This window comes from Sturnira hondurensis, unplaced genomic scaffold (genome assembly GCF_014824575.4).
Source record: "Sturnira hondurensis isolate 20B ecotype Veracruz unplaced genomic scaffold, ASM1482457v3 Scaffold0018493, whole genome shotgun sequence".
NCBI classification, from domain to species: domain Eukaryota; kingdom Metazoa; phylum Chordata; class Mammalia; order Chiroptera; family Phyllostomidae; genus Sturnira; species Sturnira hondurensis.
Window position 1 is genome coordinate 2,532,163 of NW_028091124.1, and position 138,732 is coordinate 2,670,894.

The window sequence follows — 138,732 nt, forward strand, 5'->3', positions numbered from 1 at the left end:
TGCACCATGTCCCGCGTGACCTCTGAGTTTCTGTGTCCTCATCTGCCAATGGGAACGGTGAGAGGCACCACCTCGGGGCTGCAGGGAGGACCACGTAGTGCCATGTGCACGGAAGCATGGCATCTCGGTCTCACCTCCACCCTCATCGCTGCTCTCTGGGTCGCTTCTCAGACAACCTGTGGCGTGAATCCCTTGTCCTGGGGTCTACTGTGGGAGCTCTGTCTGGGACAGGGCACCACGGGAGTGCTCACTGAAGCAGACAGTTCTCGAAGGGCAGAGATGGAACTGGAAGCCTGGCTGGGCGGCTCGGGTGGTTGGAGCGTCGTCCCGTCCACCGAAGGCTGTGGGGCACGTACCCAGGTTTTGGGTTCGGTCCCCAGTCGGGGAGCATATAGGAGGCAACCAATCGAGGTTTCTCTCTCTCTAAAAATCAATAAACGTATCCTCGGATGAGGATTCAAAAAGAGATGGGAGTGATCGAATAAGACAGTCCAGCTCAGGGACCACCCCAGGGGCCGGCAATGGAAGATGAACCAATGGGTTGATGTTGAAAAGGACATCAGACACTAGTGTGGGACAGCAGGCCAAACAGACCCTCGTCACCTGATGTGCGGGCCCCTTCCCTGGGAGTCACCTCACGGTGTGATAGGCCTTTGTGGAGCCCGATTTGGGGACTCAGATGTGGCCACCTGCTCACCTTGAATGCGGTACCTGGGGCCCTCACCTGGGAAGGAGCTGAGTCCTGACAGCGAGGGAGAAACCCGTCGCCACAGCCTCAGGAGCGGAGTTTCCAGGAGATCCAGGTAGTGTNCTGCTTCCCGGAAAAGTGCGCACAACTTTACAGGCCGTCCCAAGAGGGTCACACACCGCCCCACCCCCAATCTATTCACAGAGCCCCGGTTCGGAACCCGGGCTTGCAAAGCCAAGCCACAGGTTAGGACCACGAGTCCACTGGCCATGTAACAGCGGGCTTTACCCAGGCCACGGGGGTGGGGGGGTTTGGGGGGCAGGATCGCTGGCATCTCTGCCATCAGGGGGCGGGCAGAGAGGGGTCCTGTTGCACCATGTCCCGCGTGACCTCTGAGTTTCTGTGTCCCCATCTGCCAATGGGAACGGTGAGAGGCACCACCTCGGGGCTGCAGGGAGGACCACGTAGTGCCATGTGCACGGAAGCATGGCATCTCGGTCTCACCTCCACCCTCATCGCTGCTCTCTGGGTCGCTTCTCAGACAACCTGTGGCATGAATCCCTTGTCCTGGGGTCTACTGTGGGAGCTCTGTCTGGGACAGGGCACCACGGGAGTGCTCACTGAAGCAGACAGTTCTCGAAGGGCAGAGATGGAACTGGAAGCCTGGCTGGGCGGCTCGGGTGGTTGGAGCGTCGTCCCGTCCACCGAAGGCTGTGGGGCACGTACCCAGGTTTTGGGTTCGGTCCCCAGTCGGGGAGCATATAGGAGGCAACCAATCGAGGTTTCTCTCTCTCTAAAAATCAATAAAGGTATCCTCGGATGAGGATTCAAAAAGAGATGGGAGTGATCGAATAAGACAGTCCAGCTCAGGGACCACCCCAGGGGCCGGCAATGGAAGATGAACCAATGGGTTGATGTTGAAAAGGACATCAGACACTAGTGTGGGACAGCAGGCCAAACAGACCCTCGTCACCTGATGTGCGGGCCCCTTCCCTGGGAGTCACCTCACGGTGTGATAGGCCTTTGTGGAGCCCGATTTGGGGACTCAGATGTGGCCACCTGCTCACCTTGAATGCGGTACCTGGGGCCCTCACCTGGGAAGGAGCTGAGTCCTGACAGCGAGGGAGAAACCCGTCGCCACAGCCTCAGGAGCGGAGTTTCCAGGAGATCCAGGTAGTGTCCGCCTCGCAGTTTCCTTTCCCTTTGTCTTTTGGACCTCAGCTCCTTTGGTCGGGAGAACGGGGCAGCGGCTGCCACAGTCCTGCCCATGGTCGGTGTCTGGGCCTCTGGACGAGGCCTCGGAGGGTCTGGGAAGAGGAGGGGGAAGTGGGGAGAGACCTCTCCAACTTCAAAGAAGGGGGACCGTGACCGGCATGGGGTGATAAGAGGCCCCGCCGGCGTGATCTGGGAATGTGGACGGGTGACCCCTGACCCCAGGTTGGGCAGCAGCTGGCCCTGTCCCCCGGTCAGCCCCCCTTGAGCAGCCAGTGCCAGACACAGGTCAGAGAGGCTCGTGTCCGACGGAGCGAGGAGGCCTTTCGCCCGGTTCTGCTGGATGAAAAGATGCGCCAGCGTCGGCGGAGACAGCACAGGAGTGGACGCAACAGCAGGTGAGTGAACAACAAGGTTCCAGGTGTGCACACGGAAGCCTGCAGGTGTTTGGTTTGTCCTCACCCCGTGTCCACAGGCTGGTCGGGTGCGAACCTCTGCCTTCCGTCCCCAGGGGCTCTGCGTCCGCCACAGTCCTCACTGGACATCCCTCCAGCTGTGCCCCTCCCCTCTTCGAAACGAAGTCCCCGTGGCCCCTGCCAGCTGAGGTGCCCACGCCCACGTCGCCCTGGCCCCTGGGCCGAGGACTGCTGGCAGGAAGGCTGTCCACACCTCCCACGGCGGCCCTCAGTCCCTTTATGTGGAAGACGGGGGGCGTCCTGGTGCCCAGGGACCTGTTCAGCTCTGAGCGTCTGGTTTCTCCTCGCACTTTCACCGACAGGAAATTTGGATAGGAGTATTTCCACGTTGCCGATCATCTTCAAAATTTACTGTGTGACGGTTGTATCAGGGCTGACAGTGTGGTTTTTCTGGCTGCTTTCCAAACACGAGTGTCGCTTGCTTACTGAAAATAACTGGCAGACAGATTCCCTCCTCTTAAGAAATCCTCAAGGGCGAGTAAACAAAGGAGAACATCCTCAACCACTTCCTGCCAGGGACGGAAGCTCTAATCATGTCCTTTGATTGCCCGTGGGAGTGTACCGTGTTCTGCCTTGTTTACTGATGGCATTTATTCACGTGAAATGTTTACTCACAGTTCAGCCCAGGCGCCCTCCCGCTATATCGGATGTGCTTCTTATCCGTCCGTGTGGCTGTGGGTGTCTGTGGCGGACGGTTACGCTGCTCTGTGTGCAGTCCCACCCCCGGTGCTGGCTGTGCCGGGGAGGCCTGCCAGACCTTCGCCTCCAGGCCGCTCGGGGCGCCGTCCCCCCGCCGTGGGCTGCACACAAGCGTCCCAGGAAGGCTGGGGCCGGCCCGACGCACCGTCTCCGGGTCATGTTGGAACAGAGAAGTCGGGGGGCAAGGGCTCCTGCAGCTGCTGCCCGTGTCGCCGCCCATTCAGGGACCCTCTCCACGGCGTGGTTGCTCTTTCACAGCCTGCTTGTCATTCACTGGTGACATTTCCCTCACGAACCCCACGCCCGTTAGCCCAGGCATTTTGGGTGTGCGGGTTGAGTCTGCTCGTCAGCGTTGAGGGTCAGTAACTGGTCTGTGTAACACCATATCCCGGGCAGAGTCTATGGGAAAAATGAGGGAACGGAGAATGTTTGAGTAGAACCCACAGCCACGTGTCTCTGAAATTCAGTGTGAAAATGCCCTGTTCAGTTGTCGCCTCGTTGGAAACAATCGGCCGTCACAACCTAACGCACAATCATCTCCCTTTTGCCTTGTGTTTTCTCCAGCGACCAACACAGTGCCGCGCACACCGGTTTATCTGCTGTGCGCCTGCTGTTTGTGAAAGGCGGTGGCCTGCGAGGCCACGTGGAAGACCTTAAGCCTGCCCGAGACGCCAGTGGAGGACGGAACAGCCCGGGCCGAGCGCACCGTGCGGATGCACCTGGGTGGGGAGGGCAGCTCGTTCCTGGTATTTTCTGGAACTCTGGCTCCTGTGAGGTCTTGCTGTGCCTGGAGTCTACGTACGTCCCAGAATCTTCTGAAGAAATGCCGCTGAGGGTGGATTTGTGGGCACGCAATTCTTTTCCTCTCACCTCGCGGTTCGGGTGGGAAGTTCCAGCGAAGTTTCCTCAAATTCTCTCTTCTCCTGTGAAAGTCTCAGGGGCGGCCCCAGCTCACTGCTCACAAGCCGCCTGACCTTGAGGGCATTATGTGACCTTCGCTTTCAGATTTACACAATAATGCTAATAGAGCTCGCCTCATTGGTATGGGGACTCAATGAGATAGGTCATAGAAAGGTGTGTCAAGTATAAAATGCTATACGTAACCGTTGGATATCATTTCGTCCTGAAAAGGCCCCTGAGCATTCCGTAAGGAAAATATCCCCTCAGCTGTCTTCTGGGTGAGGACTCAGGGGGCAGGAAGTGGGGACACCAGCCCAGAGCTTGGCCTGCGCGTGGTAGTGGGTTTGGGACTCATACAGACCCATGCTGGCGGGGTGGGAGAGCAATGCAGACCCAGAGTATGGCTGCAGGAATCTGGGGCTTTCTTTCAGGAGAAACACAAGTCTAAACGGTTAAGGGCAGGCAGGGCCCCAGAGCACCCCCATCGGACCCGTTTGGGGACGGGCCCAGGGCACTTCAAGGGCTCAGACTGTTTGCACAGCACAGTGTCCACATGGTTGGGTCGGGTGTGCCATCTTGCTGCTTGTCCGCTGCTTCCTCTGCTCCCCCTGTGGCCCCTTCCTCTCTCCTCAGAGGGGTCCGAAGGCCCAGAGTGCACAGGCTCCCCACGGAGGTGCCGAGCGAGGGAGGCCCGCTGAAGACGGGACAGCGTGCAGGGTGCGCCGCACACCCTCGGATTATTACTTTCCAAGGCAAACGGTACAGACAGCTTCACCGTGATAAGGAGAGTGGTTTTAGTCTTTGGAACTGTGCAGTCCGTTCCATTTTTCTGGTTGCGTGGAAATGTATTCTTTGGGCACACGATTGGAACTCATTTCATCAAACCAAATATTCTATGAATTCAGCAAAATGAAGTCTTTCCTCCTTGTAAACCGGAAAGAGCCCGGCTGCCACCGAACACAGCAGGTGCTATCAGGAACACAGCCCACGTGTCAGGTTCAGGACGAAGCCGTAGGCAAGGGTTTCGGGGCCGTAGCCAGGGCTGGTGTGTGGGATGCAGGGTGCCAGCACCTTTGCCCCTTTGCACCAAACAGCGGGGTGTGTGCGTAGGTAGGGCAGGATGAGCCCCGGGTGAGGGGGCGGGGGCAACCGCCCCTCCCTCCAGTGAGTCAGCCCGACCAGAGATCAGAGCCTTCTCACAAAGTGCAACAGCTTTCAGGTAAAGCAGGTTCGTTTCCCGAAAGTCCTAAAAGAAAAGAAGTGCTCGTTACCCATCAGCTAATACCACTTTCAGTCATTAATAACAGGAGTCGCCCCTGCGCTTCCCAGCACCCGGGCCTTCCGATCACCCGTGGGCAAGACCGGCTTGCTCGTAGACAGACGGCATAAATACATGCAGAGGCGACCCAAACTCTTTCGCTCTCTGAGTTTGGCCAGGATGTGGCCTCCCTGAGCTAAGCTGGGAGATGCTCTGCCCCGAGGCACCAGCCAGGGATGAGACTGGCCCCAGGGGACAGAGCCTAGAGTCTGTGGAACAGAGAGCGGAGCGACGGGGCTTTGCGAGTACACCTTGTTAACCCCTAGGCTCGCCAGGGTCAGAGCCAATAAACATCCCCTTTTGCTAAGCCAATTTGCGGTGGCTTCTCTGCCATTTACAATCTAAAAAAATAAACAGCAGCGCTGCAGGAGTTTAGATGAGAGGGACAGGGGCCTGGGGGCGGGGGGCAGCTAGGAGAGGCTGGGGGCGGGTGGACTCGGGCTCCTCCAGGCTTTGAAGGCCACCGAAGAACAAGCTACCTGAACACAGAGTCCGCAGCGGGGAATGGAGCTGTCTCAGCAGCAAAACCAGAAGGGGCCGGGCTCGACCCTCATTGGGAACGGGTGCATTGGCGAGAGGTCTCGGCTTGGAGAAGTGGAAACGGGGCTCCAGCCTGGCTCTCCGGGAAGAAGGCGCTGGGACACAGAAGGAAAACGTGGCAATTCTGGTTTCGTGCCTTGTACGCGTCCCCAAGGGGACATGAGAAATGGCCCTGCTCCAGCAGACAGGCCGCCTGCGACGCCACGCACCCAGCACTCTCGGAACTCCCGGTGCCCACCCACCCAGAGCAGAACCCCGACAGGGCGGGACTCTCCTGCTCGGTCGAGAGGGGGCTGACGGTTGTTGTGGCGGGCAGCAACATCAACCGTCAGCCTGGTGTGTGCACATCTTGGCACAAGGCAGCCCCTCCTGAGCCTGGAGAAGGGGAGCGCCATCAGTAATGCCTCTTACCTTGTTCCAGGCTCAGACCAGGTCGCTGGGTCCGGGAACAATTTATGGTGCCCGCCGAGGCTATGGATTTTCTCTTGGAGTGAAAAGCCTTCTTGCAGCTTTTGCTCTGCTGACTGTACCCTAAACCCACGCCCCTCCCCGCGGTTGGAAGACCCTGCACCGCTAGGTGTACCTGCCAGCTGGCCTCGTCCCACCTGCGAAGCCAGGAGCTCCGGGCTGGTGCTGCCCTGGAGGCCGTGGCCACTACTGTGCACTTTGAAAGTGCATATGTGCCCAGCTGTTTTTTCTTCGTGAGACCAGAGGCGCTCAGAGGGGCACTCCGAGCATGGAGACACCTCACACTCGGCTGTCCGGAGGTCACTAACTGGGAAGCAGATCTAAAAAGGCAGAGACCTCAAAGGAGGGCCCCGCCACAGGGAGAAAGATTTCCTGGCCGGCTGCGGGCACCAGGCACACCCGCACCCGGCACGTGCTGGGTGAAGGGGTCAGGCGGCGTCTGCTCTGGAGGACTCTCCCAGACGGCAGCGGTCCCTCTCTGCTGCGTGGTGACTGTGCTTAGCCCTGAGCCACGATGCACTGATGGTGGAATTATCTTCACTTTAGTTTTGATGACACGGAAGTAGTCACACATGTGACCAAGTGCAAACTCTAAATTGAGGGGAAATAGATGCAAAGTACAAAAGCAGCTTGGGATAAGGGTGCATTAGGTTCCTAAAGGCAGGGAGGTGCACGGGGAGTGGGAAGGTGGTGAGAACATGATGTAGCATGCTCCACTGCACACGTGGGCATGCAATGCACACACAGACACACGCTTGCAGGTGCACCCAGATGCTGTCTCTAATGTTCTTGTACTGCGGAGCAGGGTTCGTTCTGCAGAAGCTTCTCACATGTGTTGTGCTACTCGGCCTCACGACCACCCACAGAGGGCAAGGTCTGATTTGGTTCTCTGCCTTAGAGGGGCTGGACACGGAGACCTGTCTCCCAAATAATGTCAATTTGTCATTTTCTTTATTAGCCAAAGTGTTTTTTTTTTCAACCACTTGATTTTATAGCCTGTAGCAGGAAGAATTCTAAGAAGGCCCCGGAGACTCCCACCCCTGGCGGGCAGCCTCTATCACTCCCTCCCCTTGAGTTGGGGCAGACAGCTGGTGCCTGGGGTGGGTCAGTGGTTCCTTTGATCAGGTTACAACAACCCACAAGACTCTGTCTCGTGCTCACAAGAGAGAGTCACTCCAGCTGGCTTTGCAGAAGCCAGCTGCCACGTGCTGTGACAGGACCACAGGGCTGGGACCTCAGGGCAGCTTCCAGGAGCTGAGTCCCGGGCCGTCCCACATTGCAGAACACCACATTCTGTCAACAGCCTGCACGAGATGGCCAGGGACACAGGGACCCCTCCGTTTCAGCCTCTCGGGGCCCTGAGCAGGGAGCCCTCGGGAGCTGTGCTTGGGCTCCTGACAGCAGAGCTGTGAGATGCTGACCCAGTGGTGCTCCAAAGCTGCTGAGTCTGTGCTCACAGGTCGCACATGACAGAAAGTGAACACACAGGGCATTGTCTCCGATTCTTACCCATGTCTCCGTTTTCTCCATATCTGATCGTTTCTTTTTTCCATTTGCCTCTGCCCGAATTCTGCACCCATTTCACTGTTTAGCAGTGATACAGCCTCCAAATCGCACACAGACACAACGGAAGGTGACCTGGGCCAGCGCAGCCTGGCCTTGAAATGCGCAGACGTGAGGTCCAGCCGCTCTGACCTCTGCTTCGGTGGGAAACACACTGCATTGGCCAGTGCTCGTCCTCGACTGGCCGGTGGGCAAGGGCTCAGGGCCAGGGGCAGGGCCTCTGTGCTGGGCCCTGACTGGGAGGAAGCCAGAGCTTGTTTCAGAGACAGTCAGCGTCCCAGAGGCAGCAGGGGAAGCGCAGTCTCTCGATTTGCATCAGCAGTGTGCAGGCAGCAGCCCCTGGCGCCCCAGACTCCCGCCCTCCGCCCTCCTAGCCGCCTTCGGGGCTCCAGGCACTTTCGTTCTCTCTCATCCTCCCCCACCACCTCCCGCTGCCTTTTCAGAGGGGCATGGATGGAGGCTGCCCAGCCAGGGGTCTCAGGCATGGCAGCCCTGCCTGCGGGCAGCCCGAGGGGAAGCGCTGAGGCACCCTAATCCCCGAGCTTCTGCACGAGGAGCTGGACAGGAGCCCGCGTTGCAGGGGACGTCTGGATCGGACGCAGAGGCTGAAATGCGTGATTGTGAACGCCACAGGGACGCACGGAGGAAGCACAAAGAAGTGCAGTGAAAGAACCCAAATCATTTTGACTGCCAATCGTTTATCTGAATCCCGGGCGACACTGATGACTTCTGAGTGGATCATGGTGTCTCATGACCCACTGCTTCCCGGGTGACTTTTCAGCTCCGTCGTGGCAGTCACGGAAAGGCTGTCGGCACTTTCCCCTAACGATTCTTGCCTGTGTCGTTGAATCTACATGTTGCTAAGGTGTTAGAAACAGATGGTAAAAGCCCTGAAGCAGGAAACACCAAGACAGGCAATTTGGCCAGGCACCATCCACCAACACTTGGAAACGAGAGGCCTGAGAGCTGCAGGCCGTTGTTTAGGAAAATAGAAATAATTCGAGGCACCCCTGGTGGACTAACCGGTCCCGGGCCAGCCAGCCTGCTGTGAACAATGGTTCGGGTGGCTATGGTTGTGGGCTCGCTGGGCTCCGGCAACAGGAAGTGTGGAACCCAGAGAAGAGAAGGGCAGACGTGACGGGAACCATGTCCGAGATGTGGTGGAGGAAAGACCCTGGCTCCCATCTCACTCGCCCGCCCCTCCTGCCCGCTCCCTCTAACAGCATCCAGCTCTCAGCTCATCAGCCGCCCAGTGGGAAGGCCCGTGTGCACGAGAACCGGTGGAGGCCTCTGGCCAGCAGACAGCTTGGAACGGAATTCCGTGGTCCGGTAGCTCCCGTGGCACCGGGTCCTGCCAACGACCTCCGGAGCCAGCGAGTGCCAGCTGTCCCTCAGCTGAGCCTTCAGATGGGACCACAGTGCCACGGACACCTCAGTGGCAGCTGAGCCGTGAGAAGGCGAGGGAGGCCCCACAGATGTGGCTGATGTTCCTGAACCACACATGCCAGAGGTTGTTACAAGCCACTCCGTCTGGATGGCTTGCTGTGCAAGAGAGTTAATGAAACCAAGGTTTCCACTCTGAATATATCAGTGAGATACTAATCAATTAATACTAATCAATAATACGAATCAAGGAAAAAGTAAAAGACACAAATTGCATACATGGGGAATGACAGACAGGATATCCCCATAAAACCTACAGATCTTAAAAGAAGTATTAGAGAAATGTTAGAAACAATTTAATATAATAAATTCCACAACTTATGTGAAATGACCAGGTGGCCTGAAATGCACAACCTACCAAAGCGAAGAAGAAATGGGAGTCCAAATAGTGTTATATCTATTCCAGACAGTCGAGTCTTAATTTGAAAAAACCCTTCATGTAAAGAAAATGTCAGGCTTCTGGCTTCTGGCAAACAGCTCCTAGAACACATCTCAGGAAGAAATAGTAGTAATCTTCCATCAAGTCTCCACAAACACAGGAAAAAAGAAGACTTCTCGCCTTATTTCATGAGGTTCAATAACTGCAAGAAACCCTGACACCGAGCTCCAAAGTAAATTACAGATGAATATCCTTCATGAACAGAGATGCAAACCCCTTCAGAGTGTCACACAGAAAGGTCAGCCGTGTGTAGTGAGGGTCATCCATGCAGTGGGGTTCACCCCAGACAGGTGTTCCAAAGTCCATGCACTTCGCCACAGCAACGGAATACAAGAAGAAAAGCCCGTGATCACACCAAAGACGCAGAGAAGCATTCGACCAACTTCAACAGTGTTCAGAGAAAGGTCACCACCCAGGCAGGGACAGGTGACTGACAAGACAGGAGCCCCGCAGAGCGGCGGTTGATTTCCAAGTTGACATAGCTTTCACCCCTGCCTCACACTCTCTAGAAAACTTAATTCCCGATAGATTCCAGACCTAAATGTGAAAGGAATGCACAGAAAGCAGTAACCATAGAGAGATGGATGGATGTGTTAGATTTCATTAAAATCAGGAGATTCCGTTCACGAGAAGACATCATTATGAGAGAGAAAAAGACAAACCGTGGTGGGGGCAGATATTTTCACTAAACATCCTCAGCACAGACGTGCATCCGAAGGCACAGGCACCTGCCACCAGTGAACAGGAGAAGAGACAGAAGTCTAACAAGAGTTGGTGCAGGATGCCCGGAGACACGTCTCGCACACAGGAGGCCACGCAGGCACATGGACAGGTCCTCAGTGCTCTTATTACTCGTCGGGGAAATAAAAATTAAAACGCCAATGACATGATAATGCCACAACTCCACAGAAAAAGGCAGAAAACACCAGGTGCCAGTGTCATGTGGAGCTGCCGCATCACTTATTGGTAACAGTAAGTGAAGAAAGTATCGCGCGACCACTTTGGGAAGCTTTCTGGCCCTGTGAGCTTTAGGTGAGCACACGCTGGTACAGAGACCCTCTGGCCCCGCGAGGTGGGCCATGCAGGGGTACAGGACCCGCCCCAGAGGGACCGCAGCAGCGCAGTGCATAAGGACCCCAGCCTCGGAGCGGAGTCGCTCCAGGGCAGAAAGATTAACCGAGGTCCGTTCACGCAGTGGAATCCTCCCTAGCAACGAAAACCAACGTCCTCTACGTGCAGCGGCACGACGAGTCCCGCCCCTCACGTCCGCTGGCCCCACCCAGCCCCAGAGGAGCGCTCGCTACGTCGTTCCTTTCAAACAGAGCCTGCGCGGTTTACATCCTTCTTTCTTCATAACGGGAAAATAACCCTTGGGGCCAGGCAGGCGTGCTCGCCGTGGGAAGGAGGCTGGGGTGAGCTGGGACGGGCACGGGGCCGCTGCTGCAACTCTTCTGTGTCTCGATCCATGCGCCAATTGCACGGGTGTCTGCAAACTGGGGGAAGGCACTGAGCTGGATGCTTAAGAGTCGCACACTTCCTGAACTTGTATTTTAATGAAAAGTATTTTAAAAGCTGTAGCTATCATTGTGTGTGTCTGTACTTTATGGGTTAAAAAGCGTGACACCATTTTGTCAGCATGAAAGGCCTGAGCAAGCAGCTGCGTGGGTACGCCTTAGGCTGACACATGCGCACGAGGACTCGATACCTAAGTCCCGCGCAGCACCCACGGAGCGCCTCCCGCGCGCAGCCCCCTACGGGGGCCGCGCACTTCTCGGAGGCCCTGTGCTTCTAGGCAGAAGTGTAAAGGGGGAAGGACGTGCACAGATTCAGCTGGAAAGTGGACGAAGGAAACGAGTGCACGTGAAAATTCTTACTAGCCTTCTGTCTGTTTCCTTAAAACCAAGATTATATTTCTGTTACGCCTGGCCGTGAACTATGGTAAATTGATAGACTACGTAGATCTTTCCTCTGCTGTTAAACTGCATTTCCCTGATGGAATCAGGGCCGAGGACAATCCAAGTCTGCAAGGGGCATTCACGCGCCACTTTTGTCCAACACACAATGCAGCTGTTATTAGCCTTCAGCCTGCACCAGGGGCCATTGTTTTGTTAGAAGCGATGTGAAAACAGCCAAAGGGGAGGGAAGTGGCTGGAGAAAACAAAGCCAAACAGAAATTGGGCAGAACATGCTGGTTATTCAGATGCACTATCAGAGCATAGGAGACAGTCATTCCTGACGTAGGGTTAAGTCAAACTTGATCAATGGCTGGTGGAAACCGTGTGTGTCTTGAAAGACAGCAGGTGTTCAAACAATGAGACGTGACCTCCTTTGCACCTGGGTTACAAAAGCTGCCTCTGTGTTTGTGGGAAAAAACACGGGATAATAATAAAAATAAAAAACATCCTGCCTCTGGCTAGTTCCTTTTTATTTCTTTCTCACACTGGGCAGTTTTATTTATAGATAATAAGGCAGCCTATCAGAAACACACCCACACCCACACACACACTCATTTCCCGGTGGAAGTAATGCTTATCTGATGGAGAATAGCCTTGGTCTCTGTATCAGCTGTTCTCTCTGGAATTCCACCCGGAGGGTGATGGGCGGACGGCTCACATCCCTTTCAAACCACTTCACTAGCACAGTCTCAAGAAAATCTGTCAAGTAAGACTCATTTCCCAGCCAAAGTCTCCTTTGCTGTGTTACCGTAACAGCCTGGACGGAAGCCAGGCCACACGGCCACATTCTGTACAGGGGCTCGTCGCTGTCAGCTGTCGGCGGTCACCGCTGTTAGGCTGATGGCTGTGTTAGGAGCCTCAGCTGCACACCCTGGAAGGAGCAGAGCCTTGACATCTGGGACACCCCCACAAGGCCCCTCTGAGCCCCCGAACTGGGAACTCTGCTCACTGAGATGAGGATTTCGAGCAGCCCCCAGGCGGCCCCCACAGCTGAGGGGACCAGCTGCCGCAGGGTGAAGTGTGGCCTCTGACCTGTGCCCAGGGCTTTGCATATATATGTTGGGCGTCTAGTCCTTATAACAGTCCCCAGAGGCCAGCGGTGAGGTCCCTGGTCCAAGTTATAACTCATCCTGACTTTGGGGGTTGGGTACAAGGAGTCATGAGAGTGGATGCATGTCTCCAAACGCCAGAGGCCTACCCACTTCACTTTAATAATCGCGAGTGGACAGAACGTGTGTTTTATGCATTCCCAGTTCCGTGGGACAATGTGAGAAGCACCTCGTCGAGTTGCTTCCGTACAGAGAGATGTCAGACCTACCGGGTGGCCTGTTACAGCAAAAAGTTCAATACCGGGCAATTTCAAACACATCTCTTACGTAGGAGTGTGCTTCATACTCGGCAGCACCGAAAACGCCTCCCCCATCTGCGCTGACTCCATTTGAACTGTGCCCATTGGACGTGGCTGGGCCGCCTTCGCTGGCTGCTGGGCCCCCGCCGGCCGGGCAGCGTGGAGGAGCCGCACCGGAGCCCCTGCCCGTCCTTTCCAGCATGCCTTCGAGTCCCCCGAAACCGCGGCGGGGCCACAGCAGTCACTTTCCCCAGTCCAATTCCCACAGTCATGGGCAAGCTCTGCCATGGCCTAGTGACAGATGGGGAGAAAACCAGCAGCAGTGCTCAGACACCGAGTGTTCAGAGGAACATTTCCGGAAGGAATCACCCTTCTTCTAAGCACCCAGGGTCACACCCTTCAGGGCCCTAGCAGGCCCTCACTGTGAGTGACCAGCGGGTGTCCTGGACGTGCAGAGAGGGCCCTGGGGGCAGCACTGTCACCAGAGCCACTTCAAGTCACCCTGTTAGGAAATGGAAGGGTCGGGAGCGGGTGTCTGACAGCTCCCAGTGTCCCCAAGCCCATCCATCCTAATAAAGCGCCCACTCGTTTTTTAATGAACTATGGGCTTCTCGTCTGCCTGATGACAATGGAACCTGCTTTCATGTGTCAACAGAGCCCTCCAGCATCTTTGGGAGACAGCTCCCAAATATGGAAGGACCACGGACGACCGACGTGGGCAACGAATCGGCTGTGAGACAGCCTCGCTGCCACCCCTGCTCTTGAGGAAGGTTACAAAACTTCCTGTTGTTTAATCTCTTTGACACTGGGCTTTCTATTACTTGCATTTGAAAACACGTGGTCATAAACTAAAGGTGGGGAAGGGTGGGGGAGGGGTGTGCAGGGTGGAGGGGAATAGAACAACTGTAAAGGTATAATCAATAAAATATATTAAAAAAAAGAAATAAACTTCGGTAAAATATTTTTAAAAAAGAAAAGAAAACGTGCCAATGTATAGTGACTGCTCTATTCCCCAAGGGCTTTCGCATTTGGGAACAGTAACTTCAGTGAGGAGGAACTTCATAGCTGGGGTCACGTTTCCCCCCAAGAACTTTGTAAATGTCGCTACTTCTTCATCTGACATTGATGGGACATGCATGCCACTGTGGGGCCTGCTGCCATTTCTCCTGGCAGTTGGTCAACATGTCCTGGACATCGCTGTCCTCTGTCAGTGTTTCCTGGACCAGAACGAGAACTTACAATCTGCAGATATAACTCTTTTACTTCGGAAACGTGCCCTTACATCTTTGAAAAAATTAACATTAGGGGTCTCTCTTTCAGGAACGTCAATGGACCTTTTTCTCACGGTTCAACACCGCGGTCTCGTTCTCCACGGGCCTTAGGATGGACAGCTCTCCCTCCCGAGTCCGAGATGCAGACCACGCCTATCCACTCCTCGGCTTCCCTGCTCTGGCTGCCTATCGCACTATTTCCAATTGTCACCTGGTTTCCTTTGTCACAGAACCTTCTGCCTATGCTGTTTTATACTCTCTTCCGGCTCTTATTCTATTGTTTCTGTTACCTTGCTCCCCTACACAAAACACACGTACAAAGTCCTCTTCTCTTGGGTCACGTTTTCCTCCACACCAGGCTCCTCACCCATCCCAACCACACGACTGCCCTCATCCCCCTCCTTTTAGTGAAGGCTCGGGTTTGAATGCTGAGAATGCTGCTTTTCGCTTAGTCATTTTTAACATGGGCTGGTCTTTGCAAATTTCCTACTTGTGAAATGTAATGTGAGCGAGTTCTCCTAGTATGTGACCAGGGTTGCCCGGTGGGCGATTGCATTTTTATCTGCCTGTACCCCTTGTGCGGGTAAGAACTGATCCGATGGGTCTGTGTCAGGTCTGAGCTCTGCCTTCTCTTCTGAAAGTCTGGCAAACCCTTTACCACCGTGCCCTTGCCCCTGCCCAGCGCGCATCCTATTCCTCTGACAAAACGCCACTTTGACGCTTGGCCTCCATTCACTGCAAGGCCCAGAAAACAGCAGACCCTGGTGATTTCCCGGGCTCTGGTCAGGGCCTGTGGGCAGCAGAGACCTGTCCCTACTGACGATGGTTTGATCTCCCTGGGTCTTCCCAGGTGGCTTGTTTGTTCTACTTTACACTTGCTTACTCTACCCATTCAGCTCGTTCCGTAGATCGGCATCCTCTTTGTAGCAGAACTGTGAGTGAGAGAGCATTCTTGGTACGTTGCCTGCTCGGTTTCCTTCCCAGCAGGGATTTCCCGGAGGGGGTGGGCGTGATGTAGATACCGTTCTGCAGTGCAGGACAGTGTATCCGGTCTACGGCATGAGTTGTACTTGATTTTCCGTTTGGTCGCTCCTTCCCTTTTGGCTGGTTTTTACTCTTGGGTTCATTGCATTGCTAACTGTGGGACAGAGGCTCTGTGGCCCAGACTGTGTGACTTCTACATGGCAGTCCTTGCTACTCTTGACCAACTGCATTTGTTCTCAATATGTTCCTGTATGAATCGCAGGGTGTAAAATTTGCAAATAAATCTCAACAGTTCTACATATGTGTCACGAATGTATGTTTGTGATACCATCCTTCCTGTCAGTCAGCCGGGCTGACTGAAGTGACATCCTCCACCCTGCGGGGTCTCTTGATAGAAGTGTCTTGGCACCCGGATGCCAAGCGTGGACTTGGCCCAGGCCCCTCTGGGTGGTACACGGCTGTTCTGCTGGATGCCCCTGCTCTGAGCACGTGTATAGGCAACTTAAGTGTCTCCTTGCCAGTGTGTCTGCTCTGACTTAACATAGCTTCCTGCTTGGACCAAAGTGTCATGGCTGACTGGCTACCATTTTAGTTGACATGAGTGACTCCACTTCGTTTTATAGTCTTCATACTGTCTTAATCGGACCAATGCCATTTTATTGGTCCTGCGCTCCGCAATACGAAGGAGAAAGGACAAAGAAAAGAATGGAAGTGGCTTGCTCATTCACAAGGTACTGGCAGCTTCACTTTCATTTCGCCCCAGAAGGGCAGCGTCAGCGTCTGCGACCATCCTGTACGCCCAGCCTAAGTTGGCTCCCGGCCCAGAGCACAGGGCCGGTGACTCTGAACGAAGGGACGATTGTTACCTCGCTTTACAGATGGGGAGACTGAGGCCACAGCATTCGAGGCCTTGACAAGGAGTACATTTCGGAAGATGATGAAAATGGAGCAAACGGCGGTGGACGGGACCTGGAGCCTCCCGAAAACGCTCGCGGGGCGGGCCCAGCGGGAGTTCGGCCCCTCCCACCTGCTCCGGAGCAGTTCGTCTTCAACCGCTAACGGCCAGCACCAGGAGGGGCTGCCCCGGCTTCCGGCGTCAGGCCTGGTTGCCTCGGAAACAGAAGAAGGAGGCGCAGGCGCCCAGCGCGCAGCGGGGGCGGGGCGCGCATCCGGCCTGAGCCCGAGAGGAAGGGCACTGCGCAGGCGTAGCGCCTCCGTTGCTAGGTTCCAGCTCGCGGCCACAGTAGCGTTCCAGAGCCTCGGGGTAGCGCCGAGATCCATCTCATCCCACTCTCTGTGCTTGCGCATCCCTGGCTGGCACCTTTCCTTGGCCACAGTGCTAGGCTCTCCCAGACACCTGCTGCTCCTTCTGGAAGGACCACTTCCTGAGCGCCTCTGGTGGGGTCCTGAGACCTGCAACCCTGCAGGTCTTTCGGAGGGTGAAAGAAGAGGTTCCTGGCGGGTGAGGGAAAGAGGGAAGGTAGCCAGCCATGTCGAACATGTAAGTGATGGGCTGCTGGGCCACAGCCAAAGGGTGGTCTTCTCCAAAGCAAAAGATGGCTTCCTGCGCTTTGCTTTTTTCTTCTCTTTTCTTCTCCCACCTCCTTCTTTTCTTTCTTTATACATTATAACAAATAAAGATCCTTCACAGGCTAGAGTATCAGCTTCTCATGATCAAGGAATGTCAGACACTCAGATCTTCCTCCTCCCCTCACACTGCCCCCTCCAGGCCCCCCGCTGTGCCCCCTAAGCCCGCTCATGTATTTTGGAGGAAGCAGAACCTCCAGAACGTCACAGCACGTTGCCTACTTTTATGTTAGCATGTCACAGGAATATATGCTTGCTTTGTGAAAGCACCCAGGGTCCAGTATTACGTCAAGAAAGGTCTTGAAGAAGCTTGATTACTCCCCCTGCTTTGCACCAAGCGACACCAGGCAGGTGGCAGTGAGAAGAGCATTGACCTCGCCCTGGACCCTGCACTTGGGCAGCAGTGACCTCACTGCCTCGAAATAGAATGACTTTCAATCTCACGACACCCCTTTAATGTAGGAGTGTCCATTTTGCAGATGAGGAAACTTAGGCAGCAAGAGGCCAAGCAGCTCGTCAGTGGCAAGGCAGGCACTGTAGCTCAGCCTGCACTGTTAACTAGCCCCATTTGCTAGGCAAGGAAATGGGAGTGGAGAGGTCAAGGGCCTGCCGAGGTTGGCTGGTGGGGAGATGAGGCGTCCAGTGCAGGAAGTGTTGGGTTGGAAGTGCCAATTGGCCATCAGACAGAGAGCAGGGAGGCAGCCTGCTGTTCCGGTCTTAAGTTCGCGTGAGAGGCCTACATATGAAATAGAAACTGAGAGTTGCTGGTGTGTGGGTGGTCTTCATGAGGCACAGAATGAGTATAGATGGGGAGAAGAGGTCCAAGGGCTCGGCCCTGGCTCCTCTGACAGTAAGAGATTGTGGACAAAAGCAGAAAATAACAAAGAGGTCACAGGCATGGTCAGTGGGGAAGAAGCAAAATCACGGTGTCCTGGAAGCCAGGTTAAAAAAAAAACAAAACACATTCCTCGGAGGAGGGAGTAACAAACTCTGAAATGTTGCTGAGACAAGTCCCAGCAGAACTGGGAACTGACCATCGATTTGGCAGTGGCCTCTGGTGGTGACCTTGACCTTCAGTGGAGCGATGGACGGAAAGATTGAGTCGAGTGAGGGCAGGAGAGAAACTGTAGACAGTGAGTGCAGCTAACTTTTGAGGAAGTTTTGCTGTAGTTGGTGGCAGGGAAATGGGACCCGGAGAAAGATTATTTTTTTAAAGACAGGGAACAATGGCCTATTTGTATTTGGGGGAATGGCCCTTGGTCAGGGAAAGGGGATGCTCTAGCTGAAGGAGGGAGATGATAGATGTGGACGCAGGCAACACTGAGGGATGCAGGCAGCACCCCCTGATGAAATGAGGTTCAAAGGGCAGCACCCCCTGATGAAATGAGGTTCAAAGCCGGGAGCTTAGGGGGCAGGGCGGGAAGGGGCAATGGGATCCAGGCAGGCCCTTGACCCCGCCCCCACTGTGGGAGAAAGGGAGCCTCGCTGGGAGGACAGCTGTGTCCTCAGGTGACAGCCGGGCCCCCCTCCGAACAAACGGGCTGAAGGAACATTCCAGAAAGAGAGTGAACACCCGGACGATATTGGGAGAATGGAGGGCTTAGGGTGCATAACGCAACTTGGTGAGCACTCCCGTTTCGGAACGCTCACCCCCACCCCCCACCCCCGCTGCCGTTCAGGAGAGCGGCTGCTCGTGCAGGAATCTGGTCTTTTTCAACTGTCATACACGGTCTCCTCCACCCACAGTCCTGACTTCAGTCTCTGGAACGTTCCTGGGTCGTGTGCTCAAGTCTGAAACCAATCATGTACTTAAAAAATGCTAAGTAGTCTCATGGACAAAACAGTACCTTCTCCTTACAAGGCACATTTAAAATTGCCAGAGCACTTCCACATCTGGTCCCTCTGCCGCAGTAATCCTGGGGGGCGTCCGGGGCGGGCGCCAGCATCCAGCTCGAGGAAGGCCAGGCGTGGGGGCTGAGTGAACTGCCTGCGACCCGCTACCTCAGAAGGCGGGTTCTGACGTCACACGGGGAATCTTTGCCTTTAAAAACCACCTTGCCATGCCCAGGAGGAATAAAAACACGTGCCCTCACAAAAGCCCCATGGAAATGCTTGAGGCAGCGTCATTCACAACAGCCAAGAGGCAGGACGCCCCACGTGTCCAGCCACGGAAACATGGGCACCCAAAATGCAGCCTCTGCCTGCAGTGGAATGGTAGTCAGCAACAGAAAGGAGCAATGTGCAGATGTGAGCTGCGCCACGGGTGGGCCCCGGGCACACGAGGGTGAGGAGTGGACACAAGGACCACCTGTTGTGTGACTGAACGTAGGCGTAGGCGTCATGCCCAGAGCAGACAGAGAGAGACAGATGGGCTGGTGGTTGCCTGGGGGTGGGGGGCGTGCCCAGGGGCACACAGGGCAAGACTGCAAATGGGGGCGGGGTTTCTTTCTGGAGTGGAGACAATGTTCCGAAATCAGGTCCACCGGAGAGTTGCACAGCTCTGGCATCGTGCTAAAAACCACCAAGGTGCCCACTTTAAAAGGGTGCATTTATGATTTGGGGACTCTCTTTCAACAGTGCTCTTGTTAAAACGTTATCTTGCCATGTCCCTCATCCAGCATGACCTTGGCAGGTCTCCAGGATGCTGCGACCTCAGGGCAGCAAGGCAGGGTGGGGCTCCAGCCTGATGGGGGCTTTGAGGGAGGTGGGGGCCCCGCAGGCTGGCCTGGCCGAGGCCCAGCGTCCAGGCGCCTGGCAGCCCAGGGGGTGGAGGGGTTGTGCTCAGTGGGGGCACATGGAAAATGCTGAGACAAAGTCAGCCTCCAGGGTATGATGCAGGGGTCAGTGTGCCCAAGTAGCCCCTGACATTAACATATTCCCATCAGCCAACAAGCTTCGCCTGGTCTCTCCAAGAAGGGTCCCCGGAGAGACAGCAGGCGAGGGAGCACAGGCCATGGCACAGGCCACGGCCCACTAAACAGCAGGGCCCTGAAGACTCAAGCCACCAGAAAGGTCTCTGGCCAGAAGTTCCAGTGCGGGGCCAGCTCCTCCAGGGCCTGAAGGGGCTTCTGCACCTCGGAGCCTCGGTGGGAGCTGCACAGGCCCTGAGCGGGGGCGGCGAGGCCCCGCCTGCGTCTGCTCCAAGTGGAGGTAGCCTTGGTTCCAGGTGTGTTCCACTCTGGCCCCTGGCTGGCACTTCCCCAGGGAAGCCTCCTCTCCCCCCAGGCCCCGTGTTGTTGATGGGTGTGCCGCTCTGTGGGGTTCAGGTCACCCCACCAGCCCCCTGTGGAGGCAGCGTGCCCGGCGGTTGCACAACCCTGATGTGGATGGGTGTGCGAAGGGCTTTGATGTCTGATAAGATGCCCTTTATCTTTCAGTACGGGCTCCACCCCCACGTGGGGAGATGTGACTGAGGTTATTTATAGAGTCTGCACTGAATTATTACCAAATTCTCGGTAATATTAAGTCCGCGCGTTGGTCTCGGGAGCTTTCTTTGTATCTCGTCTCTGCAGCCAGGAGCGGATAGTGCCTTCTGCCTGCTCTGAACTTCTGCCACCAGCGTTCTGGAATTTTCTTCAGCTCTGCTCTGGGTTTTATCTAAGCCTTGCTACTTTGCTGCACTCCCTGACTTGTACTTTGTTCCCGATTTCCTTGGATTTTGCAGTGGAGTCATTCACAAGCAGTTTTAAAATTCTTTCCGATCAGTCTGTCACCCCTTTCTACTTCCGTTTTTCTGGGGGCGTTTCTAGGGTTTCTCTAGTGAAATTGCTCTTGGTCTCTGGATTTCAGCGTCACCCCCCTCTGTCCGTTGGCGTGTGCAGATAACACTCTTCGTCAGGATTGTGTCGTAAATGGAAATTTATTGAGCATCTTCCCGGTATCTGCGGAAACGATCTCCAGTTTTTACTGTCCTGTTGCTGTGTTCAGTTCGGCAATGTGTGGGACTCTCCTGAATTCCCGAGACGACCCCCCTCAGTCGCAGGGAACGGTTCTTTTGATCTGGCGCCATGTTCTGTTTGCTGAGTGGAATTTCAGATCCAAGTTTAAACAAAATGAGCCTGTAATTTTCTTCTGCAGTGTTGTCCTGACAGGTTGAGTCCCTAAACCCGACTTAGACCACAGGGCAAGCCTGGTTCTTCTGTTTTACGTGAACCTGTGTTGAGCCGGTTGGAATGCGCAGCCCGCAGCCCGGCGGGTCAGCGGGCGCCTGGGGCCGCTGCCCCCTCCCGGATGCTGGAAGCCTGGGCCTCTGGGGGGGGGGGGGGGGATTTGCGAAGCCTCTGTGTCTGCTGCTCCAGAGTGCATCTGGCCCCTGCTCTTTGCCGCCTCCCCGGTGTGCTTGTCTTTTTCTGCTGTGACCAGCAAAATTGCCGAAATGCCCCTGGCACTGTCACCAGGAGATGACTTTGTTGCTCTTCTCTGGGTCCATTCCTGGGAAACAGCCTGTGTTTCGGGGTGTCTGTAGGCCCGGAGTGGGGTGCCCTGGGCTAAACGACAGCCTAACTTTCTGACAATCACCTTGGCTTTTCTGACGGGCGTGGCTAGCAGCGTGCTCCTGTCCAGCACTCTTGTGAAAGAGGCATCTAAATTTGGAGAAATCTGCTTCTTGAACGCAGTGGGCAGAGCTCCGGGGACGGGAGTCAGTGCGAAAACTCCCCGGCCTGTGGGGACAGGCAGGGGAGGAAAAGTGGGGCGTGTGGGGCTACAGATCTTTGTGTCTTTTTGGTGTCCGACACATCCACGCACATCCAGTGCGTTTTCCCCCCGTCCCCTTGGCGAGAGCTTCAGTCATATGTTTTCTGGTACCCAGGCTGCTTCTGTTTTCGGTGGAGGCAGAGGTGCCCAGTGTTGAACAGTGGTCCGGGCTTAAGTCGCACAGACCCGGGTTCAAGCCCCCTACCTGCCAACTCAGGGGCAAGCCATCTCCTTCCCCCAATTTCAGGGGGGGTGATAGGAGCCTCTTTTTGTGGATTGTCACCAGGATACCTGGGGGACAAGGTGATGTGTGGTCAGCAGCTCAGTGAGGCTCACACCTTCTCACTCCCAGGAGGGTGTGGCTCGTGGTGAAGAAGGCCCATGGGGCCAGAGCAGAGCACAGGGAGGGATGCCTGGGAATGACCTCGGGAGGGAGGCAGGGGGCGCCCTGTGGCAACAGGGGGCGCCCTGTGGCGATCGGAGGGGCACGTTTACTGCCCCCTGCTCCCGAATCACCTCCAGCCAATAATGGGTTAAAGGGCTGTAAACACCCGAGGGCCAAGAGGACACTGGAGCATGTGACAAGGATTGTCTCGAAAATGTAGGAGGAGAGAAAGGAGACCCGAGGAGGAGGAAGAGGCCGGTCAGAGACCATGGCGCCAGGGCCAGAGGGGTAGGGAAGGGAAGGCACAGCCCTGGGAAGTAGGGGGAGGTCTGGTCCTTCTGGGCTGGGCCAGAGGGGTGAGGACTGGCTGGAAATCTGTAATGGGGACCCGTCCACCCCATGATCCAAGCAAGGAGGCACATGAGGGCGGCCTGGGGACACCAGGCACAGGGGAGGGGGACAAGGAGAGGCTGCTGGTAAAGAGGAAGTGAGCCCTCAGCCCTTTGCCAGCAGGAGGTTGGAGCCGCCCACACAGCCCCGGGGAGACCCAGCGGGTGGAGGCCGACATTCTCTGGTGGCCCTGGTCCACAGGTGGTGGCTGGGGTCCTGCCCACCCTCTCACACCCCAGTGATGCCCACTGGCAGATAAGCCCCTCCCCAGACACAGTGAACTTCAGTTAGCTTTTTTCAGTGAGGCTTGGTTCTTACATATTGTAAAAGGGCCAAAATAACCCAGTATTTTTATAAAAAGTCTTAATGGTCTCCGCCGTTTATGGCAGAGTCCCGACAGGAAAAGAATGGCACCCAGCAGTGGGGACAGATGAAGGGACCGAGTGACACAGGTGTGAGCTGGGTGCAGGGGAACTGCCTGGGGTAGTGGGGTGTCCCGGGGTTGGGAAGGCCGGGCTGTCGTCACCAGCCTGAGCCTCCGGTAGAAAGAGGGCAGCCAACCACGTGATGGTGCACCGGGGGTCGGGAGAGGGCAGACCCCAACCCTAGCCCCCTCTGCTACTTCCTGTGGGCTCCTATCCGGGGTCTCAGCCCCCTGGAGCGCCCAGAGCCACTCTCCATTATGTCTGTGGGGTCTGTGCTGGGTGCTTATGGCTGTGGTCACTCGCAGTCACCCCCGCGCAGCATCAGTGACCACACCACACTCTACTTGCTCGTCCTCTTGTGGACAGACACCTGGGTCGCCTCCGGGGTTCTGTTGTCGTGAAGACTTGTTTCTGCGGCCATTGTTGGTGCCGGTTCCCGAGCATTTCTCTGGGGTGTACCCGTCCCTCGGTAGGGACGCACGGGTTCAGCTTTACAGGATCGTCCCGAACCGCTTTCCGGAGCGGTTGACCTGTTTGTCCTCACCAGCTCTGGCCACGGACAGATCAGCGGACTGGTCTGCTCATTGGCTTCAGACCTGGCTTCACTGGCATAGCCGGGATCCCCTTTGCACCGTTTAGGTGAAAGGCTTTCTGAGCTCTTATTCGGTGGAGGCAGCAGTGGTCACACACAGAAGTCCCAGGCCCCGGGACAGCAGGCAGTGTTCTGAGCTCCCTGTTGGTGACAAGTCACCACGGGTCGCCCCGGACGCCAGCCCGAGTGGCTACACAGTGGTTTCTGCTCATCGCACGGTCTGAACTCTGTCTTTTCCAGAATGTACAATCAGATGTGGCGTCAGACCCAGGAGGCCCTCAATTCCCTGATCGACAAAGAGTCTCAGAAGCGGGCGGAGCCTCCCAGGGGTGAAGTTTTCATCTTCCAGATGTTGGCCACCTTCTACATAAAGTACGTGCAGATCTTCAGAAACCTGGAGGACGCCTACGACCAGGTCGTGCACCCGCAGAAGCGCACGCTGATCCGGAAGGTCCTGGACGGGGTGATGGGTCGCATCCTGGAGCTCAAGAATGAGATGGTGGAGCTGGAATTGGCTGAGTTTCATTATTTTGACAGTATCTTACAGGACCTAAAGTTGACGCCCGTAAGTTCCTGGTTTTCTTGTGAGTGTCTTTTTGGGGTGGATGAGATGGGTAGTTCGTAACCGCTGCTCTGCAGGCACGGTAGAGACGTTTCCTGGTTGTTCGCTGTATCAGAAGTTGAAGCACAGCCCCCCAGCAGACTGTCCTGCTGGGGCCGAGGGGCCTCATTTTGGGCACAAATGAATCTTTACAGGCTGTGGTTCTGCCAGACACCGAGGTTACTGTGATCTTGCTGGTTACCGTGGCCTCCGTCCAGGCCGGTTGGGAGGGAGATCCGGTGACCCTTCCCGGAGATCTGGTGGCACCAGCCCTTCCAGTTCCCGTCAGCAGCGCCTCTGTCTCCCGAGGAGGACTCTCAGGTCTCTCTCTCCCGGGCCCTCTCCGTGAGCAGCCTTTGGTGGCTACTTCCCTGCTCCCGGGCAGGTGTGCCTCCTCCATTGTTCAGGGTCCACGGTGACTCGAAGGATGTGTGACAGGCCTCTGAGCCTCAGACACCAGGGCAGCTCCCTCTCCCTCTTCAAGGCCCTGGGGCTCACCTGCTGCCACCCATGGCCACCGAGCCTTCCTGTGAGTTCTGCCCCCGGGCTGCCCTCCGGCCTCGGCCGCCACCCGCCCAGGGTCTCTTCTGACGCTCTGGCCCTGCCCAGAGGGTCTCCCGGGGGCCAGTGGGCACTGCACTCAGGGTCACGGTCCTGGGAGCTCAGGCTTCACTTTGGAAGGAGCGTTTCCTTAAAGTTAAAAGGAGAAAATGTTTAATTTTCTACATGGGGATTAATGTTTCTTCCTTTTGAAAACACCTGGGCTTCATTGAAGGTTATGTTCCCACTGGGACAGAGTTTCCAGCACAAGCCGCACCTTTATCAGAGTGGACTGGAGAGTGACTGAAATGAATGGAGGTGGCAAAGACCATTCACGTTCAAGTTTCTGGGTTGTGCACTTTACCTACCTGTGTTAAAATATCAAGAACAACTTAGGATAAATATGAAAGAAATGGTCATTCAGTTGTATTCCTAAATTTAATTAATTACTTAATATTAAATTAGTTTAGACCTGGCCTGGTGGCTCGTTTGGTCACATTGTCGTCCCGTGCACCAGAACGGTGTGGGTTTGACTCCCGGTCGGGGCACGTGTCCAGGTCATGGGTTCACTCGCCAGTCAGGGTGCGCACGAGAGACAGCCAGTCAGTGTTTCTCTCTCATATTTCCCTCCCTCCCTCCCTCCCTCCCTCCCTCCCTCCCTTCCTCTCTCTCTAAAATCAAACACATCCTCAGGTCTGGATTAAATTTACAAATTTAATTCTAAGAATATTAAATAACATCCCCAAATCTAAGGAACGAGTTTGTGAAGTTTGTGGGGCAGGTTTGTTCAGTTCATCCCCCGCTTTCCTTACTGCCTCAGCCAGTCTGCCTTCTCAAAGACCTGGGCATCCAGGCGGGCGACAGAGCCACTGAGTGCTGGGAGGGATGACGAATGAGTGACCCCCTCTAGGAAGCCCTCGAGGCAGTACACTGCCAGCAGCGTTTCCTGCCTGTCCTGGAAGGTGTGGGCTGAGCCAGGTGGCGGCTCTGAGGGCCTGCTGGTCTGGGGGGGCCTCCAGACTTAGCACCGTGGACCCCACAGCCAGCGTCCCAGCCAGGGAGACACACTGACCTTCAGAAACTTCTGTGCAGGCCAGGCCTGCATTTCAGGGTGGAGCCCCCCCCCCGCAACCAGCACCCTCTGGGTCTGGGCTTCGGGTGCTCCGTCTCCTGTGTCGCCTGCGGCTCCCCGGGGCCAGCGCCCAGCTATCAGTACCACATGTCCCGCACCACTGACTGCAGCCGACTGGTTCAGGGACGGGCCCCCGGGCAGCTGTGGCACCCGGTGCTTCCCTGAGAGGTCTGACCTGGGACAGAGGGGGCGACTGCCTGGCTTCTCTCTCGGGGTCTGGGCTCTCACTCCCGAGCCCCTTGTCCGTGGGTGGAGACCACTCAGCAGACTCTCAGGCCACTGGCGGAAGCTGCCCTTCAGAGAGAAGGAGAGAGGGGAGACAAAGCGGACTCCCCGAGGAGCACAGATAGGCGGCAGAGCCCTGCAGGCCTCCGCATCCGGGACGCGTCCCTGCTGCGGACCGACACTCAGCCGTGTCCCTGCCCTGGCTCCACAAGCTCCCAGACCCTGCCATCGGGTTCGCTTGTGGCTAAACTAGCCAGAGGGCTGTTTCTGGAAGCTGCCGCATCAGGGGTCTTCCCTGATAGGTCCCCCAACGCAGAGACACACACGTGGGGGGAGAGTTGCTCCGCCCCCAGACGTCTCCTCAATTCCACGTGTGGAGACCGGAACCCCTGGAGTCGGTGGGGCATGTGAAACGTGCTGTGAATGGGGGCCCCGAGGCAGGCCCGGGGTTCCAGCCCCTGTTTCCCCCTCTTGTCCACACCCAGTCACCCGGTTGGCCCCAAAGCCTGACTGTGGTTTTGTGGGACCAGGTGGAGCCACGTCAAAGGTCTTGTCCTGAAGTTTAGTTAGCTCGGCACCTGCACACGCTCGTCGGTTGGTGGGTCACAGCCTAACTGTGAATGTGGCTGTCCCCCGGGCTGCCCTTGGTCCCCTGGCCACACCCGCAGTGGAAACCCAGCTCAGCTCACCGGGCTCCACACGCCATCCGTGGAAGAAAGGCTTGGTTTTCGACCTGGGGGTTGCACCCCACCAAGTCCTCCCAGGGGGTTACCTTCATGCTGTGATGTGAATACCAGGAAGTGATTTCCTTTCAAAATTCCTGGTTGGGGAGGAAGGTGTGGGAGTCACGCTGGAGTGGGAGAAAGGACAGCTGACCCTGGACACCAGTCAACGGGTCTACCAGAAGGCAGCCAGGAGGGCCCGAGGGCACGGGCAGCGTGTCTCGTGGGCAGCCAGGGCCCACCTCTGACCTTTCCTAGCCCTGTGCTCAGCTATTGAACCCCGACTGGCAAGTAGCCATTGGACATCTTCTAATCTGAACTGCTTGGTGATATGTCCAGTTTAGAGTTATTGTATAAAAAGCAAGTTTCCTAATAAAGCAAATTCATTTTGTAAATAAGTTTTGTAATGGGGCAATTCAGATAAAAACAAACCAATTACTAGGAAACATATGACCATGGTAAACAAAATTGGATGGTGCTAATGATAAATTACTGGGTTTAATTCAACAATCTCTACAGCTCCATCCTTCCCTACTCTAATTGGCGTTATTATTCTAAGTAGACTGAGATGATATTATATTTCTTTGAAGAACTTCATTAAGTTACCACTAGTTGATGGAAGCCTGAGTGACGTGAATTATTGAAGTGTTTCTGTGACCATTAAACAGAGGGCGCAGCCAGCGTTTTTCTCTCCGTGTGACGGGTCTCTCCCCTGCCCCCTGCCATCCCTTAAATGGGGAGTGAGGTCCGTCGTGTTCTCACCGTGCGTTTTGCTTGGGTTTGGGTCCTGGAATTGTGACAAAAACGCTCTTTACATGTTTTTTCTCTTTCTCTAGCAACAACTAGACGTTCCCATACCCAAGTATTTTTTGAAGGAGAAGATGGAAGTCCTAAAAGAAAGAGAGAAGGTCCTTGCTCAGATACTGGTCGACTCCGGAGCACACCGCCCTCAAGTGGTTTGTAGACCCTTTTAACAAATACGGTGCCCCGGTCCGTAGAATCTGCTCTTCTGCTCCGGCGTGAGTAGACGCTGGATTCCTTTCCGTGCCAGAGAGCGGCACGTCCCCCTTGTTACTCGGCATAGACGCTTTTGGTGACTCATGTCCATTATTTGTTGAGAACTTAGAAACGGAGGCCAAACCGCAGTTCTCTGCTGGTGGCCGGCGTGTCCAGGGCTGTGTGGATCGCCAGGTCTGTGTTGCGTCCTGTCGCAGATTCGCCCGCCTGAGAAGCAGCCCGGGGCTGCTCGCCTGAGACAGTCCAGGGATTGCTCAGGGATTGCTCAGAACTCCAAGATGATGACACTTTCTTAGAAGGCCAGTTGACATTTCATGACATCAGTTCGAGTGACACATGAATCACCACAAGCGGACTATCTTGAGTGAGGACAGAGAAGTCCTCAAAGACCCCTCTGGAAAGCAGAGAGCATCCAGCCCTCCGGCCATTGCAGCTGCCTGGTGGTCACCAGGGCTCCCAGTCAGCGAGACCTTGGCTTTCGGGTGGCGGCCCTGGGCGTCTGGGTGACTTCTCCGTGTTCTTTGGGGTCTCACTGCACCCCACTGTCCCCTCAGATGTGTATTTATTGAAAGTGCGTGCAACGTGTAGCCCAGTATCTGCCCCTACACTTGGGGTGCCTGGCTTTTCCTCTGGGGGCCTCTGCCAGTGCGGGGAAATCTCCGGGTCCCTCGGAGGGAGCCGGGCAGGACCGAGATTGTTCCCAGAGCGACAGTGCGGAACCGCCAGGAAGTAAACAGCGATGGCTCATGCTCGCGGGCCACCTGCTATCTGCCTGAGTGCCCTCGCACACGGCCGCTGACCTGACACCCGAACAGCATCTGCTCTGCTCCGAGAGTGTGTGACGTGTGTTGTAGAAATGCCTGCACGCCGCGGGTGTGAGGGGCGCAGGCTCCCTGAACACAGAGCTCTGACTTTGGCACGGTCGTGTTCGGCAGGGCAGCCGGTCAGTGGTGTCCAGTCAGCACTGTACTTCACCCATGCTTGACGTTCAAATTCTCGCATTCGAGACGTGCATGTAATTTATGTTTATGCGCTTCTGTTGGTTCATGAAACATGGATAGCCGTTTCGAGTTTCACCGAATCCGTTCCGTTGGCAGCCCCAGTGTTTGCTGCCAGCCCAAAATGCGGAGCTAATTAGTGTCTCGTCTGGACTGGTAGCAAGCGCTGCAGGGGTCCTTAGACGGGACGGCGGCGCGAGTGTGTGTCCTACTGAAACGCACACCGCTCACGGGGAAGCGGTGGGCACCGAGCCGCCAGCGCCCTCTTCACTGGCTTCCGGGGACCGCGAGTTCCGGTTGGAGGGAAGCGTGCGCTGTTTCTGTGGTCCGCTGGTGGAGGTCAGCGTGCAAACGCTGATTCATCTCAACTTTCTGGCAGAAATCCCCTGCCAGGACTATGCCCCTGGAAGAGGCCGTGAAAGTGATCCAGACGGCGGAGCGGGCGCGGCAAGGCCGCCTGAGGGCGCTGTTCATGAAGCACATCTTCCTTCAAGAGTTCAAAGGCACGCAATCCCGGATCCTTGGCCAGAAAGTAGCAGATGTGGGGACTGCCGCCCTGCGAATCCAGAAGGTGAGAAGGGAAGGGGGCTCCGGGCTTGGGGGCCCAGGCGTCGATGCAGCCGGGGATGCGTGTCCCAGGGTGTGGTCAACTCGCAGCTTAGAATTCCGGAGCCCTGCGTGCAGAAGGACGGGATTGATTTTGTCGCCCTGGGGAAGCTGTTAACTCAGCCGTGTCTGTTAACCTTTATTGTAAATAGGTATGACGCTCGGGGCATTTTCTTCACATTTTTAAAATCACCGATAACTTTTGGAAAGAGAACTATTGCTGCTAACAACTCAGAGAGGCTATTCATCCTCCATGAATTTTTTGAAATCCATTTGCACACGGCATGCAGTTACAGGAGGGTTAGTGCCTGTGGACGTGTGCACACCCCCCCCCCCCAGGGATCAGGTGAGCACCACGTAGGTTTACTCCCCATCTGTTTCCAAATAAACACGACGTCGCTCCTAGGGAAGTGCGGAGCGTGGCCTGTGACAAACTAGAATTAGGCCGGCACAGAAGCAGGAGGACGTGAAGCAGGAGCAGGGAGGTCTGGGCGCTTGTCCGTCGTCGCTGTGTCTGAAAGGCAGCGCAGGGGTCAGGGGGCAGGGCAGACAGAGGGGGCAGGGCTGGGGCGGGGCTGACAGGAGACCCGTCTCTGTAGAGGTGAGGTTGCACGCCTGCGCTGGAGGTCCCAGCTGAGCCGTCCAGTCCGATGTGTTCCGTTTCTCCACGCCACTGAAGGAGTTTTCCTTTTAAAGCCACGCATTGACACCCTTACCTCTACTGCCATGCTCTTTGCAATCTGGGACAAGGGTCCACTTCAGCGTCCCCAGGTGTCAGACAGCGGGATAGGCCGCTGCTGGGATTCATTCATTCTGCAGAAATGTCGCCTTGGATCCCAGAAGGAATACGACTCCGTCAGCCTCGCCCGCACAGGCGGCACACCCGGCGGCGTGCGCAGTTCCTGGGGGTGGAAACAGGGTGGTCGTGTGTGCGTTGCTTCCTTATGTACGAAACCAGTAACCACTTCTTTGTTCGTAGGTTTGGCGAGGTTTCCGTCAGTGTAGGAAAACCAAGCTGGAGAGAGAAGAGGAGATGGTGTTCCTCGGGATGGTGAGCTTTCTTCTGCACACAGTGTGCGCCTGCTTTTCTCAGACACTGGTCCCTGTGAGGTGTGAGTCTTCCTCAGACAGTCCCTGAGGGAGGAAGGGGAGAAAAATGCGTGGCCGGTGGCTCAGGGGGACCCCAGCTGTGCTGCATGGAACCCTGGTGGGGACCGGGGAGGGCGGCGCTGTGCCGCCTGCACGGCCCTGTGCGCCTCGCTCGCCCTGCGAAGGAGGGGACGACCCAGGCTGCTCAGGATACACTGCCCCATCAGCCGTCAGCGGTGGTCTCGAGAACAGGCCGCCCTGGCAGAGCTGCCACGTGGGGGTGGCGACCGAAGCAGAGCCAAAAGGGCGCGTTAGTCACACACCACTGTGGAACAAATCACTGCTGACCTGGCAGCTGGCCCCGTGATCCCCATCGCTGAGCTCAGGAGGCTGTGCTTGGCTGGGACCTCTGCCTGGCGTCTGATGGACAAGGGTGGGCCAGCGCAGGGTCCACCCCCTCCCCCACCCCGCAGCCCAGCAGGGGAAAGGCCTGCCCCCAGGCTTGTGTGGTCATTGGCAGAGTTCAGCTCCCAGGGACTGTTGGACAGAGGCCTCGGTTTTGGCCCATCGTTAGCAAGGGGGCCTCTCTGCGTTCGAACTTGTCCATCGAAGCCAGCCAGGGATCGGTGCTACCAGGTCCTGCTGAGGGCCACACAAGTGGTTTACCTCACCTTCGCCCACCTCAGCTGGTGAGACACAGGTCACGGGGTCACCTGCACCAGGCAGCAGAGGGCATGAGCACCAGGGGGTGGCAGTCGTTGGGGGCTGTCTCGGAGTCTGTCTGTGCTGGGGCATGTTCTCGGCCCCCTCCCTCTGAGTTCCTCCTGAGCCAAGGGGAGACCCCTGCTTCCCAGGGGAGCCCACGCTGTTCGCTGTGGATGCTTCTTCCTGACATTCAACCGTAGTTACCTTCCTGCCGTTTCCACAGACTGGCTGGGCCTCTGTCCCCGTGGGAACTCGGAGTATGTCTGGTCCCCCGTTCTCACAACGGCCCTGCAGGCACTGGAAGGCAGCTCTGAGTCTCCTGAAGCTCCTCAAGGCTCATCACCATCAGAGAGGGCTGTCACCATGGGGGACTTGCTGGGCGACCCGCTCAGCTCTCATTAAGGGACATAGCAGTTTAGAAAGAAAAGGAAAGAAAGCCTACAGACCCGGTTACAGAGCCTGGCAGAGGCGTGTGGGCGTGAGCCAGGCCCGCCACTCATTTTCCAGCCGGGGCCTCCCATTGTCATGGGTTTTTAGGATTTAAAGATTCATGGGGTGGAATATTATTCGGTCATGAAAAAGGAGGCAGTCCTGACACAGGCTACAACATGGGTGAACTTGGAGGATGTTCTACCAGGAGGAATAAGCCAGTCACAAAAAGACAGAGGCTGTGTGACTGTAAAGGAGTCACACAGAAACGGGGAGTGGAATGTGGTCGCCGGGGGGTGGAGGGCGGGGGTGGGCAGCTGTGTTCCCCGGGGACAGTTTCAGTTCTGCAAAGTGGAACGTTTCTGTAGCCTGCTGTGCAGCACTGAATACACTTAACCCGACCGAGCCATGGACTTAAAAGCGGCTAATAAATTTTATTATGTATCTTTTATCACAATCAACATGTTTTAATTCACTGGGACCCTGACCTGTGTACTGAGGTGGTTCCTGCACATCATGGCTGTTCACTAATGGCCCCAAAGCACAGATGGACAATTAAATGATAAGCACTATTTTGTGGAATCTGAGAGGTTATCAATTGTAAGGTGCATCGTGATTTTTATTTGCCTTTAAAGAAAAAAATATTTGGTGGAAGAAATCAAAACGCACCCTCGATCGTCATAAGCACCCGTCCCTAATTTCAGACACGTTAAACTGGAAAAGATGCATCTTGGGACTGGAGAGTTAGGGCGAGCTGCACCTGTTCCCAGCTGTAACGATGGACAAGCGCGGACGCACGCCCACGCTCACACACGGTGCCTTGGGTGGGTTCAGCTGTTCCGAGGGACGGTTAGCTAGCTGCCACGAGGCTATTGTGATCTTCATGGCCATCACCCCCATGCTGTCATCAGAAGTAGAGATCTACGTGGTGCACACGGATTTTCCTCATGCTCTTTTTAATAGTGAAAATCTGAAATAAGCAAACCTCGTGTTCAGAGTGGCGACGCAGTTAACCGACTCACGGCGGAGGCCTCCAGGCATGTGGCGACATGCCACCCCCAGGAACACCTGTTCATGGCTCACGTTAGACGACATGACAACACCCAAAGCAAAAATGCAATTTAGGATTATATGTACAATGTGACTTCAACCAAACACGCGCATACATCCGTCCACGTGCAAACAAAGGAAAGGAAACACACCCAGTTCAGTGCTTGCTCTTTCCCGTGGGGCCTCGGGAAGGTTTTTTCTTGTCCATAATTGTCTGCATTTTCCAAAGTGTTTGAATTTTGCTTCATTCGCTGAAAAAACAGTACACATTTAAAGATAAAAGAAAGCGGCCATAGCATACGATTGGCGTCTTCTCCTAAGACCCCCACACTGCACGGGGTCTGTGCAGAGGCAGCCAGGCACCCGCGCCACGCTGCTTCTCGGCGCTGCCCTCGCAAGGCACGCAGGTGCGAGGCACGATGCTAGAGCAGCGCTGTCTCCGAGTCTCTACCTTTGGAGTTGAACTCGGAGTCCGAAGGCGCACTCTGGATAATCTGAGCTGAACATGCCGTCTGGTGTCAGCAGCTGCTGTAGTTCAACAACCCGCATGTACTTGAACCCCGCCCTCGTTTACTGGCTGTCTGTCATGTTCACACGCCAGGAACCTGGGCGACGGCCAAACAGTATTTTTTCATCATCAATTCTTAATAGCTTACGTTGATACCACATAAAGATAGAATGACATGTTTTTTATTTTGATTTTTCTGTTTTACTTTGTCATTTCTCTCTGCTCGGCTCCAATAAAAAATGCCCACTAATTTTTCAGCAAGGCTGAGTTTGGATAGTATAGAATGACTTGTCTGTTTTCTATTAAATGTGACTTTCTCTCAGTGTTCATGGCCTATTGAAATTTTACACCATTGTGAAATGTATGGATTCAATTTATAAAGAATGGTATCTTCTGTTCACTGGCGGATAACCATAAAAATCCATTATCCCAAATCCAAGACATGTTTTCAGCTGAATGTGTTTTCCCCTCTATCACTAATTAAGATACTGTCTGCTTGTTGCGAAGTGCCGTTCTCCGTCGTCTCCCCTGGCACTGACCGTGCCATTGTGGAAACCGTGGACCGGAACTGTCTTGAATCTGCACGAGGAGCTCGGTGTGTTTCCGGGGCAACTGCGTAGTGGCTGAAAGCAGAATTGGGGCAAGAGACCTCACCGTGCCCTCCGTTCCCCGTGCAGTGTTTTCCTCACCGTTGTCGCGTGTGTGTTTTTCTGGTAGGGCCATCGTCAAGGCTGACATTCTAAAACCAGCAAAGGAAAATGCGCACTGTTTCTGAAAACCCATGTGCGGCCGCTTTAATTGGCGGCGCCGACGGGGTGGGCCCAGCAGAAGGAAACTGAATGGATGCGATGCGGTTCGTGCCGTGGGTCCCTTTGCTGTCCCACTGTCCTGCAGCCCCCACCATCGCATGTTCTGTGGTACCCCGAAGCCATCAATGTTGCGTTGTAACAGACACTGGGGTCGCTTATTCCCAAGAAAGAGCTGTCACCCTGAAACGTATCCATGGCACCCGCAAAGCGCCGCAGAACCCCACTCATGCCCTGACCTGAGCCGGAGACAAGCTGCATGCTAGGTTATTTTGGGTCAATAAATGAGACTTCTTCCTTATTAACAAGTAACCCCACTAGGAGCTTGGGCACCCAGCACACTCCCTCCAAGGTGGCTTCCCGCACCCTCAGCCCCCACAGGCTCCTCCTTGGAAGGGGCTGCCAGAGCCAAGATGAGCAAAGAACTGAAACCCTTGCACAGCCACACTTGAATGCCAACCGAAAGCCATGCCGTCCAGCCCGGTCACATGTGTTNGTGGGTCCCTTTGCTGTCTCCACTGTCCTGCAGCCCCCACCATCGCATGTTCTGTGGTACCCCGAAGCCATCAATGTTGCGTTGTAACAGACACTGGGGTCGCTTATTCCCAAGAAAGAGCCGTCACCCTGAAACGTATCCATGGCACCCGCAAAGCGCCGCAGAACCCCACTCATGCCCTGACCTGAGCCGGAGACAAGCTGCATGCTAGGTTATTTTGGGTCAATAAATGAGACTTCTTCCTTATTAACAAGTAACCCCACTAGGAGCTTGGGCACCCAGCACACTCCCTCCAAGGTGGCTTCCCGCACCCTCAGCCCCCACAGGCTCCTCCTTGGAAGGGGCTGCCAGAGCCAAGATGAGCAAAGAACTGAAACCCTTGCACAGCCACACTTGAATGCCAACCGAAAGCCATGCCGTCCAGCCCGGTCACGTGTGTTGGCTGTTACACTCGGCTCCAAATAACATCATTTGGTTGTTTCTAGAAATAAATGTATTCTCAATAAAACGACGGCCGTAATCTGGGGTGGGGGGTTGTTTTACATTTTAAATGCAAAAGGGCCACCCCCCAGTTGTCCCAGAGAGGTGGTGTCTCAGAGAGAAATGAGGGTGCATCTGCACCCCCAGCGTTGAAGTGTTTGCTCACCGTGTCCGTGAAGAACCAGGATGGAGGGGGCCAGCTGGGGACATGTGCCTGGCTCCGCCGCGGGGGCCACTGCGGGGACTTGGAGTGACATGCCCTCCAAGTGTCTCAGCTTCTCCTGTTAAAAGCAGGCTGGTGCTGCCTGTTTGGAGGAGCGTTAAAAGCAGGAGAGGATGTACACCTTCAAGGAATGGTGGCTGAGTTCATCATCTTGGAAGATTACAGCGTGTTGTCATGACAACTGAATGATTTCCTGCCATAGCAGGCTGTCAAGAAGTGGGATGACTTTTCTGTGTCACAAAACATGAAATACTTCAAAGCAGGCCCCTGGTTTCAAAATAGAAAATACCTTGGCCTTTGTCGTTCGGATTCATCCGCAGTGCGGCTGGAGCAGTTCACCGCCTGCATCGAAGGTGCAGCTCCCGGGGAGCTCCGGTGAGTCCCCGCGGTCGCGGGTGCCGGCCCCACACCACGCACACCGTGTGCCGCAGCAGGAACATTCCCAGACGGCGAGCCTGGCCAGGTGTGCGGGCCGCAGACGGGCCGAGCTCTGGAGGACCGAGCCCTCTCTGTGACTTCAAAAGTCAAACCCCCTCCCCAGGAGGTTTTGGGGGAAAAGGAAAAATCACAGGTTTGGTTTTGGTTTTGTGTTTTACTGTTAATGGGAATTTTGCAATCTGGTGATGTAGGAACTTTAGTTTGATAATTTCTTCTTCTTATTACTATTGTTTTGCTTCATTCTTGTTCCGGGTGTCCAGGTCATCAGAAAGTAAATGATAAAAAGCATTCCCTCCCTCTTGTCTCCTGATCCTGGATCCCCAGACCTGCGCCCTTTATCTCGGATGAGGGCCCAGGCCAGAGCCCTTGAAAAGGGGGTGCAGAGTGGTGGGGGTCGTGAACTCTGGCAGCCCTCACTCTGGGTGGACTCGGGCGGTGCCCGGCCCCACACAGCGAGCTGGGCGCGGCCCAGCCCCCGGCCCACAGCTGGTGGTTGCAGGGGGAGATCTGACTCTGCAGAGCGTTCAGAACCGTCGGGTGCCCTGCGCACAGTATGCACTGCGTCAGTGTCAGCTGGCAGTTGGCTTCCGATGGCGTCCAGTCCCGGGTGCAGGTGTTCACATCATTCACGACACAGAGAGGCTTTTTTAAGAGGTGCCATTTTTGACCTGCTGAAGTTAACCAAGGTCAGAAAGGTCACCGTCACAATTTGGCAAGTCTGGGAAATGGGCCCGAGTGGAACTGTGTCGGGGTAGGGACTCGTCAGCCTCTGCGCACGGCAGACCGGTGACGCCTGCTGACATGGCAGGCGCAGGTTTCTGGAGTGCGATCGTGGTACCCCAGGAGGAACATTCCCGACAACGTGCTTTGAGCTGTGAGAACCCCGTTGCTGCAGAGGCACAGCGAAGACCAGAGGGCGCGAGCAGAGACTCTAGAAGCCGATGCTCCCAGTCACACCCCTAGCCTGCCATTTCCTGGCTGTGTGGCCCTGGGTGCATTCCTTGACCTCTCTGTGCTCCAGTTCCCTTATATTTAAAGTGAAAGTAGTAATGCTGCCTACTCGGAAGGCTATTACAAGAACTAAATTAGATAGTATTAGTAAACCGCTTAAAGTGGTGCTTTGCAAACTGTTAGTACCATCAAAGTGTGTATTTGAAAACCCTGCCTGTGTGGCTCAGTGGATTGAGCACGGGCCTACAAACCAAAGGATCTCGGTTCAATTCTCAGTCAGGGCACATGCCTGGGTTGCAGGCCAGTTCCCAGTAGGGGACACATGAGAGGCAACCATACATTGATGTTTCTCTCCCTCTCTCCTTCCCTTCCTCTCTAAAGATAAATAATTAAAATATTTTAAAAAACATGTTTAAAGAAAGTAGGACACAGAAGTGGCAGATTAAGTTTTCACCACCAATTAATTACAAGCTCAACCAGACTCCTTCTAGCCGAGCTCCTAATTACATGAATTTTAAAACTACTAAAGATTTTTTAGAAATTAGTCTTAATGGACTAGAAAATTTTTCATCTTGAATTGTTGGGCACCCCTGAAAATTGTGGCCTCTTCCAGTAAGGATGTAACCTCACTGTTCCGCGCGCAGACGGCCAAGGCGCCCTGGCGCTGGGCCCCAGACAGTCTTGTCTCCGCGTCTGCTGGCGGTGGCACTATGAGGAGGCGTGCAGGTGTAAACACAGGTGTGTAAATACAGAGGCGTTCAAATGAAATGATGAAAACAAAGTGGATTGCCGCCTTAAAGGACGGAACGCACAGGAGATGTCGAAACGGACCCCCTGGAGAGCAGCTCACTCTGCAGCCTGAGACGCGCCTCCCGTGGGCAAGGTCAGGGCCAGGGGCGCTGTGCAGGGCCAGGAGCCGCGGACCCCTGGGAGTGTCCCAGTGGGCACTGACGCCCGCGGTTCCCCGAGGCGCCCCGCTCACTCATCTCTGCATTGACCACAGCGAGAGATTCTGCAAGCTGGTCGTCGCCTCACTTGGGCCGCTCTGCCCCTCACTGCGGTCTTCGCCTCCAGGGACAACAGAGCCTCGGGGAGATGCCAGACCCGCCCGCCCAGGACCACGAGCCTCCGCAGAGGCCGTCCTCATCAAATCACTTACTTGCAAGTGTGTTTGCGACTGATGGATTGAACAGGCTTTCATTTGGACAAATGTCCATTTTATGTAGCTAATTTGAAAGTGGATTTTTAAAGACAAAGCCCATGAAGCACTGGCTAAGCATTCGAAGGTAATGGACCATGGAGTCCTATTTCTCCGCAACCCCAGGAAGCGTCCTCTTGTGTCCTGGCTTTCGGCAACATCAATTATTAAAATGTATGTTTTTTGCTGACAGAGGACCTTGCCTTCGGCATAGGTTGCGTTGTCTGGCTCTGGGTCATTAACCGCGGAAAGCTTGTAAATATAACGGTTTATTCCTGTGGGAAGCCTTCATTAAGATGCGTAGTTCTGCAGCTAATGTATCACGATACACCGTGGGTTATCATGTTCTCTGTTTCCCTTTAATATTTGTAATTTACTTTGAAGCGAGTCACTGTTTATGTGACGACGAGTTCCTAAACTCAAACTCCATAGGACCAAAGTCGCCGGACAGGAAAAAAGGATGTTTTCGCCCCAAGGAAAAGCTACCCATTAACATAGGACCCGAACTGACAATGGCCTTGACGTCCAAAAGCAACGAGACAGAGTCTGTACCAAGAAACACGCGTGATCACACACATGTCGACAGCTCAGTGTGAGGCAGCGGGGGAACTTGGAGCCGAGGGAGTTGGGAAGCTTCTCGCTGGCTCCTTCATTCACGCAGAATGACTGGGGCCTCGCTTAGTTATGCCCCTCCCTCCGTGGCCTCCTCTGTCCAATGGGATGGTCGCGGCCTTGTTTCTCCCTCCAGGGTGTACGTGGACATGAGTAAAGAACCCCAGTGAAAGAACGTGGGGACCGAGGGGCGTGACGGGAGTCGGAGGAGAGCCCGGGGGTTTCCCTGCTCCACGCAGATCTCGGAAGCAGCAGGAAACCTTCATAGAGAGCGACTGGCGGGGCCCGCGCCCATCCCTGATGTGTTACTTCGGTTTGGGGGATAAACTGGGGGAAGAGGGCCTGGCAAAAATATGCTTTGTGTATACACATCTATGGAAGAAATTTGCTGTAAATTACCATAAGAAATGATGTAATTGCAGGGTGGAAGCAATTCATGTGATTCATTGAGAGAGAATCATAACATCAATGCAAGACTTCAAAACAAGTTACACTTTCATCAGAGATGAAGGAATCCGGGGCATTTACTGCAGAGGGATTGTAACACATTCACAAAAATGGTGGGTTTTAGAACGGTCCTTGGAGAAATTAGGTGGAAATCTGTACGAGAATTAGAGACAACTCTTTCACACATTTAGGACTCGGACACTTGGAACGGGAAGCGTTACCCGGGAGACAGGAGAATGGGATGCTGCCTTCAATGACTAAGTAAAGAAATCCCTGTCCCTTCGTTTCGACGCAAGATGCATGATACGAATTATGCAGGCCTTTGAGCACCTCTGCAGTGAGGTGACTTTGTTTAAGATTGTTCTTAAAATGATTTTGTCCCCCCATTCCAGATTCACCTTTGCAGCTGTCGGAGGGTTGCCCTGTGCTGGACGCCACACACCCTCAGTGCCCCACCCCAAAAGGGTCACTGGCTGGCTTCCTTCGCCTTCCTCGGGCGTGTTTTGTCCAACGGCCTTATGCGTGCTGTTCTTTTCATCTTTTTAACTTGATTTCGTGTCAATAAGTGGATGCCGAATTCCAGTCCCATCTGGGCTGTGGTTTCACGCTGAGAAATTACCCCCAGGGGCTCCCGGTGGTTTCTCGGAGACCGTGTGTGTGTGCACGCACGTGCTTGTTACATGTAACTGTTCCATCCATTTGGAACTGATTTTAGTCTATGACATGAATTGAGTCTTTGAGATTATCTCGGTTTTCCACAAGTAATTGATTTAAGTGTGTAGGTCTGTCCCTGCAAACGGAGCCCTGAATTTGGTCGCACACCAGGTTTGCAGCTTGTGAAATGGACTTTGATGTTTTCCTCTCATCTTGGAATTTTATTCATCAGGCAGCTTCCCAGTTTCCTTGGCTCTGTCCATGTCAACGTTGGTGCCGCTGGGCCGTGACAGCTGTCACGCTGTCCCCATGCCGGCACGCACTGCGCACCTCCAGGGCCAAGCCCCAGACAGGGCTTTCTGGGGAGGCTCCCCCCAGTTTCCGTGGCCTGACGCTGCCCCCTCCCACAGGGCAGGAAGCCAGGCCCTCAGAGAGTCGGTGCCTCATCTGAACTCACACGGGGGGTGGGGCACAGCCGAGACTGACACCCAGGCATTCTGCCCCGAGAGCCCAGAGCGTGGCTCTGGACCAGATGGGCTGGGGGTGGTTTCCTGCCTCCGGCACTGGTCAGCTGTGTGCACCTGGGAGAGTGGCTTGGCCTTTCTGGTTCCATGTCCTTACCTGCTGGTCACACTGCCTGGTGGGGGTGCACAGGGTGGTGGGAAGAGCTAGGAGATTATTTCTGTAGGGGGCGAGCACGGAGGGGGGCTGGCCAGGCAGGGATCCCTGCGTCAGCGTCTAGGATTCCTTCTTCCAACTTTTCCCCATCCGGTCCCTCCTCCTCCTCCTCCTCTTCATCCTTCCTTTTCCTCATCATCACTCTAGGCTTTGCAGACCATACAGCCGCCATCACAACCATTCAACTGGGACAATCCAAACAACAGAATAATAAAGTGCTATTGGATTATAACCTGAAGTATAAAGGAAGTATCCACGAGTCCATACCGATAAAAATAAATCACTGAATCCATTAATAAACGTAGGAGAAGAGACAAATCTCTGATGAAGAAGAATTCCAAATATTTTTGGGTTTCCCACTCCCCAAGGAAGCAGAGGGTGCCTGGTGACTTCCTTCCAAAAGGGAAGGTGGGAGGTGGGGCCGGCGACGTTAGCTCTGGGAACTCGGTGGAGCCTGTGTAAGCCGGGCGACCAAGGTCCGCTGTCTGGCCTCTCACTGGGACGGGATGAAAGTGGAGCTCCCCCCCGGCCCCCATGTCCTTCCTCCCCATGAGCCAGGGCCCAGTCTCATCTGTAGCAGACAGAGCTGTGCCTGGTCTCTGAGCTTCTAAGGTTCAGAGCCGCTGATGGGGATGGAGGGTGAGCAGAGTGGCTACGTCTCCGCCCGGCCGGGCCTGCCTCCTGGCCGCCCGCAGCCCTCGTTCCCATGCCACCTTGGGGCTCTGGCTTGTTTGTTCCCTGCTCCAGGACGAGAAGGTTCTTTTGATCCCTCCAACCCAACAGACATCCTCTGGGGTCAGCTTTGCCATGGATTCTGCAGGTTCTTGGACCGCGCCACACCACGCGGCCTCTGGGGAAGAAGGTGGGCAGTGGGTAGGATGCAGAGGACCCAGGAGTGACAGGAACCTTCCAGAACAGCAAGGTTCGGCCTTCAGGGTGCCCAGCACTGTGCTGGCCATGCTTGCCCATGGCTCTCCGGGGAAAAACGTGTGCACCTAGCATTTCACTGACGTCAGGACGTGTGTATACAACTTCCTACTGACAGAATGTTTGCCCCTCTGTGTTGTACACTCCACACAGCCACCAATTCTCACAGGACACTCGTCCCGACCTTACTGAGCTCTGGTGCCTGCTGTCCGCCTGGTAAGCAGGTGCGTCTCGTGAACGGAGGTGGTTCCGGTAGGGACGTGGAGCGCTGTTTTCATTCCCAGTAAAGAGTGAGACAAAAGCGAGGTGACAGAAAAAGGCTGCACTTCCCTCGGCCATCGCGTTTTGAAGGCGGGCGCTCACCTTTGCTGAGTCAGAGGGCGGTTTCCAGAAGGACGTCTCCTGGCCTTTTTGCGCTGTTCCGAACGTAACTGATACAGGCAGGGCACGTGCTCACATTTACCTGCAAGATCGCTCTGCCATCGCTCCAGGCGAGACGATCGGAACGTGCTCGAAGCCCTGCCTTGCAGCGCGTGCTGAGCCCATAGTGTGGTGGACGCGGTGGGAAGACACGCGTGTCACACAGAGAACTTGGGACCTGGGTGATGTCAGGAGCCTAGTTAACAACGGTCCGTACAGTGAAAACGACCAGGGAGCGATGAGTTGTTGGTGCCGATGACTTTCATTTTTCAAACAATCACAAGTTTATGTAATTTCGCATTCAAAAGTGGCCGTTTAACAACTTGCTTGGGAAATTCCCAATGATGTATCTGCTGGACGGTCGGCAGGAGCCGCGGTGGGCCGGCTCCATCTTGCCCTGAGTTGGCTCCTCGTTGGCTGCAACCCGGGCTGAATCTCTGAGCTCCTCGGGGTCTCTGCCTGCCAAGGGTCGCTGCCTCCCAGCCCTGGAGCTATGATTCCTGGCACCCCGGGCGCCGTGCGTTTTTCCTCCCCGCCCTTTCTCCCCCTGCCCGTCCATGCCCACGACGTGGCGCTCTCCTGGAGCACCCGTGGGCTGGGCCACGCGTTCCTCCCGCCCCGCCCGCTGCTGCGTTCCCCAGGGACTCTGAGCAGCAGGGTTTCGTCTCAACAGCTCTCTGTGCTTGCTCTCACCACAGCCACCCGAGGGCTGGACGCGTGCTGGGGGCTTGGTTGGCGCTCGCTAGCCAGGTGCTCGTTGACTTGCTGATCGGCGGATTTGGGGGGAGAGCGAACAAAGAGATGTAATATCTCAGAATGTCTGGAGTGAGCGGAGAATTTTCATCTTTGGAGGTCTTAACTATAGAATGGATGTTTCCAGAGCCGATCTGGGTTTCATTTTTCTTGAAATGAGAGCTCTCAGACCCTTTTCCCCAGTTCTTGGCTTGCTTCAAACGTCTTCTTGTTCTGCAGTCTTGGCCCTCCCAGCAACCAAGAAGGTTTGGAAAAGACTTAGTGAACACGCATGAGCATGCCTCTTTCGAGCTGACTGGCACCCCCCACCCAGATTGCAGGAGATGGTGTGGAGCGTGCCCCGTGCCCCCTCGACTCGGGACGTTCCCACCCGGTCCGGCTCCTGGGTTCTGGGTGTGCTGCTCTGGGCCTTCGCCAGGGCACCACTGAGGACGTGGGCAGGATTCATTCATGTCTAACATTTCTCGCCAGCTTCGCGGCCTTTGCGATCGCAAACCTTTCTGCTCGTGTTTTCAGCACCCACCTCACCTGCTCCACGAAGTGAGCGATGCGATTATCCAGGCCCAGAAGGTGGCCTGCCTGCGGAGCGTGGTGCAGAACAAGCATGAAAACGACTACAGAGAGGCCCTGGTCACCATCAAGGATGAGCTGAAGCTCACAGAAGGCCCGGACATCAAGGAGAACCTGCAGGACCAGATCCGGCGCTGGTTCATAGAGTGCAGGTGAGCGGGAGCATGCAGGTGGGGCCCCGCCCTGGCGGTCTCCGCCCCAGGGACCCGGGCTGTCAGGCACGGAGGTGTGTGGATTTATATCCATGGGGTTTCGGGCTTCATTTTAGCAAAGGGAAGTGGCGAGGCTAAGAGTTCAGGAACTAAGTTTTGGTAATGAAGTTGCTAGTGTCTTTTCTTTCATGTGGGCTATGTAATGCTTCTGTGACCCTATGGGCTGGAACCCCGTCCCCCCCACGCCTCCTCCAGGCAGGGCGAGCTGCACCAGAACACACAGACTAGCAGACTGGAGCCGTGCTTTGGGCGGAATCACCTTGTCGCCGCGTGGTCCTGCGTGTGTCTGTGGTCAGTCTCCTTCTCCAGGACGTGAGGACAGGACACTCCCCATGGTGTGAGGGGGCTGGGGGTTGCAGAGCACGGAGACCTCTGTGTGCGGGCAGCTCTTACTCTGCTCTGGAGTGACATGTGCTCGTTCCTGTGGCCTCTCCCCCTCCTAAATGACAAGTTCCGGAGGACGGGCCTGGCCCGGGCACGCGGGGCTGTGCGCTCTCCACGTATGTGCGGGGAAGCGTGCGGGCCACAGCACTCGCCCAGTCACACAGTGGGTCCAGAGGAAGTGCGCTCGGGGTGGTTACACGCAAGGGGTGGTTACACGCAAGGGGGGACACGTAGGCAGGAAGGCACTGTGTCAAGCGAACTGAATCTTCTTGCCAAATCTCTCTGGGTCAGAATTAAAACCTTATTTAACCTTTAAACTAACTGTTCTCACGGTTAGCGAGGGGGGCACGTTCTGTGTTCTCGAACTTTTGTCACCAGGAGCTCGCCTCCCTTCTCCGGGGACGTCGGAGGGTGGGCATCCACACACACGTGTTCTTGGTGACGTGACTCTTTACTTTTACACGGGCACTTGCAGTCCGGTTTATTTTTTGGTGGCAAAACCAAGTTGAAAGCATTATGTACAATTATAACCCCAAATAAGCTAAAATCCACAAAATATACACGCATGGGCATGTATGTTCATACATTTACCCTAGTGACTGCGTGTTTGCATGTGCACAGACACTAGACACCGTCAGCACTGACGCCTCTGGACACGAGAGCAGTGAAGTGACCCTTCATTTAATGTTCCTCTGTGCCTTAGAAGTCTTTGTCACTAAGTGTTATTTCTATAGGAAAAAGCCTAGTTAAAAACATACTGGAAGAAAGGCTACCGATGAATTGCAGATAGTCCCAAATAAGCATTTAAAATTTTGACACACCCTAAGGTTTCAAAGGCTGATGCACCATTTGCATGACACAGTGGGAAGGCATCTTCGGTTGAAGACCCGGGAGACAGGAGGTGTTCCCCTCCCCGAGGGTTTGGGAGGGTCCTGGGGTTGGGGCCGGGGAGCTGGGCACGGCCCTCCCCAGGCTCCGGTTCCGGGCTCCCTTGGAAGCAGATGCAACCCTCAGGGGCCAGACCCGTGAGAACACGCACCGCGGTGTCCCTGAGCCGGCCGCCGGGGGCCTGGCGGGGCAGCGCCCTCGGGTGTCTGGGCGTCTTTCACAAAGATGCAGCGATCCCTCTCTGGAAGTTATGTGAGGTGGAGGCGAATTTATCTTCCCAGTGGGATTACATTTATCTGACTGACTTTGATAATATCCTTCTCCTTGCTTTTTTGGGCCAAAGACAATAGAAAGCAAATATTATCTTTTAAAACATGCAACATGATCCACCCTCAGGCCAAATTCCAGCAGGTCACACAATGACAACTTCAGAAATGACCAGAAGGGACGATTCACACACACTCCTTCAATCTGGAATGCCTGGCCTCAGCTCGTTTAAATAATACGTATGGTTGCCAGAGGGTTATACTAAGATTTGTTTTATTGAAGTCAGTTTTTAAATTAGTTTAAGGGGAGACTTTTTCCCAGTGTTATGAGGAACGCATGACCCTGCAGAGAATTCCCCGGACGGCGCAGTTCGAAGGAGGACGTGGAAGCCAGCTCTGGGCTTCCTGTGTGAAGGAGGCTGCGTGGGGCTCTTGGTGGATTTCCTTCGGGTCTTGTTCTCTCCCCTGTGCACTTGAACTGCGGCCCCGTGGAGTCGATTTCCAGTTATTTAAAATTTAATACTGAGTTTTCCTGTGTCCTTAGAATATTTCCCGAAAAAAGTTTTTAATGGCTGGTTGCGTGGATCTTAATGAATTGTCGTCCTCTTAATCTTCGGCTGATTGATGGGAGAAAGTGTTGTCTCAGGGCTCCTAATTGGCATTTATTTGTGAATGAGAGAGGACGGAAGGGTCTCTGTTTTTCTGCTTTTTCTTTGAGAGCGTCTCATCCTCTGTGAACGTCCCTGTCATTCACCTGCGTGCTTTCTTTAAGTGACCTCTCAAGTGGACTTCTCTGTGTGTAACCAATGCCAAAGCTTGACTGACCCCTTATCACAGTGATGGCTTCCCAGTTGTCATTGTCTTTTACTGTTTAGCTGGCCAATAGGGAAGCTGGAAAGAGGGAGACAGAAACAGAAGAAGAGTCAGCTGTGGCTGAGAACCCACTGCCCAGTCTCTCCGACTGCCCTCGCCCCGGCCGGCTGGTGCCCTGGGCATTCCCACGCTGAGCCTCGGCCACAGTCCATGTGGCCGAGTTGTTTCCGGCACTAGAGAAGACGGTGTGGATGAGGACGTGGGCCCGTGAGCTTCCCATTGAGGCCGTGGGGTAGAAGGGTGTTTCCCAGTTTAGATGAGATTCTTCTCCAAGTATTATTTGCTGTTACTGTTAATTCTGTTCTTCCCTGTAGTTTGCACTGTTACTGAACCTGACTCTCAGTTTGGTTCCGACAGTTTTCCGGTTGATTCCCAGGGACTTCCCTGGAGTCATGGTCACTGGGACATGGGGCTGACGTGCTCTCCGGTCCCAGGAGGCTTGCTCTGGAGCCTCCTTCCCGCCTGGCCGTGCGGTGGGGGACAGCAGGCTGCCAGGCAGGGTCACCTTCCGACCCCCGCTCTGCTGTGGCTGCCTGTGCACCAGGGCCTGGCTCCCCAGGGCAGCGTGCCAGGGGGGTTTGGTTGGAGCCAGGCCCGTCTGGGAGGAGCAGCCCTTTCTGTCGGCTCTTGAAGACATGCTTTTGGCTGCCGGTGCCTCCGTTCATCAGGCAGACGCCAGTCTCCTGCCTCCCACCCTCGGCACCTCCTTGTCCACCCAGAGTCCCGATGCAGACGTGGGGTCCTGCCACCGTGACTGGCCCCTGGGCTGCCTTGTAATTACACCCACTGCGGCGTGTTAGGTGTGCGCTAATTTAAAGTCATCACGACAGCCAATGCTTACGGCCCTTGTCCTGTGCCAGGGATCATGGGTGCTCTGCGTGCCACTTCGCCCCCGTACGAATGCGCTGTTGCCACTGTAACGAATACCACAGACCCGAAACCCCGGCAAACTGATTTCCTCCCCGTCCAGGCTTCGGAAGCTGCACTGGGGGTGTCAGCGGGACTGTGCGCCCCCCAGAAGCTCCGGAGGACAGCATGTCCCTCACCCCTGCCAGCTCCAGGGGGCTGCCTGCCTCCTTGGCTCCTGGCCGTGTCCCTCCAGCCTCTGGGGTCACGTGGGCCTCTCTTCCCCTGCGTCTTGGTCTCCCTCCACCCCTCTCACATGAGGACGCTTACAGTCACACTCCAGGCCCACCCAGATGACTCAGAACCATCTCCCTGTCCTGTGGCCCTTGATTTAATCACACCAGCCAAGACCCCCTTCTTCCCGTGAGAGAACAGTGACAGCCTCCAGAGGCTGGGACCTGACATTCGGGGACAGTCGTGCAGCCTACTTCCTCCCTCGACAGCCCCGTGAGAGAAGCGCAGCCCACCTCCTTCCCTGGGGAGTCCGTAGTGAGGGACCACACGGACCGCGTCGCTCAGGCCAGCGCTGCGGGACGGGACTCCCTCGAGTCGCGCTTCCCTGTGGTGCGGGACGCTGTGAAGTGCTTAGGGACGCCGAACTCCGGGCTTTCCGTTTTCCTTCATTCCCACTGAAGTGTAGAGAGCCACCTGTCATTAGTGGTGACCACAGTGACAGCTCGGTCAGGGGGACACTTGGTCTTCGGACATGTCTTGTCCTGCTTCAGTTGCTGTTTCTCTTGTCTTGGCACAAGTTGTAAACTGCCCTTTAAGTTCCAAGACCCATGGATAAGCTTCGCTTTCAAGTATCATCACAGAGGGTGGCAGGGGGAGGAAAGGGGGAGGGGGGAGAGGATGAGAGGGCCGAGCGGTCGGGTGCGTGGCGGTGCCAGATGTGGGTGGTGTGGGGTTTAACGTTATCACCCAATGTTACCCCAATAAAGTAATAAAAATTTAAAAACAGGTAGATGGGTAGGTCAATAAGAGTGAAAGAAAGAGAAAAGGAAAGAAAGGAAAAGAAAAAATCCACCAGGAGTGACTTCCCCAACCCCTTGGGGTGACCTGAAGCCCCGGCGCTGCCTGCCCACAGCCAGTCCCTGAAACAGAGGGCTCTTGTCACTCAGCAGGGGCCGGCCTCTTCCTTGGTTCCCTCACGGACATCTGTGCTACCTGGGTGGCTGTCAGCTCGGAAAACCAGGTTTGCTCCTGGACTCTCAACCTTTGCAGGCTGTCCTGTGTGGAGCGTCGACATCTCTCTCGCCTGCGTCTTGTCACTTACCTCCTGGAACCCATGCCGACGTCCCGCCCATCCTTCCGCCCAGAGAGAGTAGAGTCCCAGGCAGCGAGGCAGCTCCGGGCCTGGCCCCAAGGCGTCCCTGCTTCAGCAGGCCGTTTTGAACCACGTATGATGGAGGGTCTGGCAGCGATGGAGACGAAGGGGCCTCGTTCCGCATCTAAGCCAGCACGCAGCCAGCCAAGAGGGCCAGTGAGGGGGCAGGCCCGGGCTCTGCAGGCGGGAGCCTGGCTGGCTGTTAAGATGCTCTGCCTTTTCATCTCATGGTGTCCTGGTGTCTGTCATGTTACCCGTCAGGGAAGCTGACACTGCGTCTCTCAGACACGCGGAGGGACCTCGAAGCCAGGCTGCCGGGCTGGGAGCCCAGCTCCAGCACTTGCCGCAGGACCTGGAACCAGCTGCGCCTCCATCGCCTCCTCTTCACGCGAGGCGTCCGGAGCACCTTCCCCCCACGGGCAGGGCAAAGTGACACTTCCGAAGCCTTTTGAACAGGGGTGGCACATGCCAGAACGCAACCTGCAGGCCATTCCTGGGTCTGGGGCCTTTCGGTTCACCGCCGTGAGTGTCTCTTCAAAATTCTGCCCAAGGGCTGGCTGGGGGCGGGGGCGGGCTGCGGGGTATCAGCAGGCCGGCCAAGGGAATACAGGCCGCTGGACGGTGCTTCAGGCCCCAGGGCAGGTGACGACTTGCCCGCAGATCGCCTGCAAGCGCACGTTCTTTCTGGAAGAGGTCTTGGAGTGTTGTGTTTTATTTTGTTTTTTCATTTTTGAAATGAAGATGCAATTTAAATGCAGTCGCGTCTACCCTTTGCATACAGTTCTACAAGTCAGGCTTTGTCATTTTAGGCTAGGTGGGCCCAGGGGGCCCACAGACTCCCTGTCTCATCCCTGCCACTGGTGAGGCCAATCTGGCCCCAGGACTTCGGGGGAGGGGCTGGGAGGCTCATCCAAGTAGGGACAGTGAGTGTCCAGCAGGCCCCAGGGGAGTGGTGTGTGTGGATTAAGGGACAGTGTCAGTGTTTCCTGCCATCGTTTAGAAGTGCCAGTCTCCTGTGCACATTGAGGGGCTGCACTGGTCTCTCCTGGACCCTGGGCCTGCCCGGCCTCCATTGCTGTCCGCTCCTTCAGATGTGGCCTGTCTTCTGATCCCTCGTCCCTCCCCACTGTGCCCGGGCCTCCCACGGATGCCCTGCTGGGGTGCCAAGGCTTAGAAAGGTTGAGTAAGGTTTTCTCGGGTTCATGGCTCACGAGAGGCAGGGCCAGAAAGCAGACTGGGGTCTCGGCCCCCAAAGCTACGATGCGTGCAAAGCACGTCTCATTCTGAGCATGGCAGCCACAGAAACCTTCCCGTGGGTCCCTGGCCCCGGGGTGCAGTGAGTGCACCCGGTCATTCTGTAGGAAAGGGGGGCGGTTGCCAAGGCCGTGAGCCTCCTCAGCTGTGACCTGGGAACCCGGGGCTGTCCGTATCCCCGACTCCTCCTCCCCTCCTGCTTCCAAGCCCTGCACACAGAGCTGGGGGGTGGCTCTGTGCAGATGGAAGGAAGGGAGAGGAGAGTGATGGGAGCTGAGAGCCGGGTGTGCCCGATGATCTTATAGACGGCAGGGTGGATGAGGGAAGTCAGGTAACTTGGCTAAAAACCTGGGTAGTTACCGGCAGAAACACATGCTCGCGGGGGACTGGAGACTTTCTGAAACGTGAGCATTGTGTGAAACTGGAATTGGGTCTCGGGGGAAGGTTCAGAATTGTTCTCTCGGAGGACTTCTAAGGACATCAAAAGAAGCCACCAGAAGGTTCACAAAAGACATCTTCGGGTAGTAGGATCAGGGCTCTGTTTGTTCTTTTCTTTCATATTCCAAGTTTTTCTGCACGGCCTGCACATGACTTTCAGAATGGAGAAAGTTTCCGAGGGCAGTGGGAGGGGGTGGGCACACCTGGGAGGCGCGTGAGGGGCTCATTATTTCAAACCCCTCGTGTAATGATATTTCCAGTCCGTTCTCAGAAGCAGATGTGGTCTGTGGCGGAGACCCGAATGCGAGCAGGTCCCTCTGCTGAGCAGGCGAATTACTTTTTTCTGCCCATCGTCGCTTTGGTAGGGAATGAATGGGGGACACAAGGTGGGAGGGGTGAGAACCCAAGGCCCTGGCGTTTCCACCGCAGCCTTGGGGACAGGTGCGGCCCCCCGTGAAATCGAGTGGTTTGATGTCAGTCGTCACGGTCGATCAAATTAAGAACAGCGAGCGGCTACGAGCTCTGGTGGTTTATCCAGGCGCCAGGTCCTGTTGACAGACGGGCCCAGGGGCTCATGTGCAAACTCGGTGGACACGTTCCCTTCTGTGGGCCATGAACACTGCAGGTGGCACTGGCCTGTGTCGGTCCCCACCCTGGGCCTCTGTCCTTCCCTCGCAATGGTGAGCCTGTGGGGGGCCTGGCAAGGTTTCCCCCTCTGGTGCTCTCCGAACCCTGCACCCCCTGCACCCCCTGCACTGGGCCTGGGCGCCGAGGCTCAGCAGGGGGGGGCAACTGAATAGCCTCAAACGCCTCAGTCTGGAGCGCAAACAGGAGACACCGGAAAGCCCGGGAGACACCGCGTTCCGGCCCCGGCCCCGAAAGTTCGAGTGCGCTGTCTCAGGGGACCGGAGAGGCTGCGTCTGATTACTGGCTGCTCCCTTTATGGATTACTGTTCTGTGTGCACCCTAAAGGGCTCGCACCACGGGGCCCGCCCACTCAGCTCACGTGCCTGTGCACGCCGCGGTGCTCTGGGCCGTGGGGCCCGTGCCATGTGGACTCAGCCCTCTGGACAGCTGGAACCGGCCACCCTGCTCACCCCACAGCCGCTGTGCGCGCTCGGCCACAGTGAGCCTGGGGGTCTTAGGTCCCTCATGGGAAATGTCACTAGCGTCTGTCCTTCTGGGCCCCATTTTTTTCTCTCCATGTGATGTCCTCCGGGCTCGTCCATGTTGTCGAAAAGGTGGGAGTTGCTTCTTTTTGTGGCTGAATGGTATTGCGTTGTGTGTGTGTCTGTGTTTCTGTCCGCGGGCGTTTAGGGGCTTCCTGTATCTCACTGTTGTGACTCGTGTCCGTGAACAAGGGGTGTGTCACATAAAGCTGTCGCTCTCGTGGGCTGCTCCTTGACCCCCACACACTGCTCTCACACTCACACAGCAAACAAGTGCTCAACGCCAGCTGGGGGCCCGTAAGTCACCGGAGTCCTGCTCCTTGGAGATGGCGTCAGAGCCCCGCGGGTGAGGTCTAGGTCCCACAAGATGGACCCCGCTTCAAATGCCGGTCCCAAATTCCTGCTGTCTCCTGCACTGCGGATTGGCTGACTATAAGTCGGGGATTCTCCAACCCTCTTAGGTTTGATAATTTTCTAAAATGGCTCACAGAGGTGGGGAACTGTGTTCACTGGTCTGTTACGAAAGGGTGTGAGAAAGGATGCAGGTGAACAGGCAGGTGGAGGAGGTACGGAGCGTAAGGCCCAGGGAGGGGCAGAGCTGGCATGCCTGCTCGGACGCGCCCCCAACCCAGCACTTTGACCTGCTCACCCACCCATGACCTCGCTGCACCCATACTTTTGGGAGTTTGTACGGAGGCTTCTTTGTGGAGTCGTGATTGGTCATTAACTCAGTTCCCATCCCTTCCCGCCTTTCTGGAGAGCAGAGGGTGAGGCTGGAATTTCTGAGCTTCTAACCCCAGCTGGGTCTTCCTGTGTTCAGCCCCCACACAGGAGTCCACCAAGCCTGGCCTCTCAGGACAAATGACACTCTTGTCCCTGGGAAATTCCAGGGCATTTAGGAGCCTGCCCGTGTCAGGAACCCGGTCAGAGACCACCTGGGGTCTCCTTGTGCTCCTGCTGTGTAGGGGTTTCGGGAGCTCCGGGCAGGCGCAGAGGCCACTAGGCACTTCTTTCTCTGATTTTACAGTGGGCATGTGACTCTTCAGGACCCTGGTTTTGTTTCCTTTAGGTAGCACCCAGCGGTGGGGTTGCTGAACCGTGTAGTAGTTCAGAGTTTACTCTTACACGGGGCCTTTTTACTTTCCCCATAACACCCACACCTGTCCAAGGCCCCAGCAGCCCGACCCAGGGTCCCCTCCCCACACCCTCACCAGCACCCGCTGACTTGTGTCCCAGCGAGGGCCGTGCTAGCAGGGGACAGGCGGTGTCTTACGGCGGTTTGGTGTGCATTTCCCTGATGGTTGGTGACGGTGATCCCCTGTTCATGGACCTGCTGGCCACTCAGGGCTCTTCTTCGGAGAAGCGTCTATTTGATTACTTTGCCCGTGTTTTCAGTCCGGTCAGCGTTTCGTGCTGGCGTTGTTTTTGCCATGCAGTTGTAGAGGTGCCTTCGCTGTCGTGGACGCCAGCCCTTTGTCGCGTGTCTGGTTTGCAGGTATCTTCTCCCATTCTGGGGTTGCCTTTTTATCCTGTTGTTTCCTGGGCGACTGGGCAGCATTCGAGTTGCCGGACGCCTGCCTGTCCCGGCTCCTTGCCGGCGTCTCAGCAGTGGACCGAGGTTCTGAGGAGCTCCGGGCAGGGGCCCGAGGCCCGGGGCTGGACGTGCTGCTGACTCCGCGGCAGTCGCTGTACCGGGCGAGGCGGAGGACTTCCCAGCTGTTGCCTCTGCGGTGCTGAATGGGCTGTAACAGGGCAGGCGCTTCTTGTATGTTTAGCCTTTTGTTTTGTTTTAGGACACGCTTAATCTCTGTGTTGCATGGTGGTACGTGTCATCACGTGTGCGTTGCGCCCAACAGAAACTGTGGCGTCTTTGTGGTTCACAAACATGCATGTGCCGCTGAGCGGATGAGGCCCCAGGATCTTCAGAAGTCAGCCGCATGCCCTTGTCTGTACTTTGCTGTGGTGCTGTTTATAAAAAGGTGATCTTTGAAAGCAGCACCTCTCTGGACATTCTGCCAGCGCGCACGTTTCCTCCTCTTTCCTGAGCCCCCTGGACTCTGGGGTCAGGATGGGGTGGTCCTGCCCCCTGGGCCGGGGAGGCCGGTGGATGAGTGGTCCCTGGGGTTTGAACCGAGGACACGCCGAGAAACGGATGGCAGCGGTTTAAATGGCAAGATCTCCCCATTCCTTCCCAAAGCCATGCTCTTGCCTGGGTCTTCAACTTTCCTATTCAAATAAGATTTAAGACAGAACAGTGAAAAATAAGGAAGATGTGCCACTTTCTCAACAGAAGGGTACCCAAAATCAAAACATGGGTCGTGTCCTCCATAACCCATCGTCCCTTTTAATAAGACAAAGGCAGAGGGGAGTGGGCAGGGAGGTTCCTGACGACTCAGACAGAAGCAGAGACGAGGCCTTCAGATCTAGGAGGAGGCGTCCGTCTGGAGTGCTAACTGCTCGTCACGCCCCCCCGCCCCGCCTCGCAGAAACACCCACGAATCCGTCAGACTTTGAGGGAGCGGCTCCGCGCTGCACGCCCCTTGCTCCCGTCTGCTCTGAGGAGTGTGGGCTCTGGTAACGAGGGCCATGTGCAGCCCGTTGCCTTCACGGGGTGTCAGTGAATTTATAGGCAGCAAGTGACACTTCTGGCGGCTTCTGTGCATGGCACGAGCTGCTTGCGTTCGAACGCGAGGGAAATTTACGAGCCTGCTGACATGAACAGAGGTGACTGGGTGACTTGGGGGGCACCGGCCGGAAACCCCTCCGACCATATATTTTTCATACTTGTTGAAACTCAGATAAATCTCCGTCCTGCGCGTCTGAGACGGCGGGACCTGTCGAAGCTCAGTGTCGGACCTTGGGGGATGGGGGGTGGCGGTTCCGCCTCCTAAATCACTGCAGGTGGGGCTGCTCCTCCTCACGTTGGTGTGGGGACCCGGGCGATGTGTGTAGAGTTTAATAGCCCCAACTTGGCCAGCTGCTGGGTATCTCCCGTTTGCTCACCAATGGTTGAATGGGCTCTGAGACACGGGCATCGCCCCCCACTCCACCCAGCCTTTGTCACGTGAAATTGTGGCATTTCTGGAGCTGAAAGGCACTCCGGAAATTGGCCGATAGGCACGCAATGTTTGTTTTTTAACAGCTGGGTGACTCAGCCTCAGTCCTCTGCACCATGTGGCAGAGGGAACCGGCCAGGGAGCGGTTTACTGGAATCGCACTGCTGGTTAGCGGCAAGAGCCCCAGGTTGCCTCGTTTCCAGCAAAATACCATTTCCATTGCACGTGTAGCCCCCCTTGTGCTTCCATGCCGCGTGGATGGCCTTATTGGAAGGCTCCATTGCTGGACCCCCCGTGGACAGTGTGCTTGCCGGGCCGTGAGCTTGGCCGGGCCGAGTCTCGGGTGGGCTGCAGGCAGTGGAGCCAGCCTGGAGGCCACCAGCTGCTCAGAGCTCGGCTCTGCTTGGACGCGTCTCTCCCACCTCCCAGGCCCCGCCTCACCAGTCCCTGTCCCTCCTCTGTCACCATGGTAATGTCATCGGGGTGCACACTGTCAAGGCCATCACACAGTTGACTCCCTAAGGTGACCCCAAGGTGAACTTCCAGTCCAGACTGCTGGAGCCCCAGCCATGCAGTTAGGGTCCCCTCTCCGGTGTCTGGGGCACATCTCAGGCTCCCTGGGTCCAGGACTGAGCTGGCATCGCAGCCCCTCCCACTGCCCCCCACACAGCCTTTCCCTCCCCCATGGATGCCGAGTCCCACCCCCTGTCTCAGCCCCACCCCCCGTCTGTGAGAAAATGCCATTAGCTCTACCTTCAAAATACGCCCCACGGCCACCCACTTTCCCCGAGGCATCTTCCCCTGCGTCTTGCTCTCAGCCTCCGCGGCCCTGGCCTGTGCCCTGGGGCCACCCAACCCCTCGCCCTGCCCCACCTGCTCCCCAGCGTCTGTTCTCAGGGTGACAGCAGAGTATTCACCACCTGGCTTCAGGCAACCCCCGCTGGTGACTGCATGGTTTCTGTGGGCGGGAAGGGAGCACCTTTCAGGGTCCTCCGCTCAGGGTCCCCTGGCTGCACGGGTGTCGGACAGGGCTGGGTCTCCTCTGCTCCCACACTCCCACGGCCGATGGCTACGTACAGTCCCTGGGACCTCAGCACCTTGTGGCCTTGACCGGAGGTCCCCCGCCCCCTGCCAGGTGGGCCTCTCACTGTGGCAGCTGGCTTCACCCAAGCCAGCCAGGGAGTCTGGAAGCAGGTGCAAGTCACAGCTGTACAAAACAGAATCAGAGAAGTGGCCGTCCCTTGTCCTGCTGTATTTTGTGGGTGACAGACAAGTTCCAGGTCCCGCCCCCACTCCAGGGAGAGGAGATCCAGGCTGCTGTGAACACCAGGCGGCAGAGAACCAGCCGCCTCACAGTCCGAACCACAGAGAGCAGGAGCCTTCCAGTGAACGCCCGAGGCAGGTCAGAGGGGCGAGTCTGGGCCCACTGTCCTGCGGCCACCGGCGGGCCCTGGGCTACCGGATGCTCCGATCCCTGGGGACACCTCCCTGCCAGAGCAGGCTCTGGGACCCCACCCCGGGCTCATCCTCCCCAGGAGGCCCAGCCTTTGGGAGACCCGCCTCCGTAGCTTCGCTCCCAGGACTGTCCCTGTGCGTGTCCTGTTTCCCTTCTGGGGACCTGGGACAAGGGAGGCTGGAGGCTTGTGCTCACCCCCCGGCCCCACCAGGATTCAGGTAACAGAGGCTTCCGAGGGGTGCCACAGCCACAGGAGACCACAGGTGTGTGTCCCTGCAAACACAGACAGATGGGCCATCAGCAGGAACAGTCAGCGTTTCACACCCCTTCAAAAGCAACACGACCGTTTGGGTTCACGTAGAAAAATCATTTGATGAAAACAGATCCCTGCTTCTTAGTTTTAAAACTTCAAAACAGAAAGACAAGGTGAATTCCCAGCATAATGAACTGTAAGCTGAATAAAGACAGATGCTCATGTCTTCCGTTTCCCGCTTCCCCCGGGGCCCAAGCAGCGCCTGCCGCTTAGTAGAGCCTCAGTAAATACACTTTAAATGAGTACGCGAAGGAGCGAGGGAAACGCCGAGTGCTTTTCAAAACAAAAGAGCCGTGCACTGGACACAGAGCTACCGCCGTCCCCCCCACGAAGGACAAGAACCACAGGAGTGGCCTTCGCTCCTCACAGTCAGTGCCATCACGTAAATTACTGTTAATACAATGACATCACAGCAAGGGAGAGGAGTAAGTGTTTTTTAAAAGAAGTAAAAGCTGTGGTTCGAGTCGATGATAGGGTTGCTGTGGAGGAGAAAGATATGAAACGGCGAGACGGCCGACTGCGGTGTTAAAAGGAGATGAGGAGGCGCCGAGGGAGTACAGGGCGCGCCGGGTGTCTGGTCCCTGCGGCAGTGACACGGGTGCTCGCGGTGATTTATAGAGAGGACAGGATTTCTATTAAACTCCGACAGGATTAGTTATCGAACCCAAAACTTAATTATTGAGGCCATTGCGATTAGTATAAGAACAATAGGGAAGGACAGATGGCACTGTATTTCCGAGTGTATTAGAAAGAAAAATAAGGCGGATGCGTGATGCTCATGTACAGACACACGCAGGTCAGCGAAGCAAAGCGTGGGGCCCAGCAGCCGATGCAGAGATGGAAGCAGGTGGTCTTGAGAAATAAAGTTAAAAGGTAACAAGAACGGGAAGATGCACTGGGGTAACCAGGCTGCTCAATCGTTGAAGCTGCCGAGCGTGTGAAGCAGAGCAGAGACTGACTCCCCGAGAGAAGTCCGGGTTTTTCAACTACAGAAACAAGAGATTTTGAAGGAAAATTGAACTATTCCACCGCAACAATTACATAGTTAACGGGATACTCAGACCCTAAAATGAGAGGACACAGAAGGAACTGGGGTGCTCAGGCGGAGCCTGGATCGCGCCCCCTCCTGCAAGGGCGCTCTGCGGCCGGAGGGGCCTGGGCCCTGGGGCTCCGTCCTTCCGGATGTTCCTGAAGTTACCTGGGCTTCTTGCTAGAGCAGTGCCCCCGTCTGTTCCTCTTTCCTGATGCCATGTCATCAGAGGTCCTCGATGACCCCCCAGAAGTCCCCAGATGGCTGTCACCNGATTTTGAAGGAAAATTGAACTATTCCACCGCAACAATTACATAGTTAACGGGATACTCAGACCCTAAAATGAGAGGACACAGAAGGAACTGGGGTGCCCAGGCGGAGCCTGGATCGCGCCCCCTCCTGCAAGGGCGCTCTGCGGCCGGAGGGGCCTGGGCCCTGGGGCTCCGTCCTTCCGGATGTTCCCGAAGTTACCTGGGCTTCTTGCTAGAGCAGTGCCCCCGTCTGTTCCTCTTTCCTGATGCCATGTCATCAGAGGTCCTCGATGACCCCCCAGAAGTCCCCAGATGGGCTGTCACCCGCTGCAGAGCTGGCAGCCCCAGCAGTCTGTGCCAGAAAGACAGGGAAGCCCAGATGACGTCCCTGTTCGCTCAGGTCTGAGTGGCAGCGTCTCTCCCTACAGGTTGGCACCGTCTCGGCGTGCTGCTGCTCCATGGCACTGAGACCCTTGTCCCCGCACAGCTGCCTGACAGTGCGCGGTGACGGCTCTGCTGTGCCTCGGTCCGGGCGTGCTGACCGTGGAGGGGCGGGCGGCGTCCCTCCCTCTGCTGCAGCACACACTGAGAATACAGGGTGACACCCAGCAGCCAAGGACATATCAAACAGAATTCGAAACTGTGTTCTCTTAGCACGCTCCACGTGACCCAGTCCTGGGGACAGAGTCCCGACCGGAGCGAAGCCAGGGCGCCCTCGAAATGCTGCCAGCCCCCAGCCCTGGGGGGACAGAGCACAGAGCAGCATGGCGTGAGCACAGGAGGACGTGTGTGTGTGTGTGTGTGTGTGTGTGTGTGTGTGTCCACGCTCAAGATAAAGAGCTGCGGGGTGACACTCTTGTGTTCTGGACATGGACTTTAAAATTTATCTTTTAAATATGTGCCCTGTACAGTGTCTACATTCTTTGAGGATGAGGCTAATTCAGTTTCGGGTGAGTAACTGTTTGAACAGCTGTGATTAAGAAGAACTAAATATCTTCACGTATCTGTGAAAAATAAATGTATTTAACACAACTTTTGTAAAAAATGCCATGACAAGTGTATGTTATTAAATCTTACTATGACAAGTGATGCAGGACATAATTAAGAATTCCACTGGGTAAGTGGAATGTGTAAATCCTCTCAGTTTGTAGTTTCTACCAATTGCTAAGTTTGCTGTGAGTCCTCAAAACCATTCCGGCTTTCAAATGGGGAGGCGCAGTGGCGTTGCTGCGGAGGGCGCCATCAAGGGGATGGGGCTGAAGCAGAGAGAGCCCGGGCCTGGCAGTCCTCGTCCAGGACCTGGCCCAGCTGGTTCGCAAGGTTTGCAATAGATGTGACCCTGTGGACAAGCAGCGTCTAGGGCCTAGTGTCCCTTGTCAGTGTCCAGACTGGGGGATGTGAGCCCCCAGGGGCAAGGTCAGCCTCCTCTGATGTTCAGATCACTGCCTCCCATCCCTGCATCCAGGTCCGAGGTGGTACTAAGCAGGCGTTTGTTGATTGACTCTATGAACAAATGGATGGATAGATGGATTCATGAAAACCATGAATGGGTGGGTGGATAAATGAATGGATGCGTGTGTAAAGCCACCAAAGTAGCTGTGATGATGGTAGCTCCACAGACAGAATGTCACACACCGTGTGTGCTTACCCACCACCCTCGCCGTTAGTGCATTTGTCCACCCCACCCCCACCCAGGCACACCCTGCACGGTGTTAGACTCCCCTTGGGGCAGCCCTGAGGATGAGTCACGTTCCTGAAGAGCGAGCCCCCCGGGGAGACGGAGAAACCTGCATTGTCCGGTCCAGACAGTGACCTAACTGCCTGGAAATGTCTGAAGGGCAGTCACGTGGAACAGAAAGAACCAGGATCAAGTTCTCTTTGTCCCCAGGAGGCGAAACAAGAACCCAGGAGTCAGGTTGCAGTTGGTCCGGTGTTGGAAAGGACCTCACAGCAGTTGGAGGGTCTGAAACTGAGGGACTGCCCAGGGCAGGGTGAGCGGCCTGTCTCAGGGGCTTCTGAGAGGTGCTTCTCAAAGTGTGTCCGTGACCTTGGGGGTCTCCAAGACCCTTTCGGATCCAAAAGTCAAGCTCTTTCCCTGTGACTCCTAAGCCATGATTTGCCATGGTGCCTGACACCTGCTCCCAAACACTGTGGGAGGTAGGGGCAGCAGCGGAGAGCAAGGCAGACGCCCGTCTGGAGTCACTGTGGCCCTCGCCATCGCACACCTACCGGAGAAAAGGTTTCGTTTAACAAGGCCCTTGACACAGGAGATCATTAATGCCGAGAGTCCGGCCCCTCGGACACACCGCTCTGGAACATTCTGTGGGACAGAACCTCGAGTGCCAGGAGCGCCTTCCGCTGCACGCTGCACACTGTGCGCGGCCGCCGTCTGAGGAAGGGGGTCGGGGGGACTGCCCAGTGTCAAGCCAGACTATCGATCTTGTATGGCATGTCACTTTTATTTGAAAAAAAAGAAGTGACAAACTCTGGCTGTTCAGAGTTGGGTTTTAGGGAGACATTTTCTCAAAAACAATCCCAATGAGCCAGAAGGAAAACAACCAAGAGTATTTGTCGCCAACAGTAAAATCTGAGCTTTCTGGTGGAAATTAAAGGTTGGGAACCTCGTGGTGCCTCTGTGAGTCTGAGAGCTTGCAGCCCCTGGCTTCGGTGGGAAGGCGCGTGGAGTTGAGGACTGCGCTTTTGGTGGGAGGCGATGTGTCAGCATTGCAGGCACCCGCAGAGCTCAGAGGACGGAATGACAAAAATGACCGAATGACCAGTGCCTGGTGTGACAAAACCGCTGTGGTGGGAGACCGGCCCCACGAGCAGGGCAGACCAGTAGGTTCCCACGTGGCTCGGAAGGACAGGTTCACGATGCGGTTTCAGATTCCACGTCACAGCCAGCCTTTCCCCGGCCCGGGTCGAGCTGCGGGGTGGAATCAAAGCAGAATATTCTCGCGTAGCCGAAGGCTGTTAGCGTCGTCCTCCCTTCCCCACCTGTCCGTCTGTGTGAGGCCAGACGCCCTTCCCAGTGCCTCCCGCCGAGCAGCCCGGGGCCCAGGTCCTGCGCGGAAGCAGGTCCCTGCAGCCCGCTGACCTCGGGTGGGCCAGACCTTCGCCAGTGACTTCAAAGGTGCAACGCAGGGAATTCTCACTAACTGTTTTTCATTGGGGAAATACTCATCGGGAGTGATATCTGTGTTAACATATAGTAGGTTTATTAGTGTGACTTTTAATGAATTGAAAATGCAAATTTAGGAATTTCTCAGCTTTGCTGTCTGACTCAGTGAATACCAATAGCAATATCACAGAGCTTTTCAAATGCTCTCCAGGGTGCCGAACAGTTGTTAGGTGTGTGAAGGGTTCCGAACGCCTAACGTTTGAGAACCACTGTTCTCAAAGTCCATTTCTTCTAGAAATAGGGGCTACATACTCCTAAACACGGAATTACAAAGCCTGCTTTTTCAGATGAAGAACTCATAGGGTTATAGAGACAGTACATCACTACCTTGGTAGGCCTCGGCCCCACCCACACCCGGGGCACAAGCACGTGTTTCACGCCCTGTCCTGAACCTGCAGCTGTGACACCTCCACCCTTCTGTTCGGTGTCGAGCGCCTGTGTTTACCCTGGACTTTAAACAGGAAGAGGCCATTTGTGCTTCTTCTGTCTTCGTTCTTAACCCAGAGTGTCTCAGTGATTTAAAGAAAAAGAGAGGGTGAGACGTTCAGTCTGTTCTAGAAAGAGAGACGATTCCTGCTGGTGTCTGGCCCGCAATGGGCAGGGAGCCCCCCCCCAAGAAGCCCCCCGATCCCTGCCCAGTGACGGCCACTCAGTGAGGTAGGCACAAGCAGAGCCGGCTGAGGGGACTGGAGCAGAGAGAACCGCGATCGATTCTGTTTAACTCGCCTCTTTTCCTCCTCAGGAGCTTAACTGGCAACTTCCCCGAGTACCCTGAGGCAGAAGAAGGGGGTTCCGCTGCCATTTTCTCAAACAAGACCCCACAGCAGGTACAAATACGGCTTGAGAAAAAAATGTAAATGTATCAGGATTGCATTCTCTTAGAGTTGGGAGTCGCTAGGTCATGGCCATTTTTCTACAAGTTGTTTGCGCGAAGATGCTTTTGATGTTCATCCGTGCGTGCAGTTGCAAATTTGTTTCAGAGGGAGCGCACCCTTTCTGCCGTCTCGCCTTTGATCGAGGGGCGAAAACATGTGGTGCTCATCTTCCCAGTAAATACCGAGTGGCTTGACCCCAGGAGCCCTGGTGCCCCTGCCCCTGTTCATCTCCTGTCTCATCTGTCCCATCGTCACCCCCGCAACTTCCACAGCCTCTGGCCCTCCTCCCCTTTCCCCGTCCTGGACGAGTCGTTCCCAGGGCCCCGCCCACTCAGCGTCCCCTGCTGGCTCCTTCCGGCCACCAAGACTCTGCTCTTTGCCATTCGACCATCTGGGTAGATGCTCCCTGGCATTGGGTGAAATGGACCTTGAAAGCTCATTTTAGGGGTGTCTTAGTAAACTGGAAATAGGGCAACTCTCCTTAACCTCAGAGTATATTTCTCAGAGAAACGGAGGGAAGATTGGCTCTGATTTCAACAACGAGGCCTTGGAGGCGGGGCCTCAGAAGTGGGCCTCCAGGAAAACTAGCTGCTACCAGAACTGCTAGTTCAGATTTTCCTGCAAGCTCCAACTCTGTCAGATGCGATAAGAAAAAGCAAAGGAATTACAAATATTTTATTTTACTTATTTTTTTATATTTTATTTATTTATCTTTAGAGGGGAAGGGAAGGAGAGGAGGAGAGAAATATCAATGTATGGTTGCCTCTCGTGAGTCCCCTGCTGGGAACTGGCCTGCAACCCAGGCATGTGCCCTGACTGGGAATCGAACCAAGATCGTCTGGTGCACAGGCCCGTGCTCAATCCACTGAGCTACACCAGCCAGGTGGAGTTACAATATTTTAAAGTGATCACGGTGTCATTGTTTTTAGATTATGTGATTATCTTTCCCCAAAACACAATAAGCAGCGTAAATTATACTGGCCTATTATACAGAATTGTACTGAAGTATATTGACAGAGTCATACTGAAGAATTTGAAAGAAGACTTGGACAGACAGACGGACGGGTTATTCCCCTGGGAAGACTCAGTAAAGTATGAATACATGTTGTCTTTTCGTTACTCTAGACAGTCAGTGCAATTCTAGTCCAGTCAAAACAACTTTGGTGACAAAAGTGCTCTCCGGTTTATATGGAAGAATAGGCACATGAAAATACGCAAAAAGGTTTGGGGGCAGCATCATAATCACAGGGAACTTGCCCACTGTCTGTAAACCAAACCGAAGGGTACGGCGGGCAGACCTCACGGTGCTGGGAGAAAGCAGACTGGCGCGTGTGTGACAATGGGCGCCTCCCGCGTGGAGAGTTCTCGGAAAGTGACAGGGAAGATCCGAACACCTCGTAGAAAAATGACAGCGAGTACAAACAGACATTTAACAGAAGAAATTGTACAAGTCACTGACAAAGAAATTTAAACATAAAGCGGTGTTACTCTGTCTCTTCTCACGGATGGGACTGGTACAAGTCTAGAATTGTTGGTGATAACTGGGGTTGCTGACGTGCGGGGCAATCACTCCCAGGCACGTAAACACCCAGGACGGTGTTCGAGGGGGGCGGTCTGAGTAAACACCAAAACGCTGCTTCTGCACGCCCTTTGACCTGTACATGCTATTTACGGAATTCACACCAAGGAAGCAGTAAGACAAGTTGGTGTGGACTGTGGTCAACACATGTTGTTTTGGAAAGGGGCAAACATAAGTACTGGAGTCTGGGGAGCATGCATTTGCTGCCGCTGCCGCATGAAAGCAGAACAGACGCTGAGTAAGTGAGTGGGCATCCAATAAAACTTTATGCATCAGCATGGGCATCGGGCCGGATGTGCCCGTGCACTGCCAACCACTGACCCTGCTGTGGAAGCTGAAAACGCCACTCGCACCTGCCTTGTTCTAGCATTGACAGAGCAGAACAGAGGCCGCCGTTCTTCAGCAGGGAACTAGCAAAGTGACTCGAAGCCCTAGGTGGCGGTCAGGCCTGCTCTGTGTGACCCTGTCATCCTGGCTGTCCCCCCTGTGCCGCTGCAGGAACATGCAGAGTCAAGCCCCCGGCTTGTTCTTGTCAACAGTCCTGCTCCACTGCTCCCTCCCCGTCAAAGCCATCCTGCTTCCAGAGCCTTCCCCCCACCCCCAGGGGACTCCTGTCTTTCTCCCCGGCACTTGGACACTTACTGTCCACCCACTTGTGTGGCAGGTCCCTGAGCCCTGGCTGGGCGGCTGTCAGGAGGACTTGGTGTCGCTCCACTTCTGAAGTTTAGGTTTTGTCCCTCCAGCTCCAATGTCAGACACAAGTCCTGACTTGAAAGTCCGTGGCCGACAGCCAGACATCTTTCGTGTTAGCGTAGAAAGGTAACAATTATAGGATTAAGAATGTCAGCAGAATGTCTAAATTGTGGATGAGAAACCACCAAAACCAGAGCTGACATCTAGTTGAACTGAAGACAAAAGAGAGCTGAGGATGTCTGGCTAATAGTTAAAGTAACTCGAAGGGGCCCCAGGGCAGATGACGGACGGGTTGGGGCAGCAGAGTGGTCCCCAAGTCTGAGGCCTGCAGGCTGAGGCCAGCTGGGCCCCTGCCTCCCAGCCTCTCGTCCGCACCTGGATGCCCAAGCCACACCCAGCTCCCGGGTCTGTTGTACTACTGAGAGACGGGTTGTGCGTGAAAACAGCTTCCCAAAAGCTTTAGCAGCTGTTATGAACATGCATAGTGGTAAGATGAAGAGGTAGACCACGCCTAACCATTATAATCATGTACAGAGAGTCAAGTTCATATTCGGAAATGATAAAACTAGTACAGATGATTTTTTATGAACTGACATCGTCACGTTGATACTACATGATGGAATGCAAATCGAGCCACAGGTGGTCTTTGCTACGGGTATTAATGCCCGCGTTTAAACGGATCATCTGCAGACTGCAAACCGGCAGCACGTTACCTGAGCAAAACACCGCAGGGAAGCACCAGGGATTCCGGAATGGAGGGAGAGCCAAGCTCAGGTGAGTGCTGCGTGCTACGTAGAGAGAGATCCACACGCCAAAACCAGGAGCTCATCCCTGTGGACGCCAGAGGGCCTCTGACAAACTCAACATCCATTCTTGATATGTTAAAAAAACAAAACAATTGGAATAAGCGGATACTTCTTTAACATGACAGAGTAGCTCCGCCTGAGGTCAAAGGCCAATGTCACACTGAATGAAGTTCACTGGGAACATTTTCACTGATGTCAGGAGACATTCAAGGNCAGGGATTCTGGAATGGAGGGACGCGCCAAGCTCAGGTGAGTGCTGCGAGCTACATAGAGAGAGATCCACACGCCAAAACCAGGAGCTCATCCCTGTGGACGCCAGAGGGCCTCTGACAAACTCAACATCCATTCTTGATATGTTAAAAAAACAAAACAATTGGAATAAGCGGATACTTCTTTAACATGACAGAGTAGCTCCGCCTGAGATCAAAGGCCAATGTCACACTGAATGAAGTTCACTGGGAACATTTTCACTGATGTCAGGAGACATTCAAGGGCAGCCGTTGTCACCGTGTCCCATCTGCCTGCTGAGCACCGTCGGGAAAAGGATGTAGAGAGGTAGCGATTGGAACGGAAGAGGCAACACGGTCACTGTGTGAGGGTGACATTTCGGACAGTTCTGTACTTAGAAAAGCAAAGACAATAAACTCAAGAGCGACCTTCAAGCACATGGGAAGCAGCCGGGGAGTCAGCGAATTAATGTCCCGAAAGCAAGAGCTGCACTGGGTGCCGAGGGCAGGAAGACAGCAAACGCGACAGGAGGTCCGTTTTCCACAGCGCAGCGGCAAAGGTGAAATACCCAGGAAAAAACCTAGTAGTGCGTGTGTGTTGACGTGAGGAAGCGCTCCCAACAGTCCGAGGGATGCAAACAGAAAGACGAGACAGCGCGCTGTGCCCTCCCTCGGGTAGGAGCGCTCAGCGTCACACACACCTCCGCTCTCCCGTCCTCCTCCACGGAGGCCCCAGGACCCCACAAAAGAGCTGACAGCGTTATGTGGGAGCACGGCAGGGAGCGGGCGCAGGACGGGGGGCCGGCCCTGTTCTGAACTTCCGTTACAAACTAACCAAGAATACCCAGTAAGATTCTGAGAACAAAGTGTGATGAAGCGTGATCAGGCCTGCTGGTCCTGAAAACCCACAATTAGGGCCCATTGGCACAAACGAATGACCAGAAAGACCCATTAGCGGAAAAGAATGGGAAGTCAAGAAATCTACCCAGATACAGATAAAGGTGCCGTACACACTACCGTATTTTGCTGTGTATAATGCACACTTTCGGCCCTCGTTTTGAGGAAAAAATAAGGATGCACATTGTAAATGGATATGATGATTCCACACCACAGGTGTAATAATGGGTGTAATAACCCGTGTATAATGCACACAAAACCATGGGTGCACATTACACACAGCAAAATGCAGTAAATGTGGCATCTTACTTGTCTTGCATAAGAGTGAAAAAAAGGACTATGTACTATACGGTACCAGAATAACTAGGTTGTCATCTGAAAAGAAAATTAAACCTCTTTATACCCAGAGGGTTTCAGCTGGATCAAAGATATCAGCGTCAGAGAAAACAAAGACAGAAGTACCTGGAGAAGCCGAGGAAGAAATAAGTCGTGACCTCGTGGTGGGCGGGGCCCTCTCCCTCCGCACCACCCAGGTTCCTACCAGAAAAAACGATAAATTGAACTACACACAAAAAATATTTTTAACCCGCATGGCAAAACCGACCCCCAAGAAAGTCAGATGTCAGGTGACCCGCTGGGAGAATTATTTGTAACAAGTGTCGCCCGTAAAAGGTCATTTTTCTAATAATATAAAGAGCTCCTACCGCTCTATGAGAGAAAGATCAATAACCCAATATGAAAAACAGGCAAGGGGTATGAACAGACTGTTCCAGCAAAGAAAATCTGAAGGCGTGTGAAACATAATAGAAGATGTTGAACATACGAGGAGCCGGTCCAGCTCCCACGGACAGGAGAGATGCAAAGTCAGGTGACAGCTGCAGACAAAACTGATCAATTGAAGCTCATCAAAATTCGGAGCTCCTGCACTTCAAAGGCACTAGGAAGAGGCAATGGCAAGAACAAGAACAGACGAGGAGAAGGTATTTCAAAACACATACCTGGTGAGGGATCGCATCCAGGATAGACAAGGAACCCTGACATCCCGATGAGATGAGTAAGCCGGTCAGAAATTTGGCAAAAGACTTGAATAGACAATTCACCCAAAAAAGATACATGAATAGCTAACAAACACATGCAAATGTGCTCAGCATCATTCATCATTAGGAAAATGGAAATTCGAACCACAGAGAGAAACCATTCTGTACCCACGGGGATGGCTGTTAGCAAAAAAAAAGATTCTTGCAGGCTGGAACCGTCGCCGCCGCTGGCAAATGCTGGGGAGGCGGGGAAAGGCAGCCCCCGCACACAGCTGGCGGGAACGCGAGACGTGGCAAAAAGTCTGCCACTTTCTTAACTGTCACACAGAGATGTGCCCCATGGCCCCCCAGGCCCACACCCAGGACTGTGCGGCAGAAATGAAAACACATGTCCACACACGCAAAGACTGTGCGTGAGTGTTCATAGCGGCATTGCTCCTGATGCCAACCATCTGAAACCACCTACCTGCCCCTCCCCTGGGGAACAGAGAGGGGAGGCCAACCAGCAGAGCCCTCTTCAGCAGAAATAAAGGCGCCACCCTGGCTGGTATAGCTCAGTGGATTGAGCACAGGCCTGCGAACCAGAGGATCGCGGTTCGATTCCCAGTCAGGGCACCAGGCCAGTTCCCAGCAGGGGACGCACAAGAGGCAACCATACACTGATGTTTCTCTCCCTCTCTCCTACCCTTCTCCTCTAAAGAGAAATAAATAAAATCTTTTAAAAAATAAAATAAAATAAAAAATAAAGGCGCCAACCACCGGCACACGCTGCAACGTGGGTGCGTCTCAGGACGCTGCGTTGAGGTAGCCACACATGGAAGACTATGATTCCACCGGCATGAAATGTCCAGAAAAAGCTGATCTATAGAGGCAGAAGGTAGATTAGCACCTGCCCAGGAAGGAGGGGAGGGGGGAATCAACGATTCACGTGCATGAGGGGGTCTTCCTGCATCGTGGAAGGCTCCAGAGTCAGTTTCTGGTGATGGCTGCACCACTTGGTAAATTCACTAGAGAGCGAATAGTATGCTGGAATGGTAAATGTACGGCATGTAAAATAGGCCTCAGTAAAATTAAATCTATTTTTAAAAAGCAAACAAAACAGGTGACAGGCCAGACGTGGCTGTCAGGCCCCATAATTTACCAAAAATAATGATGGCTGATATTAATAATAGGCAATGAGGTGCCCTCCTGGCTTTGGGAGGTTTTGCTACAGTTGAAGAGAACAAGCAAAAAAAGTCCGTATAGTGTAAAAAAAAAACACACACACCCAGGGCAACTTCAGTGAGGCTCTGTTCTCCAGCCCCTTGGCCGGCGAACACAGTGCCACATGGGCACGCGTGGGTGCAAACAAGCAGCCCCCACCCAGCAGAAGCTCATTTGGCGATGGGGGGCGTGCACTCTATCCAGAATGTCTCCTGTTAGGAACCGACCCTCACACGGGCTCACATACCAGCCCAGGGCCCAGCGGTGTTGCGTGTGTTTACCCACGGCTGCGTCGCCACTGACAGCAGACGATCGTAAACAACCTGCCTTCGCGTCGGTGGGGACGTTGTTACGGTGCCACTGCCTTAGAGCGGGCAAGGAAGCCGTTTCTGTGCCTCGCAGGAGACATGGCCATGGTGCGCTATTAGGAGGAAAGCGCAGAGCAAGAGCAGGCTGTACAAGGTGCACCTGTTCTACAAGACAGCAAAAGGTGCCTGTGATACCTGTGCGTGTGTGCACATGCGCACCTAAGTGATCACTGGGGAAGATTTTGCTATATAGTTGAAGAGCGTAGGCGGGCGCGCTGCAGGGGCTGGTTTAGAGAATGGACAACCGCGATCTCAGACCAGTCTGCACAGACACGACCGGCGAATGACCGTGGTGTGTCTGTGTGTGTGCGGCTGTGTGCACACCCAATCCTACTTTGGCACGCGTCTGCATTGGTTGGCTCTGGAAGCGTGTCTGAGGAACCCGAGTTGGTTTGGAAAGGGGATATCATTGGCTGGCTCGCAGCCCGGGCAGGGAGTGTGTCACTGCTCTCCCGTCATTTCTGAACTGTGAACTGTGTAAATCTATCATCTGCTCAAAAATTAAATTAATACAGAGGGAAGAAACAGCACGATTGATAAAGCTTTAGAAGATAGGCTGAATTATATGCTCCCCAAATGAAGATGTCATGCATTTTTCAACTGCTCATTTTTATACGTGTTTTTAAATGTCTTGGCATTTCTGCCCTGGCTGGTGTGGCTCAGTGGATTGATCGCGGGCCTGCAAACCAAAGGGTCACTGGTTTGATTCCCAGTCAGGGCACATGCCTGGGTTGCAGGCCAGGTCCCCAGTAGAGGGTGTGTGAGAAGTAACCACACACTGATGTTTCTCTCTCTCTCTTTCTCCCTCCTTCCCCTCTCTCTAAAAATAAGTAAATATAAAAAATGGTATTTTTGTAAAAAATATTGGCATTTCCGAAAGTTTCCAAACCTTCAAGAACCAAAAAACATCTGCGCCTCCTAAGGACTTCAGGACGTAACACCTCTGGGCAGCTGCAGTCCACTTCCGTGAGTCAAGGTGAACTGGTCCCCGAGGAAACACCGCTCTTTTGACAGGGGACCGTTAATCCTACGCAAAGATGCCGTCTTATGACCAAAAAACGTGCACAACACATCCGCCAGCCCTCACCTCCCTGAGCCCTTCTCAGAGCCCCGCCCCACACGGACCTCCTAGAGCCGGGCCTGGTGGGCTTCCGCGTGGGCAAGGCTGCACACGTGACCTTGGTGTTGCGGGGGCTTTTCTTGAAGTCCGGGTCGTCCCGGACTGCTTCGTTTGTGATGAAGCCGCTTTTCATCCTTTCAAAGGTGTGGAAGAAGCTTGTAAGAACAACACTGGTATACACATCAAAATTACTATACTGGAAAATAAACGTGAGTGTTTTGGTAAAAGCTGATGAGACGTGATCAGGGAGCCTGGCCCCAGGGCTGGTTTTGCTCAGCTCACGAGAAGGGAGGCCTCGTTGGCCCTTCAAACTGCCCACCCTGCTGGGCAGCAGCGACCTCTGTCCTGAGCTGGGTGTCCGTCTCTATTCCTGTACAAGCCTCACTTAAGTCCACGCAGTTCACACAGCAGGACCACGGGCTATTTCTCACCTGGCCTCCGTGCCCCTCCGCCATGAAACGCTCCCGCTGAGCCCCGCTGTGACCCGCAGCTCGGCCACTCACCAGCGCGCGTCCTCGGCCAGGTCACTGAGCTCTCGGTGCCTCAGTGCCCTGGTCCGTGAAACAGTCGAGGGCCGCTCCGCCCGTGGGCTGAGTGTGGGCGTGAAGGGCTTAGTCTCTGTGAGGCTTGGAGCCACGCCCCACAGGTCGCCAGTGCTGTGGACGGACGGACAGACAGACAACGTGGGGACTTCGTTTTGGAGCTGAGGACTCTGAGTCTCAGATCAGTTATGTCACTTGTCTCAGTCCCACGGCTAGTGATGAGCAGAGAGCCTGAGGGCCAGACGGGGTGTGTGTCCCGTCCCCGGCACCCTCCTCGCCCCCAGAATTCTGAGCTCTCTGTCACGGCGAGTGAGACCCCTGTCCTGTTGGATTGTGGGACTTTCTGCAAGCCTTGCTGACTCTGCGGTGATGCTGGTCCCGTGTGGACCCAGTGTTCCTTCACGAACAGTTCAGACTTGGGAGGAGTAAGTGCTTTGGGGCCGCTGTAGGAAACCTGAATTAGATCACAGGGGGAAGAAGCAACTCCAAGAAGAGATGCATGGGCATTCACAGGAGGGCGACGTGGCGACAGGAGCACCTGGCCCCTCTGGAGTCCGGCAGGGGACCAAGGCCTCCCCTGCGGACATGGACTACAGAACCCTGCAGACCATGGCTGTGGTGTGCAGGGTTCTTGGGCCCCTGGGAGTCAGGGCAGCTCTGCCTGAGGGAGGAGCTGGGCCTGAAGTGCCACCCCCTCTCCGTCTGTCCTCAGAGACCCTCCTGCTGCCTCCCTTGATGAATCCACCCAAGGGCAGGGGCGGGTGGGGCCCCGTGATGCCCCCAGCAGGGGTCAGCGTCCAGGGCCCACAGCAAGGCCGAGATGGGGGACCGACCAGCACCAGCTCGCCTCGATAGGACTCTATTCAAAGGCTATCGTTGTTCTCGTTTTTTAACAGGTTATTGATGATATCATTGCGAGCCAAGAAGAAGAAGATAAAAACAAAAAGAAGAAAAACAAGACAGAGGAAAAGAAAGCCAAAAAAAAGGAGGAAAAGAAAGGGAAAAAGGAGAAAGATAAGGTAAGGCATTTGGAATTTTAGAAATTTGAGGCTTTTTGCTCCTTGGCTTAGAACCAGTGGGAAAACGTCGGATCTGCCGAGAGGGCAGGCCCGCGCTTCCCGGGAAACCGCGCTGCCTACCACCAGGTTTCGAGGCGACCGACAGCCGGTTGCCATCTTTCCTCCGGTCTATAAATACCTATTAGGATGACAGTTGGTTTCAACAACTCAGATGCTTTCCGTGTTAAGTCACATGTGGGACCGATTTGCGTTTTCATTCCTCGGAAGAAACGGTCCCACGCATCTCTCCTCGGGGAGGAGATAAGGAAAATTGTTCCGTAAACCACGCGGGCACCGCAAAGTCAGATAATTGCATCTACTTCACCCAAAGTGAGGTCTTTCGGATTCATCACTTAATACTGACGTGCTGGGTCTATATTCATGGAAGCTTTTGTTTCTCACTGTCCAAAGCAAGTCAGGGCTCAAACAGCGGCTTTGGGCCAGGTCTTGCCTCGTGCGGGGGGGTTAGCGGTGGGAGGAGACTCCTTGCCTCTCGTGTGGGGCACCACCCTCCGCACTGGACCCCCAGCCCCCGGCTACCCGGGAGGGCCCTCTGACTCCGGGTCTAAGAGAGCTGATCCCATGAGGTTATTCCACTCCCCCAGGGCAGCTGCACCCAAGGAGACGTCACATTAGGGGATGGACACTCGGCCCCTCGCCTCACCGGGACAACTCCAAGGGGTCCCCCCAGCTCCTGGGCTCCCTCGTGACTGGGTGACAGTCAGCTGCCCCCTGCCCCCCTCTGTGGGCCCTGGTCCCTGTGCACCAGCTGAGTGTCCCCAGGGAGGCGAGCCCGGGAGACCGCCTGCTGCCCTGCTAACCTGCCTGAGCCCTGAAACTTCTTTGCTCCCTCGCCCCCCTGAAAAGCCAGTGGCCCCGATAAAGTGAGTTTTTGTGATCCTCCTCTCGGCAGGATGATTCTTAAGCAGTGCCCCTGAATAAGGAAGAGGGGAAGAATTTCCGTTTTATTCTAAGCCTCTTACTTTCCAGAGGCACAAGAGTATTTAACACTTGCAAATTAAAAATTCACTGTTAGCCGGGCTTGTTACCGGAAACAGCCCGTCTGTGTGTGCCCCCCCCCCCATGCAGAGAGCGCCTGTGTGACTGGCTGCTGAGTGCCCAGTCGAGGCCCTCAGGGTTGGGGTCGGGGTCGGGGTCGGGGTCGGGGTCAGGGTCGGGCTGCAGGCATGCCATCCCAGCCTGCCGCCGCCCTCTGTTCAAACTCTCCAGCCATGTGGGGAGTGGTGAGGGTAGCGATCGGGAAGTTTCGGTCAGAAAGGGCAAGGTCAAGGGAGGCGCCGTGCCAGAGCGTGTGAGCTTTTAAGACCCCTGACAGCAAAAGACTCCCAGAAAGTGACAGGTTGAGATGGTGGATTGAAACCTCCTGGCGGCATTTTCCTCTCCAGGATTTGGCAAAATACCCGATATTTAAAGCGGCAGCCAATGGGCAAGGGTGCGTCTGGCCACCTGCCGGCTGCGGACCAGGGAGGGATGGCCTTGCAGAGGAAGCAGACGCTTGCGACGTGCTCTCTCCAGCAGTAAAAGGGCGTCTCCTGTGACTTCCACTCACATGGGCACCGCGTGGAGAGCTGCGCCTGTGATGCCACGAGGGTGTGGGCACGCAGCAGCGCTCTGGGCCGTGAGGACCAGGTGCCCCCCACCCCAGGCTGGCCACGGGCACCTTGTTTCCTGGAGAACTTCACATTTGTCATGGAAGTAAAGCTGCAGAAACAGACCAACCAGTCTCGTTCTCGCCAACGTGCCCTGAGCACCTGTTCAGGGACGTGGCATGGGGCTGGTTCCGTGGGGGGTGCAGAAGGTCAGTGAGGCGCCCCCTGCGTCCCCGAGCCCAGGAGAGCAATGAGGATGTGCGTACGTGGCCAGTTGTCCGTGTGCACGCAGGCACCCAGAGGCCAGGAAGCCGAAGCAAGTCCTGCTGAGCCAGCGGAAGGCGGGTGTGACCTGGGGGGAATCCAGGAGGAGGGGACATAGGCCTCAGACCTAAGGGGAGTTTTCCACAGGGGAAGATGGGAAAGGAAGTCTGCTCTGAGAGGAGGCAGCCACGCCCTCCCCTCTGGCCTTCTCCCACACTCCGGCCTGGGAGCTGTCCCCACCAGCAGCCCCACCCAGTCATGCGGGCTCCTGCTGGGGGTGGAGGAAGGCCTGCGGGAGCCCCCTGGGGCCACGCCCGTGCCCTCCCCCCCAGCTTCTGGTCTGTCCCCCGGCCTGCCAGGCACAGCAGTTCATCCCTCAGTTGTGGGAACTTGGCCTTCCCAGCCCAGGTGCCACAGGCTGAGGAGTGTTTCCCGCCAGGCTCCCTGGCCTGGGGCACCCTCCCCGCAGGAAGGCGCACACTCAGGCCTGCAGGGGCCCCTGAGGCCACACACGTGGAGGGGCGTCCGAGTACCCAGGACGCAAGTGGCGTCACGGTTGGTACCACATGACCGAAGGAGACCAGGGGCCCACGGGTCGTTAGGGGCGCCCGAGGACACGGGGGTGAACACCGTCTCAGAGAATGCTGATCGGAGCGAGCTCCTGCCCCCACGGCCACAATGCCTGCAGTGCCGTCTCCCCGCTGCTCTCACAGGTTTTCTCGAACCGCAGGGTCTGGGGCCAGTGAGCCGGGCTGCAGCGCCCGGCCCTGGGCCCTGCGGGGGGCCGGCTTCACCGCCAGCTTGGTGGCTCCTGGAAGATGGGCGGGCGCTGCAGCCCTGAGCCCCTGGCGGGCCCGGGGTTCACGTTCTCTCCCAGCTCCTGCAAGGCAGGCGGCCTCCCTCCCAGCTGCGGCAGCCCCTGCGTGAGGTGTGAGCCCTGGTTCCGAGCAGGCCCTCCCTGGCCGAGTCCTCCAGCCCCCAACCCCATCCTCCTGTCTCCCACCCTGCCGCAGGGGTGGGGGGGCCAGCACGGGGGTTGCTGTGCAGACCATCTGGTGGCTGTGCCCCCCTCAGCCATGGAGAGAGCGCCATGTTTTGGGAAGCTCCCGCGGATGTGACACAGATGCAGTGTCCCCCTGCCGCCGGTGGGGGACAGCCACAGTGGTAGTGTCATCAGGCCCCTGGCGCTCGATATGGTAGAAACACCATTGCCCAGAAACGTCAGACGAGGGTTTGTGAGGCCTCCTGGCTGTCACCGCTGGAAGCAGAGGTGCCATCGTTGGAGGCAGGGGGAGGGAGCCTGGGGGGCCAGGAAGGCCTAGCTGCGCCAAGGCAGCATCAGGGACCAAGGACCAGGGGTGGGGGGCGCCCTGTGGTGGGGTCCAGGGCAGGGAGGCCGCAGGGCCTGGGGCCCAGGAGGAAGCTGGGCCTCCAGCTCCAGGCTGGGGCTTGGGGTGGCGTCTCGGCCCAGGGAGGGACAGGCAGGCAAGGGGAAGGAGCAGCCAGGCACAGAGGGGCACGTGGCCCAGCAAACAAGAGCAGCGTCAAAGCGGACTCAGGGGACATGGGGAAGGGAAGGGGCAGGACCAAACTCGGGGCGTGGGGGACCACCGGGGAGGGTCCGAGACAGAGAGCCGGTATCGGGGCCCCTGGTGAGCCAGCACACAGAGCTGCAGCTCCAGAGCCAGGTGCGCCCTGTGTGGGACTGGCCCTCGGGCGCTGTCGGGTGGAGGGGGCGGGGGGCAGACGGGGGCGGGGGCGGGCAGGGCCGGGCCACGGTCCACACCCGGGGAAGGGCCAGTGAGCTCAGCCACCATGACGGCAGCCACGGCGAATGTGCCTGCCACTGTCCAGCCCTGACAGACACCCTGTGCCTGCGACTCACAGAGACATTTTCTGCTTTGACAGGAAGAAGAGGAAGCCTGGAAAATGTCACCGAGCGTTTTCCTTNGGCGGGGGGCAGACGGGGGCGGGGGGCAGGCGGGGCCGGGCCACAGTCCACACCCGGGGAAGGGCCAGTGAGCTCAGCCACCATGACGGCAGCCACGGCGAATGTGCCTGCCACTGTCCAGCCCTGACAGACACCCTGTGCCTGCGACTCACAGAGACATTTTCTGCTTTGACAGGAAGAAGAGGAAGCCTGGAAAATGTCACCGAGCGTTTTCCTTCCGGCGATAGAGGAAGGAAACAGCGTGTACAAAGGTCAGTTCAGGAGAGTAAGCGTGACAGTGACGGTGTCCCTCGGTGAGGAAACTCATTGCCCAGGCGGGAGAGGCTGCAGACTTGCCCCCCACAGCCCAGGCCTCTGCCCGTCTCTATTTAAAAATTCCCCAGGGTGAAAAAGCAAACAAGACGAGAACATCATCTAAACCTCTGTTCGGTTTCGAACCCTCACTCTCTGAGGGTGAGGAAAGTGGGGACAGCCATGCCCTGGAAGACCGATGCCGGGCCCAGGGAGATGTTTGGAGCCTCTGGGACAGACCTGTGCCCCAGCCCTCACACCGTCCTTTGCCACTCAGCACACTCAGCCCAGCCCCTGTCCAGTGGGGGCAGCCCGTGTGTGAACCGGCCTTTCAGATAGTTCCATGGCCACGTACGAGAACAGTTACCCGGTTCCTCTGAGTCCACTCCACCCTCAGCACAAACCACAGCACAGAGGGGCCCGCCAAGATGACGCTGGCCCTGTGAGCTGGCAGGGAATTCCTGGAAAGGCAGCAATGGGCGAGGCCGAGGCTCCGGGGCTCAGGAAGGCCCGCCTGCCCCCCCCCCNCCCGACCCCCCCCCCCCCCACTGGTCCTGCCTGCGCGCACAAGCTCTCGTTTCTGTGATGGCGTGTTTCCGTCCGCTCCCAGGTGCGCCTGATACGTTGAGCCTCTGCCGAGACCTCAGTGTCCTCTCAGGGTCGCTGTGCCGTTTTCACAGAGTAAGGGCGTCTGCTCCGGGGACACGGACCCGCAGGAGAAGCTGGCAGGAGAGGACACCGCGGGTGGTCGGGCAGCTGCTTCCATCGGGGAAAGCGGTGGGAGGGGCAACGTCCTGCTTACTCAGTGCCTGCAAAGCATCCTGTCCCCACCAGGACAGGCCCGAGTCACTGTCCCCTCGCCCGCGGGCACTGATAAAAGGCCTGAGGTCATTCAGGTGTGAGGGTCCGTCCACTCTTTATCCAACACCAGGGCGGGCCATCACGGTTGACGACACCTGTTCCCTCTCATATTCACTCAACGGCCCTTGGCTGTCTCCGGCACCCCGGGGCCACACCAGCTGGAGATGCAGAGATGGCACATGCCCTGTGCACACCTGTGGGAGCGGTGGTGGGTGCCGTGTGCACGAGGTGGCTTTCGAAAGCCAGCCACAGCAACACCCCGTAGGCACAGCTGGGAGTTGCACAGGTCTGAGAACAGGCCGGGTGCGGAGGGGTGGGGGGTGGTTGGCCGCCAGCCCTCAGGTGTGTGTCCGTGGGAACAGTGTTTGCGAGGTCACCTCTCTACTCGGCGTTCCCCCCAGCCCTTCACACGGCCCTCGCTTGTCCCGCTGTCCGTCCGACCTCCGAGCGCTCTCCCCACGCTGCAGGCACCTCGGGAGACTGTCCACCTCATCTTCCCCGCAGCCCTCGCTCTCCGTGCCCCGATGCTCGGGCACCGTGTCCACGTAGACACTGTCCTATGCTCCCACTCGGCGACCATCTCCCCAGGGTCCCACTTGGCTCCCCTCTCCTCTGACGGCCCCCCATGGAGAAAACAGGGGAGAGGGGCAGAGAATGGGCGGGGGCAGGATCCTTGTGCACTGACCGTCCTTGGAGGTTGGGGGCTCATGGCTGAAATTGGTAAGTCAGCAGGGAGCCGTGCAGGCGCATACGTGACCCAGGAGAAGACCTGAGAAACGGAGCTCACGCGAGAACATGGCTGAGGTCTGTGCCCGTGGGCGGGGCTCTTCCTCACACAGGCCAGCCTCGCTCCCACCTCCAGGCACCCGCACCTTCTGTTCCCCCTGGTGGTCTGCTTGTCCCTGCAGCCCCCCCCCGAGACACCCCCCCCCAGTGCCCGACTCTGACCCACCTTGACTCGCCTCCCTCTGACCTCGGTGTGCATGTCCACTGTCTTCCTGCAGGGGAACACTGGGTCCCCAGGGGCAGGGCCTGCTACTCTCGGCCCCTCTGAGAGCAGCTCCTGGCTGGCGAGTGGGCTCAGCGATGTCACAAATTTAACTGTTTGTGAATAAGTTATTCATGCAGTAGGTAAGATATGAACAAGTCAGGTGTATAGCTGCATCGGAGTGCATCCGGTGCGCCTTCTGACCAGCGGGTGACTGAGGGGATGGGGTCCTCAGGGAGAGCTGGGCTGCACTTCATCGGGGTCTTCGACGCCCCCTTGCAATGGCTGATGCAATGTGCTCACAGGGTTTTGATAGAAGCAAATGGTAATTTGGGGAAATCTCCTGTTTCCATGGGAAGCCAAGTTTTTTAACCACACTGACCCGTCCAGGAAAGCTCTTGAGACTGCACGCCTTTTGTGTAAGATGTGTTTCCATTAAGGCTAAAGAATTAAAATAAAAACCCCGCTCAGCGCCCTCCGGGAGCCGACGGGGTCGTCGCCCGGCTGGATGCCGCAGCTTCCCGTGCCCTATCTGCTGGGTCGTCAGCGACGTAAAGAAATGAAGCGTCTTCTCAGGCCCCTTTTCTGCAAAATCAAAGGTCCCCCTTTTCAAATAAGCATTAGCATTTTAATCACCACGATGAAGCCCCTCCCTTGTCGCCCAAATGTGTGGAAGCGCCCGGCCCGCTTTTCAGGGCCCGGATAAAGGCTCATTCTCCAGGGTCCGAGGAGAGCGCAGGGCAGCGCCCGCCCCGAGGGCCATGAATGGCTCCCGCGTCCTCAAATGCCCATGACATTCTTGGAGGGATTGGCAGTGCCCCGGGCCGCAGTGTCGTGAGAAAGGCACAGTCCTGGTGGAAAACGGCCCCTGAGAATGAGTGGAGGTGAGGGCGGCAGGGCTCCGTTCCTGTGACCTGGGGCGGCTCCAGGAGAGCCGGGCGCCAGGGTGCGGCTGTTACGTGGGCACCCACGCCACGGCACCCTTGCCTGCAGGCCTGCGTTCTTTTTTTCTTTTCATTGATTTGCTTACGTGTTTCCCCACCTGGCACAGATGTAGTTACTGCCTGTAACTGCGCAGTGTTCCTGCCTGTATTCTCTGTTATACTTTACATCCTGTGACTGTTCGGTAACTACTGATCTGTGCTTCCCAACCCCTTCGCCTTTCTCCCATCCCCCACCCCCCTCCCCTCGGGCAGCTGCCAGACTGTTCTCTCAGCCTGTGAGTCTGATCCTGTTTTGTTTGTCTGTATTGCTCTTTAGATCCCTGTATAAGAGTGGAATCCTATGGCATTTGTCTTTCTCTGACCGACTGATTTCCCGTAGCGTGATACCCTCTAGGTGCCTCCGTGTTGTTGCAAATGGTAACATTTCGCTCTTTTTCGTGGCTGAGTAGTATTCCACTGTGTAAATGGGCCACAGGTGTTTTATCCAGGCGTCTATGAATGGCCACTTGGGCTACTTGGCGATGGTAAATAACGCTGCCGTGAGCACACGGGTGCATGTGTTCTCAGTGCTTCGTGTTTCTCTGGGTGCATGACCAGAAGTGGAACCGCCGGGTCACAGGGAAGTCCCGGTTTTAACTTTATGAGGACCCTCTGCCTGCTTCCCACCGTCGCTGCAGCCGTCTGCACCCCCACCTGCAGCGCACGGGGCCCCCTTTCTCCACAGCCGTGCCGGCACTTGGGGCTTGTCCGTGCATCCCTTTCATCACTAAACGTGTTGTGCCCCAAAGTTTGGTGACTATCCAGGGGAAGAGCAAAGTAAGTAAATAACGAAGCCATTTTGCTTTAAAAAGCCCTAATGAAATGGCGAGTTTTGCTGTTGGAGAAGATGCCGTCGCCACACGGGTTGGAAAAGAGCTGCTCTGAGTAGACAGCACATTCTCACAGTCGTGATCAGTTGACACTAACTGTTAACAACTAGGCACGTTCAAACCTTTTGTGGTATTTTCAAGGGGAAATGCTTATGATTGTAAACACAAAAAGCATGATGTCATTCTCACAGCACACACTTTTCCACGGTTCACGCCGTGTGTCGTCCAGCAAACCAGTGGAGGCTTCGGGACTCACACACCCGACACGCTGACCGCAGACAGTCACCTTCCGGGGGCTCAGGGCAGAGGTCAGACTATTATGACGTAAGGCATTTTCCCCACCACTGGGGTGATGCAGGCAGTTTACGGAATGCGTGTTCTTTACCCCCTGGCACAGGTACATGTCCCCCGGGGGGACCCCCAGTCCCGCCGCCCCGTGACCTGCATTTCACATACCTCCTGAGGCATGAACTTGGCTCCCACGGACTCGATGATACAAAGTCCCCCTCACTTTCTGCGGGGTCCCCTTCCTCTCCCGCCCTCCTGGTGCCAGGGCGGGGCGAGAAGGCTGTGCGCTGTGTGTGACTTCGTGCGGCTGCTGAATGGGGCAGGGCGGGCGCCCGCGTGCTCCGAGGTGTCTCTCGGTAGGGGCCGGGGTCCCGTGCTGATGGGTTGAACTGGCAGCAGAGTCGTTCCTAGTTTAGTGAATCATTGGAGTCACGAAAGTAATGCCACACGTTTTACCAAAAGTCTCCCCACAGTTGTACCGTCCCACACCGCACGCCGTTTTACGTGCCTGCGGTTGTGCCCAGAAGAGCCCCGTGCCCTTCCGTTGCCATCTCCGCCCTAGCAGTTCGCATCGCGTTTCAGACGTTACACAAGCGCGTTTCTCCTGTTTGGGCCACGGGGGGAGGCGGCGTGAGCCCGTCACCTCCGGATGGCTCCGTCCCCGCCACGGGAGGGAACAGTGAGCACATCACGTGGAGACAGCGGCTCGCCCTGGTCCTCCTGGTGAAGGAAGGCGTCCTTCTCCTTTTCCTTGTCCTGTCGGCTCACAGACTTCTGGAAGAACAGAGACGAGTCGTGGAATTTCGCCCAGGGCTACGACCCAGAATTGATCAAAGAGGAGAAGCGGAAGGAGCTGGAGTCGGAGATCCGGGTGCAGGTAGAGCCATGCCTCTCGTGTTCCCCCCATGACCGACCCAGAACTGAGGCCGTGTTTGCACCTCGCGTGGAAAACACGAGGCACAGTCGCCTAAAGAGGTGTGTTTTGTGTTCCCCGAGGTCGACGAGCTCATGAGACAGGAGCTGAAAAACCTGAAGCTGGCCGTGAACAGAGAGAAGGAGCTCCCCGCCAAAGGGAAAAAGAAGAAAGGAGGTAAAAATGTGAGTAGCGAGCGAGCGAGGGGAGGGATGAGGCCGAGGGCAGACTCGGACCCGCGCCCGCGCTCCAGCGGCGTGGCCAGTGCTGCTGCCCCGCTGACCCCCACTGTCCCCAGGCCGAGGCGTGTGGGAACACACCTTGCCTTCCTCAATGTCCCTGTTTCACCATGTGGCCCCCGAGGTGATGGGGTCACCAGGGCGACAGGATAAAGTCAACCCCTCGCCTTGCTGATCCGTACCACCCAGGCCCTAACCCGGGGGGAGGGGGGGAGCTGTCAGAGGGGACAGGACACATGCCCCAAATGCCCATGCATCTGCCCCTGCAGGTAGATCCGACGGGGTGCGGGGCCAGTGACAATGAGCAGGGGCCTTGGGGGATGACTTGAGTGTTAAATTGCCACTGACCCATGTTGCAGAGCTTTGGAGCAGCCGGTGGGGTCCCGGTCNATAAAGTCAACCCCTCGCCTTGCTGATCCGTACCACCCAGGCCCTAACCCAGGGGGAGGGGGGGAGCTGTCAGAGGGGACGGGACACATGCCCCAAATGCCCATGCATCTGCCCCTGCAGGTAGATCCGACGGGGTGCGGGGCCAGTGACAATGAGCAGGGGCCTTGGGGGATGACTTGAGTGTTAAATTGCCACTGACCCATGTTGCAGAGCTTTGGAGCAGCCGGTGGGGTCCCGGTCCCCTCGCTAGGCCCCGTGAGATCATGGGAAATATGGGAACTCTCTGCGCCTCTTGCAGGTGCAGAGTTTCTGAAACCCTTCTAGATGCCTCCGTGACAGGAGCCCTGGGAGCCCCAGCTGTCCTAGGGGGCGGCTCTGGGTGGCTCTGGCTCTGGGTGGTTCCGGATGGGAGGTGTCCCAGGAAGCCCGGCCGAGGCGAGAAGCGCAGGACTTTCAGCCCCGCCTCCCATTCTCCGCGGAGGAAGCCTGGCTGGGGATAAGGCTCCCCACTGTGCTCCCCAGGTGGGGAAGCCTCCATAGTGTTTTCGGGGTGGTGCGTGCACCCACATGCCAGGAGGGTGAGGCACCCCAACCTTACGGGGACAGAAGCTCCAGCTCTGGGGACTTTCCCAGACTCCGCCCGTGTGCGGCTTCCTCTGTGTGTCTGTGCCCATCACAGTGCCCTGGAGTACATCGATGGACGTGCTCCGCTGAGGGCCCCGAGCCGTTCCCGCACATGAGCAGGGCCCTCTGCTCTGCGGCCCTGGCTCTGAGGCTCCCATCCTGTGCACGGGACAGGACTGGTCCTCCACATCCAGCCGCTCCTGTGCCGACCGCAGGCAGGCTGAGCCACTGCAGAATGAGTTACTGCGGCTCCGGCCTGATTTCCCTGTCAGGGGGTGTCTGTGGGGTCCATCTCTCCAGACAGTCACGCCCCTCTTCATAAGTGAACCCACATGCGTGGGCCAGGCAGCGTCCACACCGTGGCAGCACTGGCCCTGCCTCTCGGGGGCCACCTGCCCCAAGATGCTCTCCTGCCATGATCACAGAGCCTTCAGGTCCCCAGCTTTCCGGGGACCACCTCTCTTCCCTTGAGAGCCAGACTCTCCCCGAGAGCTAGTGCATGTAGGTGGGAGAATCACCCCATTTATACAGAAACTTAGACCCTATAAGAAACAAATGAACATTGTAATGGGAAGTACTGTCAGCACCGCACACAGTAGGAGGCCCGTGGGACTCACAGACAGGTCCGTGAGAACTGCAGACCACGCAAAGAAAGAACACGGGACGCAAAGGACAACGTGAAGAAGCAGCGACTCACCTGTGCCCCGCGCCGGGGGAGGCCACATGCAGCCCCTGCGTGGGCTTCACCCGCAACCACAGAAAGAGGGCGGAGTCTCAGATCAAGCATCTAAGCTCCCACGTTGAGAACCTAGGAAAACAGGATCAAAAATAAACAAAACGAGCAGAGAGAAGAAAACAGTACAAATAAAGCAAAACTTAGTGAAACCAAAAGCAATCGAGAAAATCCATGCGATGGAGCTGGCTCTCGGAAGACAGTCTGTAATGGTGCATGACTGACAGAAAAAAGAGAGAAGACACAAACGAGCAACGTTAGCAGTGAAACAGGGGAAGCCACTGCTCACCACAGACGTCAACAGAGTGACAAGTCACACTCGTGTCCACTCCCCTCAACACACAACCCGAGCATCAGGGGGCGGGCCATCCGAGTCGCCACGGAGCGGTCCAGGAACTTGACTCTGACGATGAAACAACCTCCCCACCCAGAATTTACGGGCCCAGACGGTTCCACTGCTGAATGTCCCCAGTGTTTGAAGGGTGGTTAATGCCGCTTCTGCACGGTTGCTTCCGGAAGACAGACGGGAACAACACCCTTCCCAACTCACTCCGTGCGGCCAGCATTACCCCGGTTCATCAGCCGACGGCAGCACCGAAAAAGGGGGCTAAGGTCATCCTTCGTGAAGGCAGAGGCAAGCGCCCTTCGCAAAATCGTGCCAAGCAGAACCCAGCAACGCGTGTAAAGAATTATAACCTCTGGGCAAGTGGGCCGGTTCCAGGAAGGCCCGGTTTGGTCGATCCTTGAAAATGAACAATCTCCTCCAACTCGGCCAACAGGCCACAGGAGAAACGCACACGGTTGTACCACCGATGCAGACAACAAACACGTTTGCTGTGACTTGGTGCCCCCTCACAGCAGGTCTCTTGGGACAGCTGGGACGGGACTGAGCTAGATAAGGAGCACTCACAAGGTGCGGGCAGCTGACCGCCTGCCTCGCAGTGGAAGAGGCCACCTTCCCCTGAGTCCGGAGCAAGGCAGCTGTGCCGGGAGGTTTGGCCAGTGCGCTGGGCAGGACCGGGGCGTGCAGGGGTCACAGGCGGGCTGGTCCTGGCAGGGAGGTGCGTGTGACCGTGGAAGGGCCAGGGCCAGAGGAGGAAGGTCCCAACGCTCAGGCCCACCGGGGATGCAGCTCATGCGGCTTCCACAGTGGTGACCTCACCCTCTGCCCACCCGGGGACACAGCCCTCCACTCACGAAAGCAAGGCGGCTGCCCACTCGACGTCCACGCGCCACAGCCGGCCTCCCCCTGCTGCTCCCCGCTGCCGTGACCAGACACCGGCTGGTTTCTGCAGTTCATTTGCTTCCTTGTTTCCTGAATTGTTGGATGTTTGCATTTTCTTCCAGAAAAAGAAGGGGAAGAAAGGCAGAAAAGGGAGGAAGGAGAAGGACAGAGACCTGACAGCAGACAGGTGAGGGGTGCGCGTGCGCTGTTGTGAAGCCTGGGAGGGGGGCGCCCCGAGAGGAGAGGGGACGCAGCCCGAGTCCCCGACCTCAGTCCAGCAGCGGCCCTATGGGCGCTCCACCCCCGCTGTGCTGCGTGGGTGTCGTGGGGACAGTGCCGGACCTGGCTGGTGCAGGCCTGTTCAAAGGGCAGCGCCCTCCTGGGAAGGCGGAGCCGGAAGATGAGCCCGGGGCGACCTGGGGCCCACTGCCCCTGAGTGCGTGTGACTTTTTTTAGCTTTTAAAGCCCACGAGGTTCTTAAGAAATTGTTTAAAATACAGCATCCTGATCCAACTTTTGAGGAAATACCGAGATACTACTCTAAGACAACATCTGTTTCATCAAATTAATAGAAACCTTAAACCAGGATTTCTGTAATAGTTGGAGGTCATTTTAAAGTTGAAAATGTGTCCCATACAAAAGTCCGTTTCGCTGGACAGATTCCAGAGAGCGGTTTGTGCGGGGGCTTCTTAATATATTGTTTTGATTATTCTAGAGAAGAGTCAATTTTATGCTAATGTTTTGTGTATGCTCTGTGTTTATATTAGAAAAATCACTCAAGTTAAACACTACAGTCCTTGACAAAGGTCAGGCGCTGTCATCCCAAACTCCAGCGCAATCAAGGCCTCCGTAATTCTCAGCAGAAAGCCCAGGGCTTTAAATATCTTTGGTAGAACAAAACTCCAGTCACTCAGGAACAGGGGTCATCGAACTAACATTTATCCCAGTGGTATTTGGCTCTAATCTGATATTCCAGAGCCTTTTAATCATGTGAATGTGCGTCCTGGCGAAGCCCAGAGCGGTTTCAATACAGTCATATTTACAAGTCTTCAATCTGAAGAGAGGCTCGGGCAGGACCAGAGAATAAGGCCCCTAGAAAACAAGGGGCGGTGGGGGGCGGGGGCACAAAACATGTCACAGAGTTGGACTTGGCCCGACCGAGTCCCTGCAAGCCGAGCCCCAGTCAGCTCCACCGGGGGTCTCACTCCCCTAGCAGACAGTGTCTCCATTCGTTACCTCGGTCGCCATAAATCCCCCAAGTGCTGGCTCCGGCCCGAGGGCCCCTCAGAGAAGTGGTCGGGACCTCGGTAAACACTGTGGAGAAGCCCAGTGCCCTCCTAGACGACCCTCACATTCAGGGTCTCGGGTGCTGCCTCCCCCGCGCTGGAATTATGTCCCTGTGAGTCTCCTCTATAGAGGGTGCTCCCAAACTCTCATGTTAGTGGCTTAAAAGGCAACACCAATTTCACGAGGGACTAATGATCTACCATGGCTCGCAGATGCTGACCAAATCTGTAATTTCGGGCTCCTTGTGTTACTCTCCGTGGGTGATTGCGGATTCACGTCCGGGCCACTGTGAAGGCCGATGGGAGGCCAGGCCGCAGGGTGACCGCTGCTCTCTGCCACCCGAAGTCGTCACTCATTAAGGGGAACATCAGCTGGACACATGGATGCGTGACAGCATTGTCTCTAAAAAGTCTCGTTTATCCCCAAATTGTAGAAGTGCCCCAGCAGCCCACTTCCTTGCCTGTGCACAGAGGCACTTTGAAACGGGGCTGCTTACAGGGCTCTGCAGGGGTGGTGGCTGCTGGCAGGGACGCCAGTGACGGCCCCTCCCTTTCCAGAACCATCGAGTCCCTGTACAAGGAGCTGGTGGAGGAGGGGCTGCTGGTCCAGGCCCGGAAGGTCAGCCTCTCAGATTACATCGGTAAGGTACACAGGGGGCCGCGTGTGCGTGTGGCCTCCCTCGGGCTGCGCGGTCCCCGAAGCTGGATCCGGGTTCCGTGAGCGTGTTGGGGGCTGCCCCCAGACTCAGCCCGCAGAGGCTGGTAGTGTGTGCTGGGCTGGAACCGACCGGAATACGTGCTGTGCTGTGAGCTCGGGGGTCTGGCTCTCTCCCCTCATGTGGCAGCAGCAGGTTTTGGGACCCCCTGGCCAGGTCCCCTGGGCCTTCTGGTCTGCGCCGCACAGAGGATGCGCTTTCGTGTGTGCGCGCGCATGCCGAGGGGGCGGCGGCTGGCCCTGCCACAGCTCAGTCCTTTCGGGAGGGGCTGCCGCACAGGTGGGTGGGAGAACGCAGTGGGGACGTGGATTGTGCCCGGAAAACACAGCCGAATTTAAGACTTGGCACCGTCCCCCCACCTAAAGCAGGTGTGGTTTTCACTGGCGGGCCCACAGAGAACAGGAGACCTTCTCCTGCGTGGCCACAGGAGGGCAGTCATGCCTGCGAAACCTGACACCGCTGATCAGTTTCACCAGGGGTCCCCCACAGTGTCCCCTGTACCTGTTTGTTTGTGTTTTCCAACCCAAATCCCATTGAGAACCTCCGGCGAGACGGCTGTTTCTTCTCCACCTCCTTCTGGTCGTCCTCCCTGGGACGACGGCCGGTCTGCCTGTCCTCCCTGGCGTTGGCCTTCCGGACAGTCCGAGCTCTTTCACAGGCTGTGCTCCAGCTGCCGCGGTTCGACGGTTTTTGTACAGCGCGACTCACGGCCAACATCGGGGCCGTGCCGGGAGGGCCACGCAGGGACGCCGCGTCCTTCTCTGCATTTCACGTCAGGGCCCCACAACGACACTTCGTTAGTTGCTGGCGTGTTTAGTCGCTGACGAGCGAGCCATTCCCCGGCTTGCCCACGTGTGGAGTCCCGTTTTCCACTCTTTCTTCGTGGACGACGGGGGCAGGGGTTGCCTGGAGGCTCTGCTCGCGGCCATCTCGACGGGGTGGGCACCCGCGGCGGGTGTCCGATGGGGACCCTCTGTTTCCAGCCCCCGATCTGCATTCGTGCACCCCATTTGCCCAGGGAGAGATGTCCCCCCACCCTCCCTGTGAATCTGTGGTGTCACGGTGGGCGTGTCACGGTGGGCGTGTCACTGTGGGCGCTTGCTCTCCCCCTCTGTTTGTGGTCATGTTCTAATTCGGTTCCATCTGTTCGTTCTTACGTTTACATTCACCGGGTCGATCTGTGGGAGCGAGAAGGCTCATCAGAAATGGTGACTCAGCCCACCCCCTGAAGGCAAGTTTCCCCCTCCCGGCCTTGGAAGGGCCTCCCTATTTCCTAATGGCGCAAGGATTTTTCCCAGGGTAGTTACTGCGCTGTGTGGGGGGTTTCTGTTCTTTATGTGTTTTCTTGTGCAAGTACCTTGGGGTTTTTGCCTGGATTCGCTTGATTGTATTCCACTGACTCTGTTAATGTTTAAAAAATAACAGTTTTAGCAGAACCCTGTGTCTGCACTAGTAGTTGGGATGAGCGCTCCCCTCCTGGCCAGCTCTCTCCTTCCGTACCAGTCAGTACCCGTGAGTTTTAACCGTCTCTCACGAGTCCCATGGTGCTTTGCTTGTCATTTGTGGGGAGGGCTGGGGTGTCCTTGCGGGGGGATGGGGACGGGGGCCACAGGCCACAGGCATCGTCCGTCTTCTTGGGGCCTCCCGTGCGCTCTCACCCCCTTTTCTTCGCGTGACTTATTTCAGTGAGGTTGGTTGGTTCGTTTATAAATTGCTGCAGTCTGCGTCCTCTTTCCAACGCTGTGTGGAGTAGACTGGCATGTTGGAGGGGGAGTCCCCCTTTCTTTCTTATGTATTTCCATCACTTCTCATTGTTTGTAACTGTGCCTTTCTGTTTCCGCTCTCTTTGTAACTGTGGCTTGGTCTCCGAGCTGGCGAGGGCTGCCGTTGGAGCCACACACCAAGGGGCTCTCACAGCCGAAATTCGTGGCCTCACAGGCTGGAGGCCAGAAGGCTAAGGTCAAGGTGTCGGCAGGGCTGTTCCTTCCGCGGACGCTGAGACAGAGCTGCTCCTTTGCTGCGCCCACTGCCCCCTGCCGCCCGGACCCTGGTTCCCCCAGCCTGCATGTCCCGCTGCCCTCGGTCCCCACGGCCAGGGCCGACCTTACACGACATCCCTCCTCTGGTCCCTGGTGGTCCTGATGCATCACCGGAGCTCTGTGTCCGTCCTCACGGCCCCCTCTCCCTGTGTGCATGTCTGTGTGTGTGCCTGTGTCCTTCCCCTAAAGGACACCAGTCAGATTGGATTAGGACCCACCTCACTGACCCCGTCTTAGCAAACTACAACGGCAGCGTCACTGTTTCCCAGTCGGGTGACATTTTGAGATGCTGGGGGGTGAAGATTTCAGCACAGAAAGGGTAAGGGGACACGGTCCAACCCCTAACCCACTCCCTGGTTCTCTTCCTGCCCCCCCATCTCAGCACCCTTCTGCCCTCCGTGTCCCTCTCCCTCCCTGTGGGACAGCTGGTCTTGAGCAGGGCGGAGTCCCGGGATCTGGCTGAGAAGGTGACACAGGTGTGCGGCGTCCGTGCTGGACGACAGCAGACGCAGTCCCGGGCGTTTGGGATGTCGGCCACTTGGCTGTTTCCCCGGCTGCTGTGTCCCCCACTCCGTCTGAACCCTCACCCACTCTTCACCTCCTACAGTCTGTGCAGATAAAGCCTGTGTGGCGCTGGAAGACGGGGCGCATCCGTGCGAGCGCGAATGTAGTTAAGTGGGGTGACGGGGGTCCCTGGCCCCGCCTCTGATGCCGTGTGCACAGCAGCGAGCGCTGGGTTTAACGTCAGCGAGGGACCTCCCCCGGCTTAGGGACAGCAAAATGAGCCACCGCCCCGTTTGTCACCTGCTCAGCACAGAGCTCAGGACCGGAAGGCACGACAGATGCTGAGCCGCCACTCACGCTGTCCCCGAGTCGGCCTGGCCACGAGCGCCACTCGGTTATGCGGTGGCTTTGAAAGGCGGCCCCCCCCCAGCCCAACAGCAAGTGTCCCCCGGCGGCTTTCACCTCCAGTTCTCTTGGCACCTGCAGGCGCTTTTAAGGCATCTGATGCTTGCAGTATTTCGCGCACGCAAAGTGTGTTTTTCAGTGTTTTCACACGCACACATAAATCTGTTGTACGTGCGTACCGTCAAAAGCTCGGCTGCACCTGCACTCATCACAGTGGCAGGAGAAACAGTCATGTGGTGTCGTTTCCTCAGATCCCCGGTGCGAATCAAGACAGGGTGTCCGAGCGTTCGGGGTCCCCCCCTTGACAGATGAAGACAGCCAGGCTAATTTCCGTGGTGACCTTATCTGAAGCACTTCGAAAATAGCACTTCAGATTTATGACTAGTTACAATTAAGCCCTTTGACGCCTTCTAATTAAATCTGTGAAGATTTATGTCCGTATTATTCCTTTGGTGAGCCTTTAAAAATGTAAATGGATATTACCCTCAAAAGGAGAAGTTTCTATTTATCCTGAATAGGCCACGTCCTTCCTCTCACGCGACAGAGTTTCTGACACAGGTCCGCCGGCCCCAGCACAGAGTCCGCGTGGGGCCTCGAGTGACCCAGGTCTAAGGTTGACGGGGGTGCTGGGCAGTCTCGGAATGCAAAGGACACGCGGCCTGCTCGATTTCAGTCATCTCCGTGGGCCCCTCCTCCTGGAACTTGGCTCCTCGTCACCAGCCCCGTGTTCACAAGGGTGTTTTCTGAAAGTTGGAGAGGTCAGCGTGCAGCCTGACGACCGCACCAGCGTGCCCCTGCGCCCGGGAGTCCTTCCCCTGAGAGCAGATGGGCCCTCCACTCCGCCCTCGGCCCACGGTTGTCTTTGCTCAAAGGGTTGAATCTGTGCCCTGTGTCAGCGTTGCAGGTGCCTGAGCAGGCAGCTCAGACCGGAGTGCGCATTCATCTGTCCCGTTTCTCCTCCCCAGGGGAGTACAGCTACCTGGGGACCACGCTCCGCCAGGTGGCAGTGGAGCCCATGCCTTCCCTCCTGGATGTCCGGCAGCTCGTCACCCTATACGGGATCCTGCCACTAGGTAAGGACTCCTGCACCCTGCCGGGGCCCCGTGTGCTGGCTTTGACCATGTCGTCCTGGGTGTCACCGCCATGCATGGTGGCTTCCCCTCCCTCCCGAGTTTTGAGCGGGGGCAGCTCCATCACGATGCTGCCTTCAGAGCACCCCGAGAGGCACCCCGGGGGGCACGTCTGAGCACCCGTTTCACACCGCAGACGGAAGGGCCCATGGGCTGCTGTTTGTAGAGAGAACAGCTGAAGGGAGCACCTGCGATGAAAACGAGTCACATTGGACCAAGGACAGAGGTTACGGTGTGCCTTCACACCCAGGCCTCGGTCCCTCGGTCCCTCCCACAGTCACTGACAGGGTGTGTCCTGGCTCTCGGAGTGCAACTGTGCCGGCTTCCCCGAGGGCCGCTCTCACCGAGGAGGGCGGCGTGGTCATGCCTGGTCAGACAACGGACGAAAGCTCCTCGGGACACCCGGGGGCCGGGGTGGCGGGCTCTCCCGGGCAGAGCTCCCTGCTCTTGTTCACTTCCGCTTTCACGACTTGAGCCTGCACGTGGCCGGAGTCGGCGGGGCCCAGCCCGGTGGAGCGCCAACGACCATTCCGCACAAGGAATCACTTTTCGTTTGCTTTCAGACAAGACGGGAATAGTTAGAACTTAAATAGGAACTTCAACCTGTTGGGAAGAAATAGTTCGTTCCTCTTCTAACTTAATGTCGGTGGCAGCGCCCGGCCGTTGGGGGTGGCGTTGACAAACCAAACACTGTAAACAAACAGGCAGCCCTGGAGGGGTCAGTGCAGCACTGCGTGACATCTGCGGGTCCCTGTGGACAAGATGAAGAGCTTAGTGCCCCCGGGCCACCCCGGTGGAACAGGAAACTCGAGCGGGAGACCAAGAGCCGGCCAGATTGTGAGGACACGCCTCACAAGCAGGGCGGCGTGTGCCCGCACCCTCTACTCCTGGGTGCAGGCACAGATGTCAGCTCCAAGCCGCCCTGAGAGCGTCAGGAGAAGGGTGCGAAGGAAGCGTCCTGCCCGGACCCCCTTTTCTCAGCAAGGAGCCTGAAGTTGCTTCCGGCTGCTGCCTCCCCAGGCCGCAGGCTGGTGGGCCTTCGCCCTCGTGACCGGTGTGCGTGCCCGGCACAACCGGGACACAGGGAGAAACGTGTCCACGCCTGCCTTTCGGGTGCTCGATGTAAATTTCAGCTGCGGAAACTAGTGTCGAGTTACAAAAAGGAATGTGTTCCTTGGCCCTGGTGGTTCGGGTCACCGCTGCCAGGACTGAGCCACTCAGCAGAAGGCACCGAGGCCAGGGGCTGGAACCGCTGCCCATGCCTGGCCCCACCGTGCAGGCCCCGCTGACCGCCTCCCGGGCTCCCAGGATGGGGTCCGAGCTCTCTGAGCCCCTGGGCAGATAAAGGAATACCCGGGACGTCTCTGCCCAGCAGCGACCTCCTCCCTCCCGGAAGTGCCACGGTCCCTGCACAGGGAAGGAGGGGGCGCCCCCAGAGCAGAGCGGCCCGCTGCGTGGAGTGTGTCACCGCAGCCCGTGTGGGCGGGCACCGAACCTGCTTCTCCAGACGACTGAGCACCCAGAGCCCGGCGTCGGGAGCGGCAGAGCCGGCTCAGGGCACGGACACAGACCCTCGTGACGCAGACAGGAGAGCCCAAACACCGGAGAGCCCGGGGAGTCAGTCCCTCTCTCAGCAATTCTCCGTTGTTTTTCAAAACTGCCGCCGAAAGCTGAGACAGGCAGGAAGCGCCATGGACACTGAGGCAGGTGTGTCCGCCTCAGCAACTTACGCCCGCCCCCACTGATCGGCGGTTCAAAGGTCAGCAAGGCCCCGGGGGGCAGAGGCCTCCCAGCCACCCCCTTACCTGCCCGAGTGACCTTGGTGACCACCCCTTCCTTCTGGAAAGTCACTTCATCTGGAACAAATGCGTACCTTCTCCTGAGTCTCCCCCACCCTCGACCCTCCCTCCAATTGTCCCCCCCAGATTCTGTCCCCAGCACTCCACTACACGCTGGCCTCAGCCAGCACCTTGGCTAGTCTGCAGCCCTGACCGCCTTCCAGCGACCCCTGCGGCTGGCGGCATTGTCTCCCTGCACCTGCTGCTGTCCCCGCCCCATCACCGGTCAGACATCTGCCGCTCCCGGCACCACCGGACTCCCCAGGCTGGGCCTTTGGCCCCTCGTTTGGGACCTTCCCACAGGACCCCTTCCCTGCAGACTCCAATTTTGCCTGTGCTTCCACGCTGGCCCAGATGCCGCCTCCTCCTGGAAGTCCACCTGAGCCACACGCACCCAGCCCACCCACCACGTTCACTGTAGCAGCTTCTCTGAACTCTCGGGGGCTCTCGCGGATCTCAGCCGTTATTCGCCTTCCATTCTGGTCACCCCAGTCAGTTCAATAAGTTCTTTACGGCACTTCCTGACTCCCTTCCCGTTGGAACCTGAAGGCCGCCCGCTGGACTGGGAACTGAGTGGCCCTCGGTGCCCAGGTGCTGAGAAGGCCCGACGAACGGGTGTCTCTATCCTGCGTGGAAAACAGTCTCCTTGCTCCACCACTCAACACAGATAAAGCCTATTTAATTTTATTTTACAGAGAACTTGCTCCAAATTATTTCCAAGTGTGTGAGGGGCATGTTAGGTAACCACGAAAACTGTTTCTAAGTATGTGGTAAATTCACAATACCTTCTCAAGTGCATGAGGAGAGAAAAAAGAAACGCACCATGGTAATTACAATATTGACATATTTCTAGCTGCTCAGAAAGTGCCCAGAGGTTGAGCAAAGGCAAACCAGAGGGACAGCTGTCTCCATGACAGCCCTTGCCTGGGCGCGCCTCCGCTCCCTGCCGAATGACACAGTGCACCATGGGCGCTGCTGGCGGTGAGGACAGGGGAAGACACAGGGCCCGAGTTCCCACCTTGGCTCAAAGGAGACAGACCGCGTGGCTGAGTGCACGAGGCGCAGACCCTCAGCGACGGTCCAGTAACTCAAGTCCCTCTCCTGTCAAGGGTCCGTGAAGTCGCCCGGCTGACGGGCTGGAAACCGGCAGGGGAACAGTCTGGCTCTGGTCACTGGAGCTGGGGTTCCCCCTTGTCCCCTAAGAGTCCCTGATGGACTCTTAGCCCCCGTGTCAGCCCCCTTCCTGGCCACCTCCATGTCCCCTTCCCAAGCTCTCGAAGGATGAGATGCTGCTGACAATCAGAGAACCCCCCCTCTATCCCCTGAAACTGTCAGAGGTAAGTTAATGCAGGGATGTGCCTTAAAACCATGAGTGTGGGAAGAGTCCAGGGTGGGAGGTGGAGGGGAAATGGCGTGTCGGGTACCCAAGGAGACCCCAGGGCCCTGCCTACAAATCAGCGTCGCAGAGCCAGCCAAGCCAGAGGGTGTGCCTCTGGTCTGCGGTGCTTCCAATAACATTCGTCACGGTGGCAGGAACGGGGTCCCGCCGTGGAGTCGGGGCCCCGAATCTAGGAGCGGCCACTGGTCACTGGCGGGACTCAGAGCCCCGGCCCCGCCTCTTCCAGGCTCGGCGGAGGTGCACGAGAAGGCGCCCCTGGTGAAGTCGCTGCTGCTGGCCGGGCCCTCGGGGGTCGGGAAGAAGATGCTGGTCCACGCCATCTGCAGCGAGACGGGAGCAAACCTCTTCAACCTGTCGGCCGACAACATCGCGGGGAAGTACCCCGGCAAGAACGGGCTGCAGATGATGGTGCACCTGGTGCTCAAGGTACTCGCCGCGCCTCCGCTCCCCGGGCCTGCCCATCCCGCTTCTGGTCTAGGTGTCAGACCCTGCGGGGGCCTCCCGGAGCCGACTGGGGTGGGCCCTGCCTCCAGGCTACCCCGTGTCTTCCTGCAGATTCCGTGGTTGCTGATTTAATGTGCCACAGTCTTTGTGGGGTGAATGTGCTGCTCTCTTACATACAATGTGAGAGCTTACAACAGTATGGTCTTTTATGTTTTGATCATAGGTTCTACATCTAGAAATGTGGTAAGCGCCACAATAGAGTGTGTGACTTCTGCGTGAGTCATTTGCCTTTTAAAGAAGATAAGAGGGAACAGTTAGTATTTCACCCCTAGTCACGTATTTCCCACGTGTGGTACTTTTTACTCCGTGCTGCCGCCCCAGCTTCCCACTTGGTGTGATTCCCCTTTCAGCTGCAGGACTTGCTCTCATATTTTTTTAGGTCCGCTGGTCACAAATTCAAGTGTTTTCACGTTATCTCCGTTTCTGGAGGATAGTTTTGCTGGGTATAGAATTCTGGGCTGATGTATGTTTCTTCCAGCCCCTTAGAGACGTTATTCCATTGTCCGAGGCTCAGGGCATTTAAGTGACTTCCCTAGGGGACAGTGCTGCCACGTGAGAGGTGACGGTGTTGCTGTGTGTGAGCGCACAGTCTGCACTGGGAGCCTGCAAGTCTGAGTGCGTTACCAGCCTCTCACTGAAGTCGGGCTGATTTCAGCCTCTCTGCTCCCACGCACCTGACAGCTGGGTGCTGCTGGCGGGATTCTGGGACACGGCCCTTCCTGTCCTCACGCTCAGGACGTCGTCTGTGCTGCTGAGAGGTGGTTTTCTTGCTGTCAGATAAGCTACGCCAGCGTGTCCTAGAATCACTTCAGCCCAGCGTCATGCAGCCCACAAAATGCTACTGTCAAACCATCAAAATACGGACCCGCACCCTTGTCCACGGAGGCCGCTCTGTGTGACAGTCCCCAACACGCCTTGGTAAGCTTCACCTCCACTGTGTGTGTAACTGATTAATGAAAGACCCAGAGGCCCGGGGGTGGGAGTCATTCAATTAAAAGGCACGTGCTGGGGGGCCCACATCCCGGCAGGCGTGACAGACCAGCTGTCCACCTCGAGGGGTGGTGTTTGCTTTTAATTACGCGAAAGACAGCTGGCGAGGCGCGGGCAGGGAGGCGCGGGCAGGGAGGCGCGGGCAGGGAGGCGCCCTGAGCGTGTCCTGTGCTCCGGGGGCTGTGGCTCGGGGCCATAGCGGGGATGGCAGAGGCGCACCTGTGCCATTTGCTGAGGAGGCGCAGTAACCGAAGGCCCGGTTACCTGTCATGTCTTCTTCGAAAGGGTCCCTGTTCCCAAGTTAGTCCCTGGAGGGCAAAGGTTGCAGCAGCCAGGAACCTGCCACAAGGCCACGTCCCGCCAGTGGCCTTGCTTCAGCCCCAGCACCTCGCACGCGCAACTATTTACTGGAAGCCAAGTCTCTGATCCGTGTCACAGCCGCACGTCGGAGTCCACTCCGTCCCCAGCATCTCCCCAGGGTCCCTTCCACTCACAGGCGCCTCCGTGCAATAGCCACTCGGGTTCCTGCCAGAGGTGCGCTTGCTGCTGTTTAGAATGCTCTCTTCCGCCGACCAACTTCCTGAAAATTCTTCCTTCTGCTGAAGCTACACATGTGGAAAAGAACACACGTCTCTTCAGTGAGGGAATTTGAGAAACACAGTCACCCAACCAGCTGAGAAATGTGGCAAACGCTGCTTGTTTAACACGTCTCCTGCATAGAAGAAGTCCCCGAGGCGAGGCCGTCACCTGACGAGCCTCAGCCTCCCTGGGTTCCCACGACAGTACCTCGCAGGAAGGGCTGCCCGTGACCTTGGCCGGGAGCGCAGCACACCCTGAGGAGTTTTACAGGCGCCCACCCTTTCCGTTGGCCCCAACCCCTCGTGAGGCAGGAACTGACATCCCCGTTTACACACAGAAAACCGTGGCCCCGAGAGCTTCATTCAACCAAGAAACACAAACTTGGGGCTTGGCCTCTGGATTTAAGGTCTGTCCTCACAGCCACTCCGGGCGCCCCCCGCCCCCCCCCCCAAGGCACAGAAGGCTCCCTCGCACCCTGCCCCGGGACCCGTGTCCTCATGGTGACCCAAGAGCAAGGCCATGCCTCGGTCAGTGTCAGCTGGGAGAACAGGCTAAGGAGGCCACCCAGCTAGGGTTGGGTCCAGGCCACGTGGCCTGTGAGTCTGGACCGAGGGCGGCCACGGTGCTGCCCCTGCCTTGGTGTCACCACAGCTCCTCGCTGGGCTCGCAGCCAGCAGCCAGGGCAGTGCACCGAGGGACCCTGTCCAGATGTGCCGGAGTCAACAGCTGGGCCGGAGTGGGGTATGGAGACTTCTACTCCGGGCTGGTAACCCAAACAAAGGCTGCATCGCCATTTGGGGTTGATTTTAAAAAAACACAGACACAGATGTGTAATAAATGTAATGAATATGTTAGTCTCACCTTTACAAGGTGAAATTCAATATGGAGACAGCAAAGACCTGTACCTGACCCAAACCAGAGCTGCTCCAGTGAGCCAGGGCAGGAGAGGGAGCAGAGGGGTGCAGCCTGGGGGTGAAAATAAAGGGGCTGCTGTCAGAAAGCCGGTCCCCTGCGCTGTGCCCGGTGGAGGCCGGGAGCACACGTACGCATTCCCACTTCTGCTTATTTTCTTTAAACCCAGACGTCATACTTCAGAGCTGTTGTGGGTTCACGGGAAAGCTGACCGGCAGTGCAGGTGGGCTCCAAGGGGGAGCAGGGTGCCAGGCCGGGGCTGGGGTCACAGGGACAAGCTGGGACCAGAGCTGATGCAGAGTTTTTAACCAGGGCAGAAACACTTGGGGGCGGGGTGCCTTAAATGAGGCTAAACTGTGCTGGGAGGAGTTGAGCGTGTCCTTGCACACAGGTGTGAACTCCCCTGCCTCTCAAAATTGGCACCAGGAGTAGGGGCGGGCTGGGAAGGAGAAGGGGGTTCAGAGGGAAACCGGGGTGCTTTGTAAGCCTATCACCCTCCAGGCCCCTCCCCCATGAACGCAGCCTGGTCCTCAGCAGTAGCACTGACACGTTCCTGTCACCAGGCTGCCCTCCCACCATGACACCTGTCATGGTCTGTGCGTGGCACCTGCATCCCCAGCCTTCCCCTCTCTGCTGCCTCAGTTTACCTTCCTTTCCACGTAGGGTCAGCCCAGCCGCGCTCCTGACTCTTACTCACTTGCAGTTTACCCCAACTGACACCCAGTTAGGACTCGAGGTCTCAACTCTGCAGTGTCATAGAAGGCAATGCAAGGGAAGAGAAATTTAAAATATTTTCAAATAGTAGAAATACAACATGCTCCACATATTAGTATTTGAACAGAATCTGAGTGACCGCAGTTCAGGAAAGTGAGCCCCCGACATCCCATCGCAGCCCTCCGACCCTCCCCAGCACGCAGCACCGCCCTGGTGGTGCCCTGTGCCCAGCGACCCCCGTGCAGAGATGGGGGCTCTGCTTTCTGCAGGCAGTGACCCCTCTCTCTGTTCCCAGATGTCCCCTGCCTCCCACCACAGAGCCTGACCCCTCACTGATGTGTGGGTGGGGTGGGTGCGTTCATGGGGGAGGGGCCTGGAGGGTGACAGGCTTACAAAGCACCCCGGGTTCCCTCTGAACCCCCTACTCCTGCCCAGCTGATGTGTGTGGGGTGGGTGGGTGTGTGGATGGGCGTGTGGATGGGTGGTCCTTTTCAGTTTGGTGAACTGATACGCAACTACTGGAAAAAGCAGGCACTTTTCCCTGGGTTTTCTACGGGGAGCAAAGGGGGACCCTTTCAGAAAGACCCCCCGGGGCTTCCCGGGATCCTCTGGGCCGACCTGGCCCACCAGACACGCAGGGTTTCATGGGGAGCCACCACACTCTACCCTGGGAACCCAGTTCTGCTACTGAGCGTTCGACGGTGTTTCTTGGGAGAGCGCCGAAGCTCACACCCATAAAACTCATGGGTGGAGAGTCTTGAACTCTTTGACAGAACTTTCCGGAATCTGAAAAGGCACAAGTTGGTGGAAAATGGTCTTCATTCCAGAATTGACACAAAACTGAAACCTACAGTGACATTTGATGGGACTGAAGAGCCCCCTAGTGGCCGTCGAAGGAAATGCTCCCATGTAACCTGTGAAGTCCAATTACGCATTAATTACATTTAATTGTCCATGACCTCAAGCTGTCTGTGGGTAATTTCAGCAAAGCCTTGTGACTGCTACATGAAAATTAAAAGAGCAAAGGATGCCATTTTTCATTAACAAATTGGCGCAGAGTTTTTTACTGTTAATACTCACCGAGAAGAGTGGAGAAACGGATCCACTTCTGTAGAGCTGGGGAAGGAGACAGAACCTCCCGGCCAGCGGGGCGGCCACACGCGGGAGTGTGAAGGACACACGGGCCCTGTGTCCAGTGGTGTTCCGAGGAACGGACCCCTCGTGCCCGAAGGGCCCCTCTCCCGAGCACCGTCTGGTTGAGTAAGAAGGCAGAAGCCGCCCAGAGGCTCAGAAACCCGGGGCCAGGTCAGTAGGTCACGGGCACCGCGTCACAGTGACACTGGGTAAAGGCGTGTGACATCAGCGCAGGAACGGCTGTCTGTTTTTTGCAAATCTGGGGCCAGGAAGGGTCCACCTTGTCCTTTCATCCCCTCGCCTCCAGCCTCGCCTCGGAGCCCTCTGCACACCCTTGCCTCGATTTCCCAGCACCTAGGGCACCACCACCCACTGCCCGGTGCTTTGCACACACAGCCAGTGTCCAAGGGCCACAGTGTTAAAGTCCCGGACAGATGCCTCACTGCTTCCTGGGTCAGAGCACACTTGGCGGGCTGGCCAAGGCCTTTGTGACCCCCCCGAGTAACCGAGCAGCCCCGGAGGGTAGGCCTGGCCTTCTCTAGCACTCGGATGCCCCTCTCTCCCTGGGCCACCCTCATGGACTGAGGTCTGCCCACCCTGCCGTTGGCAGGCTCCTCTAGGATGAGGCCCAGCCTGGCACCGTGCCTGGTGCACCCCAGCCCCTCCGGAAAAGTTTCATGAGTGAGGAAAGGGGAGACTGGCATGCATACCGGGCCCCACATGGTAAACCCGGGGTCCCTCCTGTAACAGTCTGCTTGGAAACAGCCAACTCCCCCAGAGACTCCTTTTCTCCAAGGAAGGAGCCTCTGCCCCTCGGACCCTCCTGGCAGGAGGCCCCTCCTGGAGGCCCAGGGTTCTGGGCCCCGCCTGTCTGCCCAGGACGGAGCACACTCACCACGTGCCCCAGCCAGCCTGCCATGGAGGACGGTCAGGGAGACCAGAGACCCTCTCTCGGGGGACAGGACAGTGGTGGTTTGGAGCTCTTCCACTGCAACGAGAGCTGACCGAGGAGGATGCGGCTGCAGGGTGACGAAGGGTACGGAACAGGCACCCGTCAGCCACAGTGACGCACAGACAGCTGCCCGGCTATGCAGGTCGCCGGCCCAGGGTGCCAAGCAGACGTAGGTCCCACTCCGGCTCCACCGCTTCTGCTGTGCTGGTGGGCACATTGCTGACCCCTCTCTCTGCCTCAGTGACCTCCTCTGTAAAAGGGGCCCAAGTGTGGACGCACTCGGCATGGCATGTGGGACGTGGCGAGCAAGGGGTGTCCTGGACGTGGAGGCACTTGGCACAGGTTCCTTCCCTGTGTTGTCATCTGTTGGTAATGTCGAAGGACTCACTTGCTTCGTTCAACAATAACTGCGCCTTTCCAAACTGCCGTCCTCCACACAACACCGGGCGCCCCGAGCAGGTGACAGACCGCCCTGGGAAAGGCGTCCCAGAACGGGTGCAGCTAGGGCACGCGAAGAGTGGAATTCCCCCGCCAGCGCAGGAAGAGTGGGCTGTCCAGGGAACAGTCGGTCACGTTCAAGTTCCGTGGTGTGGTGTGGCCGGCAGGTCACAGCTACTTCAGGTCAGGGGTGAGAAACAAAACCGACGGTTTCAAGGCCCCCCGAGCCACTGAGGCAGCTGTCTTCAGCCTGTCCCTGTGGCTTGGACTGTGAGGAGCAGGAAGAGAAGCCACACTGAGGTCCCCAGAGCGCCCACCCGCCACGCCATCCCCATCAGGAGCTGGACTGTGCGAGCACAGGCGCACAGGCAGAGGCTCGGAAAACCCACCGCCCGAAAGTGGACGCGCCAGAGGAGGAGCCTGCCGCCAGCACGGGGCGCGCCCAGGACCGCGACACGGGGCACGTGAAAACTGTCCGAGGGATTCCGTGCTAAAACCGAGATTTTTAAGAGGGGCTGGAAAGAATAAGACCTTGCCTCTTATAATAAAGTGTTTTTTTTCCTAAGAAGCCGAAGACCTTTCCCCACAGAACCTCATTTAATTTCCCTACGGGGCAGGAAGTAGGGAAGCTTTGGATTCAAACTCAAAACAGCTTTTAGGGAGCAATGACTCAGCTGCACCCTTGGGCACTGAGCCGGTCCCTTGGTGGCAGGGAGCAGGCCACACGGGGAAAACACGGGGGGCCTTGTGCTGAAGCCGCTTTTCTCCTTGCGAGCAGACCTGCCCGCACCTGGGTGCCCCAGGCCAGATGTTATTCGAGCCTGAGGCTCAGGCCCCCTCCCCCGCCCCCCGCCGTTGGTCAGCAAATTGTTCACTGGCTGACTGGGAGCCAACTGGGGGGCCTGGTGGGGCTGGAAGCTGACCCAAGGCCTGGGGACCCAGAGTGGGGTGTGCAGGTGCCCCGTGCGCCCTGCCCGGGGGTGGGAGTGGTGGGCGGCGGTGAAGGAGGGCCTGGTCATGGGCACACAGCAGTGCCCGCCCGGCCCCACCACCCCGAAGGCACACACTGGGAGTCCTGGCGTCCTGCGGTCCCTTGGGCCCCACCGTGCACCCAGGACGGAGGCACATGTCCAACCCAGGCTCTTCCCTCTCCTTGCAGGTGGCCCGGCAGCTCCAGCCATCCGTGGTGTGGATCGGAGACACGGAGAAAACCTTCTACAGAAAAGTCCCCAGCGCTGAAAGGATGGTGAGGGCCCCTCCGCCGTGTCCTGGTCCGGGCCTTCCTGGCCCCCGAGGGGCCCTGCCAGGGCTACCTCTGCTTTTCCACGGGAGGAAGATGCCCAGGGGCAGCCTCTCCCCCATCTCAGGGCTCGTCCGTGTGAGAAGGGCCCGGTGGGCTGCTTTTCTGGGGCATAATTTAGAAGAAAATGAAGGACTGTGTAGGAGAGGGGGGAGGGGAGCTCGAAGCCCAGACACCTGACTCAGAGGTGAGAAGCATTTAGAGAACTATGCTCCGTTTAAAAAAAGGCCCACACAGGCGGTATTGTCAGGATTTCCTATTGTTCAGGGTAACGAGCAGCAGGAGGCCGGCAGCTCACGCACAAAGGCCACCGCGGAGCCCGGCAATTGCTTCCTTCCTCCTCTTCTCTCCTCGCCGCACCCCTCCCCCGCACTTCCCCCCACAGAGCACCAGAAAATTTCCCACAGGTGGAAAAAAACTGCGGATACACAGGATTGTTATTCCACATCCATTTGCCTCAAAGCAAATAGTGGTCAGCGTGGATTTCTGAGGAAATCCGCAAGGACTTTAATCACTTCGGATCTTACGTGGTACACATCATCACTGTGAGCGGGAGAGAGGGTTTGGATGAAGAACGAAAGCTCGTCGGTCTTGTCTTCCCCCCACGAGCCTTGGTTCCCCTGTGGCTTTAGAAACTTGCAGGGCTCATTTGTTATCTCGTCTGCGGACCGGGTAGGTAGCTCCCTCTGCTGGCGAAGATGCAGACCTGGAGGCTGGCGTTAGTTGCCACGACCCAGATCAGAGAGCAAGGAGAAGCGTGGGGCAGGGCTAAATCCACCCCTGACGCCATGGGAAGCTTCGTCTGCTCCTGGGCAACGGCTCCTCGATGGCCACTGGACGGCAGCATGGGCAGGAGGAAGGCCACGGCCTGGGGACTCAGGACGCCGTGGTTCCTGGCCTGCTCTGCCGTTCACCTTAGCTGGCTGTACGTCCTTGACGAAGTAGCTTAACCTCTCTGAGCCTAAAGGGTTTCAGAGAGAACAGCCCCAAAGTTCACGAAGCCCCCCTCCAAGGGTCATGAGTCGTCAGCAGTTGCAGCCGTAGTGGGTCTTTGTTCTACCCACCTCCTCGTGGGAAGAGCTGCCGTCCATCGGGGGAGCTCAGGGCACTGAAGACTGTGGGTCGTGTCCTGGGTGAATCGCAGATTCACCGCCTGATGAACACAGGGCCTCATTATCCATGAGGCCATGGGGGACCTGAGCGATCCCAGGCACACCCTGGGCTGCAAGACATGTGGACACCAACCCTGCAGGCAGTGTGGGCCCAGCCCCACGCCCCCGCAGGCGAGGGCGCCATTGGGGGGAACTGCCGTGTGCATGTCCTACAGCTGGACGCGGGAACACAGTCCCACTCCCCGTGATGTCCTGGGCCCGCTCCTTGGAGAGCGGTGCTGCGGGCTCCTGCCTCCTTCCTGGGACTCGGGGGCTGGGCTGGGCCAGCTCCGCTCTCCAGCCCCCCAGCCTCTGGCTTCTGCCCTTGGCCGAGTGCAGGGCCTGGGGCTATGGTGAGCAGTGACCTTCCACGAACATCCTGGAGGGGCACCAGATGCCAAGCTGCATCCTCCGACGAGAGGAACCAGGAGGCTCCGCACTGCATCCACTCAGCCACCCCAGGAACCCCCCCCCCAGCCTCTGTCCCTAAGGTCCCCTGACCCCAAAGGCACCGAGCCACAAAGAGGAATTCCACCTGCACAGGAGCCAGGAGGCAGCTGCACCTCCACCCTCCCCAGCCACAGGACAAGCAGTAACCCGGGCAGCTGCCCACCTGATTGGAGCGGTTCTAGAATCACACTCAGAAGAAGTCTCTCCCCCAGTGACCACCTGCACCCTAGAAACCCCGGCCTTGGTGAAGGTCACTTAGCGGTGAAGTGCGTGTGGGAGGCTCACACAGCCCTGAGCAGGGAGGCCAGGAGGAAAGCCAGGCAGCACGCTAGCTGCAGAGCCCTGCAGCCCTGTGGGGACGCGCCAGGACCCAGAGGCTGCCGGAGGAAGCCGAGCCCCGAGGCCCAGTGCATGTGTCCCGGAAGCGGCCTCCCTGGGTTGCAGGAGGGGGAAGGATCCACAGGGTGTGGACCTGCCGGGCCACCCTGGGACCCAGACGCAGGTCCACCTGGGGGCGGAGGCCGCACCTTCCTCCCCCCAGGGCGACATCTGAGCCCCAGTGCCTGGCTTTCAGTCTGTCCACCAGCCACCCCTCCTCAGCCCGGGGCCACCGCAGACCACGTCCTGAAAACCGCCTGTCGGCCCTCTTGTCTTACAGCCGAGGTGCAGGCTCCAGACCCTCGCAGCCTGACCACGCCTCTGCCCCCTGCCCTCATCCTCGACACCCTCAGCTGCCAGGCCCTGCCCTCCCCTGGCCGCCTGCTGCCCCACCAGCCCTTCCTGCTGGGTGTCCTGCACCCACCCCCACCCACCCGGAGGGACGCCGGGGATCCCTTTTCTGTCTCCTTACTCTCACCGTCTCTCGGCTTCAAAGTCACCCCTAAACTAGTACCTGCCCGAGTCTGTCCCCAGCCCAGGTTCTCTCCTGAGACCCCGATGCGATCACTCGGAATCACCGGGGTCGCCCAGGACACCCCCCCATAGTGCTGCAACCCCAAGCACGGCCCCCCCGGAATGTCCTCTTCCATCAGGACCCAGCGCCCTAAGCTCCTGCTCCTACAGTCCCAGAGGGTGGCTTTGTTTCTCAGTAGGACCACCTTTCATAAGGGGTCTCTGGATCCATGCAGCGAAATGAGCTCTGAGGATCGCCACGCCCTTCAGCCCCGTCTAGGTGCAGCGTGTGGGGCCCCCAAACCAGTGAAGGCACCCCTGCAAGGGGCCTCCTTCAGAATCCCAGCAGGAGGCGCCACCAGGGTCAGGGGCCCAGAAGCGGCTTCTCAGAGCGGAGCAGCTGAAGGCTTATGCAGTGCAGTGGGGACTGGTGGGAGCCTTTTATGCAGTCGTTTTGGGCAATATATCTGGTTTCCTCCCAGTCCCAAAGCCCCCGTTCTCTGCCTCTCCCCTGCACAAACCTTCCTCTTCCACGGAGCAGACCTGGCGTTGGCTTCCCACCAGCACCCGCACTTCGGAATAATGGTCCCTCATCAAGAACTCTGTCCGACAGACACATTGTGCCACGTGGTCTGTGACTGTCCCACTTCCCAGGGACGGGGACGGAAGTTCAGAGACGCAGAGAAACCTGCCCAAAGTCACACAGCCATGAAGAGCAAAGGCAAGACTGAGAACCAATCTGAAACAAAGCCTGCGCCGTTGTCCACCATGTGGCCTGCCCTCTGCCTATTACTGGAGGTTTTTCCTCAGATTTTTCCGTCTTTACATGCAGCGCCCCCACCCCCACCCCCGGGGAAGTTCGGAGCAGCCTGCTCCCAGGACTTAGGGAGTCTCGTTCCATACGCCCCTGTCCCACACTTTGCCCCCTTTCAGGCCCCTCTGTTCTCCTCAGCCCGGGCCTGGAGCCGCCAGGTGGAAGACAAATGTGGGGCCATTGTTTCCTCCCGATGGGGCCGGAGGAGCCAGATGGGCCCCTGTGGGCGCAGCAGAGGGCGGGGCAGGAGGATGCCTCTCGGTCTGGTCGCGGGCCCACGCGTGAGGCTGATGCTGCTGTGAAAACGCCACCTCGTTCTCCACCGTGACCTGTGTTGAGGGCAAAGGGGAACTAGCCAGAACATAGCTGTAAGGAAGCAAAAGGTGTTTTACTAACTAATTCAAAGAGGCTCCGGGACACGCCCGAAGAGCAGGGCGTGCCAGAGCAACGGTCAGTCAGGCAGAGAGACAGTCACTAGGGGGAAAAATTTTACCCCTGAGCACGAGCTCAACTGACCAATCAGGTAAAGGAGCACGAGCCAGTGCACGAGTTAACTCACCAATAATCAGTGACCCTATTGTGCCCCTGAGCCAACCGCTAACCGCCACATCTGCTTCTGTATCCAGCTTGCTTGCGCGCCTCCTTAAAACCCTAAGCCTGTAAGCGTTTGGCGCGACTCTCATTTGCAGCCCTCGTGGGCACCGTGTCTCTGGACACTTTGGAGAGTTCGCCCCTGCGCAGGTTAAACTTNGCCCGAAGAACAGGGCGTGCCAGAGCAACGGTCAGTCAGGCAGATAGCCATATAGACAGTCACTAGGGGGAAAAATTTTACCCCTGAGCACGAGCTCAACTGACCAGTCAAGTAAAGGAGCACGAGCCAGTGCACGAGCTAACTCACCAATAATCAGTGACCCTATTGTGCCCCTGAGCCAACCGCTAACCGCCACATCTGCTTCTGTATCCAGCTTGCTTGCGCGCCTCCTTAAAACCCTAAGCCTGTAAGCGTTTGGCGCGACTCTCATTTGCAGCCCTCGTGGGCACCGTGTCTCTGGACACTTTGAGAGTTCGCCCCTGCGCAGGTTAAACTTGGCCAATAAAGTAACATCTTTGGAACCCTGGAAGTCTCCGACATTTGTTCTCGCTGTTGGTGAATGCAACAACCTGCGTGACAAGAGGCCTCCCCCAAGCTGAATCCAGCAACAGAGCAGGAGGTCTGTGCAGCCAGACCAGGCGGGACTGACCCCAGGCTCCACACCCAGAATCAGCGGAGGCGATACACCGTGTCGGCAGAACACCGCACAGAACCACACCAGCATCTCGACGGGTGGGGAAAACCATTCGACAAAATCTAACACCGTCTGTGATTTAAAAAAAAAACAACCTGAACCAGGTGGGAAGAGAAGGGGCAAGTACAGCTCACATGACACTGACGTCGAAGCTTGGCCGCTCCGCCCTCTGGGTCCCCTCTCCTGCCAGGGGCACATTGGAGTCTCTCACCAGGTGCGAAGTGAAAGTCGTCGCGCTGGAAAGGAAGAAGTAAAACTCTCTGTTGCAGACGACATGAGCCTGTGTATCGAAAACCCTAAGGAATCCAGTAAAAAAATATTAGAATTTGTAACTAAATTCAGCGGGGTCGCAGGACACAGGATGAATGTACGTAAAGAACAATTCATACACCTGCAATGAAAAATCAAAACTTGAAATTAATTCCATTGGTAACACATCACAAAGAATAAAATATTTAGGGATAAATTTAACAAACAAGTGCAAGACGTCTACTCTGAAAACGACGAAACCGTGTTGGAGGAAGCTAAGACCTAGTTGAATGGGAAGACACGCCAGGACTGTGGACTGAAAACCTTGCTGCCGTGAAAGTGGCCAGAATCCCCAGACCGACCTACGGATGCAACGTGCTCCCCGTCCAGACTCCAGCTGGCTGCTTCGAACAGACCGCAGCTGACCCTAAAACCTCATGCTCGTGACGGCCGGGCTCGCCTTGGAGACTTCAGCCCAAGGAAAGAAGCCAGACACGTGCACTCACACACCGCGTGGGTCTGGGGGGGTGGGGGCTGGGGAAATGGGCAGCGACCCCCGACAGCTGCAGTCGGGGCGGGTGAGGCATTCTTGCTCCAGTGTGGTGATGGTCACACGTCTCGCCAAGGGTACTAAGCACATCCAATTACACCATTCACATGGGTGAATTGTGGGCTGTGTGTCCTGTCCCAGTCCAGTGGACACATCACAATGGGATAAAATAGTAGTATGTCTTCTGGTCTCCTGTGCAGCCCTCAACCGGGATTGGCCCTGACCCGGAAGGAGATTTGGGGGAACAAGCCCCCCAGCACATCCCCACTGTGAGGGGGGCCCCCATGTAGAGAAGGGAGACGCTCTGGGGTCACTGCCGCTGTGCCCGAGGCTGGGGTCCTGCTCTCGAACTCCAGGACTTGAGGGCGTCACTCATCCCCTCCGGGTCTCAGGCCGTCATCTCCGGAGTGAGGGCAGGGACTGGCCACCTCCCAGGAGCCAGTGGGGTCTGAGAGAAAGTCCATGTCCAGCTCTGGGAGAGGCCCCCGGGCCGAGGGAGCCCCGTTGGCCTGCTCACCGGCGGTGTTAAGCTTGAAGATTTATGAGCAGCCGGGTGAGAGGGGTGATAAGCACGAGGCGGACGAGAGGGAGCGCTGACTCCCCAGCCTGCCCCGTCTCACGGCTGCCCCAGGTTTCTGCCAGGCCCACCGCGTCTCCCTACCACTGCCCCTCCTCCCCTTCTGCTCTTCCCCCCCAGCCTCCTCCCTGCCCCAGGCACCCAGACAGGGAACTTGGTCCTAGCTCGGCTTGGAGGAAGCAGAAAGGAAGGAGGGAGATAGCCCCGTGGCCACAGCGTGGCCAACACCCTCACATTGCAGGGGACGCCTGTGCCTCCGAGCCCAGGGTGGCCACCCACCACAGGGGCACCCCTCGCCTTCCCTAGAAGGACTCCTCTGTCACCAGCCCAGCTCAGCACCACTGCCCTGCAGGCTGGACTCAGAGAGAGAGACGCTGGGCCAACCCCAGGACTCCGGGGAGCAGGGTCCAGAGCACAGGCCGTCTGTGTCCCTGGGTCCCTGGGTCCCAAAAGGCCTGCAAGCTGTACGCAGCTCTGTCACCCAGATACCAGCTGTGACCCCGACACCCTCCTGTTCGCTTTTACTCTTGAGGGTGGAATTCACCTCATGCCCCTGCCCGCCCCTAGGTGCCCCAGCCTTCCCCGTGGGCAGGGCCGCACAGGCACCGGTCTCCCCTGGGTGTCTGCAGGCTGCTACAGGGAGGCCGGGGTAGCCTCCCCGAGGGTCCTTGCCCTGTGACCCGCCCACGTGCCCCTGAAGCCGCTGGGAGCAGAAATGCCCGAGGCTGTGCCTGGCTGTCCCCATGGCAGCTCTTCATCGCCCCACAGCCTCTTCCTCCTCCCCAGGAGAGGTTCGTTGGAATTTGGGTGTTTCCATGGTGACGTCACATCTGACCCTCTGGGCTCCAGGTCCCTGGGTTGTGCTTCTGTCCCTGGTTAGTGCTCAGATTAGACTCAACTAATAGGTTTGCGTGGTTACCAGAGGCCTCAGAGAAGGCAGCTTACCCTCATGTAACCTGACGTTTGTCAGACTTGAGACAGAGCACATCGGTCCCTGCCTGCCACTGTAGTGGGCATGGGACCCTCGGGCTCACCCCCAGAGCAGCTCGGAGGAACGCCCCGCCTGCTGACGCGATCTCAGCCAGCTCCCCTGTGCTTGGAAACCTGCCACTCTCTGGTTCTCAGGGCCAAGGTGCTGGAAGGCTCTGCAGGTGCTTCCTTCCCTCCCCTTCCAAATCTGAATTCCAGACACTGAGGACAGGAAGCTCCTGCTGTTGCGCTCACCCAAACGAGGGAGCAGGCCCCAGCCGCACGAGGGGGCGGGGGTGGGGGGCAGGGGCGGGCGCGGGACAACTGAAAAACCGGCCCTCAGTGCCGGGGAGCATTCTCCTCTAATTCTTTTCTCCCCACAGGGCTCATTCACCCCCCTCTTCTTCCCCAGATGGAACCCAAACGCCTGAAGAAACAACTTCCCAGAATCCTGAAACTCCTGAGACCGGACGACAGGATTCTGATTGTGGGTACCACCTGCCGCCCTTTCGACGCCGAGCTGCAGTCTTTGTGCAGAGTCTACCAGAAAATCATCTTGGTCCCCAGACCGGACTATGCGTCCAGATATGGCAAGTGCCCTGGGCCCCAAAGCAGGGATGTCTGGCGTGGCGGGGGCTGGGGGCGGCCCTTGTCCCTGAGTCAGCACCAGGCGATGCCCCTGCGGGGGCGTGCGCACCCAGACGGCAGCCGTGACCACCGGGCCGCGAGGGCAGAACACACACCTCTGCCCTGTTGTCAACAAACTTCTTTCCCCCAAGACCAAAGAGAACTGGACAGGGGTGACAGTTCTGAGCCCTGGAGGGGACGCAAGCCCCGTGGGTGCGCATTTTCTCTCTGATGGGCGGACTGGAATCGCACGTCTCGTGCCCATGGTGACGGTGTCTTTCTCGCACCAAACCAGTTCTGTTCACTGGGTCTCCAAGGGTGAGCTCGGGATCATGTTGACTCACTGAAAATAAATATGGAAGAGCAGAAGGTCACTTTTTCCAGCTTTTTATTTTTGAGTAGACAGATTCAAACAGCACCACTCCTGAGACATTTTTGGATGGGACAATATGAAAGGAGGCCCTGAGGGCCAGTGCTGTGACATGGGGAAGAGCCACGAGACCCGGGCTCCCACATACCCGGCTCTGACCCCCGGCCCCACCAGGGCCCAGCTGGGTGACTCGGCCACTCAGACGAGCGTCCGAGACGGCACTCCTCCTCTGTGGAGGGGGGAAGGCTTCGTCCGTGGGCCAGCTTTGAGCCAACAGAGGCGGTGAGCAGATACCCGCACCAGCTCACCTGTGACAGACGGTGCCCACTGGTGCCAGCTCAGGCTGCCCAGCAGACAGCCCGAACCCACCCCCTGCCCGTGGCTCTGCCCAGCACCTGGTCCCGGAGGTGGGGGCACCCTAAGTGCAGGCATCTCTGGAGGTTCAGGCAGAAGGTGGAAGGAGTCTTCTGACCCAGCCTCAGAGTCACAGAGCCTCATTGTCACCACAGGTGGCCAGCCCCAAGGCCAGCCCGATTCATGGGCAGCGGGCCCCCAGAGACGAATACCACAGATGAGGCTGGGTGTGGGGCCAGCTCCGCCTCCCGTGGTGATAGGGGCGGCGATGTGGCTCTAACGGAGGTGAGGGGACCGCAGTGACGGTGGAGGCAGAGGGGGTGGCCGCACCGGTGACACAGTAGTGGGGTTTAGCAGCAACGACGATTATAAAAATGACGTAGCTTCTGCTCATCCGTAGCCAGTCACAATGGCACCACCAAGTAGAGGGGCTATACAGTCCTTTCCGGCAGGTCTTTGACCCCCGGTCAGCTAGGAGGACGCCGTCCCCCCACATTGGCAGTGTGCGCACCTTCCTGTCCTGACAGACTGCGATCCGGGCTTCGTGAACCCCGTTACACCGAAGTGCGGGTTGGCTGTGGCCCCGGGTCCTTCTCCGTCTTCTAGGGCCTCCAGGCTCCCCTGGATCCGTGCACCCAGCAAGCACCCAAGAGCAGGAGAGAGGAGAGGGGCAGCGTGGGGGGTCTCACAGGAGACTTTAGGGACCCAGCCCAGAGCGGCCAACTGGTCTTCCCCCGTGTCACGTTGGCCAGAGTGACTCACACGGCCCCACCGAGGTCCGGGGGGTGGGGTGGGGAAGTGTAGTCCGGTGAAGGGGGCAGTTGGCGCAGGAGGGGGTGAGCACAGCGGGGTGGACCGCTGGGTCGGCACCGAGGGTCCTGCGCTCCTGGCCTCATCGGCCTTTCCGCTCCGTCCCCACGCCCCGGGGTCTGGGCTCCTTTCCTGTACCGTGTTGTCCTTCCTCTCTTCCTGCTCCTGCTCCTCTTCCTCACGCTCCTCCTCTTCCTCCCTTTCCCCCTTCCCCCTTCCCCTTCGTATATATCAAATATAATGTTATCTTAGTGGAATAAGGTGGAATGTTAGTAATGTTAAGGGGCTAGAGCATTGCTCTTGACCTTGGGTTGGACAGTGTCTGTGGTTTCACAAAACCCTGGCTGTCGTCGATGCACAGCTGAGGCAGTTGTGCTGTTTGGTAACTGGCCAGTCGTCTGTCGGGACTAGACCACGTTACAGGTCCGGCCGGTGTCCCCTCAGCAGCTTCGTGGGAGAGGGAGAGGGAGTGCCTGCACCTGTGGGCAGATGCCCAGCCCGTGCGCAGCAGTTGTCCTGGCCCGGGGCTCTGCCACGAACCCACACACTCTCACACGTGGCCCTCTCGGGGGGTGATCTGTGTGGGCCACCACATTGCCGCCATAGGAAACGCTGGCTGGCATTTCCCCCCGTGACCCAGAAGCTCCGTGGCCATGGTGGCTGGGGCATCCGTCTTAAAGAAAGCCCGCTCCTGTCTTTGCAGGGACCAAAACCAGTGTCTCCCACCCCACAAAGCGTGGGCTGCGGGTCACAGCGTGGGCCTCTGTTCCCCCGTCCTTCCACAGGCCGCAGAGCAGAAGGGGCAGGGGGGTCGCACCCCCAGCCGGCCGCCAGGCTCCTCCAGGGGTCCCGGGCAGGGGCTGGCTGGAGAGGAGAAGGGTGGGTCCTCCGGAGGACTCGCGGTCTCTACGGTCTGCCAAACGTAACTCAGCAGCTGTCTTCCCCTCCCAAACCCAGCCATCGCCTTCTGAGTGTCTCTGGGAAGAAAACCCACCCCTGGGGGTGATTAATGCCTGTCCGGTCTGCAGAAACCCCTCCGTGCCCTGCTCCGCACGTTCCCGGCGTCGCCTTCTCTGGCCTCTACCCCCTCGGGGCTGTTTCACCACAAACCCATCCATCACGGCCCCTGCCCGCACCCCGTGTGCACTCGGGGGAGTCGGGCACGTCTTCTGATTTTTCTGGAATTCCAGGCTTCAGAGGCCAGAAACTCATCCACATCAGAGTCACCTCTGTGCTTTGGCAAAACCCCAAATATAATCAAACGTTAAGATACTGTGTCACCCTGAGCACGCCCCGGGATGGAATCAGTGCGGGACGCCAGAGCAGAGAAGGCGCCGGAGTGCGGGCCCCCCATCTGAAGGAGGGGAGAGAGTTAGATTAGTCTGGAGAACCGGTGTCTTTCTAATCCAAGAGAGGAGAGTGAAATGCATCACTTGGTGGGGAGGGCACCTCCGCTGCCTTCAGCCCCACCGCTTCCAGGCCCCCAGGCCTCACGGCCGCAGCACTGCCGGCCGGAGCCTGTTCTGGCCGGGCGTTCTCCCCAAGCGTGACCGGGGTGAGGCTCGGCGGCCTGCGCTGCCAGGAGCTGCCGGCCCACGACTCACTCGGCCCCTGACGCCCTCTTAGCCCCACGGCAGCCACGAGCGGGTGGCTTTGTCGAAGCTGCCGGGGCCATTCTCCTAAAGGCTGATAATGACTGCAGTGCACCTTGACTCGAAAAGGCAGTCAAGGGGCAGTCAAGTCTGGCTGCCTCTCCCGCTCTCCAGAGCTGGGGGTGGCTCTGGGGAAGTGGGCCAGTCCTGCAGTGGCCATGATGGATGGGGTTTGTGTGGACACAGCGGTGTGTCTGTGTGGACATGCCAGCCCGGAGATCCTGCAGTTTTTTACCCCACGGGCCGTGCGTGTTTGCTTGTGGGTGTCCCTCGTGTCAGGAGGTGGGACAGCAGGGACAGCTGTAGCTTAACAGGGAGGCGGGGAGAGCGCAGAGCTGGTGTGGCTGGGCGCCCTTGCCCTCACGCTGGCCAGCCCACGGGCCCACTCTGTGCTGCCGGTGGGAATTGGCCCGCGCGTGCCCACAGCCAAGGTTCGGAACTCCCAGCCTGGGGCCCTCAGCTGTCGGGACATCCCCCAGCCTCCCCTGCGGAACGTGCTCCCGTCTCAGCACCTACAGGTGCCGCTCAGCCCGTCACACTTTCTGCGGGTGTCACGGGTGTGGGCAGGAGACGCCCTGCATCCCGGGGGACGCCGTCGTCCGGTTGCAGTGGCAGCGGCTTGTTCTCACCACGGCTGTAGCTCTGAGCTCTGGCCCCGCAGCAGTGGTGTGTGGGTGGGGACGCCTCGCGCCCGCTCCATTCTGCCTTGGCGCAGACGGCTTTCTCGTGGTCTGCTCTGTGTGGCCCTGTGTAGTTGATGAGCAGCTGGGGACTTGGGCACAGAAGGGAACGACCCGCAGTAATTATCATCACTGAGACGACAGTCACTCGGTGACATCGAAGTGCAAGCCTCTGCCCGTGAGCAGCGCCCTCTGCTGCGCCTGGCGCCCGTTCGGGCCTCCCACGCCCAGGAGTTCAGTCTTCCCCTCCCGTCTGCGGGCAGGACTGAGCCGGCCTCAGGCCCAACTAAACCCACCCAGAAGCGGGTCGGGGGGCTCCGGCTGAGGCCCTCAGGGCCCCGGCTGGCCCACTTCCTGCAACTCAGCCCCTGACGCCTGTCTTCCACACTCACTGCGGGGACACTGTGGGCCCGTGGCAGATGCACCCCCTTCCCCAGCACCGCGGCCTTCCGTCCAAGAGGACAGCAGGGTTAACTGTGGGAACGGCCCGGCGCCCAAAGCCGGACTCCGATGAGGTCACTGTCACCTGCAAGTCCCGTCGTTCCTCCACAGTAGTTGCGCCTTTGCATCTCACTGGGCATTTCTGAATCTGAGTTTGGATGAGGTCGTCTCTTCGGAAAGCCCGCTGTGCTCCGTTCAGGCGGTTCCGGCCCCGGGTTAAGAAAACGTTTCAGATGCTCCCCACAGAAGATCAGAGGCTCCAGAGGCGGCTGACCAGGCCTTGCCCGGCTCCGAGCCCGGCGGCTCGCCGACGCCGACACCATCCCCGTCTGGATAGGGCCCCCACCCAGGCAGCACGGGCGCAGTTCTCAGAGGGATGCTGTCCCAGGCGCCGTGCGGGAGTCCGTTCTGTCTCCAGTGTTAAGTATCCCCGAGGGACTGTGTCATCGCTCACGTTCACCCGTCCCTGCGTCCTGAGAGCCTCAGTTTCCCCACAACCCACTCGCCCAGCAGGCAACCGGCACCCAGGCACAGATCAGTCAGGTGATGGGCCCACAGTGGCTGGGGGGGCGGGGGAGGATAGGGACAGACCCTTTTATCTAATACGGGGTCCCCTCCAGAGCCTCACACCCAAAGGGAGCTGGGACCAGCAGCACTGAGGGACAGTAGAATCTGCACATAAAAATAAGTACTTTTTAAAGAGCTGCGCTCCTCCTCGTCCCACTCTGGAAAACAGAATATNTCACCCGTCCCTGCGTCCTGAGAGCCTCAGTTTCCCCACAACCCAATCGCCCAGCAAGCAACCGGCACCCAGGCACAGATCAGTCAGGTGATGGGCCCACAGTGGCTGGGGGGGCGGGGGAGGATAGGGACAGACCCTTTTATCTAATACAGGGTCCCCTCCAGAGCCTCACACCCAAAGGGAGCTGGGACCAGCAGCACTGAGGGACAGTAGAATCTGCACATAAAAATAAGTACTTTTTAAAGAGCTGCGCTCCTCCTCGTCCCACTCTGGAAAACAGAATATTCTGAGGCAGAGACGCACATCCACCGGGAACGTGTCCCATTCTGAGAGATTCTGAATGTCTTTAAAGGCCCCACACTGACCTCAGTTGAATTTTTCCTTGTCCAATCCCAACGGGGCGCCCACAGACCGCACACGCCTGACGTAGGGCTGAGAACAAAAGTTGGCCAAGGAGAGCGTCATGGTGCGGGGCGTCCTGCTCAGCAGAGTGACGGAGTGGACGCCCCAGGCCCTGCGTTCTCCACGAGGGACCCCGTGGTGCGAGAGGGGTGGGGAGCTGGGTCAGGCTGCCTTCGCGGTGTGACCCTGTCCTCTCTGTCTTCCCCGCCATCTCCAACACCACAGTCTTGTGGAGACACGTCATCCAGCGCTTCGGGGGGGTCATCACGAACACCCTGAACATAAGCTGCCTGGCGAAGATCAGCGACGGCTTCACGCAGGGCCACGTCGTGCAGGCGGTGAGAAGCGTGCTCACGGACCGCAGGGTGCGGCAGCAGCCGCGCAAGCCGCTCGTCGCCGTGGAGTTTGTGGCAGCCCTGAGCAGCCAGAGCCCCGTCTACCAGGAGGAGGAGGACAGCTTCAAGGTGAGGGGCGCTCGGTCTCCGCAGGCAGCCCGTCCCCCGGGGCTCCCCAGATCCAGGGTTTGACTGCTGCTGTACAGCACGAATTTTCGGAAACTCGGAATTTGGGGATGGTAAAATCTTCCTGCCTTAGCTGTAAAACGTGCCTTCCAAATTTTGAGAAAATCATGGTTCATAACCTCCTAAATTAACAGCCAGATCACAGAATTGAGTAGCAGCTTCCAAGCCACTGCGTTCACACGTGCACATGTATGCACGTGTGTACACATACACGTGTGTGCACGCCCAATCATGTGTACACACATGCGCACCCCCCTGTCTTGTTTCTCTCTGGTTTTCACTTCGTATGTCACTCGATGGAACAAGTCTCGCGTGGAGAGAAGCACCCCCACCTCGGCCGGTGCTGGCTGGGCCGCGTTGCCGCAGTCCGCTTCCCACCAGGGCACTCGCCACAGGAAGCCGTGCCTGTTGAGAGGACACGCCAGGGTGTTGTTTTCTAACTTTCTAACTCGTTGTGAGATGGTCACAGAATGTCCTCCATCTGGAGGAACCTTTGAGAATCAACTCTCCCAAATCCGTCTTTTATGGGAGGACAGAACGGCAGAGACTCACGTCCTTCCTTACCCAAGTGCAGGGTCAGCGGCCTGACCCCAGGGCCAGGCAGATGGGTGCTGCTCAAACCATTCTCACCCAGAGGAACGCAGCGGCTGGCTCTCGGGCCTGGGCGGAGTGCTCTCGCCCAGCTGGGAGATGGGGGCGGGCAATCACGCCCACGCAACTACCCCCACCGCCCTGTCGGCCTCACAGGCATCAGAATAAGGAGCCAAGTCCTCCTCCCACCTCGGGCTGGCGGGGGGGGGGGGGGGGCAGCGGCTCGAGCGAGGAAGGTCGCCACACCGAGGCACCCTTTCCCACCCGCTCCAAAACTCTTCAGCTCCAGCTTTCCGCCTGCACTGCAGGGGGAGATGGAAAACAGTCACAACACTGAGACCCGCAGCGGTGACCTGGCCAGGACTCTCGTCACCACTGTCCAGCTTTGCAGCGTGGTGTGAGAGCGCCCAGCACGTGGCTGCTGGGTGACTCACGTGGCTGCGTCCAGGGGAACTTCGCTGGCGGACACAGGCCGGCTCGGCTGAGGCCCCGCCGAGCCGATGCTGCTCCCAGCGGAACTGAAAACAGACGTTTCCAACCTCATGCCGAGCGTTCGCATTGGTATTCTTGTCGCTGTTCAGATCTTGGTAGTTTTGTAATTTACAGTAATAATTGTAAATATTTATCCTCTTCAAGTGATACATCATTTTTCCTGAAATTCCCATTTTTCTTCTTTTTTTCTAAAGAGACCATATTCTTCCTTGTTTTGGGGAGCTGTGCCAAGGGTGGTAACTCCTCTGCTTTGTCTTGGCCATGTTCTCCACTCTGCACGCTCTCTGCCCGCTCTCTGCACGTCCTTCCGTCTGCTTGAGGGGCTGGAGGCCCAGGGGCTGACCGCAGGACGCGGGAGGAGGCCACCCTGCCACCTGTAGCCTGCGACGAGAGCACGGGGTTCTCGCTCTCATTCTGGGCAGACTCAGTTCCGTGCTTTCTTAAGGAGACCTTGTCCTTTCACCCCCCCCCCCCAGCCCATTTCCACTGGCCTCGTAGCTGCAGGGCGGGCACCGTGCAGGCCCACCTGCATTTCGATGAGCTCAGTGGCGAATCACAGAGCAGATACACGGAGGGAATGGCCGAGTCACACTCCTGAGTAGGTGCCGCTGCGGCCGCACTTGCTTGCGGTCAGGCCGATCACTTTGGTCCTGAGAAATTTGACCCACCTGTGATTCTGACGACGTGTCCGACTCAGGCCTCAGAGTCGGCAAGCACATTGTCCCCTGCTCTGTGGATGTGACGAGGAACATATTCAATGATGATGGCAATAATCTGAATACCGCTGGCTCGTACATACCGACCACTTATGTGCCGGGCATCCTATTAACTCCCGTGGCCCCTATTACGGAAAGGAGGAGACGGGGCTCTCGGGTGGGTGGGAGGCAGAAAAACGTCCCCCGAAGACGGCTACATCCGAGTCCCTGGAACGGGTGAATAGTGGGTTTCCGGGAGAGAGCGCGTTTCCAGGTGCAGGTGGGATTAAGGCTGCTAATTAGTCAACCTTAAAGCAGTCTGGTTGTCCTGGGTTACCCTCGTGAGTCCCGTGGAACCAGAAGACGGGGAAGGGGCATCAGCAGAACGGAGAGCGCGCAGCGTGAGAAAGACGCGGGCGCCGACCCCACCAGCGGGAGGACGCAGGAGGGGCTGCGGGCCAGGAAAGCGGCCCCCCGGCCCCGGACCCTCCAGAAGGCAGCTCGGCCTGCAGACGGGGACTGCAGCCCACAAGGCCCATTCGGGACGTCTGGCCTGCGGGGATGTGACGGAATGTTTTGGTGAAACCGAAGGTTTGTGGAGCTTTCTTATGGCAGCAAAAAAAAAAAAAAAAAAAACCCAAGAGGCAAAGTGACTTCTGTTCCAGGTCACACAGCTAAAACAGCTGGAATTCCAACCCTGCTCCAGAGCTAAAAGCCAATTTTATGAACCGTGTCCCGTACTGGCTCTCAGTCAGCAAGGAGTTCAGCACCCAGGACTCGGCCACTGCACTCACGGGGGAGACAGCCGAGGCTACAGAGGGGTGAGAAAACCCCTGGGGCCAGAAACAGGTGACCCTTGAACCCAGCCGACAGTCCTGTGCCTGGCGTGCGGCGGAGAGAAGAGCAGGGACAGGCACAGAGGAAGACCCAGTCACGAAAGACAAAATAGTGAGGCCGGGTCTCCCATAGCCAGGCATCCCAGGGCGGCCTCCCCTCCGCACCTGGAGTCCTGGGTGTGGCTTAGAGGCAATGGTGACACCGCGGTGGGGGGGGGGAGAGGGAGGAGGGAGAGGGACCCAAACAAAGCCCCCTACTCCAAATGAGTGTACAAGTCGAAATCCCAAACAGTTTAGGGAATCCAGTGTTAAGGATAATCTGACAAAACGTTGAAACTCACGAAATGCAGGTGACAGATGAAAGCACAGCTCTCTGTTAGCGCAGACTCAAAGCTCTGAAACAGGTCAGCAGAAAGGGAATAACGAGATAACTATTTTAAAAATCATAAAAAAGAAAGCTTGGCAATTAAAATACAGTTATTAATATAAAATAGGAAAAAGTAAAAGAGGTATGAACTATAGACGCCACATGATCAAAGAGCAAATTGGGGAACTGGGGGTGGTTATGGGGCCCCAAAAGGCACCCAGAAAAACAACAAGATAAAATCTATGAACCGTAATTAAGAACCGTTAGAGATATTACATCCACTAAGAGATGTTCTTGAAGAAAGGAATGGAAGGAATATCAGAGGAATAAGAATTTGAGGAAATCCTTGCTGAGGGTTTTTCCTGAGTTAAAAGCATGAGCTCAGAGGTTAAGAACACCCTCCCAGGGACCAGCAGGGCGACTAACAACAAGCCCTCCTGCATCCACCGTGGGGAACCCGAGAACAAGACCACGGGCCAGTCTTGGAAGACACCAGAACACCCGCAAAGAAGCTGCATTTAGGACATCAGACAGCCCGGGGACCACCGTGGATGCCGGGATCCAGGGCGGCCACCTGTGAGTGCTGAGGGACGTTACCTGTCTGCCTGCAATTCCACCCGCCCAGCTAGCACCCCCGAGACCTGAGAAAATAAAGGCACTCTGAGACATGCACAGCCTGAGACGGTCCCCTCACAGCCACCGACAGAGGGCAGTTTGAAACAGTGAAGTCACAGATGCTCGTCACCCACACCCCAGGAACGCCCTTTCTGTGCGTGCATCCCGGAGTTCTCTCGTGTGTGCAAGGAGAGACGTCAAAATGGTGAGTGTCAGCACTGTTCCTAATGATAAGAAGTTGGAAATGGACTCTCCGTCACTAATGAGAGAACCGATAAGGGCCGTGGAGTGCAGCCAGGCAGTGAAGTATCGCCACCATGACGTTTATAAACCAAAATGCTTCACAGATCTCAGAGAAAACGGGAAGGCTAAGAAAATGCCATTGGGGCCCAGCAACAACTAAGAAAGAGCTCTGTGGGTGGTGTGACTTCACTGTGTCTGCTGTGGTTTCGGCAGCCTCCCCTAGCGTGTGTGTGTGCGTGGTCCCCTCGATGCCACCAGCCCCGCCGGAAGGCACCTCCGTGGCCGTTCACGTTACCAAGGAAACCCACACCGTGGGGCAGAGGAGGACCCCCAGGGCAACCGACCGGGAAGCGCCGTGGGTCAGATCGGCCCGTGGTTCCCTGAAACCGCCCGCTCCGGAAGGCGCAGGGGCGCAGGTGGGAGAGTGCTTCCTCGGGACCCACTTGGAACGCCCCCAGTTTAGTGGCCGCCTGCCCCTTCCGCCCTAGCCAGGTCTTCTTCACTTCTAAGATCAGTCCGGTGAATTCACGACCTTCTGATCTTTCCTAAACATCTGTTTTCTTTCAGAACTGGTACGCCAAAACCCCTCTGGGTAAGAAGCGCGCCTTGGCCTTGCAGGGAGGAAACGTGGGCAAGGCCAAGGATAAAGAAAAGAAGGGGAAGAAAGGGAAAAAGGAGAGGAAGAAAAAGTAACGCCTTGCCGAGGAGCCGTCCTGGGTCCCGCTCCGCGGTGGCCGCCCCCACTGCAGTCTGAAGAAGACCCGCGCCCACGCCACCGGCCCCGCCGCCTCTGAATCCTCGCAGTCGGACCTTCTCTGGGCTGCCCACCGCGTCCGTGGCCCGCCGCATTTGTCCTAGAGTTTGCAATTGTCCCTTCGCCTCCGGAAGTTTGTACATAACCAAAACCCACGCACAGTCTTCACAACTGACACGTTGTCTCGTTGGTGTTCGTTGCCAGATTTCACCCGTGACAGGAAGTGCTCTCGTTTGACAACTGGCAACGCACTGCGGTCTGTTACCGGCACTCTAGTCTTTATCCGTCCATATGTATATTATATTCTCTTGCACATATTTTAGTGAATTAATTATTTGCACTAATCATAGACTTTATGTAATGGAATAAAATTCTCTGGTCCTTGAACTGACTCAGTAATTTGGCTGCTTGAGCTAAAAAAAAAAAAAAAACCCAAACTTTAAAATGATCTATGTCAACCTTTTGATCCTGAAGATGGGGACACCAAGGCCCGGGGTCACACAGAAAGAAAGAAGAGATCATTATGAAAAAAGTCACAAGAAGAAAACAGAAGTTAAAAACACAGTAATTTACATGAAATGGGAAAACATGGTCAGAGGGCAGGTTAATGAGCTGGAGGGCGATCTTTGGGGACCCCCCCCAAGGGCAGCCCAGAAGACCAAAGAGATCAAACCTACAGCCTACAGGTAAGACCCTTTAAAGACAGAAGTCCAGAGGAAAAGGAACAGCAAAGGAACAACGGTGGGAAGACGAGCTTGCTGAGGACCTTCCTGAACGAAGGACATGGGCTCTCAGACTGCAATGCTGGACCTCCGTAGTCGCCCTTCAATTCCCGAGAAGCACTTGGAACACGGTGGGCCATTGGCTGCCGGAACTAGATATAAAAATAGGGTGAATGAGGGGAAGAGGAAGCCTGAAGCAAGAGGTTAAAAAAACACTGAGAAATGGGATAAAAAAGAGAAGACCAAAGACTCAAAGAGAAATCGAGATTGTGTGGGACCCTGAAAGGTATTATCATCAAGGTGAGAACTCGGAGAAGGCTTATGTGGAGGTGGGTGAGTTTGATTTACGATTCACAGATACCCTCTCTGATCAAGTGTGGGCAGCCCCCTACACTGTGGGCCACAGTGGAGGTCAAGGTTGCCAGGGATCCCCAGCAGGCTGGACCTTCAATGCCCAGAACTACAGGGGTCCCCAGTGTCTCCCGGCCACCGGCACGTACCCTCCACTGGCATCTGTGCAGGAGGCCAGCACAAACCGGGACAGAGGGAGGCAGCCGCAGGCCCACGCGCTCTGCACACATTCTGAGCACCCCAGGAAGCTGCCCACCACCCCCATCCCGCACCAGGGCCCCGGACAAACTCTGCTGTCTGAGGGCAAACCCTGCCGCAGCCTCACCTCCTTATGCTGCAGGAGCGTCCAGACGGCCGGCCTGGCCGCCCCTTCCCGACCTCACACTGCGTCTGGCCAAGGCCCAGGGGGCCCCAGGGGCGGACAGAGCCCCCACCCTAACCTCAGACAGCAGCTTACTCTCCCAAGGCCAGCTGAGCCAAGGTCCTTTCTCTCACACTTCATGGGGAAAAGACCCTCAGTTAGGACCTGAGAAGAGAAGTTCAAGATGCTAGGGTTTGGTGTCTTTTGGAGAATAATAGGATCTGGAGGGTAAAAAATGAGTATCAGGATTGTACAGATACGGACATTATGAAGATGGTAAACGACAACACCACTGGACTTGGTCTCAGTCCAATGACAAGGAAACTTCATCGGAACTCGGACAGTAATGATAAAGGATAACTAATGGCAGAAGCTCGACCAATCCATGTGCTTCCCAGCAGCCCCGGCCAATCACCTTCCTGTGACACCAGAAAGGGTCTGACCTGTGCCGAACCCCGGGGGTGGCCCGAGCCACACCTGGCTGCTCAGCACTGGGAATGTGGCTGGTGTCACTGGACTCTTTCTCATTCACGGGCAGTTGGCGTTTCAGTAGCCGTCGGTGGCCGGTGTGGCTGGGGTGCTGAGCGGTGCAGCTCGGAGGAGCAGGCGAAGCCTAAGAACCGACGAGGGCCTGACGGTGGTCCCCACGCACTCACTCTCTCACGCACACTCACACGCACACTCACACTGAGACGGGGCCTCTGCCACGCACCCTGTTCTCTCCCAACTCCGACCCCGTGCCCTCCTCTCACTTCGTCTTCTCCCCGGGTCTGCGGGGCTCACACCAGCCCACTCACCCTCCGTTTACCAAGAACCACAATGTCACCTTCCTCGCCAGCGGGCTCTGCCCCCCTCACGGACACCCCCTGCTCTGCGAGGAGCAGAGCCCTCGTGTGTGTGCACAGCATCCATGAGAGCACACAGGCCTCACGCAGCACCCACGGCACTTCCACGGGGCCTCCCGCACTGCGGGCGGCCGGACACACAATCCAGAGACGTGATCCGCTGTTGTACCAAGCGGGTGCAGACTGGCCCCATGCTGTGCCCGCTACACAATGCCCTGCTCCATGGAGGGAGTGTCCCTGATTCCTCCCATCCCCTCGGGGACAGACACGCGGACTGTGCCCACCCTCGGCTCTCCCACCCAGGGATTCCTGCCTATGTTCTTTCAGGGCCGTGTCCAGGGGATGGAGTCTGTGAGCCCCACTCCCGGAAGAGAAGCCGCTGCGTCAGGTTGCCTTTGGGTTTTCCATTTGGGCAGCTCTGGCTGGAATGGCCTCCAAGGAGGGGCTCGTCCCAGCCACCATGCAGAGGACAGCCGCCTCTTATGTCACCATTCTCAGGGCAGGGCCCCCTGGACAGGGGATGTGACAGTGGGCCACACCTCCCATTGTCACCGACAGGAGAGACATCAGCCCTGGGGGGAAAGAAGGGAAGTGAGGGGCTGGCGTGGGTGGCGGGTGGAGAGTGCAGGGGACCGGTGGAAAGAAGGGGCAACGCCCTCCCCTGGGAGTTCTGCCCAAGTCTGGGTTGTTCTTGAGCCATCGTGTGACCATTAGCTCCTCTCCAGCACATTCCGGAGTGAAGAGGACAGTGATTAATGTCACTAGCCCTCACCCAATTAGAGTGGGATTAGAGCTCAGGGCTGTGACACCCCCCGCCCCAAGGACAAGCGGGTTCCAGCCCCAGAGCCGTGGGTGATGGTGAGATACTCCTGAGAGACGAGACCCTCGGGGCTTAAACCCCTCTGGTCAGAACACGCAGCGTTAGGACACCCTGCACTGGAGTCGGCTTCAGGGGGGCTCTCCCCAGACACCCGTCCGCCCCCATCCGCAGTGAACACAGAACACGGACTGTGCCAGGCATCACGGGGCCCCTCCCCAGGAACGCCGCTGGGGGACCCAGACCGCTGAGGGACGGGGCTTCTGGCCCCTAAAAGGGGCTCCTCGCAGCCGTCACGCAGCAGGAGGGTGGCCCCTTCGGCCCTCACCCACGTGGTGGGGCACCCACTCAGCGGTGACAGCCAGGATTTCAGGTTACGAGCGGCCCAGGGTGACGAGGAGCAAAGCAACTTGGGCGGCCGGTGCCCTTGGCACAGGGCCTGGCCCCACGTTCTCAGGGGCCCCGCCCAGGGCAGCAGGTACATAAGGGAAGTCGCCGTGGTCCTGGAAAGGCTGTGCAGCAAGGTGATGAAGGAGGGGCGGCGGGGGGGGGCAGGGGCAAAGCTCCTCGCCCCTGGGCCCAGGCGAAGGGCCCTGAGGAGCGGGTGAGGCCCTGCACAAGCTGGAGCCCCTCTGTGGCGGCCCCATCCTCCATCTCCAACACTTTCACTCAGCCCTTTCCCTCCCGGGACCCCGCGCCATCTCTGTACACCCCCAGCTGGCCTTGCTGCGCGCCGTCCTCGGCCTGTCTGGGAAGGAAGGCCAGGCAGCGAGCTGGGAGGAGGGCAGTGGGATGCTGGGGTCCGGGCTGCGTCCGAATTCACAACCAGCTGTGTCGCCTTGACTCGTGTGGCTGCACGTGTGCACCCATACACACCACACACAAGCACGAATACACATACAGGTACACACAAACGCCCCCCCACGCACATGCATGTAATAAACACAGAGCCATGTGCTATACACACACCGCATGTCATACACACCCCACAGCCCCCACGTGCTCAGGGGAGCTGATGGCACACACCCACACCCCACATCCCTGCACCCCAGGCCTCACCCAGGCCGTGGGACCAGAACCACAAACAGAGAAGGTGCCCAGCAGGTGCTCCCAGGGCGGGAGGTGGGGGCAGTGATGTTTACCGTCGGCACCAGCGGGGCGGGGGTGGGGGGTAGTCCACGAAAACATGCACTTCCTGCTCTCAGGAGGAAAGGCTGACGCAGACCCCGGGCCCCAGCTGCACGAGTTGACCGGGGCAGGGCAGGAAGGGCCCGCTGCTGCTGCTGCCTGGGGGCGCACTGCGAAGGGTCAAGGCAGCGAAGTGCCTCTCCACCAGAAACCGAAACTGCTGTCCCCGCCTACAGGCAGGGCTCAGAGAGGGCAGCAGCCCCTCCACGGCTGCAGAGCCACTCCCAGTGCTAAGAGGCCACGCATGTGTCCCCTCGCACCATGGGCGTTTCCTCGTCCAGAGAAGCCCTGGGGTGACCCCTGCAAAGACCCTCCTTGCCCCAAGGTCCCGCTGCACCGAGGACAGAGGCTTCCCAGAGAGGCGGGGCCTGCAAACCCTCAGCCCCCAACCATGACCACCATCAGGGGCACTTCTGAGAAGAGAGAGGGCCACACCCCGTTAGCCACGCCCCCCGAACAGCTGGGCTCCCGAGTGCCACAGTCCTTTGCATGCCACCAGAGCTTCAGCCCGCAAGTGGCACCAGAGTGGCAAGAGTTTTATCCTGAAAGACAAGCCCCTGTGCTCCTGGGGGAGGTAAACAGCAGGCGCTCAGAGCTGGCGGGCTGTCGCCTTATTTTTTGTCCCGGAGGGGCGGCTCCTGTGCCCGAGCCCAGTCAGAGGTTGAGACCCCTTGGAGGGCAGGGTGGTGCATGCCTACCACACCCCTGGCCAAGCAGAGCCCCTTGGGGACCCTGGGTGGGGGGCTGCCTCGTGTCTTGCTGGGACCACTTCGACGGTTAGAATAAAACGTTTTTTTAAGCTCTGACAAGCACGTGCAAATTAAAACAAAGGAAACCACCTCCTGAAAGCCAGGGCCTGGGCTGACGTGATGCCACGGGTGAACGGCTGTTGTGAGAGAAAACCGCCCGATCAGAGTGTTCCACGAAATTAAAGGATGGAGTCAAGCAGGCGCTGCAGTGTCTCTGTCTGTTGCCAATTTTCACTTCAATTTGCACTAAAACCTTAAGCGTCCTTAGAGAGCTCACCTGGAACCCTGTGGTGAGTGTTTAGAAAGTAACTTGGGAAACCGTGAAAACAGACCTTTAAGGAATCCATTAAGGATGGAAAGTGCTGTGGGGGACAGCTAAACAGGGCCTGGAAGAGGACACTGTCACCCCGAAACATCCCTGCAGCAGACACTGGGAGAGAAGCAGGAGGAGGGGCCACGCTGTTTAACCACTGGATGCGCCCACGCCATCCCCATCAACAGCCCCTGTCCCTCCCAGCTGGCACCGTGCCACACCCCACACCCACAACTCCGTGTCCGAGTGTGAGCTCACCTCCTAGAAGAGACCCAGTAAGCCAAAGGGGGTCCCCAGGACCCCCACCTTCCTGCCCAGGGGCCAACTCCACAGGCCGCTGGTCCCACTTCCATGTGTTCGGTGCGATCTGACCCTGCACCCAGGACCCTCGTGTCTGCTCACCCAGGACCTTTTGCCACAGAGGCCCTCCAGCCTCCACAGAGGTGGGAATGCGGCGTGCAGAACTGGGCAGGCTGGAGGAACGTGGCAGCCAGAAGGATATGACGATGGAGGGCCAGCCAGGGGGAGGTGGGGGTGCCAGGTAAGGCCCTGCCCTGAGGCCTGGGACAGGGACACACCGGTGGACCCAGACTCTGGGCAGCCCCTACACCACCCGAAGTGACCTGGCAGGGCTTGTCTCCTGGGTATCTCGGGGCATGGCCACTTCCGGTGCCCTCCACCCAGGGCTGTGTGGCACTTCACCTGCGTTTCTCAGTGGGCAGGGACCCCTGGCTGTGTGGCACCCTGGCAGGACTAGACCTGAGCTCAGAGGCTGATAGCAACCAGACCCCCAGGTCCCCGCGGCTCCCACTGAGGCTGTGCTCAGCAGCCGTAGCCCTCCGGACCCTGGGGCGCCCCAGCTCCCTGAGCCCACACAGGATCTCCGAGGGGGCCGACTCCAGCAGCTGAGGCAGGAGGACATCCCCCCTCTTCAAAGGCAGATCGTGCTCCAAGTGGAAATTAATTGATTCTGCCTCAGCCACTTTCCCAATTTGTGAGAATTCTGCCACTGACAGCCAGCTGGTGCTCGTGCTGCCTTTGTGCCAGACAGCCAGCCACCGACTTCACAGGCGTCTTGGGGGCACGTTAATTACGCACACCCCTCGGACGCCACCCAGCCCTCACTCCGCTTTTGTGCGGGTATTTATAAGCAGCACAATGCCCACGTCCTGCGACGGCAGCGTCTTTCCTCGAATCGCGGGAATGGGAGTCTGCGGGGCCCGTTGGAGGAAGTGCGAATGCAGCCGCTGGGAACTTTTGTTGTGTGGCCCTTCAAAGGGGGTGCCCGCCCGGCCCCCTGATGGCCCCGGGACCACTGGGGCTCATCTGAGAACCCTCTGCCCCAAGTCAGTCTTGCAAATTATCTCTGCCTTACACAGACGGCCTCTTTTCTCCTCAGGATGTGGAGTGACTTTGAATCCTGCATAATGCGTCCTCACGAATATGCAGGGAGCAGGTTATTGTGCCACCCGATGAAATGCTGCCGATGGTAATGAGCCGAAGGAGCCGGAACGACTGCGGCTTTGTGTTGGTTCCCGCCGGAGCCCGGTGCAAGTGCGGAACCTGAATGCAGCCAGGGCCTGGTGTGCGCGCCTGCACGCAGTGCTTGCGCCGTCCTGCGAGTGCGCGTGCGCGCGCGCTCTGCACCGGGCTGCCTCGGGCCTCCGTGACGCGGGTTCTTGCCTTCCCTCCTGGGTGGGGGGTGGGAAGCACAGCAAGGATTTCGGAGGCCGAGTCACGCTGTACCACAGTCAGACCACACAGGGTCTCTGCCGCCCGCTGTGGGCCTGGCCTCCCAGGCCAGGACGTGTGCTCACTTCCGGCCAAACTGTGCACAGGCCCGCGCCCAGGGGTACTCCAGACTGTGAGCTCTCCCACCCTCATGGCGGCCCCGAAGAGCTCAGCACGCCTGCAGAGGCCTGTGCGGCCTCTCTGCACTCGCGGCCAAGCTGTCCCATGCCCTGTCTGTGCAGAGCAGAGAGGACTTGCTGGTCGCTTGGCTCCGGGCCTCCGTCCCTGCTGAGCACCCAGACTGCTCTTGTTCCTCAAGGACATCCTAACCCTGAAAGCAAGAGGTGGCCTGGGGCACCTGCCCAGGGGGTCCAGCTGAAAGGCAGGCCAGCACACCGCTGGGGTCACAGTGCCCTCCAGTGGACGTTGGCGGGCACTGGTCTGAATAGGCAGAACCTCTCACTCAAAGCGTAAAGCTGGCGGCGGGTCCTCTACGAGGAAGTGTATTTATTAGGAATAAGCTACTCAGCTGCTCTGATAAGTAGGTGGCGTGCAGATGCTCACGGAATGTCTGTGCTCAGCCTGCTTGGGGCTTCCCCGGCTCAGCCCGTCCCTGCCTTCTCGCCCACTCGTTCCGCAGGCGTTCACAGGGTGCCCCCTCCCCGGCACTGTGGCAGGTGGACATGCTCAGGCAGATGAGGGAGGGAAGGGCGACCAGAATGGTAAGAGACTGGCAGTAACACACAGTTTTTTGCACCATTTTGCGCATGGCACAGGTGTCCATCCATCTCATGAGGACATGTGAGCAGAGAACAGATGGATCGCAGCCCGGCCAAGGCCACAGGAGAGACTGTGGAACACAAGGTCTTGGCCAGCTGCTCATTCCCCACCTCGTCCTGGCCCAGCCCTTACCTGTCTGAGAGGGACACGAGTCCGCCTGTGGGTTTCACGTGGCCACGTACCCAGGACATCGTCGGCTGGGGGACTGTCACTGGCCACTGGCTGCCCAGGGAGAGCGTGACCTTGGCCTAAAAGATGCGCTGTGGAGGCTCCAGAGGCGGGAGGCTTCTGCTGGCTCTCCCCCAGTAGCTGAAGGGCGGGCCCTTTCCTGGCGGAAGGTCCAGGTGAGCCTCTCTGTGGCCATGGTGTTCTTCATTTCACCGAGCTGTCAGCGCCAGCATACCTGCTGTCCGCCTGGGCCACGGCCAATGTCGCCACCTCTCATGCGGAGCTGTGCTCATGGCCTCACCTGTCCCTGCTCAATAGATTCCCAACGGGGCTGGGCACGGTCAAAGTTTCATGCACACAGGAAGCAGAATAGGGGGGTGAAAGTCAGACACTGGCTGGCCATGGCCACCGGAGGTGGGGTCGCCTGGGTCGGGAGCACCCCCAGCAGAGGGTGTCTGTCAATCATCTCTGCTGTCACAAAAGCAGGAGAGTGAGACCCAGCAGGAGACCCGCTCGGAGGCACAGAAGCCTGCAGGGGCATTGTACCTGCAGCCAGCGAGACTGTGACGTCCCCTCACAGGTGGGTGAAGGAGGTCGATCTCAGGTTACGTCTNCTCAATAGATCCCCAATGGGGCTGGGCGCGGTCAAAGTTTCATGCACACAGGAAGCAGAATAGGGGGGTGAAAGTCAGACACTGGCTGGCCATGGCCACCGGAGGTGGGGTCGCCTGGTTCGGGAGCACCCCCAGCAGAGGGTGTCCGTCAATCATCTCTGCCGTCACAAAAGCAGGAGAGTGAGACCCAGCAGGAGACCCGCTCGGAGGCACAGAGGCCTGCAGGGGCATTGTACCTGCAGCCAGCGAGACTGTGACGTCCCCTCACAGGTGGGTGAAGGAGGTCGATCTCAGGTTACATCTTCGTGCAACAATAAAATAAATTTTAATGACATGACAGGGAGAGACCCTTTCAACCTTGAGAGCTAGGAAGTCGCCATGTGGACAGTTGACTATGAGGCTTAAACACACGCTCTAAAAAGAGCATTTTAAATGGGGTCCCTCCAACAGAACTGGGGAGCGAGATGCAGGGCAGCTAGCACGAGGGACAGAGGCCCTCAGGGCCTGGCCCCTGCCTGTGCCCCCGACAGAGGTTTTGCCCTCTCTAACCTGTCCGGCTCTCACAGCTGGGCACCCAGCGCATGGACACGCTTGGTGGGGCCCGTCTCATGCTAGAAGCTGAAGAGGCAAATCCTTAGCACCGAGAATCCAGAAGCAGATGAATCCATTTAAATGTCTCCTCCCAAGTCCTGAGCACCCTAAGGGCCTGGACATCAGGGACATCATGGGAGGGCGACAAGACCCAACTCTGAGGACACGCACTTCTGACAGCGAAGGGCCGACTGTTGCGAGCTCGCCCCTCTGGCCCTCCTGAAAATGCCCCACTATATTACAGGGGTGCAGTGAGGAGAAGCGTGTACCCTGTTGTAACCTCTGCGACTACTCACACTCAGGAACATGAGTGTGTTAAGGCTGCAAAGGCCGATGTTTCGAGAGGTGTGACGCTAACCAGACAGGCTAAAAGTCCGGATGGTTTGGAGGCAACGAGGAAGGGCAGAAAACGCGACCCCTGCCCCTTCCCCTCCCCCCGGATCAGGAGCAGGGACCCGACATGCCCTGCTGCAAAGCCGAACAAACTGTGACGGCCCGCGATTTCCTTTCTGTCCTGGCCAGTCGTGTTACCAGTGGCCGCCGAGCCCTCCCTACCACACCACCTCCCGCACACCCGGGCCCACGTGCGCAGGCACCGCAGCTGACAGGGTGATTCGGAGACCTGACGTCCTGATGACTTCTGTCAGCTGTGGAAGGGAGAGCAGAGCCCCCGAACAGGGTACATTTTCCAAAGCCTTCCTCCCGGTCGCCTGGGTGAGTCCTGTGGAATGAGGCTGTCTCGGCGATCGGGGCCGTCAACCAGGGGAGTGGAGGAGACGGCTGTACACTGGGGCCGATAAATCTCCTGGAGCCTTGGCGTCTCAGAGACTAGCTGGGCAGCGCTTCCACCCGGGCGTCCTGCTGGCATTATTAGGTCAATAAGCCCTGCTCCGAATCTATGGGCCACATGGTTTCTCTCCGTGCACATTACCCCGGAGCCCGGGGCCCAGCTTCCGTGAGGGGGAGGGGTGCTGGCCAGTGAAACAGATGCTGCGCCCCGCGGCCACCCCCAGCCTCAGGGCAGCCGGAGGTCAATAGGATGCCCTCAGACACTGCCCCTCATCTCTGCCGGCGGTCCCTGGAATTTCGGAGAGGACAGAGATCGTAAGTAAGGTGGGGGGAGAAGGCCCACCACACAGAACAAATGCCTTTTACCGGGGAAGGGCGGCCCACGGCAACCGGATGGGGGGCGTGTTTATGCAGCCAGGAAACAGACCACCGGGGAGGGGAGGGGAAGGGAGGGCAGGGGAGGAGAGGGCAGGGGAGGGGAAGCAGGGCTAGACCCGAAGGAAAAAGAATGGATGACCCAGGTTGGTTCTGAAGACCCTGCATGGGCCCCCTCGGGCTCCAGGGCTCCTAGCAGAACCTGCCTGCCTGCAGCTCTGGGCGCCTGCAGGGGCCACACTGCATCTCCCTGAGCTCGGCCCTCTGTTGGCCATACACTTGAACCTCCTGGGGACCTAGCTAACGTGCTTTCTCCGAGAGGGGTGTCAGGGTTGGGACCCAAGATTCGGCATTCCCAAAGAACTCTCAGCCAGTGCTGAGGCGGCAGCTGGAGCCCGGGAACAGGATTAGAAATACGGCCCGACGGGCTGAATCAGAATCTGCTGCTATTTCGCTCTAGGGACTGACTCGCACACAGAAAATTCCGGAAGTTCCGCTCCAGGCACCACTGATGCTGTGGCGATCGGAGAGGGGAGGTGGCTGCATCATTCCACAGCTGTCCCTTCGCACCCCTGAGTGGCACCCCGTGGTGTCGGTACCCCAGCTCGTGCACCCGGTTCCTGTTACGGGGCACGGGTTCTCTTCACTCTGGGGTTGCTGTGAATAGATACCCAGGCCCTGGCTTCTGCGTACGCCCACGTTCTCACTGCTTTGGGGTGAGCGCCCACAGTCGAATCGCTGGGTCTGCAGACACCGCCCGTCTGCTGTCACGAGAAACGCCCAGACTGCTCTCCCGATGGCCTCACCTCGCCCACCACCTTCTCAGCAGCCGGAGAGAGTGACGCACCCCCACCCCACCCCTGGTACCAGCTTCAGCACAGGGCTGTCAGCGGCCCTTCTCTCAGCCACCCCAAGGGGGCGCTGCAGTTTCCCAGTGTCACTTTAGGTCACATCTTCCTGATGGCTCACAAGCGTAAACATCTGTGTCTCTTCCTCGGTGAAAAGCTGTTCATGCCTTTTGCCCACTTTCCCGTTTTCTTGTTTTTTTTTTACTAAGTTTAATTAACTAAAAAATTCAGCACTGCCTTCAACAAAACAAGCAACCTGTGTCCCTGCCGGTGGGGGGTTACAAAGCCTCCATCACTCATCCATGGCCTTCGGAAACAGCCAGAGCAGTCAGCTGAGCTGATCCGACAGTCATCGTCAGACACGGGATCCAGACCTTGAGCCGAAGCCTCCACCGTGTGCTGGATGTCCGAAGGCTCAGAGAACATCTGTGCGGGGCAAGTTCCAACAGGCTGCCATCTGCATGTGGCCACTGGGTCCCCGAGGGGCTCGCAGGGTGCGGTTCTAACCCAGACGCTCGGTGCCCACTCCGACCCTGGCGCCCTGTGCCCACGCTGACGCAGGGGCCTCGAGCCACATACCGAGGTTCTGTTCTGGCAGAGTCGGACCTGAAAAGGCCCCAGCTCACAGCTTCCCTGACCGTGGGCGTTTCTGCTGTGCTCTGGAAGACACCTGGGTGTCTGAGAAGTACACTGGGGGGGGTTGCCTTGTCCTCGAGGGGTCCCAGCTCTGGGAGCCGGTGCCTGTGCACCCCCTCTGAGCCGGGCTGAGGGCTCCACAGGGGAAGCAGGCCAAGGGTGGGCTCCGTGCACATGCCCACCCATGTTCACAGCAGCGTCGTCCCCAGGGGCCTGGGGTGGACACCGCCCGAGTGCCACAGATGGACCAACAGCAGGAGCTGCGTACACAGTGGGACAGGCCCAGTCTAAAAGGAAGAGCATCCCCAGTGCACGCTCCAGTAGGGGCGGACCGTGAAGGCACGATGCCCAGCTCGGTCACAAGAGGACAGGTCCTGCGTGAGCCACTTGTATGCCGTCCCTGAAGTCGCTAGCGTCTGAGACAGAAGGTAGAGTGGAGGGGGCGGGGAGGGAGTGTTTACTGGGGACAGAGTGTCAGTCTGGGGAGGGGATGGTGGGGCATCTGTACCACAATGTGCTGTGTTTGAAGTCACTGGGCCGTGCACCGAAGATGGTCAAAATGGCGAATCCCATGTTGCGTGTGTTTCCGCTCACCTGTAACAGGCTCTTTGCATTCAGATGTGCTTTGAGCTGGTCTCCCAGGTGCCTGGTCTGAAGCAGCCTTGTCTTCCTTCCCCAAACCTCCAGGAAGGAGCACACCTGGCGATGGGTCCTCATCACTGTGAGCAAAAACCGTCCTCCTGTGCACCAGCAGTTGGTCCAGCGCGATGAGGTCCACCCCCTCTCCACCTCCCCTCCACCCCGGGACGCCGCCCTGGCTGTGGCGGCAGCAAGAAGCACTGTCTTTGGTCCAGGCATGAACCCCAGATCCTGTGGGTCCAGCTCTTCCTGCTGACCCCTCCTGCACAGGCGGCCACACAGGCACTGATGGCTGTGCCCTGTCACCCTCCCAGGAGCCTCTCCTCCTAGGTCTGTTTCCCGTGTCCTCAGGTGGGTGTGAGCTGGGGGCAAGGTGGCCTCTGTCGGTTCGCAGGGCTCACGACTGGCTGCTGCTCCCACCGCCTGCTGGGTGGCCTGAGCTCCGCAGCCCTGTCTGGGGGGCCAGCCAGGGAAAGCCCAGTGGGCAGTTCTGTGAGTGGCCAGCGAAGGGAGTTCGTCCCCACCAGCCCTGCCCCCAGAGCTGGCCCTGACCTAACAGGGACTGGGTGGGGGAGCTGCATGTGGACCTGCCAGTGTCCAGGGAAAGCGCAGCCCTGCCCCAGCGTACCCTGCCTGGCCTGAGGCCTGGCCTTCAGCCGGTGGGTTCCATCCCCTGGATTGCATAGGTGGGGGAGGCCAGTCCAGTGTCGCCCCCTTTCTGTGGGCCGGGCTCGGGAAGCAGGGAAGTCCTGTGAGCCGGATGACAGCGTGAGTCGCTCGTTCTGCCTGGATCAGTCCGGGATGTTTGTGAGGGACTAAGCTCAGGCCTCCGTCCATGGCAGGGTTCAGGTTCAGGGCCCTAAAACCCACGAGTCCCAGAAAGAGAGTCCACGGCAGAGGGCCTGAGGTTTGTCCCCGTGGTGTCCCCATGGCGGTGGGGTCCCGAAGCTGAGCTCCTGTGTCAAAACTGAGCACTTGAAACGAAGGAATTTCATTGGATGCAAGTTATACCCCGATGAAGCTGAGTTGCGTGTATTTTTTAGATATCCACTCACTCCAGGGCCATTTCTTCTGAGCCCCTCAGACCTGCACCGTCCTCACCCTCCTGCGGGGGCGCTGCTGAGCTTCCAGGCAGGAAGTGCTCCGAAGACTCTGAGGCCACTAGACCTGGGGACCCCCCAGCCCAGCCCTCCATCTCCCCACTGCTCCCAAGGCAGCTTCCCAGCAGTGCCCCCCACCTGGCCCCCATTTGCCCACCCCCCCCGGCTTTCTTGTCCCAACCCCCAATCCTCAGCAACTTCTCTGTCAATATCTGCTCCCTGGGTGCTGTGCTCCCACCCAAAGGCCTCACCCATCCCCCAGTGCTGATGACTCCCAAATTCCCACACCCAGACCTCTCCCCCCAACAAAGGGTGGTCCGGGGCATGTGGTCAGGGAGACACTTTGGAATTTACTTCGACAATTCAGGTGAGAGTAGGTGGCTCAGGTCAGACGCCGATTCAATGCCTCCCTTGGATGTAGAACACGCTGCTCACGGTTAGCAAGTCCCAAACGAACTCCTCCATCCCCCAGGCTGTCTCTCTCCAGCCTCCCTGGCTTCATCCCTCCCTTGAACCCGCCTCTTGGGCTTTTCTCGCTCACACACTGTTCCATCGGGACACTTGGCTCCTCCGCCTTTGCGGTGTACCCAGATTTCAGATTCCTCTGAGTGCCCTCAGCTTCCTTTGATGCCCCGTGAGCGCCCCCCCCCCCACGACGAGCCCCCATTCCCTCGCTGGCTCGCCGCACTCCAGCCCGTTCCCGTCACACCTCGAGTGAGTGTGGCTCAGGGGCCTGTGCCCCTGCTGCTCCGCTGGCCTAGAGGGCTCCCCCCTCAGACGTCTGCGGGGCTCCCCTCCTTCTTCTGGCATCAGCGCACCCCTGTCTTGGACGTGCCTCTTTCAAAGCATCCTCTAGGTGTGTGACTGGCTGTCCAGTCGCTTGTCAGCCGCAGCACAGAGCCCAGGGAGGAGGGACTATGTGACAGGACTGTCTTCACGCTCTACCTCCTCCCAGTGCTGGGGACGGAGCTGGCACTCGCAGATGTTACCTGGGCCCCTCTCTCTTCTGCCTTGACCTCCACACCTGGGTGGCCCCAAACTCCGGGGTGACGATGGACTCCCACTCAGGGAGCGTCACCTTTCGTCCTGGGTGGCCCAGGTCCCTGCAACTCCAGGTCACCTGGCAAGGTGCCCAGGTAGTGAGTACCCTCTTCCCCCGAGGCGCATGCGCTCCCCCACCCTCGATGGCCATGGTGCAGCTGGTGGAACAGGGAGGCGAGGGCCTGTGACCCTCACGGCCCATCAGTCTGTGGAAGCAACGACCATGGGACCGCAAGTCCCAATCCCGCGCTGCCCTTCCGTGTTTGCATGAAACTGGACCCCTCCTTTCCGTGTTCCCCCTTGGGGTTCCCTCCAACTCCCCCTAGGGGCGGTCTGAACACCCACCGAGGGGCCCTGCCTGCCTTGCTTCTAAGGTGACTTGGTTTAGTGACTCAGGGCTTCAGGTTTACACAGGCCTGGGCAGCCTTCCACACAGCACTCCATGGGGACCCTGCTGCTCCCCGCCAGCTGTCCCCAGCGGGCTGAAGACAAGCCACATCCAAAGTGACAGCATTGCCAAGGAGGCAGAAGCTAGTTCAAAGGTCAAAGGATGAACACAGCCTGGAGGATAGGTGACCGGGGAACGGCGGCGTGACTCTCGGGTAGAAACCACAGAGACCGCTGATTGTGGCTGTGAGGTGCGCCCCACCCCACCCCCCCGCCCTCCTCCCCCTCACCCCCGGCAGAGACGGGGCTTCGAGCCAGAATTCATTTGAATGGCAAAATAATTTATGCTTAATTAAGGTGTTGGATTGAAAATCAGGCATTTAACTGCATAATCACGTACACGTTCGATCCCATTGTTTGGCCCTCGTCACTTGCGCCTCTAACTCCGGAGCCTTCTCTTTCCTCCCAGGCACCCCTTCCTCGCCTTTCTACAAACGATGCCAAGTCAGCCTTTCTGAAGTGCCCGCCGGCCGGGTCACTCCACAGCCTTCCCCTAAAACATCGGATAGAGCTTATCCACATCCGATTCCTAGCGTTTAGGGCCCACACTCACGGCCTCCGGTCCTACCAGCCTGGTGACGTGGTCCCGTCACTCACGGGGTCCTTTTGCTCACTCTTCTCCCTCCGTCTGAGAGGAGACCTTTCTACCTACCCAAGTTCCACCCATTTCTCAAGGCTCAATTCAAATGGCACTGGCCCACAAATTCTCTGTGGAGACGACAAGAAGTCACGTCCCCACACCTCCACCACTCATTGTCCCAGCTGAGCAAGTTCTCGTTCAGCATCTTCAGCCAGGTGGCCCTGGAACCAGAAACCTCGCTCCACTGGCCTCTGTGGCCCCCACCTGGGCCCCCAAAGACAATCCTGTGGGTCCGGGGGACTTCCCTTCATCCTACGGGCACTGTCCCTTCTCTGCCCCTCTAGCCTCAGGTGTGTCCCCCACCACCAGCCCTCTGCTCCTTTGGGTACTTCCCCTTCCTACAATGCTGTTGAGATTGCTCTCTGAGCCCGCGTCCCCTCTTACAGCAGAGACCTGCTCAGATGTCTGTGGTCTCACACAGTCACAGCTGCATCCCAACTGGACCCCCAGGTCCCAGGTAGCTGGTTCATCGTGACCCCGGGGTGTGTCCGGGAGGGTGTTCCCAGATGAGATTAGCCCCTGAATCGGAAGACCCGGGAAAGCAGCCCGCCCTCCCCGATGGGCGAAGCTGGGCCGTCAGCCTCTTTCTCCCTCCGACCCAATCTTATACCACAGCCTCTCCTGGCTCTCGGGCCTTTGGTCTCAGACCGCAGCTGCACCACCGGCCGTCCTGGGTGGGCCTCCAGCTCGTCCTCGGCCAGTCCTGGGGCGCCTCTGCCCCCCTAACCCCGTGAGCCAGTTCCGCAAAACAAACCCAGGGAGCTAGAGAGGTGATTCCAATGTCTGATGGCACCGGCGAGGGCGGCCTCAGAGCTCCGACTCATCAAGTAGGTGGTTTGCCTCCGGGTCTCTACCATTCGGAGCCCAGAGGCCTTCTCCCGGGGCAGGATGCGGAGGCCCTGCCGGCGTCTCGGCTCTCTTGCCTTTTGCTGACCAGCCACCCTTCTTACTGACCCCTCCTTCCAGGACGCAATTCACTCAGTCACTTTGGAGCTGCGTCTTGCTGAGCTGAAAATCATTCTCTCCTTTTTTACATTTTTAATATAAATATGTGTTCAGAACGCATAATATGTATATTATGTGTTCTGTTATAAAAGAAACATGCTCATTACACCAAAAATATGCAGAGAAATGAAGAGTCTAAGAAAATACTTCCTTCATACATGTTTTTTTACAAATACTGGACCACATTATGCAGTTTCAAAGGCAGATTTTCACCGAACAATAAACCTCAGGCACAGTTCCACACTGTGAAACGCTCTGTCCTCCGGCCGTGTGGCTACAGAGAACCCCCTGAATTGATGTCCCGGCCCTTACCTGGCCAACCCCTCGTTGTCAGGCAGCTGGGTCATGCCCTGTTCACAGCGGCTCAGCAAGTTGCCCCTGCCAGACACACCCGGCCACAGAGAAGCCTGGCAAGCCTCTGGACGACAGGTTTTCAGCTTCAACAGTTGTAGGGTCCAAGTCCACTGGGAGGTCCCACCCCTGCCCATGCTCCCGGTCACTGTCGCTCTGTGCTTCCCAGGGAAGTTCCCGTCTTTGACTCGTCCCTCAAAGTCCTCTAAACTCTTCCCATGTATGTGTTCGTTCTTTAAAAAATGGCCTTTTCGCAGTGCCTAAATTAGCCAGTAGGAAAAACAGAAGCCACTGGGCACAGCCCTCCCTAGCAGAGGTGCGGAGAGTGTGCAGGAGGCGTGGCCTCCAGGAAGCTGGTTGGTGTTGCCGGCTCATCAGCCCCACCCTGAAGCCCCACCTCATCAACGCCTCTGTGATGGGTGCCTGCGTGTCCCCCCCTCCCCCGTCCCTCTGCCTTGCACTGTGACTCCACGTATTTCAGGTCATGAGTAGTTAGGTGGCCACCCTGCAAAAAAGTAATCGTTTGTAGAAAACTGGGGAAATGCCAATTTTTCTAAATACTCGTTTAGAGATAACCACTGTTAATCTTTGGAATCCATCCTTCTGTTTTTTCTCTCATCATGATTACGTACTTACTTTACCAAATTCAAACCAGGCCGTACACCCTGCCTTCCAGAAATATCGCACCCACCAGAAATGCACATGAATGCTCTCCCCGTGGCGACCCCAGCACACCGACTCCCAGGGTTTTAAAGTTTGGCCAGTTTACTGTCTGGCTTTAGTTTGCATTTCCCAGGATAGCAAGGAGTTCGCATTGTGTCGGAGAGCTCTGTCGGCCATTTAGCTCCCTGTCCTGTGAAGCGGCTGCAGGCGGCCCGGGGCCCTCTTGCCCACGGGGCTGCGCGCACAGGATGGTGGGGAGCCCTTTGCGGAGGAAGGTCGGGGGCCCTGTCTTAATTCTCACACGTGCTCACGCTGTTTGTTCTTGGGGCTTTTTGATATTTGGAAGTTGGAAGTTGCTTGTCCAGGCAAATCTGTCCTCTTCTAGACCCTCGTAGAACGAGTTAGCTCTGTTACTTGTGCCGTCTGCCAGGGTAGGGCTTCTCTCCACCCTCTTCTTTTATTGGATTTCCTGGACATTGACGTGACTTTAGTTTCCCAGGATTCTCTCCTATATACCTTGCCCCGCTTTCTAACTTTGCTGGTGTATAGGAAAACGATTGATTTGCTAATTCGGGAGGGCAGGAGGCTCACTCACTGAGCAGTTATAGGTTCTAGCTCCTATATTCCCATGGGCGCACTGGGATTTCACAGCTGACTCATCTGTGGATAACGGTCGATCATTTTTATTTTTTAAAGCCAGTTATTGTTCTTATTTCTTTCCCTGACTTCGTACCGACTAAAACTTCTCAAAGGTCTAGGGTACTACCCTGACTGGTGTGACTCAGTTGGTTGGGCATCCTTTTGCAAACCCGTTCGATTCCCGGTCAGGGGCCATGGCTGGGTGTCGGGCCAGGTCCCCGATCAGGGCAATTATGAGAGGCAACTGATCAATGTTTCTCTCTCACATTGCCGTTTCTCCCCCTCTATCTCTCCTCCCTTCCACTCTCTCTAAGAATAAATCATGAATAAAAATCTTTTTTTAAAAAAGGAATAAAATGCTGTGAGTGGTCTCCTTGGTCTCATACTCCCATGCACAAAATCTCATGTTTGTGTGATGCCCCTGGTGGCCCCCGAATTTTGCGTCTGTCTCCTTCGGAGCACTTGCTGCTATCTCAGGGACAGAGAATTCGCCTGCCTGGCATAGCCCCTCCTGGGTCCTTTGGGGTCTGCCACTCTGAGGAGAGGGTAGCCTTCGGTCGCTCTGCCTCCCGGGAAGGGAGGGTCCTGGGGGTGCAGGCGGGGAGCAGAGGGCTGCCGGTGCTGGGCGTGTGCCTGATGCTGGGACTGCTCACAAGCCCCTCTGGCTTCAGACCGAACGACACCTGAACAAGTTGTCTTTGGGTCTGAAGCCATTACTTCGTTGGTAATGAAGCTGGCCTTGGAGCCCCATCTGTCTGCAGCGGCCTCTCGATCGATTCCAAACAGAAGCAGAGAGAAGAGGTCAGAGTTAGCTTGCCCGCTTTGTTCTTGATCATGGTAAACATATTCGTTTCAGCACTAAATGTGAGGTCGGTGGCTGCTTTTAGACCGATAACCTCGATCGTGTAAGAAAGCATGCCTTCGTTCGAGCTTGCTAGGAGTTTTAATGAGAAATAAATGCTATATGCTATCAAGTATTATTTTAGCACCATTGAGATGGCGACACTGTTTTCTTCTTTGACATAGACATGAAATGCATGAGTAGAGTTTTTTAAGCCACACAAAATTTGCAACCTCACAGTAAATTCTACTCGGTCGTACTTACTCCTCTTTCACTACGTCGCTGGCTTTGACTTGTCGGTACCGTACGTAGGGTTTTCGCAATTAGATCTGCAACTGGTGTTGGCCGGCTGTGTTCGTCGTTAGCGCTGCGGCTGCCTTAGTGTTTGTTGCATTTCATTTGGCTTTTTGTGACTATTTCTTTGACAGATTTTTCATTCCATTGACAAAATGACTGTACTATGCTTCTCAACAGTTTCTGATCAGTTTGGGGGGGGTTCCTGAAAAATTACCCATTTCTTTCAGACTTTCAGATGAGGTAAATACGGAGTCCGGCAGAAGTAACGCCTGCTTGAGTGTGGCCGATCGGGACGTGAGTGTCCCGCACAAGGCAAACAGCAACTCGAACATATCCCCTGACACATCACGCGGTGTGCGTGAGTGTGACATTGTTATGTTACAGGATTACATTCATGATTTTGTAATAAAAGGTTGTGTAACAAAAAGGAGTGTTATTCGAGCTGGACCCTGCACATCTCCTTGAATATTTCTGTTTCCTCTCCAGTTACAGCCTCCTCCCCGAAAGTTCGGTGTTCGCGCTGCTTCCCTGGGCTGTTCATTATCCTGCAGCCGATGGCTTTTCTTTTTTTTAATTCAAAATAATGTTGGGTTTTCAATCACCTTGGCTATTTTTCTGTTTATTCTGTTTCTATTCCAAATGCATTGGTTCTGCAGTGGTGGATCCCTGGCTCTGTGTCCGCGCTCCCGCCTCTGCTGTCCAGGTGAGGCCTCGGTTCCTCCATGTCCCTCCTTGCTCACTTCCAAGGAGACAGGGACGACCCCAGCCACCTCGACCGCCACCCACAATTGCGCTCTGCCACCCCCATGGGCGCTCGTCAGAAACACTCTGGTCACCGGCTTCTCCAACAGCCTCTGAGTTACTCGTGAAGAGAGCTTGTGCCTGTCTTTAAGGTCAAGTGCGTCAGGGACCGTTGCTCACCGAGGATGTCGTGTTTCCGTTTCGCTCACCTGACCGTGGCGGCTATAGACACGGTTCTTTGGGAACGTGTTGCCGTTTTCTGTGCGGCCAAGGGTGTGGACAGACAGCCGAGCAGCCACAGACCCCACGTGGACATTGGAAAGGCTGCGTGTTGTCAATGGGACGCGCCCACTGCCAAGTGCAGCACGTTTCTACTGCGGCTCCTTGGGTGACGTAAAACAGCCACTCTGTCTGCAGGGACTTGGTCTGTTACTCTGGGCCACTCTGGGCGAGGAGGAACCCGCCCCCCCCTCCCCGTGCGGGTTCCCTCTTTGTCTACTGTCAACTCTGGGCTGCTCCCGTATCCTTGAAAGACCAAAATGTCATCGGAGTGCACTGAGGGGTGTTTCTGTCTTTTCGGAAAGTCTCGAAGGACGCTTCAGACTGAAAGACAAACCTTATTTTCGGGAGGTGTGGGGGGGAGTTTTTATTCGGGGAGAAGACACTGTTCCACTCAGCGAGCTCGCCTGAGTCTGCCGGGGCTGCAATCTTGTGTCTCGCCGCTCTGGAGGCTGCAAGTCAAGGTCAAGGTTCAGGCCGGGTAGGTTTCACCCTGAGGCCTCTTCCCCTGGGTGCAGGCCTCTTCCATCTCACGGCGTCCTCACGGGGCCCTTCCTCCGTCCTTGGGGAGAGGGAGCCTTCATAAGGAGAGAGTGTCCCCCCCTTTATGAAGACTTCAGCTTATCAGTTCAGGGCCCCGCCCTGACGGCCTCATTTAACCTTACAACTCACAGGCCAGTCAGTCGCAGGGGGTTAGGGCCTGAACGTGGGAATCTGGGGGGGACGCACTTCAGTTCATGGCACAATTTATTTTATATGATTTCTTTCATTGTTCATTGTATTCTCCCTGCCCTTGCTTCTCCTAAAATAGAACGGGTTTCCTAGCCCTGTCTTCGGGGGCACTCTGCGTTGTTGGCCCTCGGCCCCTTTCTGGTGTGAGGATGAGGCTCCGCCCGGTCTTCTAACTCTCTGGTTTGGTTTCCGCACCTCTGACCCTGTCATCCACTTCA

The 138,732-nt window shown here is 57.2% G+C and overlaps 1 protein-coding gene across 1 annotated transcript; it reads left to right on the forward strand.

The window, feature by feature from the left end:
• The first annotated feature begins 16,562 nt into the window (after positions 1 to 16,562).
• On the forward strand, positions 16,563 to 117,591 carry DRC11 (dynein regulatory complex subunit 11). The gene is made up of 19 exons (XM_037069237.1): positions 16,563 to 16,805; positions 23,619 to 23,943; positions 27,435 to 27,554; positions 28,993 to 29,184; positions 30,199 to 30,270; positions 42,600 to 42,805; positions 60,400 to 60,484; positions 69,901 to 70,023; positions 74,063 to 74,138; positions 78,899 to 79,005; positions 79,125 to 79,226; positions 82,375 to 82,439; positions 84,097 to 84,179; positions 88,168 to 88,275; positions 91,796 to 91,995; positions 98,952 to 99,038; positions 106,442 to 106,619; positions 112,333 to 112,571; positions 117,035 to 117,591. The coding sequence occupies exons 1-19, from the start codon at positions 16,795 to 16,797 to the stop codon at positions 117,158 to 117,160; spliced, it is 2,505 nt and encodes an 834-aa protein (XP_036925132.1). The 5' UTR covers positions 16,563 to 16,794; the 3' UTR covers positions 117,161 to 117,591.
• The last annotated feature ends 21,141 nt before the right edge of the window (positions 117,592 to 138,732 follow it).

What these genes read in the sequence shown, in the direction of transcription:
- DRC11 (XM_037069237.1), top strand. An exon ending in GAGCACACCGCCCTCAAGTG is followed by an intron (nt 27,555 to 28,992) that starts GTTTGTAGACCC and finishes ACTTTCTGGCAG; the next exon opens with AAATCCCCTGCCAGGACTAT. An exon ending in AGAGACCTGACAGCAGACAG is followed by an intron (nt 82,440 to 84,096) that starts GTGAGGGGTGCG and finishes CTCCCTTTCCAG; the next exon opens with AACCATCGAGTCCCTGTACA.